Source organism: Thunnus thynnus, chromosome 2, assembly GCF_963924715.1.
Source record: "Thunnus thynnus chromosome 2, fThuThy2.1, whole genome shotgun sequence".
NCBI classification, from domain to species: Eukaryota; Metazoa; Chordata; class Actinopteri; order Scombriformes; family Scombridae; genus Thunnus; species Thunnus thynnus.
The window spans coordinates 21,162,934-21,306,018 of NC_089518.1; the positions used below are offsets into that span (position 1 = coordinate 21,162,934).

The 143,085-nt window shown below is 39.6% G+C and overlaps 5 protein-coding genes across 9 annotated transcripts; 2 read left to right on the forward strand and 3 right to left on the reverse strand.

Annotated features, from left to right (window-relative positions):
* Positions 1-16,224: 16,224 nt before the first annotated feature.
* On the forward strand, positions 16,225-19,009 carry cmklr1 (chemokine-like receptor 1). Its single transcript, XM_067609897.1, has 2 exons — positions 16,225-16,381; positions 16,541-19,009. Exon 2 carries the CDS (start codon positions 16,568-16,570, stop codon positions 17,612-17,614), a length of 1,047 nt encoding a protein of 348 aa, XP_067465998.1. The 5' UTR covers positions 16,225-16,381; positions 16,541-16,567; the 3' UTR covers positions 17,615-19,009.
* A 2,638-nt stretch (positions 19,010-21,647) lies between these two features.
* Positions 21,648-62,140, reverse strand: wscd2 (WSC domain containing 2). 2 transcript variants are annotated; one of them, XM_067609917.1, is made up of 10 exons: positions 61,644-62,140; positions 45,999-46,049; positions 36,455-37,365; positions 32,390-32,504; positions 30,625-30,809; positions 28,278-28,399; positions 28,018-28,192; positions 26,944-27,108; positions 26,640-26,840; positions 21,648-23,542 (listed from the first exon to the last, which is right to left on the reverse strand). In XM_067609917.1, exons 3-10 carry the CDS (start codon positions 36,834-36,836, stop codon positions 23,190-23,192), a joined length of 1,698 nt encoding a protein of 565 aa, XP_067466018.1. In that variant the 5' UTR covers positions 36,837-37,365; positions 45,999-46,049; positions 61,644-62,140; the 3' UTR covers positions 21,648-23,189. The 2 variants fall into 2 exon arrangements, with proteins under 2 accessions (XP_067466018.1, XP_067466010.1); XM_067609909.1 differs by lacking the exon at positions 45,999-46,049.
* A 16,138-nt stretch (positions 62,141-78,278) lies between these two features.
* si:ch211-225b11.1 (uncharacterized protein LOC561694 homolog) lies at positions 78,279-100,509 on the reverse strand. 4 transcript variants are annotated; one of them, XM_067609936.1, is made up of 14 exons: positions 100,398-100,509; positions 99,869-100,128; positions 97,334-97,468; positions 92,267-92,477; positions 91,566-91,698; positions 90,906-91,040; positions 89,637-89,740; positions 87,744-87,868; positions 83,671-83,783; positions 82,588-82,728; positions 82,337-82,436; positions 82,044-82,144; positions 81,660-81,827; positions 78,279-81,017 (listed from the first exon to the last, which is right to left on the reverse strand). In XM_067609936.1, the coding sequence occupies exons 2-14, from the start codon at positions 100,086-100,088 to the stop codon at positions 80,904-80,906; spliced, it is 1,800 nt and encodes a 599-aa protein (XP_067466037.1). In that variant the 5' UTR covers positions 100,089-100,128; positions 100,398-100,509; the 3' UTR covers positions 78,279-80,903. The 4 variants fall into 4 exon arrangements, with proteins under 4 accessions (XP_067466037.1, XP_067466029.1, XP_067466046.1 ...); XM_067609928.1 differs by having other exon boundaries at positions 100,306-100,492; XM_067609945.1 differs by having other exon boundaries at positions 90,906-90,974; positions 99,869-100,494.
* A 13,319-nt stretch (positions 100,510-113,828) lies between these two features.
* limk2 (LIM domain kinase 2) lies at positions 113,829-133,825 on the forward strand. The gene is made up of 16 exons (XM_067609981.1): positions 113,829-114,143; positions 114,395-114,491; positions 122,566-122,701; positions 127,319-127,428; positions 127,578-127,763; positions 128,062-128,167; positions 128,863-129,074; positions 129,196-129,382; positions 129,495-129,581; positions 129,878-130,009; positions 130,470-130,526; positions 130,856-130,921; positions 131,352-131,526; positions 131,622-131,677; positions 131,911-132,068; positions 132,457-133,825. The coding sequence occupies exons 1-16, from the start codon at positions 114,128-114,130 to the stop codon at positions 132,668-132,670; spliced, it is 1,995 nt and encodes a 664-aa protein (XP_067466082.1). The 5' UTR covers positions 113,829-114,127; the 3' UTR covers positions 132,671-133,825.
* A 943-nt stretch (positions 133,826-134,768) lies between these two features.
* On the reverse strand, positions 134,769-141,601 carry pik3ip1 (phosphoinositide-3-kinase interacting protein 1). Its single transcript, XM_067609994.1, has 6 exons — positions 141,320-141,601; positions 140,985-141,113; positions 140,322-140,438; positions 138,666-138,857; positions 138,470-138,548; positions 134,769-136,556 (listed from the first exon to the last, which is right to left on the reverse strand). Exons 1-6 carry the CDS (start codon positions 141,429-141,431, stop codon positions 136,340-136,342), a joined length of 846 nt encoding a protein of 281 aa, XP_067466095.1. The 5' UTR covers positions 141,432-141,601; the 3' UTR covers positions 134,769-136,339.
* Positions 141,602-143,085: the final 1,484 nt, after the last annotated feature.

Sequence of the window (143,085 nt, forward strand, 5' to 3'; positions counted from 1 at the left end):
TGCTTAGGTTTTTAAAGAATCTTGATACTTTTTATGTTGCTGTTGTAATTTTAGTATTTTAGTATTGTGTTCTGTTTCAATAACAGAATCAATAAATAAAAAAACACCATTATGCTCTCTAGCAATCAAATGGTTTGGACAAGGTTATAGTTGGCTAAATTTGGAGTTTGGCCAAAGGATGTATCAGTGGTCTGTTAATCCAAAGATAGGGAAGTGAGATTTGTAATCAGCCTGTGGAAAGCATTGGCTGAGAGGTCGAATGGAGGGTAAAAGGTTCTCTATAAAAGCTGCAACACTTCAGGCCAAGAACTGAAATAGACTGCTCCAAATTTGTAGCTCCCACAGTGAAGTTTATGTTGACAAGATGTGCCAGTTGTGCTCATAATACATGAGCATTTATAGCGCAGTCAGTATTAAGTGGATATAGTGAATGGATGGAGAACGTTTTTGTCCTCATTCATTATGAAAGGATTGATGAAAATCTTTATTACAATAGTTACTGTGCCACAACTAGATGCACCCTCTGGTAGTGAATATGTACCATAGTTACACATTAGGGGTGCACATGTCTGTTGAATGTTTGAACTTTTTATCTATAGCACGTATTTAGGAACTAAAGACTAGTTCGTTTTTGCTCTGATGCCTTGATTTGCTCAGCAGTGATTATGTAGATACTGAGCCTGCGGCTGTCCTACCTCCATTCTCTAAAAGCAAGTTTACTTACAAACAGAAGAGGGCAGCATTGATCTGTCTGTGTCTAACATCACAGTTAAAGTACAGCACACAAACTGAAGACTGCAGTAGCTCAGTTTAGACACAAAGCCCTGAATCAGTATAATTTATTTCATTTTACTTATTTGGATCCTCATTAGCCACTACCAAGCTAGCAGCTACTCTTCCTGGGGTCCACACAAGTAAACATTAGATCATAATGCAAAACAATAGTTTAATTAAAATCCAAGGCAAAAGGGAACAAAAAATAACCACAAACAACAAAAAAGAACAAGCACACCACAAAAACAAAAAAAACAACAACAATGAATCAACAACAATAAAACTACTAATAACGATAACAACAACAATGACAACATGTACCCACCCTATATCTAAATAGTCAGTAAAATTTGATACAGCTCAAAAATGATAGTAGTACCACTAAAACCAGCCTATACAGTGACTGATAAAATAAATAAAATTAATTAAAAATTAAAAACGACCAAGAATGTTACTCATTAATGACCATAGTCAGATATTATGTAGCAGAACATGTCGTGTTTGGAGAGCGGCTGCAGTTCTGTACCATTAGGAATTTCTTTTCAAAACTCTTTTCAAAAACAGTTCTACTTGTTAAATATGTAACATCTGATGTCTGATGGCAAACCATCAGTCATGATCTATTCTTATGCCATCCAGTTTTTGAATGCAGTAAATGGAAATCTGTCATTGTCTTGAGCAAGATTTATATTCTCCTTTAAAATCCCCACCGCCTCCTGTGCTTCAGCCTCACTCTGATAACATTTTGAAATCTTCTAGTTCTATTTATACCCGTCCTTCATGTCCTCTGTATCCTGTTTTGTTAGGTTTTATGTGTTTTATTAAAGGCTTTTATACTTCAATATGTGGCACCTAAATAAAGTGAAACTGTCTTTACAGAAATCACCACCAGCTGTGAACATCCTGCAGTGATGAGGATTGATTCCTGGCTGCGTGCCAAAGCCAACACTATTAGACATATCTTGAGCAGATGGGCATGGCGTGCTATCAGCTCTAAATAGCTGATATTCACACACAGCTCGAGCCTCTTCAGCCTCACGCTGTCACCACAGACAGCGTAGGGAAAGTTTTGAATGAACAAATGCATAGATGATTGGGTGATTCAGCAGGTCTGTCTGAAATTTAGGATTTTGAATGTGTCAAGTCACAGTGCAAATTGTATTCACAGTGTATTGTACACTGTGTGCTGTACACTGGAGCTGCACACTAACATCATTTACTACCACAGAGTCCCTCTGTGCCACTCTGACCCACAGCAATTTCACCTTGGAGGATAATGGAGCAGCCTGTTTGAGTGTACTTGAGCTGCATTATTTCTTTACTCCTGTTATTCATGTGCTCTATCACACACTTCTCAAAGCAAAAAGGAGGCTGGAGCATGGTATAGAGGCTAAGAGTATGTTTATTTTGATTTTCATTCTCTAGGTAAGAAAGTAACCCTGGGGAAATATTTAATATTCTTGCTGCCAATGATTAACTGTGATGGGAGAAGGACAACTAACTGCTGCCTGTGGGATACAGGCTCTGTGTTTTGTGAGTTCGTGGCTTAAATCTGACTCAGTGGTGTATAATTTTCCCACTGCACCAAGACAGTTTTGTAACTGGCTGGCTTGGAAGGACATTTCACTCCATAATGCATGAAACCAGGGATACTGTACTGTATGTCTGGCTGCGTTGAGAAGAAAGAAGAAGACAAATCTGTCACAGGTTTTTATTTCCACATTGAAATTCATTGCGTTTATTTTTTTCATTTACAACAAACATGAACAAAAGATGATAAAGTCTTCAAGATCTCCCAAGTCCTGAAGACTACTTAAGATTCCCTTTATGAGCTTGATTCAGCACTACCAAATTGTTGATTATTTTCCATATAAGGGAATGACAAATATGTGCTGTAAAATATGCATGTGGTACATAATACATCAGAGGAAATCAAAATAAAGTGGTTCTAAGTGGGTTTTTTGACAAGCAACAAACTTCTGAATTGTGGTCTAGAAACCAAAGTTCTTTTCTAAGTTCCTGAAAGGTTTGTGGTTTGGAGACATGTGTCAGCAGTGAACAGTGTGAGCAGAGCACGTGGAAGTATGTTGGAAAGGAAACAACATATTTTTAAAACATCATCAAATTTCTGATGTAGATATCATAGTTAGAGGGCGACAATATGAGTATGTGTATAACTACTTACTTAAATGTTCTAAAACCTTCAGAAAAGTGATTATGACACACCTTTCTCCCTCCAACAGTGGTGAAGCAACAGAGAGAATGAGATATACAGTACAGTGGACACAATTATGGTATTACCTACTAATATATGATCACATATATCAGTGGTAAAACTGCTTCAGTCCTCCGTCAGACATTGAATCCTGAGCTGTATCCAGGGAACCATTACTCATAAAACAAAATATCCAGTTCAGTGACTCTGAACTGACTCCACGTCAGTGACTCCACTTCAAACTCTGGCCTCCAGAGCCTCACAGACAGGGTCTGTTAAGGCCTCATTCAGTGTGGATGAGAGCATTAGCATCTTAGATTATGGCAACATCATGCAGAAAAATATGTTTACAAGGTGCACTCAGTTCTAAAATGGCCTTATATTCCCGGGATGTTGAGCAACCATACAAAAGCAATCATCAGATCAGAATCCAAGAAAATATCTGCCAAAACCATCTCAGATTCCCAACCAAATGTAACAGTTGGCAGCAGACACAGAGTGTTGAAGTATTTCTCCAAAATAGGACCTGCTCAGATGCATGAGAACAGGTGAAAGATGACTCTAATGTCAGTATTTCTCTTTCCAGAGCTCGGTGAACTGTGGTTTTGTATTGCTGGCCCTGGAAACAAGCAGTCTCTGAATGACAGCACTGCCATAAATACCAGCTCTCTGAAGCTCAGGAGGTGCAGGATTTGTTGAGTGACAGAAGTGCTGATTCAGAGGTCTGCTCTGACGATGCAATCTTGCCACAAGCGACTGTGGACATCACTTTGCAGCCACAGTTCCTAATAGTGATGTCCATATTTGGCTTGAGAGTCATCAGAATGTTTGGGGCTGTTAGCCTTGAAAGTTTAAAAAGAAAGTGACTGATATGTCTACAGTTAAATGTCTTATTTGCCTCATGTTGCTTTGAAAAAGTTAATTGGCTTCGAACTTAGAAAGGTTTCCTGTGAAGCTGACTTAATAATTGTGAAATACTTACTTCAAAGTGAAGGCTTTTTTAAGTGATCTTTTTCTACTGGTATGTTTTTCCCAAAACAGCAGTGAGGGGGAAATTAATTAAGATCTTTTTTTTTTCCTTAAACCGGGGGTTAACAGAATAAGCGGATGCTAAATTTGGGTGAGACAGTAATTCTGCTCTGCCCTTGGATTCTGTTATCTGGTTCAAGTCCAGTTTCTTACACCACAGACAAGCATCAAAGCAGGGACATCTTGGCCAATTCTTCATATAAGGCTCCACAACAATCGGGCCAAGATTATGCTTTAACTGAGAAGCAAGGACAAATATGGCAGAATGAGCAACCGATGAAGAGGAAGCGATGGCACGAAATGAACGGCCCTGGGGTCATACTGTAGACTCGATTCTCTGCCCATCTGGCATATGTTCATGTGAGCTTAAACCCCTCAGCTGTGGAAACAGATAAAATCACATGAGTCTGCAGTTGAAATCATTGATGAGCGCTAATTCTGTTTTCACTGTGTTGATGCAATTAAACGCCTCACGTCACTTTGGGATTATTATCCGAATGGAACCAACTCATGTGAAGTTAGGCCTCTGTTATCCGTAATGCACTCCTGCGATACTGCTTTTATCTCCTGTATCAGTGTTGACAAATGACTATGATGCATGGACACGGATTACAAGCCAGAAAACAGTTTCCACCGAATATATTGCAGATTTTAAAGAGGGAAACCTGAAACCTGAAACCAGCAACAGCATGATCCTCACACCAGCTGACATGTTAACTTGAAGCACACTCTAAAAATGACCTGTCACTGACTATTAAAATAACACCCTGTCTTTTCGGTACTTGTAGTGCTTCAAGAGGGAGAAAATCCATCTGCCCACCTGGAAAAAAAAGCGACCTGTCAGGGCAGGATATAAATCCCTCTGGCACAGGCGCCTCGCCTCCCCTGCTACCGACTCGCTCTCCTCTCTCTGGCCTCTGTTGAGCCGTCAGTCTGCTTGCCTTACTGTCGGAGAGGAGGCTTTGTTCTGGGTGACAGAGCTGAGTGTCAGAGATAGAGGATCTCGTCAGACAGTCAGAAGGAGAGGGATGGTGGCTCTCTTTCCACTCTGAGTATAGAGGGCTCAGAAAGCAGGGATGAGAGGGCTGTAACATGGATGACAGTGAATGAGAGCTACGCTGGGAGCAACAAGTGTCCTTGACTGTCAGCATCCAACATATCGATCTAAAGGGAGTTTGCTCCAAAATGCAAGATCCACACACTCACTGTCAGACTTACAGCTGCTATTACAAGACGATTTGGGAGCCTTTTTTTTTCTCTGCTGGAAAGGGAAGGGGACGGAGGGTTGGCCTTTGGTTACCTCAGCCTGTCCAGGAACTCCTCTGTTTACACAAAACCAGATAGATTAAAACACTAGTTTACAGGCTCCAGACTTCACTGTTTCACAAACACTGTAATCTTATGTTTTCTCTATGTCGCCCCGGCAGCCTGGTGAGAGTCAGTGCATGCTGAGAGACTCCCCTCCGCTTTCCCTGCTTACAGGAGCTCAGTGTAGGTCAGAGGAAAGCGAAGGGACGCTGCACACCTGTGGCTGCCTCCCCAGGTGTCAAACAGATAATTACTGGAGCTCTTTCCTTACAGTTTTCACTGCACTGTGAGAAGGGCCAATGTCCATGACACTGTCACAGTGGGAAGTTTCTTCTGTTGGATTTTGAAAAGGGCATGACACAAATGATGGTGCTTTTTAAAACGTAGCAGTTTTATTCTTGATTTGGGTCCCCATTACTTGTTACCTTGGCAACAACTACTCTTATAATCAACAAATAGGCTACTACTACTTAAAGTAAATATAATCAAATCCATTGACATTCAACAAAACCAAAGATATGACAGCTACTTATTTTGCTTAATTATTTTAGAGGTGCAACATGTATTATGTAAGAATTTTAGTTTAAAACATTCAAAAAATTACTAAAATTATCAACAGAATGTAAAGAAATAATAAAATGACTTTCTCGGTTGTTGGTCTGATTTCTATGTAAAGGACTCAGGACAGTTTTGCCGGGAAAATCCAAAGGATGTGACATTTATGCTCAATCCCCAGTACCTTGCCTCTCTCTACAAGATGCAACACTAGCTAACGTTAGCTTAGAAATAGGGTCCGCTAACGTCTGACCCCGAGCTGGCTTTCCTCCTATAGGACACGTAAGCTAACATTACTGGAAAGCAGGTGAAATATATTGTGATCTTGTGGTTTTAACTGGCTAACATTAGCGCCTCTGCTCACTTTTTTCTCACAAAAGACTTACAATACCAGTCAAAAGTTTGGAGACACTTTCTCTGTAAGGTGTATCCAAACTGTATATGAATATTTGGGAAAACGAAACCCTAATTGTATTTAAATGCCTTCTGTAATGGCCAAATACAGCCTCTTCCTCATGTGTAAAATTACACTTTGCAAGCCAAATCACCGGTATGTAAACTGATAGAAACAGTATTTTATACATAATGCTCTACTTTAATATATAATGTATTTTATATATAATGTTCTATATAATGTATTAATTGACCCTCTAAAATGAAGCAAAGCGTGCGAGCTCGCTCAGGCAAACAACTTGAGTTGAACTGCTACACTGACTACCCACACTGGCTACAACATACAGAATACTTAAAACTCTTTATAGTAAGGTGGTAAGCTGTCACTGCTCTGCTCCCACTGCTGTTGCTCATCTGACATCTTATAAATAAGCTGCCAACAGTCTATCATGTCCAGGAGCCTCCTCGGGACTTCACAGAGAAACCTTGAGTTGTCCCACTGAACTTACAGCTCACAGGGAGTCTGTAAAATGCAGCAATACATAAACCAAGAGGATTATGGATAATTAATTTTACTGGATGGATGTGTAGGGAGGGAGGGTGTGGGTGCGACTTCTCGCCTGCGGTCTGGAGAGACTGAACATGATTAATTCTCTTTATGCTCCTATCTGTCCGTCCTCTGCCTCTCACCGTCACAGCCGCCCAAAGGGAGTCATTTCACATAGAGACATCCTTTATGAATGGCTGAACAAAGGAGATGATTTGTGTATGTGTGTGTGTGTGTGTGTGTGTGTGTGTGTGTGTGTGTGTGTGTGTGTGTGTATGAGGGAAATATTTGTCCTGGAGCAGTACAATAGGGAGGAACAGGTTTTGGTGATAGGCTTGATGTGTGGTCATATTTGCTTGTTTGTCAGCTGTAACCTCAGATTAGAGAAACTCTCCCTTGGGCCCGGTCTCATGTGTTCTGTCAGGGTCCTGAAGGCTGGTCACCTGCTCGAGGGCCTCAGCAGAGCCAACAGGTGAGAAAATTATCTAGTGGAAAGACAGGAGGCAGAAATAATTAGGTCTCCACTGAGGGGCAGCCATTAGGGACCTCCCTCAGGCGGTTTCTTGCTGTTTGACTTATTATCTCACTTCCTTTCAGGGGAGTGGGTGTGCAAGCCCCCGGCTCTGTCAAATGTACCAAACTCTAGCACTAACAGGCACATCAACACACAGAAATGACTCAGCAACCCTTGGCAGCTCATTATTTTCTTCACCCACCAAGAAATGACTAGCTGTTGACTTTCCTTGGTTTCTTAGGTAACGTAGAGGGGGTGCACAAAATAAAATTACAGCACCTTATAACAGGATTAAATAGAACACAATACTACTGGGTGACACTATTTGCTTATCTGCGCTCCCCTGAAATTGCTTGCATTTGGCTGTTTTGTACCTTGTGGTTTTGCAAATGCAGGCTGCAGACAGTGTGAAACTAATCACAGTGTCTGTGTGGGACTTCTCTCACAGCTCCAATTTAGATTGAATTTTAAACAGATTGAAACATGCAATACATGTGATTTGAATTTTTTAAAAAAAAGTTCTTATCTTGATATTTTCATGTTTGAAACCTGTATTGGCTTACTAATTAAAACTTCCATGTGTAAACAAGGTTTTAAATATGACCTGATGAATAAATTTAAGACTACAGTGTTGGTAAAAAAAAAAGCTCCCATATGAAAACCAACATGCTTCCTCATGTATCAGAATGATCAGTGTATGTTGCTGGCAGGTGGTTATTTGAGCCTCAGAGGCATCCAACGCCAGTGACATCTGATTAATCATTGTGGGCCCATATGGTAATCATACAAGGAGCCCATCTGCAGGCTGACTTCATCATATAAAACAAAAACAAATAACCTGCAGCACCTTCTTTTCCCTCCACCTTCACATTTGCGAGTCCTGCGTGCCAGAATGTGGGTTTATTATTGTTTCCCACAGTCCTGCACGCTTCACAGGACAAAGGGCCTCGACCCAGCTGCTTTCTGTCATGTGTAAACAAAAAAAAAAAATCTCTGATTGTTGTTGGAACGTATTGCAAATTATTATTTTAAGCGCAGTATCAGAGTTTAGTTTTTACTCTGATTTATGTGAAGTCAAAGTAAGCTGACGGATATATTTATTATATGTTTATATTTTTTATACAGTATTACTAATAATATGACATTCTGACTACAAGCAGAAATCCTATGATCATGAGCCTCGGTCACTTTGAGGATTAGAGTTGCTAATTGACTTTTTCAGTGCCATAGGATCTGTCTGATCACTCTAACAGGATTTAGATGGTTAAAAGCTGCACAGATGATCACATAAAACCACACACCCAAGGCTATATTGGATTATCATAGCTGCATAATTTAGGACATTTCTGCTCTATTCTATTAGTTGAATTTCCTTAATAAAAGCTAGTTTTCTACGCAAGGCTTCGGTGTAGGATATTTACTTTGGGATATGTGTAAAAGAGATGCTAAATAAGAGATTATTTTTCTCAGTGGACACTGATAACTGTGACTATGGATGCAATACCCTTAGTGTCTCCTATCTTTTGAAATGTGTATAGCTGCAGTAAATCTTTCACTTGGCGTGCTCAATAATATAAAAAACACAAACACATTCACAGATAGATCTTCCAACAGTGGGTGTGATGTCAAGACATCTTAGCTATTTCAGATGTCTTTTTTCAATTCACAGTGGCAAGAAAAGGTACGGCAGATAATGTACTTGTTAGATGAAAGAAGATTTAAAACCCTCTGATATAACAGTTAAAGTTTTTGCAGGGGTCAGGGGCGTATTAATAAATTAACAAGCTGCTTTGATGCTGCAGTCTCATTCATTGTTTTCCAGACGGTGTAACGATAATAAAACATCCAAAAAGACAGAGGAGGTGACTGAAGGGAGGATGAGCATTTACAGAAACATTGTCACAAAGCAGTTTAATAACTAAATCAAGGCTGTCATTGTAAATACATGTATAACTACATAACTACTGCAAAATTGTCACATCTGGATTTTTGATATTGTTGTAATACTATTATTCCAGCAGCACTGGGCGCAACAGTTTCCCTTAAGCTGTATGCTGGTGGGAACGTCCATCAGTGGTCACCAGTATAGACCGAGTTGTCATGTGTAAGCTGTGTCCTCCCTTAAAAGCAAACAGGTCAAAGGCAGCAGGTGAGTGAAGCAGACAGACGGTGCTCTTTTCCAGCCTTTCAAGCTCTTAAGTTTTCTGTGAAGAAGTGTTTTCGCCTCAGTTATTCCTGTGTCACATGACCTCCACTCCTGCAGCGGAGGGTCACAGGCTTTCGACCCCTGTCAGCTCTTTCTAGTTCATATATTTCCAGTTTGTCACAATGACAGAATAGTAAGCAGCTGTGTGTGTGTGTGTGTGTGTGGAGTTTTGTATGTCAGCAGAACTGAACTCGAGGGAATGGGATCTTGATGATCTGCTACTGTATAAGCGCGGGAACTTTTTTTTCTCCTCCATGTGAGATGAATAACTTGTCATGTCAGAGTGTGGAAATAATGTCAAAGATGATAATGTAGCTCATCTCCTCCTCATTCTGTGGTCTGATGGATAAAAGTCTGTTAATATAAAGATTTAAAATGGAGTCATGCTGGTCCATCTGTGCATATTACGGTTGGCAAACATCCAACTCTAATCCCTCTTAATATAGAGTATGTATGTGTGTGTGTGTGTGTGCATATGTCACTGCATGTGTGTGTCCTCTTTTTTCCTTGTCTTTCTATTTAAATTACATAGAAAAGACAAATAAATATTCATGACTGAAGCTTCTTTTGATCTCATCTCAGTTCTCTGAAAGTATATCAATTTCTCCCCAATGTGATAAGTGTAGAAATGTAATATAGAAATCAATAAAGTGTCACTGGATTTACCTGTATTCATTACATCACTTTAGATAAAAAAAGAGAACAAATGTACAGCTTCTACTGGGCATGAGAAGTCAAGAGATGCTTAAAAGTCTATAGTTAAATGTACTCAATATTAGTGTATAATATAGTAATATTCCTCTTGAAAGTGATTATTTATAAGAGGAAGAAGAATTCATGGGTATAACGCAAAACAAAGCACTTCACGTCACAGTCAATAATCCTAAACATTTACAATAAAGCAAGGATCAATACATAAAGGATACATTTCGATTAAAAGAAGCGAAGTCAAACAGATGTGTCTTAAGATTTAATTTAAAAGTGTCTACAAACAAAAGCTGCATGAGGAAAAATCCAGATGCTCAAGCATGAGGATCAACAGTAGGCGACCTGGTAGGCACATATCTCTTAACCATATGAGATAAGACCGTGTAAAGATATTCAGTGCTTTGAAAACCAATAAAAGAATCTCAAAATGAATTCTGCTGCAGACAAGTAACCCATTCAACGTTTTTATTGCCAGGTTAAAGGTGAAAATATCCACATGACACCAAACCTGTGGCCTATTTCCGATGAGGACGACCAGAGTCGATGATGCTCATGTCACATTCAGAGCAAATCAATATCTTCTGCAGTCAGAGGTGAACTGGGATCTGATAATTGACTTGCCTGCTTCACTTGCAGCTTTGTTGATGACAGACTCTAATTAGACACTGGGGCAGTCAGACATGAGTGCAATAATATATGTACACAAATGAATCCTGACATTTTGTTTGTGACTGCCTGGTGCTGCAGGAAGGTTGGTTAGGGTTAGTTTTACTCCAGCAGGGAAAATGAACGACTGTCAGAAACTTTTCTGTCATTCTCCGAACTGTCTGTCAGTCATTTCAACCTACAAGGAGGATAAAACAAACTATATTATTTGCAAATGTTTGCTGTGGTTCATGTCACTGCAGGAATTTCAAACCAGCTCCTTCTGTTATGACCTAGAAGGAAATTGTACCTTTCTTGTGTGTAAAGACTGACTGAGAGAAACCTGTGCATATAATGTATCAGCTCAAAGTGGAAAGTGAAATTAGGACTAATTTTATAAACATTTCATGAACATTTTATTGCTCACGCAGGGAGAAAGAAAGCAGCAACCTCCACAAAAGGGCTGCGAAACCATAGCGATTCTAATAATAACAGGCAGAATTGAGTTGTATGAAGTCACTTCCTGAGGTTAATGCTGCTGCTTTGTTCTGTAGATCATTTCAACACATGATTACTATCTATTTCTGATACTGTGATTCCATTTTAATCTGCATTGTGGAGGTGGATTTTAGGTAAGAAGATTTATGCTGCATTTCTGCTGCTCTATAATCTATATAATGGGTTTCAAGCAGAAAACACTAATGTAGCTTTAATGCTCAAGTTGCTTTAAAATTCAATTCATACGGCGCACTGGCTGGCAGGAGTGGAACCTGATACGGTGGAGGATCCTCCATCAAACCGCAGGGGAGGAGGGCGAGACAAGTCCTGATTGCAGGCATAATCATAAATGTGACTAACAGCCAGTTGATGGCTTGTTTCAGGTTTGAAAGCTTGACTGTGACTGATTGGTATCCAGATGTTTTTCACACTGGAAAGTTCCATACATGAGGACACATTTCGCTGAATCGCACATATGTTGTTATTGTCACGGCCGAATCTTAAGGACTTGAATTTATACTTCAGACTTATCTGAGGTATAAAACCAGCCCATAGATGAGTAATGCAGATGATGAGCTGTGTACATTCATCGGTGGAGTTGAGTAACTTTGACCATGGGGACTCCATGGAAACAGCAGAGTTATATAAAGTCATGATGTCAGGGGTTATGAAAAAAAAAGGAAGAAACGGAAGAAATCACTTTCATTTCCTGAAAATATGTAAATCCACAATTTGTCATTTGACTCTTGATTCCGAAAACTGGACTAAAGGAAAAACATCAGACACACCAGCAGAACCACATGAAACCAGGCTTCTTATCAGATCAGGAGAACTGAATTAACTATTCTGCAGCCTTTTAGAGAAAAGTGGAAAGTGAATTATGTGGCACCACAATAGAATAAATCAGTTATGAGCCTGACAAACAACAGAGGAGGCCTGAGGAAAGAGTGGTTACATATTTCTTTCTACTTGCTTTAGGCTGAGACATTCAGTCACTCTGCTTCATCACTTGTCTCTTACTACCAAATGTACATAGGTCCACTTATGTGTAAAAGTTTAACTCTCCTGTAGCACAAAATGAGCAGAATCTGTGAAAGATTACTAAGATTTTTGATCAACCAGTTACTTTTCTTGGAAGAAATTTCAAGTTGCGATGTTCAGGGTGGCTTAATCTTTTGTCCCCCATCACTGACACTGTAAGCACACTGGGACGAGATCTTTTAATGGTCAGTATGAACAGGAGGAATGATTACAAGGAAGAACTATTTCAATGTTCATTTGGGTACCTGAATAGTGTTTTAAGACAGACTTGAAAAATTGTGAACCTGTTCTTTAAAGCCAAGATACTGTAATAAAACAAAAGTAAGTAAACCTGAAATGATTTGTTTCTGGAGAGCCAGTAGACTGTCTGTGCAGTAAATCTACATCAGAGGAAAAAGTTCAAATATCATATATATATATTCCAAATTATTTTAGGTACTCACTTTATTTGATAAAGTTAGCCTTTAAAAATACAGGGAAACACTGAAACAATACCAAAGATTTATTATCCAGAAGTTTGCAGCTGCAAAATTTGAAATTCAACTTGTGTTTTGATTTTTCCAAAATACAGAAGATTGTTCTCTGTGCTCAAGGAGAAAGGAATTAAAAATGAAAACAGATGAAATATGCCTAATCCTCATCTTTGTGTGCAACTCATGTCAAAACTGAAAGTTACATTGTGGCCCAGTGTGGCACTGAATAATTACAAGGTCATGCTTAATCAAGTGTGCTGCTTCCAACTTTACAACAAAACTCTGCAGGACTTCTGCAAATAATCGAATGAAAGATAATATAGTACTTTATTTTTTATATTCATATTTACAGCACCTGAGACTCTGAGTGAACTCTGATGCAGCACATCTCTACTTTCTCATGCTGAATCAAGGGTGTTACTGTGATGAACTCAGCTTACATACAATGGACACAAAGCTGTTTGTATACATTATAATGCAGAACGTATCAAGGATGAATGTGGATTTAAAGCCAATATGAAAACCTCCAGTGTAGAATTCATGAAACCAACAACACGTCGTGCTTCAAAATTAGATGTAAGACTCCTTAAATCAACTGTTTCTAACCTACTTGATAACATCTTAAGAATTTTTGCGTACTTTTGAGTAAATTTAGCAAGAAAAAACTATTATCTTCATCAAAATGTGAAACATCTTCTCAAATATAAAGCAGCATTTCCTTAGAGGGCCTGCATTGCATTTGCCAGTGAAAGACTACCTGCTTATGGTGTGAGTTTTATTATTTATAACCTCAGTCTTCGTTAGGAAATGTAATCTGCAGGGCACCAGGAGGTCTCTGTGTCCTCCGCGGTGAAAGTGATTTTGCTGAAATGCATCGAAGTAGATGAGGTAGGCATGCTGTATGCAATTAAACACATCCTAATTTACCAGAGAGCTGCATGTGGTTCAGGATTTACATGCCTAAGATTGTTTCCTGAACATATTGTAAAATTGCCTGTTCATTATAATAATCAAGATAAAATTAAGAAGCACATAGGAGGTCCAAGAAATGTTTTCTTTACTGAACATGAAGTGAGTTTTGAAACTTATGTGCTTCATCGGCTACACAACGAAAGATTTTCTCTTTTAAGATTTGATTTTATGTGCAGAAAACTGTTTAACATTGTAGCATACATTGATTGTTGCTCTCTTCTGTAACCTATTAAAGAAGAAACAGAAGCCTTTACTCAGCAGCAAATATCATCAGATGGGAAATTGGGTGTTTGGAGATTTCCAGCTCGTCTCCTTTCACTTCTGTCTCCAGCAAGAAACTCGCTGTAAGGAAAAACCAAACAGAAGCTGCAGGAATCAAATCAATTACTGTGGAATACAACTGGGAAAAATCATTTATTTTTTACAAGGTTATCCGCTTCAAAGATGAGCAAAAAAATGTAATTACCCGCCTAATTCCAACAAAGTAAACTGCAGTACAGCAGTAAGAGATATATTTCATTATGACATCTCTGGAGACATGCGGTTTTACGGCTCTGTTATAGCACATTGATCTGCGGTTGGGTCAATATTATGAGGATGTCAGCTACATCCTCACAGGGTGACCAACACAAACACTCTCAGTGTGTATGCTCCAACCACTTATAAAATGCTGTATTTAACAGTATTTTGTTTGTCTCTCAGGCAGCATAGTAAAGGTTAAAAAAACAGCAAATGACCAGTTTAGAAAATCCTTCTGTTATTTCAGAGAGCAGAAGAACACCTTTGATGTTTTGAAACTTTGTTATGACAGAGAAGGACATACAGTAATAAAGAAAAGAAATGAGCAAAAGAAATTATTCATAAAATACCATTAGGGGTAGACAGAAGATAAATTACATGATATGACTACAGCAGATGCTCTTGTTTTTTACACACACACACACACACACACAGAGTTTTCTTTGCTTCCTAAAACTGGGGAGAGTACAAGATGTTAGCACGTAAACAAACCTTAAAGCCTTTTCCCCACGTTAATACAGTAGCTCTCATTGTGAAACACTGCAAATGAAAGGGGTTTTAAGCACACATCAGTTTGTTTTTTAAATGTATTGGTGCTTTCTTCCATACTGTTTTAAAACAAATGTTAAGATAGTGGTGATGTTGAGACAATTGATTGTCATTTTTTTTTATTATTTTAAAGTTAGAATGATTGTATTTCAATCTGAAATTCCAAACTGTATACTCTAAATGCAAGAAATCAAGTATCTTTTGTCATGAAGACTTTTGCCATTTTGTACCATGAGTAAAACCTGCTCATCCACCTTAAAGCACACTAAGATATATCAAGTGGAGATAAACAGAAAAACTACAAAAACACAGACCATGCCTTTCTGTAGTATCACCTTCAAGGTTAAAATAGATTCTTCATCTCAAAATCATTCTTATTTTTTTTTTTAGATATGATCATTTCTGACGACTTACGACTCAACTGTGACATAACTATACCACATTAGGTTAGTTTCTCATGGAAATTTTGAAATCAGGACTTGAAACCAGTTTCACATCTGCAAACGTTGTTGTTCTCTTCACTCATGATAACCTTTTCCAAACTGAGAAACTTTGCCATCTGTGGTTTGTCTTCTCGCAGCTGTTCCTGCTGCTGCCTCCTCGTTTTCAGAAGAAGCACAGAACATCGTGGATGGATGCATCTGCCTAAATGATTATGACTCCGTGAAGCAGCAGGACAACCACAGAGAGTCAGTAAATGAAGACGACGTCTTCCCTGGCCTGCGTTTACAGCAGCTGTTGCTGTTTGTGCGAGTTATTAGAAACATCTGTATCAGCTGGGGTTGAAATATCAAATTAAAATCAGTGTGTTTATTGTTGTGAGACCACCGTCATCTCACCCAGAGCTTTACGGTTTTATGAACATTGCGGCCTCATAAGCCTTCCTCCTTTGTCTGCTTCGAACACACTGATAACATGCATCCGGCAGAGAAAAGGGAAACTTCCAATACCCCAAAACATCAGAGCCATTTTACAAAACTCTGACAGAGAAGAGTACATGTATGTGTAATAATGTTTTCACAAACCAGTGGATATATTTGGAAATACTGAAAAACTGTAATACTTAATCATTTAAAGACTTACTTGTAACCAACAACAGTGTAAGAAATTATTTTTGTTGCTGTGATGATGGCTAAATTGGGAGTTTAGCATAATGTCTAAGAACTTAACTTTAACTATAAAAAGTTTTCCACATGGGAAGTACATTCTAACGTCATCAACAAAACAAATCTTATAAATGACTCAAGAGTCCTTTAAGATGTAAGACTTAAAAATGCAGAAATGAAAGTTCAGGGGACTTAAGTATTGAGACACCCCCTAGTCAGCTGATGTGGTGAATGTGGTATTAACACAACTAAAGGAACCACACAAAGCTCATTGGTCACTCAGCTCCGGAAAGCGTCAAGTCAACAGCAGTGGAAGAGCCGCACAGCAGGTATGACTTTGTTTAATGGTTCAAATATTATATTTGCAGTTAATTTAGATTAGTATATTTTATAATTTAATGAGCTCTGTTGGAAAGTTATGTACAGTCTTACCCATGCAGATCTTTTGGTCATTTTGAATGTTTTTTGTTTTGTTTTGTTTTTTACAGACATTTTAAAGATACTTCTGTTCTTTAATGGAAATGGAAGGATTTGAATATGAGTCAGACTACAACTACAACTACACTTACGAAGGCAATTTCACTCCTCACGAGGAGTCAGTTTATCAGCACAAATCAACGTGTTCAAAGGAAGTCCTGTGTGTGTCTTTGCTGGTGGTCAGTGTGATCATTTTTCTGCTGGGCTTTTTTGGGAATGCTTTGGTCATCTGGATCACTGGCTTTAAGATGAAGAAGACGGTCAACACTACCTGGTACCTGAGCCTCGCAATCTCTGACTTTGTCTTCTGCGTCTTTCTCCCGTTCAACATCACCCACACGGCGATGGATGAGTGGATCTTTGGACGCTTCATGTGCAAGTTCACCCCCTTGGCTATGTTCGTCAACATGTTCAGCAGTATCTTCCTCTTGGTCGTCATCAGTGTTGACCGCTGTATGTTGGTCAAGTTTCCAGTCTGGTCCCAGAATCACCGCACTGTAAGGAAGGCATCTGTTGTTGTTATAATAGCCTGGGTTGTCGCTATCGCACTGAGCATTCCCTCTACAATCTTTCGAGATGTTCACACTTATTTGGGCAAGACCTCTTGCTACAACAACTATACATCAAACCCGCAAAGTCACAGAATTATTGCATTTAGCCGTTTCCTAGCAGGGTTTGTTGTCCCTTTCATCATCATCATTATCTGCTACTCTGTCATCATCCTCAAACTTCGCACCAACAGGATGGCCAAATCCACCAAGCCCCTCAAAGTCATGACTGCCCTTGTTGCTGCTTTTTTCATCTGCTGGCTGCCCTACCACCTGTTCATCCTACTTGAGCTAAACCATCAAAACTACGACCACAACATTTTAATAGTCGGACTACAAGTTGGCACAGCTATGGCCGCAGCAAACAGCTTCCTCAACCCAGTGTTGTATGTTTTCATGGGCAACGACTTCAAGCGGAAGTTCAAGAGTTCTGTGCTCGCAAAGATGGAAAATGCGATGGGAGAGGAAGGCCGCACCACAAGCCGATACCTGTCCAGGTCCAGCTCCATGGACGGCAGAGCATCAACGCATATCTAGAGGTCTCAGATTTGTTTGCTCATTTGCCAATAAAATACTGTTTTCAAACATGCAGTTAATTACCAAAAAGATATGAAATATGTTTTTTTTAGTAATTAAAAAAACACTCATGGATTAAATTTGTAGAGATTCACTGTACAAATGAACATTTTTGTCCTGCTTTTCCACAAGAGCAGAGAAAACTACTGCAGTTTAAGCTCACAAGCACATTGTGTAGTTGATGAATTATCTGTTTCTGTGTGTTATAGAAATCTGAAAAATGTGAACTTGGCTCATGTTGTATTTCAGGATGGGTGACATCAGTCTCACTCAGCAGAAGGAATAGTAACTGTGGAAAGTTTCTAATTTTAGCTGCAGCACAAATCTTTTGTTGTAAATACAAGGAATGTAAAATATGGAGTATATTTTCTGATAATAAATGCATAAAAAATTATTATCATTACATTTAGCAATGTCTTTCTGTAGTAAAATTACACTCTAAGGGTTTGTCTCACTCAAAATAATTTGCGAATGTTCATGATCACAAATGGTGGCAGTGTCATGTTTCACAAATATTAGTCACTCGCAAATTGCAGATAAACTGTGAGTCCTGCAGGGCTCACGCATGTTCAGTTATGGGTTACAAGTATGCAGATCATTTTGATTAGTCAAACATGTCAAAGTTCATTGCGGTTGATGCAAATTTGGCAAAATGGGCTCCAGGCTTTTGGCAGTGAGTTTATGCATTGTTGTTTTCATTTGTTTAGCATTTGAAATCACTCAGAAACTTGAGTGAGGTTTCCTTGAACACTGAAACAAAATGATAAACACAAGGCCATGCAAATTAAAAACACACGCTGACGGAAAAAGAATTGAGTTCTGGTATTTCCTTTTCATGCAGATAAAACCTCAACTGGCCTTACACTCAAAAAGAGTTGTTCTGTGGTTTTATTTGCTGACACAACAGCGTGCAACAATTTTTGTGTTGCAGCATCTATGTACATTGTATTAAACTGATCAAAATACAATATGCAAATGGGCGGAGGTCCGTTTTTGAGATGTGTGGTGTGATAGTTTTCATAAGAAGAAAAGCTGCTGTTTAATGATTAAAAATAGGAAATTAACATCTAAAAGAATTAGAGAAGTACATATATAGTCAGTTTCCTCCACTGATCTGTATACTGTAATTGGTTTTGGACACAAGTTTATTGTGTGAGGTGAATGTCTCTTAACAACTCAGTGCAATAATCACAATGCTGTATAAATACAACACACCCAGCTTGTTGAATGGACTTGTGTTTTTGTCATTTCATGTATGAAAGCTGTATAATGAGTGTGTTACGTGCAATAGATGTTTAAATGTGTTTTCTCTCTCAGTCTCTGTTTTCTGAAATAAAGATGCAATTAATACAATCAGCTCTTTGATTAATGGTCTTAATCTCTCAATACTGAGGCACATTCACTGCATTTTTAATTTATGTGTCTCAAATAAATTAAGTAATCACTTCATTATAATATTGCATATTTCATTGATATCTCACTTGCAGAACTATATTGTATATAGTGCAGTGACATCATCACTGTTCACCAGTGGTCAGTGGAGTAGTGTGGCCTTTTTACACGTTTTCTCAGATGCATTTTTGCCAAGAATTCTGAAACAATTAAGGGTGAGAGAGAAATATGAGCTCATCTTGTGTTTGACAGAAACATTAAATGGTGCAACATTTCCAGGGTAAAAACTATTCTTCTTCTGAAGGTGTAAACTGCACAAAAAGATAAGATGAATGTTATATTCTGTGCACTGTTAACCTATGACATGAATCTTTGCAAAGTCCCTCACTTCCTGCTTAGTAATAGCATGAGAAGAATCACAACATGAGCGAGAGAGTCTGGTGATTTTTTTTGATGTTGAAATAGTGGGGGGTAGGGGAAAGATCCAGACTGAAATGGTTACATTACACAGTGAGCCATAGTGAAACTTAGATAGTTCACCTTTACAGCTGCACTAATCAGTGTTCTCATCTTAACATTTGGACCATATATGATGTGACTGGGCTCTGTGTAGTGACAGACCCACAGCACTATGGATTGTTTTAGTTTTACGACCAAAACAGCCTTGTTTCCACTGTAGCAGGCAGCTGTTCCGGCGAAAAAGCAGCACTAAATGACACACATACAAAGTTACTGACTAGCTGGTGAACATTTAGAAGCTAAATAGCCTGAGACTTCCTATATAGGTGTCAGTGGAGACCAAAACAGAGATAAAACAAGTGAATATTCAACTGACATTCATCAAGTGGTCAGAAACACAAATGAATGCTAACATTGTTCTGTGTCTGCTAGATGTGTAAATAAGCAACTTCATGTTAACATGCTCACCATCAACCTTATGTGTTTACAGCTTGATTCACTGACTGAAAGTCGATTCATGCTGCTTTAAGTACACATAAAGTTTAATTTTGCTATTCAGTACTAAATGTTTTTAATTATGATGTAACTAAACCTATTTGAAATATTATCAACCAATCCAAGTATAACTCTTTGCTTCATAGTCCCAAAAACATGTCACTGAATTTCCTACATATTTATGTACCTCATGTGCAATTTAATCATCTTTTCTTGTGTTCCTCATGCTTACCAGTCTCTTGCAAAATGTTTATTATTATTATTATTGACCTTTATATTGTTATCATGTTTTCACATTTATCCCAAAAGCATGCATCTTAAAGAAGAGAATCTGAAACTGACAGTTATGCTTCATGACACTTATGTTTTAAATACTCATTTTAAGTATTACTTTAAAATATAATTATCTACTGATTCTCACAACTTAGTGGTAGTTACCATCAGTCAATTCCTGTAAAAGGTGACTGTTGACACGTCTTGATTACTTCTCGGTCTACTCGCATGTCTGCGTTTTACAGGAAATCTAAGGTGTGAAAAAGTGGACCACAAGAGCATTGTGTGGCCCATATAACACACAAACACACTCACACACACACACAGCCGTGGGGACAAATTATAATTATAATATTTTAACGATTTTAAACCATTTTAAACCATTTTCAACCATTTTAAACAAAGTAAAACCTGCATTCTTTAGTTCCATGTATTATGGTGTGTAAATAATAATTGATTTATAGGAATATTCAAGCATTTTGTACTGCACTTTCATAAAGTTGAGGAACTCACCAGAGATAGATTTTTAAAAAAAAAATCAAAATCAAAACAGCAGAGGCCCAGATATCCTGATTTTTAGTACCTAGTATGGGTCAAGCTGCAAAGAGACTGGATCGTAAATTTTTCATAATTCCACCTTCCATCAAACCTTTTCAAATTCTACTTTTAGTATCAAGTTATAACTGAGGTAACCCTGATTACATCACTATGACATCACCAGGGTTATTTTCCTTGAGCTACAGAAGACATTAAACAACTGGCTGAGTTGTGATGACTGAACTGACCTTTATGTGTAAAATTGGTGGAGTGCCCCTTTAAATATTCTGTGGTTTGGTGAATTTGAATTAATGCTTGTTATTCCTGCAGACACACTGTGAAATCTGTTTAATAGTAGATAATATGCTTCTTTAATAGCCAAAATACAGAATTACCTTTGTAACCCAGATAGCAAAATTGCTGTGGCCCAGATCCGATCAACACCCGACACTTTCGGCACTTTCATCCGGCCCACGCACCACGTGGAATGATGGTGCTTGGGTGGTCTGCTCCTGTTTCCTAGATCTGGGCCACAACCAAGCCATATGTCAACCAAGAACAAACCAGATAAACCAGAACTGGCCCACATCCAGAATACACATACCTGTGAGCACCGCATCTTTGCTAAAAAAGGCCCACATTTGATTTGGGATATTTGGGCATTTGCTATTTCTAATGTGGGCCATTTCAGACTGACAACCATTTCGTCCGGCCCAGAAGAAGGCCAGCAGTGCCGCATCATTGCCTGAAGTGGCCCACTTCAATATGCTATCTGGGAATTGCCTTAAAATTTCCTCTATTTTTCATTTTCATTTGTAAAAAGTGATCATAGACATCATTTAATTTACTCATTTATTGGGTCATATCACATTACATTCATTCCATAGAAAATACATTCAGATGTGACACCTATGTTCAAGTGCCGGCTTGTCAATGAAAGCAAGAGCCAATAAAGTTTAAAGCATGTGTTAAAAATAGAAACAACTTCTCCTGTTTGCGTCTTGCAATACAAATATTTTTGATGTGTCAGCACACACTATAAAAATATATTTATATATTATACTGAAAATGGAAGTCAGTTTATGTTTCCTGGCTCTTAGTCACCAGTGTTTTTATTCATTTATATATTCATGTCTTTATTTATTTATATACTCGTTCATTTTTAAGCATGTAGCATACTGTAGCGCATTGAGTACCATTATAAGACGTGCTGCTTTATAAAATAGGAGCAGAATTTTTCACACTCTTGTGGACCTTTGAGATTTTTTTTTAAATCATGAAGAGTAAAAGTATCACTAGCTTTACTGTGTCGTAGCTCTTATTACAACAAAGCATTAAAAAAAACAAAAAAAAACAGTTTTCACATTCAGTATGATTAACTGTCATAAAATAAATCTAAAACCATTACTACTACTAAAGGAAACCTCCAATCTAAAACACAAGTCAGAGTGTAATGCCTAATTCCTTGGTGATCTTTGGGGGCAAGTGTTGCACGGCAAAGTGCTTTTTGGATTTCTGCATCGAGTCCAGTGTTAAGAAAACAACTTCAAAACCAAATTAGTCAACATGTGCACTGCACACCAGAGATAAATAAATGCTGCAGAGATAAATCCTCTTCTCTCCTTCAGTCAGTGCCTTCAAGAGGGATTATTCATCTTCTTGAATATGAGGAGCTGAGAATTGAGTTCCTTACATCTTCATCATCAAAAACATAATTTCTCTTACATACAGTAAGTTGAATAACTTCCAAAAACTTGGAAACAAACAGTATCATCATCAGGTAGTTATAGCCTGCATATTGCATTTTTCCCTCCAACAAAGGGCTCAGATTTTGAAGTTTTCAGAGAACTTCATGTATAAAATAGTATTGTTCTGTAACTGTTAGCAGCAGAAAATTTTAATGTTTTGATTTTTTTCACTTTTGCACAAAATAAGCTCGTATCATACACTTAACAGTATGCTATTACATCTTTTGGATGACATGTTTTTCCACTGGCAACAAAGCACCCAGCACAGTCAGAAGTGCCTCTCTGTGGTCACAGCTATTGTACCTTCTTCATGTTAAGGCATGTGCACATGCCCACACAGCACATGTGCATAGAGCGAGATAAGAAGTGCTTTTCATTCAGCCAAATAAAAAAAAGCCTCTTCTATTAACACATGGAGCCATTATTACCTAAGTTGAACAAAAAATGAAAAAAATGTGAATAAAAAATGAATATAGGAGGAGAGAGACTGATTTCTTCCCACTATAGCGTCAACCTATGTTGAAAAAAATTGAAAATACAATTTGGGTGATGCAATCCTACAAAATATGGTGCAGAGTCTGTTGACAGAACAGTCCAATTAAAAGGGAAACAAGGGGATCACATACTGTATATCATCTTGGCATGTATTCGTCTGGAACTCCAGACATCTTTCTTTTCTTCAAGGCAGCGTCTACTGTTCTGATCAGTTCATTGATGCTAGCTCGCATTTCCAGAGTGTACGGGTCATATTCAAGTTTGCGTAGCCCTGACCGCTTGAAGTTGCCATCCTTCTGGCCCTCGACGCAAAGCAGACGGTCCTCAGAAACCTTCAGACCCAAAAACTGGACCATCCCCTTGAGCTGGGAGAACAGGTCCCTCTTCAGACCCTCAAAGTGGACCACGTGGACGCTCTTCCCGTAATGGAGCCAGTCCAAGGTGTGGGACGCCCACCAAGGAGCGTAGTTCTTCACAAACTCGGGCCACTCTGCAGGACGAATGAGAGTACAGAAAATAAATAAATAAGGACATGTGTTTGGCAATGCACCAAATAAATTTAAATATGGGGGACAGAACTCACTCAGCTTTTCTTACTGATGAAATCAAGTCGCAAATTTATCAAACTTCTAAGAATTAAACTTGAGAATGATCTAAACAGCCAACTTAGAAGTAAATTGTTCTTAGCTAAAACTGAAAAATAAGACACATTTACCAATATTAATTAAGTGAAGTGTAAGAGTTTTTTTTCCTTTCGGCAAAGTGACATCAGACAGACAGACAGGAACAGCCAAAAAGACAAAGATTTACCCTTCAACTGCCAAATTGTTCATTTTTAAAATTATTTTATGTGTTAAATATTTTATATCTCCAATAAACATGAAATTAAAACATATGTGTATAATATATATATATATATATATATATATATATATATATATATATATATATATAGGGATGAAATAATAATAAATTGGTTGAAATGGAGACAAATGGAAAAAAATTAGAGAAGGGATTACATGAAGATCTTATGAAAGTGACTGCAAGTTGCAAGGCTTAATTGTTGTTGTTTACACCTCTCATAAATGAAAAAAGGTGTAACATCCTATGAAACACGTGTTTGGAGATGAACGCCTACAAGAAGTGAGCAGCTGTAAAGGAAGTGTCTTTGCAATGCAGCCATCTAAGACACTAACAGACCTCTAGAGTGCTCTTAAATATAGATCTGCAACCTTAAATCAATATAAATTTGCCACAATTGCTTTTAGTGAGTAGAAAAGTTTAAAAAATACAGGCTCCTATCTTAAAACAAAGCATTATTGAAAAGCAAAAATGATGGTAAATAAGATAAGTGACAAACTTAAAAGTCACAAAGGGAAATGAAATGAAGGGGAAGTGAGAGTCAAGATAGCCAAACATTGATGTCATTTAGCTTGAGAGGTCTGGAGACAGCCTGGCAGGACACATGAAGTCATTTCTGAAATGTATGGATGGTAAAGTCGGACATTCTTGATCATCTCTAAAACTGCACACTCACTGTAGGGCTCTTCTTTTGCAGATTCATCTGCTTTTTATTCACTGATAATCTACTGGTCCATAAAAGCACCGGTTGGCTGGAGCTGTGCTGCATTAGCACGCATCTTTACGGTGAGGAGAGCATGTCGTTAAAGTTTAAAGCCTGCTGAGTTTGCAAGCGCCGTCTCAGAAACCAATGTGAGAGGCAACTTTAGTAACACAGTGGACATAATATTATATACTGCATACTGCAACACAACCAGCTGTATAGAAACACAGGAACTGCATCTCTGATGGCATTGTTCTGCTAATGTTTCATTGAATCTCTAATCTAGCTGACGTACTTCTCTGTTCTTAGAATTCTGACACCAGAATAAAGGGGTTTGCGTACAAGCCTTTCACACGGGAAAATAACACACTGTACTTTGGAAAATGACAAGCCCTCAAAAATAAGTTACACTTGCCCCTGAGTTGACTTTATGGAGCTGCACTGGTAGCTATCAGTGTCTGTAACATCATCTGAGCCCCACAGTCTCCCTCTGCAGAGGTGAATGCATCAAATCGTACATGTGGCGCCCCGTACACAATGTCACACTGACTCTCAAACTGGGAGCTTCTCTCTGTATTCGATGTGGCAGCTGTCAAAAAGCCCTTCTCTTACTGATGTCACCGCATCATTACCCCACCAACAGAAGGAATAAACTTGCATTGGAAACGGCAGGCCAAATGTGCTGATGCTTACACAAAGAGAGACAACTGCTGGGTCGGCAATTCTCCAGCCTCTGGAAAATCGATTAAACCTCAGAGAAAGTCAGAGAGACGATACGCGGACCAGACAAAACCAGTTGCCATGGTTACAAAGACATAGTTGGGTGGGTGGACGTACTGAGGGAAGAGGAATATGCATGAAATATAAAGATATTTTAGCAAGGTGCATACAATCTGGCCTTAATTTAATGGCTACTGGACTCAAAGGTCTAACCTCTTCGATTTTGTAATGGACGATGACCTCTTATTGAAACATCTTTTATTCATTAAGTCGACGCAATAGGAAATTAACTTGAATAAACTGTGCTGACAAATGATCAAATGGTTACACAATGCAGTGTGACACACTGGGAGCTAGACAAAATTTCCACTGCACAACAAAATGGACAAATTAAGACTGCAAAAAAAATGCAGTACACATACATCTTAATACAATTTATATTCTATCAATAAGAATAGAAATCAAGCAGCTATTAATTCTTTCAGAAATTCAAGAAAGGGGGGATTTCTTGTACTTGTTAAACATAATCTTTGTAAAAGTCATTATTATTTATATATTCTTGAATGCACTGTACAATAAAGGACCTGTGCACAAAGCTGTTCCCACATGCCAGCAGCTTCCTTAAGTGTCTTATCAGCACAACTGGGAAGATTTATATGAAAATTCTAGACATCTTCTCCACACGTAAGACACACACACACACACACATAAACATTTTCTAATCTGGATGAGAGCTTGAGGAACAGGCTGGTTTTACCAGGTCACACAACTCATGATCACACTGAACCAGAGTGACGGAGGCTGTGTTCGGTTGGTTAATCGTTTCATTTCTCATTTCTGAGAACTAGCACGAAGACTGCTGCTGATCTGATGTTAAAAATGTGTTCTTCGGCCACATTGGCCAATGTGGTCAACACCACCAAAAAAGCCCTCAGTGTTTGCTCATTTCCTCCATTTCCTTCCATTTCCAGTTCACTGGTAGTTTGTTATTCTCTCTATTTTCTGAGTAAAGATTCAAAATATAACAGAGTATAAATATTAACCTCCTTCTGTGAAATTTCAATGAAGGGGTTCAATGGCTGATGAAGTAACCGCAGACTAAAACTGTGCTGAGAAGGACAGAGATGCAGCGAACCTATCTATATACCCCATTGTGCTTGCAGTAACTTCAAATATTTTCCACTTGTTTGAAGGCTTTTAACAGATTTTACATGTACTCAAACAGCACATAAAAGTCTTTGTATTTGCTTGAATTATGATTACAGGATGCATTATTAAATACAATGTAAAATATTATAGCTACCTTTCCCTCTCCAGTGAGCCTGGGAGGCAAATCCAATGTGTCCTCCATATTTGCGGTTAAACTCTGCCATGAGAGCTTTGTAGGGGTTTCGGATCATGAGGATGCTGGAGTCGAAGGCTTCAATCTCCTTCCTGCCGCTCTCATGTGTCTTAATGCAGATAGTCCTCCCACTCCGCCAGTGGTCCCTCTCCCCTTTAAATCCTGTGAAACGATGACACCCCACAAACATTTAATCCCCAGAGGTGCAATGATGAGTGAATGTGTTTTGGTTTTTTTATCATGTCAGATAAACGTTAAAGCCTACCTTTATTGTAAAGGGAGCCATCGAAGTAATAGCTGCCAGTGTAGAAGCCAGTGGCGAGCTCTATGAGGTGGCGAGCCCAGGTGTTGCCGGCTCCAGGGAAACTGGCGAGGGCCACCAGCTGTTTGGCGTGAGTGGGGAGGAAGTGTCGGTCCATGCAGCGGTTATCTGAAAAAAAAGGACAAAGACCAACAGCCTATATTATTGATTTGTTGCATGTATAGATTTACGGATAAATTCTACAGTGACAAACACGATCTGTGCTTTGAAATGTGGGGTGAAAGACAGTCAAGTATGACTGATTGAACAAGTTGTTCGACAGCAGAAGAGGAAGAAAGAAAAAGAATTGTTGTGTTGAAACATTGAAAACTGGTACAAAGACATTTCACATCATTAGAGAAAGAGTCAAATACTGTGAAACAGACACATACTGGTGTTTTTTTATTGTGGGTAGCTTGGCTAATCTCTCTGTACTAATGGTAAACTCGTTTGTTCAGCTGCAGAAACCTGAGGTAAAAATAGATGACGGGAAGAATTAGAAGTTCACTTCCCTCTGCAACTTGTTTATGTTTTTGTTTTTTTTTTTTTTGCTATATGTCTCCTTTTTTGTTTACTGGCTCCAGCATTTTTGCTGATCCCAGCCACAGCTGTCTGGTGCACTGAGGAAACGCTGCCCACAATGACGCATTCAGCTCACTGATGGCGAACTGATCCTTGACTTTTGGGTTTGATAAAAATACTTGGGAATAAAACAAACCTCATAATGATAAATCAGCTGATATTTGTTTGTTTTTTACCTCACATAAACATACATGAAAAATATTTTTTAAAGACCCATCATAAAGATATGTCTGGGGCAGAAATACAACAAAAATATATAAAACTTCAATTAAAATATATATATACAGTATATACTAGTTAGGTTCTAGTACACACACACAGGTATGAAAAACAGCACAAGTCAAACACAGGCTAGAGTCACTGTGAACGTGCTCATATGTATTTCCTGGACGCAGCGTTTAGTTTCCTGACATGTGTCTCATTGCAATGTGCTACAATGAGCCACCAAACTTTTACCTGGAACCTGCGTCTGGTACACAACAAAGTACTCGTCGTTCCCACAGCTCTCGAACTCTTCCCCGTGGCAGTGGTGGAGACACATTTTCTCATCCTCCGGCTCATGAAGGGAAAAGAGAGGAGTCGGGAAGCCGCAGTGACATCGATCTCCAGCCAGGACAGCCAGCGACTTCTCCTGAAACACAACTGCCATTACACACTGAAGACACATTTATACATGCCACTGACTGTACAATGCATGAATACACACATCCCCTCACCCTTTCCGTGCACATGTCGACACACTTGTCCACAGACATGTTTTGGATGACCGCGCTGAAAGGAAGCGCCAAAGTCACATTGTCTGGCTTGTGGAAACACCCCTTAAAAATGGCACTGCCATCTGAAACAGACAAATCAGAGTGTTACTCACAAACAGGGCAAAAAAAAACACAATATACTCCAGTTTTATGGTTACTGAACACAGTTTCCATCAGTTTGGCCTCTATCCACTGACCCCTGATGATGAGATCCCACTGGGACAACCCCCCCAGTCTATTGAGGCCCTGGTCTGAACCAATACCATCACTCACATCCCTGCAGTGTGTTGATGACCTTTAACCCCGGGCCCTTTCACTGTACATTTCAGTCCGTCTGTGAGATAATGTTTAAAAAAAAAACAGCCTGAAAAGAGAACTGAATCATATCTGAAGTGTTAATCACAGTGTGTTTGCAGGCTGTGATGTGAGCACCATTACTTTCCTAGAGATTTGAAAACCACTGTTTTAAATCACATTAAACATAAACATCCATTTTACTTTTATTTTATCCTGTCAACATGTCAGCCACGCTGACATACGTATGAGACTGTCTCCGCTGTCAATGGACTGTTAAGCATTAATAAGGAAGGAAGGAAACCAAAAAGCTTTTTACTGTGACAGATACCATGATGAAGACAGCTTGCTTGCTCAAACATCGCTGAATAAAATATGCAAATGGGGCAATGTGTCTGCAGTATTCATTTCTATTTAAGTTCAGGCTGCCAATACCAGTACCTCACCAAGACTGGAGCTCATGTCTGCTTTCCTTTACTGAAGGCATTAACTCTCAAAGCTATGCGCCTTTAAAACAAGGTACCTCTTTGCAAATCAGCTCTAGCCATGTGAGCGCACCTAATGTTTTATTTATTTTTGACCTTTTTCTCTGACTAAAAGTTACATTTTTAATGTCATGTCCATTTTTCTCCTCATTTCCCTACAGTATATCTTAAGTGCATCCTCTTTGTGTAATCTTTCTTTGCCCTTGCAAGTGGCATTGCTTTTTAAGTTGTACTGACATACATTTTTTGTGCTCTGTTGACTGGTGTATATGCGGCATCCAAACATGTATCACAAACAAGGTCTTGAGAAGCAAATAATAGATCATTAACACAAATATGCAGCAGATGAAACATTATCCTTCTGCTTTGCTAACATATAGATGGAAGCAAAGGAAATTAATTCAGAATAATATATATGCGTGATTGGAATTTAAGTTAACATTTACTGAAAACTGGATCGTGTGACCACGATGGTACTCAAGTGGCAAAAAACGCAAAACAGCCACTTCGACACATTTTCTGCGTTTCCTCTTTGATGATCTCAGTAGGAAACACATGATGGGAATCGGGGTAAGAGGTGAAAACACAAACAGGAAGAGCTTACTCAGTTGTCTGATAGATTGCAAACAGAAGGAGGAAAAGCAGAAATGAAAATAATAATAAACAAACAGAACTGAACCAAAAAAAGAACTGGACCAAGAAAAGTAAGATTATTAAACTCTATCCAACACTACTACCAGATTATTTCTCAGAAAAGAAAAGTGAAATGACGAAGGCAACGATGGTTTTGAAAAGGTACTTCATTTGTAGCTGGGACTTTCTTAAAAATCACAGCAATAGTACCAAAGAAAGAACTAAACCATTTCACACTATGAAACAGGAAATGAGGTCCCTTCCCTTTTTCTAATAATTCCTTTGTTCACTTCAGTTTTCCAGTAGCAGGCAGCGAGTATTTTAGATGCAGACCACGGCAGGCTGAGAGAGGCAGGTACTGTAGCACAGCTATCCCAGGAGGGAGGCTAACACAACAGAGCAGTCTGCTCCCGACTGTGGCATTAACCCAAAATTAAACAAATATTTTCCCTCAAAACAGCCAGGCTTGCTACATTTCTGCATCAAAACAGCATGTTTGTACCTCAGTGGATACTGTCAAGTATACAGTATCCTCAGATCTGCTCAGGCTTTTTCAGTACATGGACATACGTTTTGCAAATTATTCAATGTTCAATTATACAATTCAATATTTCTGTTTTTTTACCTCTGCAAAGAAGAGGGTGACAGTAATTGCCGACATACAATATATGTATAACATATATAGCACTGAACCAGTCAAACATTTAGACACACTTTCCCATTCCCTTGAATGAGAAAGTGTGTCCAAACTTTTGACTGGTATTGTATATGCATGCCCGTGCTCTCTTGGGTTTACTTGATAGCCCTGTGGCTGTCAGTGTGTGTGAAGACCAGCACGTGGTTCCTATGAAGCCCAGGAGAGTTCTTTTGTTGTTGTTGTTGAGTGTCAGACTCACAGCGGCGCGCTGACTCCTGGCTCAGCTCCAGCCTATAGATGGACAGTCGGTTGGCTCCTCCGCACAGGTTGCTCTTCTCTCCTTTACACTCCATGTTGCACTCACTCTCCGAACAGTTGGGCGCCTGGATCTTGTGGCCACAGTAGCACTCTGCTCCAAACTCCAGACCTGCATACATATAACCTCTGGACAGAGAGAGGAACAAAGGATTGGCATCATTAGCGAAGACAGAGAGATTCGAGTGAATGATCTGAGCCTTCATTATGTGTCTTAATCCTTGACAGGCCAATACAGATTATTATGTAGATATAATCAATAAAAAACAAATAAATGAAGATGAGAACACATCCAAACATTACTCTGGAATAACATCTATCTTTGTTGATTGAAGATGAGAATAGTTATATGTGCTGTAAAGTTTGAAGCCAATTATAAATGACTGCAGCACATTTTCAAACTGAATCCATCACACAAAACCTCCTCTCTCTCCTACGGACCGCTTTCTGCTGCCTCACAGAGGATGCCACTCCCACGATGCCTTTCGGATGCAATTAGACGTCTAACACACCCCTCACACCAGACAAATCCCCTGGGCTGTCAATCAAATCCAAACCTTTGTGTGCTGCTACGTGCTGTTGCCCCTCATTTGTTTGTCTGTTTTTATTAACCTGCTGCTCTGGGAAAAGGAGGCGGGCGGGCTGCGAGAAGCAAGCGGGAGGAGGAAGAGCCTGAAAACAAGCGACTCTCTTTGCTTCTATTCTCCACTCTGTGAATCAGTGATGGGTGTAATTCAATGCATCCGATAGAGCCGTCCCCGGTATTCCTCAGAGGGGAGAAAAAAAGAGGTGAGAGAAAGATGGCAAGGTAGCTGAGAGAGGAAGACAGGATGTGAGGAAAGAAGAGACAAATGGAGGAGAGCAGCAGAGAGCACTCAAAGTGATAATGAGCTACATGAAAATGAATGAATGACATTCATAGCAGGACTTCCTCCAATTTGGTAGAAAGAGTTGTGACAGAAAAACAGCATATAACCAAAAGTATGTGGACACAAATCACACTCATATGTGATTGTTTAACATTTCGTTTTAGACCAATATGTTGCTATAAGTCTATAAGCCAAGTTTGGAAACTGACTGCAAGGATTTCGCTCTATTGCAGCCACATGAGCATCTCTGAGGTTGGCTAATGAAGTTGGAGTATAAACTTTGGCTTTGGCTCATCTCCAAAGTGTTGGATGGGGTTGATGGGGTCATGTTTCTGTGCAGGACTCAGAAAAACAATTTCTTTATGGAGCTGGTTTTGTGCATGGAGTTACTGTCATGTCTAAACTAACAAGGACATTGTGGTGATAAACCCTCAGATAATAATTATCACCCAATGTGAGTTGTTTTATTTATATACTATGTATGCAAATGTGACTTTTCTTTATCAGGTGGACACAAATAGGCAACCACTAATTGTATAATGCAATTTCATGTGAGTATTTATAGCTTGCTGCACTGCCCGAAACTGGACACACGAAAAAACCAATCAATGCATGTTTAAGATTTTCCTTAATTAGAATTGATTGGCCTCGCCCAAACCATGAAAAACAGACTCCCGATGAGAAAGCACCTTTTAACAACAGTCAGGTTTTTCCATTTCCATTATTCTGGACTATCAGCTCTACTTTACATCTCATCCCTGACAGTAAGCATGAAAAAGAGAGAAAAAAAAGAGAGATATCTAATGGACGAGTGTTTTTTGTTGTTTGCTGCTGTCGTACCTTTCTGCACAGTTGTCCTGGCAACGGAATACAGTCATTTTTTTGTAGTCAAAAAAGGAAACTCCTCTCAGCGCTCTTTTCTGTGTGTCATCAATGTAGCAGCCGATATACTTTGCTGAAAAAGATTTAAAAAATAAAAAAATTTGTTAGTCATGTTTGCAGAAAGACAGACACTTATATGGTATATACATAGCGTATACAGCGTTCCAAGCATTAGATTTTACTTCAGCTACTATACAATATTGTTAAAATCATTTTTAAAACAGCCATTTGACCATTTGTAAGAGAGTAAAAAACTGGACACTGCTCACAACAGTTTCCTCCTCACAAGCCTACACAGTGTGGTATCAGAGCACAGGAGGAGTCCAAACTGGGGCAGAATCTTTATTTATTTATAAAGACACACATCCCCTTCTAGTGGCCTGTAACTGTAGTGGCAGTCATCTCTCTGCATTTTTCAGAAGTGCGTGGGGGTTGGGCTTCGGTGAACCTCTGCAGAGGGATACAGCAGTCCTTCAGCGGCTTCTTCTCTCTCATCAAAACACTGTTCCCCTGTTATACCGAGCTACACAAGCTCTGCTGCACCTTTAACAAACAAACCCCTCGCCATCTGTGCTGTGCCATTACCCCTCTGAGCCTCTGTTAATAGCTAAATGGGGGGTGGGGAGGGGAGGATGGGGGGGGGAGCATAGTCCTAGTCCCCTGCATTACTTTAATTGTTATGGTTTAAAGGCCTGCATTTGAGCAGCATGTGGTGTGCTGCATGACTCAGCTGTAATCTTTCTCCTAACTATTGTTCAAATGGAAAATAATCTGCTTTATGATGAAGGGAAATGCTGATTTAAAGGAGGCTGAAACTCCACTATGAAAAGAATATTTCTGCTCAGTATGACATGAGGGTAAAAGATGAATAAACAAATGCAACTGATGTGTCCGTAGTATTATTATTATTTGGTCAAATGTTCCTCAATAACCTTACTGTAACTGCTGGATCATATTAACTAACGTCAACAGTGTTTCAGTTTTATTTCTCCTGCTTATCATTCCAGTCTACTCCTGTTTTTTTTTCCCTTCTGTACAGTATGCTTCTGTGCTATTGCACCATACAGCACAAATGTGTTTATGTGCTGCGGTCGGCATCTTATGCTGCAATATTCCCTCCAAATGGAATTTGGAGCCAGTGAGAATGAGTGCATTTGGAGGGAGAGGAGGGGAGGAAAGAAAAGTCTCTTAACCCTAACCTTACAGAAACCTGAAGATAGTTGAGACTGCAGAGTAATGAGTGGTGCTGCTGGATGTATGAGAGCAAACGCTGAAGCTACTAATTACTCTATCATCACGTTCAGCTGCAGTCTTGTGAGGTTTCAGAAAGGAAAGGATGGGAGGGGAGGAGGAGGAGGACTGAGCCAGACTGAGAGACTTTCATTTGATTAGATAACCCAAAGCTTGAGTGTACACTATAAATATGTTTGTTTGGCCCTGATTTGGGGAAAAAAACAGTGTAAACACTATCCTAGTTAGAAAAACATTGTTCTTTGATATTCTACACTGGGTGCTATACAATACTCTGACGCAGATTTTGTAATAGAATCACTTATTTATTTTCCCAACCAGCTTGATCCTGCTCAGGCTCACAGAGGTCGGAGTCTCTCCCGGAGTATACTGGGTTAAAGTCAGGAAAACAGTCTCCCTCATGTAGTCATATAGCTAATGCAGACATACCAGCAATCACTTACACGTTTGTGTCAGATTTATGGGCAGTTCACAATCTCCACCTTCCTGTACTGCAATCCGGACAGAAACCAGAAACCAACACACCCACAATGGGGTTATAATCAAATCCTGGTGTTATTTATGGCTATTCAGTGTGTCTTTTAAGATGATATGAATGTAGAGCTGCAACGATTAGTTGATTAATTGATTAGTCGATCAACAGAAAATGAATCACCAACTATTTAGATAATCGAGTAATTGTTTTGAATCACGTTTTAAGAAAAAATGCAAAAATTCTCTGGTTCCATCTTCTTAAATGTGAATATTATCTGGTTTCTTTAGTCTTCTATGACAGTAAATTGAATATCTTTGGGTTGTGGACTGTCAGTCAGGACAAAACAAGACATTTGAGGTTGTATCTTGGAGTGGAAACTGTGATAAACATTGACTAAATGACTAATTGATTAATTGAGAAAATACATCACAGAGGGAGGAAAATATTTTTGCCATTTTCTTCAGATGTCCTACTGGAAATGAGTTTCAACTGAAGAAATTTGTGAAGTTTAGTTTATTTATGTTGGTGATTGATGATGCTGATGGGAGATTTTTCTCACGTCTTAACACCAGCGGCCTACGTACATTTACTCAAGCCCTTTACTACAAATTTGAGGCACTTGTATAACTTAATGCTACTTTATATTTCTACTCTGCTACATTTCAGCGGGAAATATTGTACATTTTACTCAACCACATTAATCTGAGAACTTTAGTTACTTTGCACATTAAAATTAAAAAACATGATAATCTCATAGGATACATTGCTACAGATGAGGCCAACGGTGTATAAAGCAGTTTAAATTAACTCCATCTCCACCAGCTTTAATACTGAAATACTGCTTACATGTCAATGCATGAGTAATAATAATCCAACGATATGATATATTTAATATTTTACTCTCTGAAAGGAGCCATTCTGTTTAACGAGTAGTTGTAATTTTGATACTTTAAATACATTCTGATAATGATACTTTTACTTAATTAAAGCTTGAATGCAGGACTTTTACATTTAACATGATATTTTTACATTGCAGTATTAAAACTTTTACTTAAGAAGTATTTCTTCCACTACTGCCAAACACTTTTCTATTTTGTCTCTTCATGGAGAGAGGAGGTGGACTCCACAGTGCTGACTGTTTTTAATAATTTATACTTTATCCAACAGTGCAGAAAGTCTTTGACAGGGTAAGAGGAGCAGAGAAGAGGAAGCAAGAACAAAGCCAGGAGTAAATTACATCTTCTGATCAGCTTATTTGATCGTGCTTTGTTTGGACAGAAATAAGAAAGCAGGATATTCATGCCATCCAGGGTCAGACATTTTGGCTCTGGACACTTCCTGTCCTCACAACCCTGTTTTCAAAACCTTTTGTGTTTTTGATAAGAGGTCACATGCTAGTACAGTAAACAATCTCTGAAGGGGATTTGTAGTCACACAGTTTATAAAAACTGTAAATTATTAAATCATATAGATGTTGTGACTCCACTGTTGCAGCTCAAGTGCAGCTGGACATGTGCTGAGCAACACAAAGCCACAGCTCAAGCACAGTGAGTGGGATCCTTGAGGGGTTCTCTTTGAGACAAGATAGAGGACTTAATCATCATCTCTCTCAAGAGATTTCCTACGTGGTCAATTACAACCAGAAATTCTCAGTCATTAAAATGGTCCAGTTTGTAATCAGAGATTACTTTGGATCAATTTCACATTAACATGAAGTGTTAGAGGGACAAAAGCTGCCAGCATGTTTTCCAGCGGATGCACGTAATTAGTTAGACTGTAATAAAACATTTAAAATTCAGAATCCTCTTATAATTAGCTGAATATTCAAATTACCAACTATAACACAAATAATGTGAAGTTATTATAATACTATCAATATAATAATTATCCTAATATTGTAATAATTTACACACAAATTCAGTTAATGCCCCCTGTCTTAATGTTGCAATAGTGCAATTGTTTTGCAATTGTTGGCACATATTGTGATTATACCCTCATCTGAAAGTCGCTCAGCTAGCCAGTAAATTTTGTTTATGCCCTTGTTGATCTCAACAACTGTGTACTGCATTGTATTACTGTAATTTATTTTAATGGATTTTGTATGTTGGAGAAGCCAAGGGGGCGAATTTCAACCACTGTGGATGAGAAAGTAAAATCTTTAATAGTTTGCCAGCCCATTTTGAATTATGAGATGTGGGAGTAGATCTGAAGAAGCTCAGATGTTTGCTCTGGAAAACTGCCAAACTGAAAAAATACCACTGCAGTTGCATATTAAAGTATGTCTTGGTATGACCCACCTCTTCCATCGTCCATGTCTTTGGCGTTGCGTCCTTTAAGTGCACGGTTCCAGTTGCTGGTGTAGTCTTCACCTCTCCTCTGCGTCTCCTGGCCAGTCTTTTTCATCCATGGGGGGCCATACCTCCGGCCAGACCTCTGAGTCTCCTTAAACACTCTGCGCATGATGCCGAGCCCCCGATTGTCTGACGATGAGGTCCGGCTGCCCATCTCTAAAGCTACCGCAGAGTCCCGGCCCCCTCGAGCTCCGGGGCCACTGTCCCCGACAAAGCCTGAGTGCAGGAAGACGAGGCTCCCAGCGGTCAGGTAGAGGAGGATGAGGGAAAAGAAGCGGACAGGTTTCCTGCGGAAATAGCGCTGTATCTTCAGCAGAGGCTTGGCCATGCTGGCTCCCCCTGCCACTCAGACACACTCTCCCAGTGATGAAAACTCATAAAGCAGAAGAATCAACACCAGCTCTCCCTACTCCCACCATAAAAACCCCACTGGGCCCCAACTAAAATGAATACAGAGTCAGAAAAAGTGTCTTAATCCTGTATGAAGGTCGTCCAAACAATAGCATGACTTTTCCCTCATGTATGCCTCTTCAGTGTCACGAGGCAGACGCTTTACACCTGTGCACTATGCAGCTCTGGTGATAGTGTCCATGTGAGAGTCTCTGTGGGTTCCCGCTGACAGCCCAGCCCTAAGAGCCGGCTCTGGAGCCAGAGCATGAAAGGTGAGCGGCTCAGAGTGAAAGATGATCGCTCAACACTGCTTTCACTCCAGTTATCAGCCTACAGAGATGCCACTTTCTCCCACACTGTGCAGAAGGAAGAGGGTTTTATTTACCGGCGGAGCTGAGATCCTCTCGCCTTTGTGTGGTCGGCTATTCACTGAGACGATCCGAGAGAAGGAGGGCGTGACTCACCATCTGCAGTAAGGACACAAAAAAAGGAGGAACAAGTGCACATATGAGTAAGCTACATCTCACATGCAAAAGGAGAAATAACACAACCAAGTTATAAAAGAATGTAGTCAGTGCAACACGGAAAAACATCTCAAAATTCCTGCTAAGGTTTAAACCAATACAGGAACTGTCATCAGAGAGACAGAAAATGACCGTTCAAACAATACAATGGGTTTCTATTATAATGCTGCTGTTATGGAACTTAACTTTCTTGTGAACAGCAATTGAAACTGTCCTCATTCTTTTATTGTCTGTCAAACTCACATCAACGGAAATACACTATGTAACAGAGACAAGCAAAGAAAAACAAATTATAAGAATAAAAGTAATTAAATATCTGGGAAATGTGTCACTGTTGTTAGTTTATGCACCAAGAAGTCCGAACAGCTGCATTTCAACAAGCTCAGAGTTCTACAAGTTACATTATCTTTAATAAATCAGGTCAAACCGAAAGGGAATAAACAGAAACAAAGCTCTACCCTGCGGCATTTTCACTGATGTCTTTGGGATCTAATGTGAGTGGGAAGGGAGGGAAATTAAAAACATTAGTCAAGATGATGAGGTTTATAATAGTTTCTATGGATGTGTGGCAGGAAAAGAGCAAGTAGGCTCAAGTAAGTGACTTTCAAAGATTGCTGAGGTTAATAATCTGGGTATAAAAGGGTATCAAATTTGAATTTTTTTAAAGTCTAACTGAAGTCTCTACCCATCTGTTAAATCTAGAGGGTATAAGAGAAAGTGCTTTTCCTAAAAGAGACATTGTGCATTTATAATTCTGAGTTTTTAGACAGATTATTGCATTTTTGGAGGGGGGGTTTAAATCCTACAGCCTCCCTCAAAGAAGTCTCTGTTCGGGGACGAGCCCGGGAGGCTACAACTGGAAGGTGTAACGCAACACTGCTCAGGGTCAGGGAATTTTCCAGAGTGTTCGAGGGGACACTCGCCCTTGTGGTTTTCTGTCTGCCCCCAGGACAAATCTGCAGAATACTTGTCACTTGAAACCTAACTGGCGCTGCGGACCCCCCTCCCCCTTGGCTCTGTTTATCCTCCGGTAGTCTGGTAAGAGTCTGGGACCCTCAAGGAGAAAAAGATCGCATTCTGCTCATGTGATTGAACCTACAGCATCCGGACACAAAGACACTTCTCATCCTGACTGATCTCTGAAAACTTTGCCATCACATCCTGTTCAGTAACTTTTACCTACAAAGAAAAGGTGTTTTGTCTGCATTTTAATTATTCAGTGTTTTGTTCAGCTATAACTATGATCAAATCTCTTTTCCCAGGTCAAACTCAGTTCCAAAATGCCAAATACTAAATATTCAGCATGAAAAATGGAGGTGTTGCAGGTCATAATCAAGGTTAATAAAGAGAAAAAGAAAAAAAGAAAATCACATTAGTGGGGTTCATACTCAGGACATTGAAAACCAATATCAGAGTCTCATTTGTCCAGGCTTTACAGTTTGAAATTAAAAAGGAGAGAAACTATTGTCCTACAAATAATCGCTAATCGCTGGAATACTGTTAAAGCTTTACACTTGGCCACCACATTTTAAAAAATCCTCTATCGTTGCCTGAGAAAACTGATATCTCTCATATTTGGCCTCAAAATGAAGCCAGCGCCAGCAGCCAGTTAGCTTAAACACACAAAGACTGGAAACAGGGGGAAACAGCTAGCCTGGCTCTGTCCAAAAGTAAAACTATCTGACTAGCTCCTCTAAATCTCACTAATTAACATATTATATCTTGTATGTTTAATCGTTGCAAAATCTGAGGTGTAAAAACGACACATGGTTTTACAGGAGGTTATGTGCTAGACTATTTCTTGCAAATCTTAACACTATGCCAAGCTAAGCTAACTGGCTGCTGTCTATACAGTTACATATTTAGCAGGCATGAGAAGGTATCAAGCTTCTCATCTCTGCAATTAAGAAATTATTTCCCAAAATGTCAAACTACTCTTGTTAACATCTTTGTCTGAAACATCAAAGAATTTCTGAATTCCCATGAACAGCCTTGACTCCACAAGGATTCACATACTGTATGCCGTAATATATCATAACTCCACGTATTAATTTCTACAGCTTAACAGCTGTATTTATACAGCTGTTGAGCAATGACAGTATTGAAAAGTGACTCCTACACTTTCTGTAAACATGACAATTTTTCAGTCCTGTGCCAGTATTTTGATGATTCATCATCAAAATGATTCATATTTCAGGATGAACGAGATACAGTGACTCTAAAGCAAGCTGGTCTTTGTTTCAAACTGAATAATTTGTTTGCCTTTGAGAAATCGAATCATATCTAGGTTGGGTTCCCAACGGGGTTACAAGGTCTAAAAAGGAAAATAAGCTGTGCCTATTACTCCTAATGTGGAGAGAAACAAGTATCCTGAAAATGTGTAGCAGCCTCCTGGTCATAAGCAAAAATGCACAAGAGAGCATTGTTTCATAACAGGTCATGTTGTGGTGGCTACAGCTACACAACAGTGAAGGACTTTTGTACTGAAAACACAGTTAGCAGGTTCATGAGGGTAAACAAATAGGAGAAAATTTCACGAGGATACATGTGACAGCACTCCTCTCACGTATGCCACAGGGCCACACACAGGTTAATTGCTGGCGTTAATAATTCATTTCCCCCCAGTACTTACAGCTAATTTGCAGGTTCAAATGACAGTAACAAGAGAGAGGATGGACTCTGTTGCAAATGTATGGAGACTAACATGCTGATGTTTATCAGATACCAATTCCACCATCTAGTTTTAGTGTGTATTTAGCATGCTAACTAATTTACATTAATATATCTTGAATATTTGTACCAAATAGCGATCCATCTAATAGTTATTGAGATATTTCACTCAAAACCACAAATGTGAACAACAAGGTGGCCATAGAGAAAAAGTCAGGGGATCACCAAAGTCAGTAGGATTCATCCTCTGGGAGGAATGAAAGTTTGTATTAAATTTCATGGTAACTCAGCCAATATTTTGTGGGATCAGTCTGGGCCAAAGTGGTGAACCAACTGCCTAGAGCCACACTGCTATCAATCTCAGTTAGCTACACTGTCTGCAGCAGTATTAATTACAGATTCACATACTGTAAGTTTGTGCTACTAAAAGCAACTACAAGTACTTCATTCACACTTAATCCTACAAACAAGACTAGTGGATAAATATCAGTCATGGCACTCATAAACAGACTGACAGGGGAAGAGGAAATAGGAGAGATAGGAGGTGCCGCAGAGGTCTTTTTGCCAAATCATGGCAATTACTCAAGTGAAGCGGACATGAACTCACTGACTGACCATTAATTCACATTCATATTAAATGAGCCAGCAAATATTTAATCAGAGCGGATTTAGGGGAGGAAACGTCAAAGTTAATCTTTGGTGAGCAGGCCGACAGCCAGCTCGGCTTGTGCTGTAGGCGAATGGCTCTCCAAGTCAATCCATAAATATTATTCATATCTGTCCTGGGACTCATTGACCAAGAACAGCACTGAGCAAGGCTGAGCTGTGGTTGACTCTGTGACACTCCTAACTGTGACTGTCAGCTATCTATGACAACTAGTGGGTTCAACCAACAACCAGTCACCTTACTTTAAGAAACAACTAACTGTGCAATGACAGGGAAGATACCAGCAGTAAAACATTTCCAACAGTATGATTATACATTAATTTAAAAGGTTTTGAGGTTCTTATGGTCTGAATAAATACACAAACAGAATCTACCAAGGAACAGACAAACTGCTGATGATACAATAGATATAAAGTATAAAGGAACTTAAGAGGTTAAATATTTAGATGTTGGATATTTCACCACCATATAAAATATGTTGTTTAGTTACATGATTCTACAGATGTAATCAATTTCCATTCCACCATCTTTCCATTGCCAAAAATTCTTTTCAGTCCAACGTGGGTGAGGCTTTCTCACAGCTAGACCTCCGAATCCCCAGTGCAAATCACACCATCTGAAATAAATTAGTTGTGATATTCTCCTTTGTTTTAAAATGGGTTTTCACAGTGGTAAAAGTTGGGGGGTAAAAAACACCATAACAGGAAAATAACTGTATGGTGAAATGTCAGTCAGGTTATGTTGGTCCACAAAGCTAGCACTGATAGTCATTAAAATAAGCTTCTGGAGGGAGGAAACACACAGTATTGTGACATTCAAATGGTGAGTATTAACAGTGGCAGGAAGAAGAGGTTATCAGGTGCACCGGCTTTAGTGGGAAAGGAAACAATTTGTCCGTTTTTTAACTCCCGGCTTGCGTCATATGCACAGTCTCATCCTGTAAAAGCACTGTGCTGCACTGTAACATGTAGGATGTCTTCAGCACTTTAGCAGCAGAGGGGTTAACAGCGTTACTGCAGCAGCCCTGACCCTCCCCTCACCCTGGGGCCCGTCTTTCCGCTCTCCTGGTGTGTTTGGCCTGCCAGTGCACATTAGCAGTGTTTGTCAAATCAAATCAAACTGAAGATCACATTCCTCCCCCGGTAATAACACTGGCCATGCTTACATTGAAGTTCACAGCAGCGTTCTTCATATTCTTCACTGATACCCTGATGCCCCATTACTTACCACCACCAGCAGAGCATCTCTGATTTTTTTAGCTCATAATTTTTGCTGAAAAATACAATTTATTAGTACAATATATCCATGTGTGTCCTGTGATTAGGTTTGTATTGAGTAAGCATATCAATAACAATAAAACTCACGGTCACTCCAAAGTTTACATTTTTAAAATGTAAACTTGTTACAGTAAGAAAAAGTATTTGAAAGACTTCTCTGTCTAGCAAAAGACTGCAGTTCACACGTTATAATGAGAAAGCTCAGATAAACCAGTTAAATGCCAAACTTTTGCTGCTCTGCAGACCAGATTCAAGCGGCTCACTCAGCACAGATGGCATCTCTTAGGAGTGCGTGACCCCTGAAAACTGGAGTGTGAACATGACTGCTTCCAATAATAACAGGATCACAGTGCCAAAGCAGTTTTCTTCGCTTAATGTTTGGCAAAAGTAACTGTGGTATGTGCTACAGTTTTGGCTTCCCATTTTCTTGTCAGACATTTTAATTAAACCAATGTTTGATCTCAGTGTGTGCCCACATTAGTGATTGGCTTAACCCTTGGGTGGTGTTCGAGTCTGTGGGACCCGTTTTCAATGTTTACTAAAAGCAAAGTGATGCAATGTATTCTTTCAACCTGAGACTCATCGACCTTGGCTTATTTTCTGTGAAGAACATGTAAAAGAGCACATTTTCATTGAGTGCACACTGTGCAATTCCCTAACCATTTATATTACATATGTGGTGTTCAGGTCCACTGGACTCAAGGGTAATAAAAGTGTGGGAATTGTAGGTGAAAACAAGTAAACATGGTAAAAATGAAAGAAAAAGGTTTGCTGTGTACTGGAATGGGAAATTGCTGATCACTCAATAAACACACAAAGAGAGCATTGTTAGGTTATGAAATAATGTAATCAAATAATACAATCAGAAGTATAATGTATCATATTTCTGGAGACAAAGATACCACCTAGCTATCTTTTCTTTGTCTGAAAAGTTGGCACTTAACCAGTCCCTTAAATACTACTTGTACAGAATTTAAGACATCTGTTTACTAACCTTACAGGTCAGCAACCAACCCTCAGATAGAAACACAAGTCAAAAGTTCAACTAACCTAGGAACAGTCTTTCTTCACGACCATATATGACAGTACATAACCATGCACCAAGTAGCATCACAAAATAACATTACTACTATATTAAATTAAGGACAAACCACATTATCCTCTAAAAGCTTATCAGATTTATACATAAACATCTACATAACTATAGTCTATCTTATCACTGGCTCAGGTAAAAGTATAACAGAATTAACTTAACTGTTAAACACACAACTGCCTCATCTTACACCGCAAAGAACTAATTTTAGAATAGACACAGCACAGAGGAATTTAGTACATGTGTGAAACACAAACTAACACTAAACTGAACTTAAAGACTTTCTGAAACATGTATGATATATTCAAGAAATACATCAAATGATAACCTACTATTCAGTTTTCTTTCACAGTACCTCCACTCTGTCTTCCTCCTACCTGGGCCTGCTACAAGGTTTCAACATAGCACCAAGAACCTTTCTGTCGCTATTCCTGCACTCTTTACCCTCTGTAGTGTGTGAAACTACACACACACAGTCAAGATTGCAACACTGTTACATTTCAAGCACCAAGAACCTGTCTGCTCCCACATATTCCCGCACACTTTACCCTCTGTAGTGTGTGAAACTACAAAATGTCTCACAGGAAGCTGAACAATGTTATTTCAAAACATTCTATATTTTCTCTCACTATATCCCAGCTGCAAAAACAACAATAAACAGCTTTGTGTGTGTGGATCCTTATCACAATCCATCAATATGGCAAAAGGATTCCCTGCTCAAGGGGCCTTAGAAATGAATTTAGAAGAGAGAAGCTTTGGAAGATGAAGAGTTTTCAGAATATGAGGACCGCACATCTGTCAATTCAGTCTGACAGTGAGTTAGAAGAAGAAGATGAGATTGACCCTCAGCCAGGCCCCAGGACCAGCCTGTCATGAGCCTGCAGGAGGAGAAATATGGATGTCAAAAAATGGTGAAATTGAATGGTCTTCTTTCCCAAGGAATGAACCAGCCTGCATGGCTGCCAATGTGATAAGGGTGCAACCAGGGCCGACACAGATGCCGGTTACCCATGTTCAGGACATAAAGTCTTCTTTTGAACTTTTCATCCCAGACACCATCCAGAAAATCATTCTGGACTGCACTAATCTGAAGGGAAGGTGTGTTTTTGGAGAGAGCATGAAAGAGATGGACCAAATCCATTTACATGAATACCTTGGGGTTCTCATTGCTGGTGTTTTCAGATCCAATGGGGAATACACAGAATTCCTGTGGGATGCAGAAACTTTTCTGTGCAACGATGTCTCTGGAAAACTTCCACATTATTTCCAGGATTATCTGCTTCGATAACTGAGACACCAGACCATCTCGGCGGCAGAGAGATCAGGTTAGTGTGAGGGAAGTGGGTGGACCGCCTTCCCCTGTTTTACAACCCTAGGACCAATGTTACAGTTGATGGGCGGCTTATGCCATTTAGGGGCTGCTGCCCCTTCAGGCAGTGCATACCATCTGGTACGCAAGAAGTCCTGAACATGACACAGGGACTCTGTGGCCACAACATCATATGTGATAAATGTTTTTACTTCGCACAAGCTGGGACAGGAGCTCCTAAAGAGGAAGCTGATGATGGTAGGAACAGCAGGGAAAAACGAGCCAGAGCTCCCACCGCCGGCTGTTGACTACACAGAACAGGCCTGTTAATTCATCCAAGTTTGTGTTCATGGCCGACACATCCCTGGTGTCTTACATGCCAAAGAAAGGCAAAAATGTGGTATTCATGTGTACGTTGCATAGGGATGGGACAATCTGTGACCAGGAGCATCAAAACCTGAAACCTTATAGGATTGCAATGCCACACACAACCCTTTTGTCATCTGGATGGCATTAAACCCGGACTGGAAGAGGGAATCTCCGGAGGAGACAGCTCTTTCTTGAGGAGCTGGACAGGGCATTGGTAAAACCTCAAATCCAGAGGAGACAACAGCCTCTGCAGCCATTGTGAGGAGGATTCAGGAGGAGGATTCGCCCAACCCACAGAACCATAGACTGCAATACCTGAAGTAAGTGTGAGTGATGTTGTTGCATATGTAGGCCTACGTGTGACTTTGTTCAAAGCAATAAACATCAATAGTGATAAAAACCTTGTTTCATTTATAATTTTTTTCAAGATAAACATGATTTATTCCACCCATGTTTTGAGCTAAATGGCAACCATTAACCATATATGTTGTCTATATTGCTTGTAATTGAGATAAAGTCAACATCTGTTAGGTATTTTTACATAAATTGTTATGACTGTATTGTTTTAAAAACCCAATCATGTTGTGGGTCCACCATTCCTACGAACATTGGGTGAGTAACAAAAACACAAACACTACACAATGGCCCAGTGCAATTAATTACTAGTAGCCACTCAAAAGGAAGCTCATCGGCAAAGATGTTTGCAAGAATGTCTGTACAGTAACAGATTATATAAAGCCAGGAAACCAGTTTTAAAACTCTTGAGAAGCTCTTGCTGTAAAATGATCTTTATTACACTTTCTCCCAAACCAACAAGATGGCTGAACAATTTGCTACGGATGACATCCACCCCTGCGTCAGTGTTGGCAGTTGAGAGTGTCACTTTACATATCATGTGATAAGTTTTCTAAAAGTAGTGCTCCAGTATGCATGTCATGATTTGGTGTGGGCTATAGGTCATCTCTTCCTAGACTCCCTGCTTGTGATCAGTCAGGACATCTTGCAGAAGAAACATATAATAAGATAAATGATAAAATAAAAATAAAACGAATCTTTGTTGGAAGGATTGTAGAAAAACTGGAGATTGGTGGCAGAAAGATATTCATTGCCTCTCGCTCTCATTTCATTAACCTCTCATTAATGACCTGCTGAGAGGTTAATGACACGAGCTGTTAATGAAAATGTTCTCACTTGGGACTTCTGGTGACTTCATTAGAGGAATTGCAGCCTAGAAACAGAGCTCTGTAAGACAAAAAAAGTGACAACTATAGTTACTAGGGGTTAAAAAGCAGAAAGAGAGTACCCCTACAAAATGAGTTTAACAACTAGACAAAAGAATTCCAGCAAACAAGACACCTCAAAAGAAAAGGGAGATAAACACAGACCGCCAAGCCCAGTTAGCTTAAACACCGCTAACAAAGGTCAGTCAGACAAAAAAGTACTAGAAAAGTTGAGGAAACTCCATAAAGAAAATCAAGAAGGACATAATCACACTAAGATGTCCCTCGAACGACTGGAACAAGCCGTTACAGCCATAAAAGACCAGATGGTTGAACATGAAGAGAGAATTGGAAAGACAGAAGAGGGACTTAGCACAGATACAGCAATGCAACACCACAGGGCGCAAATATACTTGCTTCACTGTCATATAGACCCTCTAGCAAAATGTGATGACCTCCAAAACAGACTGAGACGGAACAACATATGAATTTTCCAAATCCCAGAAGGAAAAGAAAGAAGAGATACGGTTGAACGATAATAGTGAGGTTCCTTGATGCAGCAGAAAAAGACGCAATCATATGTCAAGCATGGAGCCAGGGACAAGTTTTCTTTCTAGACAAGTGGATCTTCTTCGATCAGGACTTCACTCCTGACCTACAAAAGAAACGAGTTAAAGTCCACAGAGTTATCAAACAGCTTAAAAAGAAGGACAGACAAGCAAAATGCTTGTACACAAATGAAGCTTAAACTGAATGACAAACATTATGGATGCTGTGGAAGTTGGCTAATGTTTATACAACTCAAACTTATGTTTTTTTGGCAATACCATATAGAGACTATGGTTTATTTTAATTTCATCAGTTATAATATAAGAGGAATTAACAACCCAATCAAAAGGAAAAAAAATCTTAGGCACCTAAAGAAACTGCAGTGTTCTGTAGCTCTGATTCAAGAAACACACCTGATACAGAACACTGAAAACTAAAAAGAGAGGTGGGTTGAGAGTTGAGAGGGTTGACCAGGTCTATAGTGCATCATGTGGGAAGAGGAAGGAAGGAAGGAAGAAAAGAGGGGTTGCTATCCTTTATACTATGACAATGAGAGAATTTTTCAAGATGATGAAGGCCGATATGTCATGGTGACTTGAACAATGCCCCTAACTGAGACTGCCCACATTTTTTAAAAAGGATTGCAGCTCTTTTGGCAGATAAGAGCAAAGGGATTATACTCATAGGGGTGATTTTACCTGTGTATTATACACCAAATTAGACAGACTACCTGTAATAATAAGACCTCAGTCTAAAATGTTGAAGGATTTATCAGGTATGATGAAGTAGTCAGGCTTAATGGATGTCTGGCGTCATCTTCACCCTTGTGAAAGAGACTTCACATGTCCCAAGTACATGGGACGGCCTCATTTTGAATCCTGACAGTTCTGCTCTGAATAGAAAAGAGAGGAATAATAGCCCGCCTACTGACTGTAAAAATAAATCACAACACAAACAAATCACAAACACAAATCACTACAGGATGGACTGAGAGTAGAAATAAAGGCCTAATTTGTAAAATGTGGGGTTTTAAAGCCCCAGTCCATTAAAGGTTTTCAGCACCTTTTCCATTGCACATAGTAGTAAATATTTCTAATTCCTTCAGCAGCTGAGGAACCAATCGTTACCATAGGATGAGGTGGGAATGAGAATAAACTGGAGGACTTGAAGCATGTACATAAGCTGATGTTCACACACTGCAGGAACGCTGCGTATGTATGTCAGCTCTCATCATATGTAGTAGGGGAGTCTTTGAGAGTCATTCTTTTGATGTATTCATTTCAGAAGAGGGGCATTCGGCGGGCATCAAAATGTCTGCACACAGAAGCCTTAGAAGAAGTCTTGCAGGTTCGTGGCGCATCAGCTCGTCACAGTATGCCACTGCCCTATTTCCCAACATCAAAACCTGTCAACTCTTTTAAAAAGTAGCAATTTCATCATTTTTACTCCCGTACCAATCTACCGTACCAATCTAAACGTCAACATGGCCAATTTATTGTTTGATTTTAGCTTATCACAGATACAGAATATCAGTATCAGCATATACGTCAACTAATGAACGCTTGTCCATAAGAGAGCACTGTCACATCTTGCCTGGATTTTCTGTGTTCTTTGGAGTTTCCCGTGTTTCATTTCTGTTGTCAGTCCTTCTGGTCATATGGTTTTGTTTATGATTTGGGTGGTGGGTTTAGAGGACTGCATTATTAGTTAGTTTGTTGGGTTGTGTACTTGGGTTTGTGTTTGTGGTTAGTCTTGGATGGGTTAGCGTAGGTGGCGTTGAGTTTGTTTTCTGGGTTTTAGTTTTCTGTTGCTCTGTTTCCTTTGTGTGTTCGTGTACTCCTCCACACCTGCCCTGCATTTGGACTCGTTAGCCCTGCCCTGCTCTGTTTTCCCCACACCTGCCCTGTGTTAGCCTCGTCAGCCCTGCCCTGCTCCCTGTGTTTCCTCAGACAATCAGTATGTATGTTCACTCCCCTCTCCTCCACCCATCTCCCCACCTGCACCTCATCCTCCTCCTTAGTTCACTTTCTTTTTAAGTCCTGGTTTTCTGTTCAGTCCTTGTTGGATCGTTTGTTTTGTCTGCTAGTTCTGTTTGGTTCTGTTTGTCTTGTACTGTTCTTGACAATTTCAAGATTAAAGGAGATTTTCGTCAACTCTGCATTCCAGCCTCTGCATTTGGGTCTACTCCTGCTTCCCCAACCTGACACACTGACAAGTTTATTTTTTCAACTCTACAACGTCTCGCTCTTGTTTATCATTCAAGCTGAGTGATATTGGGTTGTACAAATAAACCTTCACTCAACATAGGAATGGAGCATGTGCCTTACATGCTAAAGGTGTTTTTGCCCAGTAGTTTTAAAGCATTGTAGAGCTGCAACAATTAATCAACTGGTCGATTGAAAATTGATGAGAATAGTAATCGGCTACAATTTTGATAATCAATTTATCATTTTCTAAGCAAAAATTCCAAATATTCTTTGGTTCCAGCTTCTCAAATGATTTGTTGTTTTTCTTTCTCAAATATGACAGTAAATTAAATATATGAAGGTTTTAAACTGTTAATAGCTGACCGTTCATAATGAAAACTAAATGATGAAATGAGAATACAATTAGCAGATTAATAAATAAGATTAATCATTTAGTTGCAGTTCTACAGCATTGGTAGTACAGGGATTCCACACTAAACCACCATTTTCTCAAAAAATTCAGGTTCTGGTTGACAGAAATCAGAGACAAGATTTGACCCTTGTGTTGTGTGACTGGGTTTGAATTTCTTGTGTGTTTGGGGGTTTTTTTGCAAGTTCTGAAAGAGGCACTTACTGAACAAATAGATATATTCTGTCTATTGCAGTGTTTAGCCCTGATGGTTACACCATCCTAAGGCCTGTGGTTAATTACAAGTACCAGTGCATTTGCCATTGGAGATGTTGAACACACCAATCACAGGAACAGTTTTTAAGTACGCCCTATGAGGCTTAAAATTTAAGCTCAGGATGGCAGGGAAAAGCTCATTGTAATCCTGATAATACTCAATGGTCCATTAAGCTCAGTAGTGACCATTTACTCTGAAAGAGAAGAGGTAAATTAAAGGGTCTAAAAATAATGTAATCCTCCTCTTTGACTGGTGCATAGTGGCATTAAGTGGCAGTGTTGTAATCGAGTGACTGATGATCATGAATGTTCCCTCAGTATATGGTGATAAGCGACTGACATGGTCAAAAAGAAAATGGGAGTGAAGGAATAATAGCTCCATTGTGACTGTGGGTACAAAGGAGCAGAGTTCAATTAGGCCTTGGCAAAAAGAAAAAAACTGAACAAATTATTTCCACAAAATCTGGATCAGCACTAATTCTTCCACTTGTAGACAGCATGGAGTCTGTTTGTAAGTGTGAAGAAGTGAGAGAAAAAAGGAAATGAAAGAACCTTTAAAAATATATATTTATATCTTTGATGACACTAATGATGTGTCACTGCAAATCTCCAAAACAGAAATAACTCAGATCCCTGTTGTGCGAGTTTCAGACCCACCCTTGGTAGCCGCCGCGCCCGAGGTCCCTTTTGGCCACATAGATGGACATTTGAGAAACATTCACTTGAATCGGTCCTCTCTAATGGCTTTATAAAAGAAGTAATTATTCAGCAGTGGGGAGCCGCTGTCAATGGGAGATCAAATGATGTCTTCCACTATCCAACCTTAACAAAGCTCTTCATTCAGGGCCTGACAGAATATCTGCAGTTTTTTTTTCAAAGAGAAAAGAGCTTTTTTTTCCCCTTCTCCTTTCCCACCTCCACTAAGCACAGAGGATCCCTCTGCTTTAATTAAAAGCGAATTCTCCCAGCTCAGTTATGCCATGAATCTCAGTCCTCTATGCTTGAATAGACTTAAGAGGGGATTGCAGAGGGTTTCAGCAAATGTTTAGTTGGTGAGGAGGAGGAGGAAAGGTAGGAAATAGGAAATGCCTCTGTATGGAACTCGAGAGGCAATTTTCAACAGCACATCATTAAGCTGAGCTGTGAAGGCACAAAACAGTCGAACAACTAAGAAATACAGTTATTTATTAACTGAAAACAAGGCACTTTCTTTTTCCATTTTACTGAGGAAGTGTTCTTAAATGTACCAAACAGTGGGTGTTTTGGGTGTTTAGCTCAGCTATTTTGGACCCTATTACCACTGAACATTTTTTCATTGTAATGTGCCTCAGTATTCATTATCTGTAAAGTTTGAAAAACTCTCATGTCAAACTAGAGGCAAGAAAAACATGACTTCATTCTGTTACGTCAATAACGTCAATAAATTGGTGAATGCAAATGTGATTATTTGTCTACCAAAATCTCTCAAGCTCACAAATCAACATCTGGTTTGTTTGATCCATGCACTTTGTACTTTGTGGCAAACAAGGTTAATTGTCCTCTTGGCACTTCTGTGCACGGATTGCCAGATTCGGACAATGAGCTGCGCATAGTCACTGCATTTGGCCAAGAAATAGTTCCAGTGAGTAAGACCCCATATAACAAACGTGTGGAATGCATTTCCTTCCTCATAAAACATCTGTTGCGATACTTTTTTAAAAATTTTAAATCGTGTTTACATCCATGTTTGCCTGCTAGCTTAGTGTCCCTCTTCACTCCCTTTGTTGCTAAATTACCACCACCAACTGTCAATTTGTGAAAATGCGTGAAAACAGCAAGATGTGAATCACATCGTCCACGTGCTTGTACATGTGCATGACTCACTTGTAAAAACATTACTCCATAGCGCTACTAGTGGCCAAATTCTCCACAGGGTACCTTTAATGCACAGACATGAGACTGATTTTGATATTCTCATCTCAATTTTAGAAACCAGGCATATTTTCCGAATGTTGAACTATTCCTTTATATCCCAATGCACAGATTAGGGCACCATAAATCTTTTCAACTTCAGTTTTTGGTCAACAATAATCACCAAATGGTCTGAGAGAAATTCCTCTTAAAAATGCCAAAATGAAGCTACTTGGTGGTATCTTCTCATAAACATGTAGATTTTGTTATGTGGGGTGGAACTTATTCTCAGAGGAAGATGTTGACACAACCGTCCCTCCGTATCACACAGCTTCTTCTGGTCTGTTGGACTATGTAAGAGCAGAAAAACAGCCTAGTGCTTGGTGGTGCAGTAAGAGGGGAGACAGACCCTCTACTGTCGGATACACCTTCAATCTCCTGTGTCAACGAGCACCCACTCTGCTCAAGTGTGCTTAAGCAAGAAGCTGAATTCTCCAGCACTGATGCTCTGCAGCTCGCCCTTCACTCTGACCTCCTACTGTGGGAGACGAATGAAAAAAGCATTTTTTGCACTTATTTTAAAAGCAGTAAAATGAATTATGGTTTTATTGGAATAACTTTCCCAAAGGCACTGACTATTGCAGTAACATGATGGACAACATGTGCTTCAGAAGCACTGAAGATCGAAATGAGATGGTGTCATGATGAGTGGCTGCGTTAGAAGTGATCAGTATTGACAAAATCTCACTTCCCTCTTTCTATAGTAATCGCTTGCTCCTTTCTATAAACCACAGTGTGGTCTCAGAGACTAATCCTACACAGCCGAATCCATTTTCAGCAAGAAAAATCATTGCACTTGCCTTTTTGCTTTGTTGATCCATCAAGTTTTCAGCTCACAGTTGATCAATTTAACATTTAAGATTTCGATCAATGTTCATCCTTGAGAATGAGATAAGACTGCGCCGTTCAAAAGAACAGATTAGGGCAGCTGCTAAAGATGTTGTCTGGACTACAGGGTTTGATCCTGACCCTCATTGCCACATGCTGGGATCACTTGAGACAATACAAGATCCTGAAACAGCATGCTGCTGTCTCAAGATGAAGCACAGTAAACAGTAGGTTTTCAGTCAATTTATCTTATTTATTTTCCAGTAAATAAAGAGGAATATTTTTGACTGGGAACCTTTTGTTGCATGCCATACCCCTCTCTCAATCTCTGCCCATGTTTCCTGTTTATAACTCCACTGTAAACAATCTAATAAAGGCAAAAAGTCTAAACTATTAGTATGCAGTCTATGTTGCTTTCACCTCCTACACATACATAATAACCCAAAGCTGAATTTTAGTATTTCACTCCCATGCTTGTGGAGTTGTTCAAAGTCTATCTGGGGAATAAACACTAACTGAAGTAAAGGAGGATGAGCAGGTTGGAGGAAAGTCCTCAACTTTATCAAAAAAAACCTCCGTATTAAATTGAATATCACAAACTGATGCTCTGACTTTATTTTATTTCTAAAATACAGAGAGAAAGCACGGCACGAGAGCTGTCGGCTCGTCCGTCACCGAGTGTTGTTGTGCGCAAGTGATTTTAGCTGTTTGTGATGAGCTGTTCAATGTGCACAATCACGCAGGGCAGTGAGCTGGGAGCAGCGGTCTGGATGCATTCATTTGAGGAACATGACGTGTGTGTGTGTGTGCTGGGTGCTCTGTAAGCATGCCTTGTAAAATGTGTACTGAACCATGGGCTTCATCAGCATCACGCAAATCTGCCTATAAAGGTCGAGCAGCACCAGAGGCCTGCTGTCAACATATCCTTTCCAATTAAATATGAACATCATTAGAGGTCTTGTTGCTCATACGTTTTATTTTTAGTCAACTCTTGTTGTTGTCATTGTGTCCTCACTGCTGGTCTCATCAGCTCTATATGAAATGACATATGACTGTTTCTAACTGACAGTATATCTACATGTTTAAGTCTCTACAGCTCCACTTGCTATTTAAGATGGACATGTATTTAATAAAGATGGACCTGTGATAATATTTGTAAGCTTGGACACAAACTAGGTGGGTTTAATGTATGTTTATGTCTAATCTTGAAATAATGAGAGCACAACTTTTGTCAGAGTAAAGGTTGATTCTCTTAAGGATATTGAAATGTTTACATATTGTAGTCTGCAAATGAGATCATGATGATGAGCTCTCTTTACCCTTTTCTTGCTTTTTTTTCTATTGGAGGGAGTAATGAATGTGTAAGTGTTTATATATGTATGCATGAATACCTGTATTATACTTCTTATATGTAGGTATGCACATGTCTGTATCCATTTAAGAGAATTTACAGGTATGCAAGTTTTCTCTCTCTACATTTTATTTATTTATTTAAATCAATAACATTCTATAATTTTGCTATACACTTAGTTGATTTATTTATATTTTTGTTAATACTTTGCTGTTATTTCATTCTTTAAATTATGTTTTTTTAGGACAGCAGAATGAAGGACTTTCTTTGATTTCTCAATAAACCAGCACTACCAAAAATGTATTCAGTTCATTTCAGCAGACACTGTAAATTGCGTTGTTTCTTCCCACTGCAGGGCTCAAGTGAAAGTGAAATATTTCGTTTACTAATGCTTTCTATAATAATCGTATTGTTTCAAGATTCTGACAGTGTTGCCATCAGTTACCACATGGACCTAACAAGAAAAGGAAATGAGGAAAGGGTCACTTCTGCAATGATGGAAAGGTAATGTGTCGCAGGGGAGTACTGTGGTATGCAATTAAATGTGCCTAGGTATGTATGTATGCGTGTGCATGTGTGTGTGTGCAGAAGTAGAAATAGGCAAAGCATCTGGGGATTCAGGCTTTCTGACAGCTGCCTGCTTTGGGCTCACAGGAAGGAGAGAGAGCCTCGGCGCCGCAGCCTCTCCTAAGATGAATAAAATATGACGAGCGCATACAGTAGCGTTTCACTGTTGCTCTCTGATGCAACATGGAACAACATTTCTAAAGCAAATGAAGAAAGAGGAGGGCTGTGTGTGAGTGTGGACGTGATGTGTGTATTTACGACTGTGTCAAAGGAGAAAGACGCAGAGATACAGAAACGGTAAAAGACAGAAAGAATTGAGCGAGATTAACTACTCACTCACTAATTCTCTTAAAATAATACATGCACTTTAGTCCAGTGTGGATGTAATGCATTTATTTATAGAGTCAGTCACAAAAGAAAAAAATATCACTTCCCACTGGTTGTATGAAGCCACACAGATAGTTTTTGCTTTTTAGTGCCCTGGTTTTTAGACTGTTTGCCTCTGAGTCCTAGACATTGTTTTTTACTGTTGAATTTTTAATGTCTTTTTTTTAATGCTGAAAGCACCACAAACAAAATTTCAATCACTTCCACTATACTGGGGTAAAGACAGAAATCTCAGAGGTTATTATAGATTATCTCAAAACCTTCATGTTTGGGTATCCAGGATTACAAGTTGGTGTGATGTTGATCTTCAGTATATTTATTGTCACAATAAGCAGTAACCGTCCAGCTACGACAAGGCCGACTACACAAGAAACTCCTCTCACCAACCAAGGTCAGTTATCAAGCCCTAGTGCTTGAGAGTGCATGAAAACCAGTTAACAAACACACAGATAAGTCAAAAAGGACTGCTAACAGTAATGGATAAATGGTTGAAAAGTTCAATTTCTGCTACCCCGAGTGATAGTAGAATAAATGCCCAAATATCAACAATGTGAGGGTGTATTTTGTGGATCCACATAGACAATGAAGGTGTGTTTGAGTCCATCTCAGTGCTGTAGAGATATATCTGACAGAAAAGGTATAACAAGGCAAATATTGCAGCCTGTGAGACGGTGCAGACAGACCGTGTTTAAGTTGCCGTGGTTGACTGAGGAGAGGGTTGAACCAGGAGTCAGTGAAGCGCTAAGTGGGAGCTAGAGCTGAGTCATCCCCCCCCCCTCCCCCCCGGCAACCTTGGAAAGATATCTGCACCGTCACCGAGAGAGCGGAGGTGATGAAGGTTGACACAGAGTGGCGATGAGCTCGTGGCTGACCGGCCGTGCCTCATTTACTCCATGTGATAGTTCCTAACATCACGGCCAACCTGGTGCAGCTTTACTGACAGATGGAGAATATTAATGCTGCGGAGGAGCTCATGTGTGTGTTCTGCTTACAACCAGATTCAGAAAAGTAGCTGATAAGGGGATAGACTTATGCGCTCATCCTGCTTGATGCCGCTAGTGTCGGAAATTAATGGAACAACATGTAAGGCTGGGTATAAGAATAATAAGCCCTTACTTTAAGGGTATATAAATAGACGAGGCTTGGTTACTGTTGCACATCTTTCAGATGAAATCCCAGTAGATGCAATTACTGAGCACAAGACTATCATGAGAATGTGCTACATTTACCCTTTAATGACATATTCCCAACAGGAAATAAGCAAAAGTAGTTTATCCCTTTAAATGCTTGAGTATCCTGTTATTCACTGATAATCATAGGGGTAGATGGGTAGTTTGGGGAACCAGTATGGGAACAGAGGGATACACATCTTTATTGGGCCAAGTAGTTTATTTCCCAGCAACCTGACAAATTTCTCTAGCAAGTGTGACAGTACAATTAGGGCCCAGTGCGCTGAAAGGAGATCTGAAGCCGCTGCTGACACTGACTGCACAGGCTGACAGACCCAGAGGGGGCTCCACTCCCTCTGATTCTTTATCACAACAGGGCTCCTGCTGCTGTACTAAAGTATTGTTAAGACAGGGCTTATCAAAATCTCCTGACATCCTCTTTAAAGAAAAGCCTGTCTAATTCTTCACAGTGCAGTCTGGATGTGGATGGATGTGTTTTCACAGATCGACTAACATTGCTCGAAGTGATGTTCTCAAAGCAGAGTAAACACCACGGAGCTGCTCGCTAATATGGATATATCAACTTTATCGACCTAATGGAGGTTTAAAAAGACTTCTTTATATATTTGCTATCATTAGATTTTGCTTCTGAGCCAACATCCTAAAACTTGTTTATCTTTCTTCTCAAATCATTCAGTTTTCTTCAACCTTTTAGGATATAAATAATGTTAATGTGGGGACTCATTTAGGAGTATCAACAGAACTTTAGTTTAAGGTTGCACATTACCCAAAGATAAATGGCTCTCAGACTAAAACACTGGAAGCACTCAGACCATTTTGTCCTCCAGTTTCCTTAAAGTGGAGTTGGTAAACTAAATTTCTCTATTTAAAGGGCAGGGCTGTTGCCAGGTTGGAGCTGTGTTGGTGCAGCAGGTACAGAAAACAGAGCCCAGCAGTTTAATGCCAACAAAGGCCTTTTTGTCAAATAGGGATCAAGTTGAAGAAAGGACAAGAGGGTCTGCTACTAGAGGTGAGCAATTACAGTGGTGATGTGCTAATCTCTGTGACTGGCATCATCTCAAGGTCAGCCATGGACCGCAGAGAATGTGCCTTTTATATTCATTGCCCCCCCCCCTTATCTTTTGCTCCTCATCTTTTTTCATTTTCTCGATTGCTTTCACACTCTCTTCCCCTCTCTTCGTCCTCTTTCTCTCACACACACGTATGATGTCAAGCCTCCAGTGAGCAGTTAGTGTTGGACATTCACACAGTTGTGAGTCAGACTGATGGAGGGCAAACAGAGAGGTTGGGTGAGACTGAAGGGAGCCAGAGTCGATGCCACATCTGAGACCCTGACTGACCTTTAGCTGAACTGTAAATGTTGTAATAACCCCAGTTTGGTAGAACAGAGAGGTTTTCTACATCAAATAAATACTGTAAATCAAACATTTATTTAAGACACTGGCTCTCAAACTAGGGCGACATAGAGCTATTGCAGGGGAAACGCATATAGGAAGAGGAAGATTTATTCAGAAAGCAAAACTAAAAGTAAACTACAAGATGGATAGATTTTTCTTTTTAACCGAAACAACAAGGGAAAGACACAAAAATTGTGCAATCTGAAATAGGATGTAGCTTATCTTGCTCAGAGGTTTACTTTCAATGTAGTCTGAGAGCTTTGTGTCTTTTGTGTATAAAAACACTGGCAGACACAACACTGCATAACAATAACTCACAAAACAAACTAGCAAGGATAATTTTAAACCTTCATTCCCTTTACACATGTTGAGTCAGAGCACTACAATGATGATCTTATCTAATGATACTGACGATAGTTGCAGTCTCTGTGTCAACAAGGAAAAAACACTCAACGCAGCCTTGAATCTGGATCCAAGTTTGTTAGGAAATGGGACAGGATGCAAATACAACCTTCCACAGTTACTGTAACACACACACACACACACACACACACACACACACACACACCATCCTACCCTTCATATTAAGCCTGATTGCATAAAACAACATCCTGCCTCAGCAGGGTGCCTGTCTCTGTCTGAAAGAGAAGTTTTAACAGCAGCTTCGACTTCAAAAATATAATTGGCCATTTAGCTTTTATTCAGTCATTCTTACCTGCATGTGAGTTGTATAAAGTATGTATGTATGCGTAAATGTTTTTTCAATGTTATTGCTTTTCTTTTTTTAGTTTTTCCAGTCCGCTTTTGTGCTATTTGTTTACTGTATACAATTCAAATGTAATAAACATAATTGTATTATAAGGACAATGTATCGCTACAATGAAAGAACTGTAACATACGTTTAGATTTTAGGGTTTTTTTTAGCCTATATCAGATGTCTTCCACCCAGTATTTCCCCGCCACCTGTCTAGGGAGTGATTATCTGGATACGTCTTACGGAAAAGGTCCGGTGTTGCGAATAATCCTCCTATAAGCTGAAAATCTGGCTGAGATGTGCATGCAGCAAGGCTGACCCACTCCTTGGATCTGTGTAACCATAACACAGTTTTAAAGATGATCCTCTTTATATAAGCATCTCTTCTTTCGAAGAAAAGGAAAACAAGTTCTTGTCAAATATAAAAAGGTAAGTCATTTTTTTAAATTCATCAACAACAATAAAATATGATACCACTGAGTATGAAACTACTATTCCGCTTTTGACCGTTTGACATTATAAACAGCTCGATTCAGCAGAGTATTTAACGCCAAGCTATTTTTGTAAGAGCTCTAATGAGGATCTTGACATCCTTTCTTTATGGTGATAAATCAGGGGCGAGCACACCATCCAGCCTACACAGAGCTCGCACTGCACCACTGTAATGGCCAGCACAAGAAAGCAAACTGTAATTCCTGTCATTTCCTCTGGCGATCTTCAAAGCCTGCAGCCATTGGATATGATCCATGGCACGTCCCTGAGAGGTCGCCAAGAGGATGAAGAGATAAGCTCTGGAGGAATTCAAAGCCTTCTCACTCTGCTGCCGGCCACCCCGTCACTACACAAAGGACTTCATATCTGTGAGCACTGTGTTTCAGTTCTCCTCTGCAGCCAGAGCTTAGCTTGGCTCTCATGAGCTCCTCTAAAATACAACATCAAAATTCACTGTATAATTGTTGAGGCTGAGGCTCCACTTTAATACAAGAGGGACTCCTGGTGATACAAAATTACATTGACCAAATCAACAGCAGCGGTGGGAGCAGCACTTTCTCACTCTCAAGTGTACAAATATGAATTGCAGCGTTTGGTATGTTTCTCTGACGTCTGAACACTTTTGCCTCAGGGAGGACTCAGCCAACGAGACGGTACAGCCGCTGCTGGCAACAATAACATCTATGTGATTTTATTTTTTAAATGAGCCACCACGGATTTATGTATAGTTGAAACGTCGAGACTATTGTAATGTGATACAAACTCCCATTACCAGAGGGTTAAATTAGAATGTAACAGGGAGGGGAGCTTTAATTTCTGTGCTACAGTGACGCTCATGGTATTGATCAGTTCCGCTTGGTCTAGATTCAGGACTAGACTCTATGAACTGAGTGCTGAATCCCGCTGCTAGAACAAGGGGTCTGACTAAGGCTGGGCGATATAAATGATATACAATATAAGCTCATCAAAATGTAAAATTTAAACAATAAGAAAATTACAAACTTCGATATAACTGTCGATAGGGAACATTGCCTGACAATGTACAACAGCCGATCAAATCACAGGTACAGAGCTATTTATAACCAATCATATGGCAGTATTTTAAACAGCTTACGCCCCAAGAATGGTTGGTTGACTTAGCTGAACAAACCACATTACTGTTTTGATTATGAGAGTAATGAAGAAGACAAGCCCAAGTGTTGATGACGAAAGCGATACCTCAGCGGCCACAACAACCATAAACAATGGAGATATGGTGGATAAACAAAGCAAAAAGACATTGGTGGTGTAGCGGTTACTTTAGCCACTTTAACTCCGACTAGCAACAGAGTAGGAAATACTTATTTCATTACCTGAAACACTGTCACCTAGTAACGGAGTGCACGCATTTACAGTCATAACCAGCGGCAAAACTGTTGGAGAAAAGCCCTAGCAACAAACTGTTTGTCAGTATTTTCTAGTGTTACACCACACAACAAAAAAGCAAAAAGACACACAGACATAACACATGCTGTCACTTTTTTCTAGCGAAAGGCCTGATTCAAGAAGCTAATGAAAGTAATGGACCCGGAAGCTGAGAGAAAAGCAAAGGGTGTGTTCTGACTTTGCACTTTTGGACACGATTTTTAGTGTCCCATAATAACTGAAGGACAACAAAGAGTTTACTTTGAGAAGATTTAAGTTTATTTTTGTATAGTTTATTTATTAGAATTGATTTTCTGTTTGCAGTTCGTACAATTCTGGTTCATTTTTCACATTCTGAATGCACTCAAAGCAAAAAATAATGAAATTTTAAGTTTAAGGGAACTTTGAAGTTCAAGAATATTAACTTGATTCATATCGGGATACACAGTATATCAATATCAACTGATATATGAAAAAAAATGATCATGATCAAATTTTTTGCCATATCACCCAGCCCTGGGCCTGATGTCCTCTATGCTTTTTATTTACTGTCATCCAACATGCTGAAATAGCAGCAGCAGCATGAGCAATTAGTGCCATTCATCAATTGATTTTAACAGCATCGTTATCAATCTGAACAAACATTATGCTCCTCTTCCTCTGCTTTGACACTCCGCACTGTGCGGCTGGTTCAATACAGTGATATACAGTACACTGAGGTCATCAGGAACAAGGAGAGAGAGTGGAAACTGCTGAATTTGCATAATTTCATTAAATCATTAATCTGCTTGCTCTGCTGTGGATGAACAGTATAGTGCTGCAAATAACGATTATTTTCATTATCAATTACTCTGCCTGTCATGATTAATCTTGTTTTTTTTTCTATAAAACATCAGATATATGCTCTTTATAATATCTCAGAGACAATAGATCTTCGAGACATTCAGATTAGAAATTATATTAAACAAAGAAGAGCAGCAAATCTTCACATTTAAGAAAGCTGGAGCCAGAGAATGTTTGGTGTTTTTGGCTGAACTGTTATAAAACACAAATAAATTAATGGGCTGGAGCAGAGCTGGTTGACACAATTAGTTTCCTAGAGAAATAAATGAGGGGAGGAAATGCTGCTTAGGTTCTGTCTGTCTTTTCACTCTGATTTGCAGTTCTGGTTAAAAATTAGCAGGCAGGCTCTAATCAAAGTCCAGCCTCTTCACACTTTGGAGAAAATGCCAGATGAGGTAGTTCACTCTATTTGCCAATAACCGTGCGCCTGCTTAGAGACGAATGCTACACTGAACATGACAATGTACAGAATAGAGATCAGGGACACCTCCACATCTGTCACACAACCATATACACAAACTCTACAGATGAAAATATAACAGAGAACTAAAAGGATAAAGGACTGTACATATGTTTTGTTGGAGTCAAATAAATAAAAGTTAAACATTGGGATTAGTGTACAGAAACAGACGGATTAGTTCACCCATGATTTTTTTTTATCACCTGAAGCTCAGTCTTATTAAAACGTATGGCCTTTAAATAGACAAAGCCTGCTGCAGCTACTCAGTCTCTCCTTTAACAAGTGGAAGCTTCTTTCATATTCAAATGTTAGTGATCTTTCAAAATGATAAAACATATACAATAAATTGTGAAGAATTGATTCCTGGGGTTGTGTTCTGCTTCAACGATGTCAACCAGCGGTGTTCATGTAAACTACACTGTGAGAACATACAGACTTCTGTAACACCGCAAATGTAACAACCGCTTTACACGTCTTACAATTTTAACCACAATCTCTGAGTTGCGACATGAGAGGCTTCTCTTCTTGTTTTTTTTCACACCACATATGATAGTTATCAAGGCGGCACCTTACCTTTCACACGAGTCCAGATCAGGCTTCAGCAGATGGTTTGATGTTGCAGTTCACAGGACGCAACTCAGGCGCAGGCATGATGTTTCATCTCCACGATAATTCAGTCAAATAATGAACAGCAGCCTGCTCTCAGAGAAGCTTCTTTCTGCTGTGTCTTCATCCGACAACTAACGTTTGTTTATCAATCCCGTTTGATCACCGTTCAACCCTCAGTGCTGTTCAATAATCTACTGCACCGCACGTATACCGCTACACGCTTCTAGCTTTCAGTCGGAGAAGGGAGTGATGTTAATGGCCCTCTACTTCAAGCCCCCTTAAGACAGTCCGCTATCCGTTTCCCTCGCTCCTGTCATGTGTTCAGGTCAAAGCGTGGATGTGATGCAGGCGGTGAGTCGACCTGTGTTTTCTGTCGCCTGTCCGATGAGAGGGGAAGGCTGTTTGACGCTGCGGAGAGGCAGCGCCGCACCGTGCGCCCTGCGCGCCCACACGGACCAACAGCACTGCCTGCTGTACTTAAAGAGACACAGCAGAGCACACAAGAGGCGCAGTGGCCACTTGCTGGGCCACACAGGAGAGGTTTGGCGCGGTGACACACACTCCCCACTGATAGGCCGAGTTGACTTTGATTTTGTGTGAAGAATTCATTCAGAATATCAACATCAGAATCAGGTGTGCAGGTGAGTTTTTGCTCATGCAAGCGATTTGCCTGCTCCCGTCCAAGTAGCCTGTAGCTTTTATAGACCCATTTAAAACACAAAATGTTTATTCACATGTTGTTGATTTGAAAGGAAAATTGTGGATCAATATGATATAGATCTGTTATCAGTGCAGTCTCTGTTGGAACCTGCTGATTGCAGTGACTGAAGCAATGGAAAGTAGTAATAAAAATAGATACACTGGTGATCAGCAATAATAGTGATCATAATTATAGCAGCTGGCTCAGAGTCCGTTTAGAGTGCAGCCTGTTAATCAGACTTAGTAGAAAAAAAGTTTGGGCTGTGTGGAGAAAATACACACTATCTGAACATGTAATGAAGCACCTTACCATACCAATACAGACAATATGTGGTAGACTCCTATTAACCATGTACAGAATATTACCAGGAAGTCTATCTGTGTGTGTGTGTGTGTGTGTGTGTGTGTGTGTGTGTGTGTGTGTGTGTGTGTGTGCGTGCGCGCGCGTGCGACCAGATCAGACAGAGGTCATTTGTGACAGTTGGTGTCTAACTTTAAGGGTGCACAAAGCTTTCTATCACTGCATGAATCCAGAACAGCTGTGAGAAAATGACACTCATGGATGAAAAACTCACTCTGACCATTTCATACTTTTTAATATGCAGCACTATACTGTCACATTTTGATTAACACTAAGAGGTTTTTTTTGTGCCTGCTGTGCATTTAGATTTTAATCCTGATTTCTGCTTCACCACTCTCAAACCCACCTCCAGATGTTCAGCTGCTGTGTCTGCGTGTGCGTCTGCACGCAGGATTTCCAGCGTCAGATTGGGGTGATCATCCATTCTGTTTAACTGCAAATCTCCTCGTGTGTAAACTGTACTCTTCAATCAGTTTTATTGTTCTGTCCCTGACAGTCACGGCTGTTAAATCAATGGCTTAGAGCAACTGCATCACACAGATCTTTAAAGGGCATGTACACAAATAGACATTCACATGCGAGTAGAGCGCGCCAGAGAACACAGATAGATCACACACATTGGGAGTGCGGAGTCTCCAGTCTACCTGGTGATTGTGTTTTTGGAGTATTGGAAGACATCTAACAGAAAGATTAAGTGTTAATGAAAGACTATTGCAGGTTTGTCTCACCTGTGAGGTTAGTCATAGTCTACTTAGTCCCTTCTAACTCCAGCACCTGCAGTCTGAGTAAGCCACTCAGTTATTACAAGCTTAACTCTGGTCTGTCCTTAAGGGACACTGTGCTGACACAACAGAGATGACTCTGTATATTTCAGCAGCATCAAATCATGGGTTGGTTGTTGTCTGTGCTGTCGCCTGTAGTGCTGTCACCTACAATTACTCTTCTCTACATGGTGACTCAGCGGCGGACTCTAACTTAGAGGGGAACTCTTGAAATCACCAGTGTGCAGCAATTATATTACTCATGCTGAATCAGGCAGACAGGATGGGACCGCAGCCAAAGAACAGTCTCCTAAAACTCTCAGGCTGATTTTGTGGAACGCAAATGCACACAGAGTGTTCTGTATATCTGCATTTGCAGACAGATGCATAACATCTGTCCTATTTCGATATCTTTCTCAAGGATACATGCCCATGCATTGTTAGAGGTCAGAAGTAGGGGGGTAAATCATGTGGTGCAAGAGATAACACTCCAGGCCAGCCAACACAGCGTCAAACTCTCATATATATCTGTACCACAAGCCAGCAGTGTGTATTATGTGTTGGCCTGTGTGTAACCACCACTGGTTTATCTCTCCCTCAGATGCAATGACAGAAGTAAATAGAAGATAATGGGCTCATTGTGTAAAATCTCTGCTCCCTCGTGGGGATACGTTGGCGGCGGTATGAAGGCAGATGAAGAGAATGTTCCTTCATTTCATTTTCAGATTGTGACCAGTTAAATCCTTCCTCTGATGGTCCTGTTTCATGTCAGGATCTGACAAATGGGTGTGCACAGATAGCTTACCATCCAACAAATAACTCAGCTGCACATGTGAAATCGTGCTACTGGATCTCTCCCTCTTTATACATTTATATATACAGTACAGCACCACACAGAGCCTGAGACCAGTTTCAAAGTCTGTCAAAGAGAGTTATAATCCCACACATAACCTGTTTGTATTCAAAGGGAGGTTTCACCCAAAGAGACCAATCTAGCTTTTGTGCTGCAAACAGAGCCCCATAGCAAAGTGGGTGTTCATGGGAAATAGGGTCGGTACAGTTTGTCACATGTTTTTGCAATGTGACGGGGGTAAAAAGAGACACGTACAACATAAAACAGGCTGCTAAAAGAATCACAAATATTCCCTTTAGGTTAGTTGTCAACATCACATGCAAGAACAGAACAGAAACAGAGACTGACGGTTATTCAGGTTCAGATTTCTTAATGGAAACTCTGACAAAACCAAAACAAACACTATTGTCAGTGAGTCATTGAGCCTGTTTTGAAGTGCTAAGCCTCTATTAATTGTCACATGAGATCACAACCAGGTAAAGTGCACTTGGGAATGTCAGTGTCGCCTCCAGCACATCGGGAACAATGAAGCGTCAGTGCTGTAACTCTACCTCGTCATCCTGAGAGCAAAGTCAACATGAGTTCCACATGTAAACATGCTTTTGTAGACGGTACACAGAAGGTCATGTACATGTTTCCCACGTCTAAGCTGTATTCTCTGATCACAACTACACATCCTCACCAGATAAGGATATCTGGACATATATGAATGTGCTTAGATGAATATGTTGTCACTGGTTATTTTGCTACATACAATATATGCCTCATATCCGTCCTGAGGAAGACCTGTAGTTGGTCAAAATGTCTCAAATAAAATTAAAGGGAGCTTTGATTAAGTGTGTGTGTACTCCTCGTATCGTAACAACTTTTTATTTTACCACCGCTTAAGAGTTGCAACATTCAAATTATGTTGATTGATTAATCATATATGTCAGAAAATTTTGAAAATTGTCCATCATAAGTTCCCATTGTCCAAAATGATGCCTTTAAATTCAGTTCAACAGTTCAAAATACAATGATGTGAAACAGATAAAAGCAGCAAAACCTTAAAGTCTCTCCAGACAAAAATGTGTTTTTTATCTTATTCTTCAGTTACGTGTGTGAGCTACACAGTGCAGAATGATGTATGTGCAGAGTTTGACACTAGAAAGCTGTTTTCACATTTATCTGCTGAAAGTGGAAAGTTTCTCGGTGCTCACCTTCAATCGGAGTTAATGTGGAGTACCTATGAGCATGATTTGTGACATCATAACTAGTTAACATCCAATCGTGGTCCAGTATGCAAATTATGTTAGTGTGATGTGGAAACTTGAAGCCTCAAATGCACATAAACTGAGAATGAACTTTACAGTGAAGAAGCTAATATCTTGCGTTTAGTAATTAACCTTTTGGAATGAACAATATTTGTATATTCATAATTTCGGAATTTATCAATATTGGAGAAGCAGTAGATGCCATGTTATGGATTTTTAACAAGGTACCTGAGCATTTTTTGTGGAAAAAACAATTTATTATTCCAAGCAGAGGATTTCTATATGTCCTAAAAAACATGTCTGGAGGGGATCTTTAAATTTCAAAAGCTGAAACCAGCAAATATATGGCCTATTTTCCTGGAAAAATGATTTAAATAATTATCTGATTATCAGAATAGTTGCAGCTTAATTTTCTGTTGATTTTCTATTCGGCACCAATACTGCCAACACTACTTTAAACATAATTCTATTCACAAACAAATTAGTATTTATTATTTTCAAGTACATCTGAAAATCTTTCAGCATGAGGCAAGAGAAAAGGAGTTGTGTATGTGGATTTCCTGCCAGATAAAAGACATGCAATTGCACACATACATCTCCTGTATAAGTACAGTGTATACTGTAGGTACTATATAATTAGTATATATAACATATACATACTAAAGCAGTGATACTCAACTTACGGCCCGCCCACCATTTTCTGATTCACAATGAAAATAAATTGATTCAAACTGTATTTTTTTTTATACCAATTAGTAAATTAGCCTATCAGTATTCTGTGCAGTGTGCAGAAATGGTGACTCTTGGTTTCTGCGAAAAGTTCACGTACACCTGAATGAAAACAAGAAATTCAATGAAAAATGGACAGATAAATATTTTGCCACCTCATACCAATCCTAAACCACTGTGTTTAATTTGTCAAATGACAATTGCTGTAAGCAGGGTTGCTAATATCATGCACCGCCATGGGTAAAAACATGCTAGCTCCCGTGCAGTGTTCCCGCCCAGTAGGACCACAAGAAAAGATAAGATTATGACTTTGAAGTCGTCTTACTCTGCCACATCAACAATCCTGACAGCTGCAACAACTGCTGCTGAGAAAGCCAAGGCTGCTTCACTTTGTGTAACAGGCCAAAAAGGGAAAGCCATTTGTGGATGCTGAACTTGTGAAAGCGTGCACGTTGGGAATCGTAGAGGAGTTGTTTGCAGGAGACAAGAACACAGACGACATCGTCAACCGTGTGAAACAAGTTCAACTATTGGATTCCACAGCAGCACAGAGGTTGGGAAATTCATACAAAAACAGCTTTTCAGCTTTACTTTCTGAACTAAAATATGTGGATTACAGGTCATTCCTTGTCAACAAGTCAACAGATGAAAATGATACTGCGCAAATGTTGGCATTTGTGAAATACTTAAACATTTTCAGAGGAGTTGCTGTGCCTTTTGCCGCTGACGATCAACACAGCAGGTGAGACCATATGTATTGCTGTGAATGGTTTCTTTGAAAATAATTCTCTGGAGCTGGGTAACTGACTATGGGCCATCTATGATAGGACGAGAGTGGCGTTTTGCATTATGTCTCATAGCAGAACACCCGACAGTCAACTCACTATGCTGCATCATTCATCAGACTGTTATGTGCCAAACTGTCCGATGGACACGGTCATCAAAATTTTGAATCACATTTACTCAACCTCAAGCCGACAGCATCGACTTTTCAATGCGAGAGAGTTTCCAAGTCCATGGCCCATGTCACATTTCTATGTGACATCGCCAATCACTTGAACCAACTCAACCTGCAACTCCAAGGTGGGGATGCACACGTGGGATTACTGTTTGAAAAGGTGGATGCTTTTCGGGTAAACTTGGACCTATTCCTGGCTGACATAGGGGGGAAAATACTCCACCTCCCCACACTGCATGATACTCCTACAAATAAGACTGTGCTGTCACCAATGATAGTATTGCTGAAAAGTCTGGAAGACAACTTCAGCACACGGTTCAACAACGTCAAAATCCTCGGGCAAGTGCTGCTGTTTGTACACAACCCATTTGCTGTCACTGTCACCGGGAGCTGTCCAGCAGATGCAAAGTCTGTGCTGTCTGCAATTGACGAGGACACGTTCCAGCTGGAAATGGTCCAGCTGCAGACCAACAATGTCCCAAAAGCCAAGTTCAGGAAGGAGAGACTCTGTCTGTCAGGATCCGAACTGTAGAAGACTCACTATATGCATTTTGACAATGTTCAGGAAAACCTACATATGCGAGTCAGGGTTTTCAATGATGACTCTAATTAATGACAAGAAGTACAATAGACTCACAGACTGGCATCTTGATCAGTGCATGCATTTACTTGATACAAGCCTCTCTTCAGCAAGCTCTCACAGGAAATGAGATGTAATCACTCACAATAAGAAGGTAGTCAGGAAATGACACAGTATGATTCATATGGATGTGGGTTATGTAAATTTGTTCTTAAAGAGTGTGACTACTGGTAGGGTGAAAATATACTATTTGGAATTTTCTTGATTCAACATAACTAAAAATGCAAGTAAGTTTTACAACTCCAGAGTTTATAAACTCTTTCAAATGTAACCAAAGCATTTACAACTAAAATGCAGTTGCAGCTATTAAATGCAGCTAAATATCTGATTTATCTGTCATATAGGCCTACTGTCAAACCTTGTACCAAGTGCTCAGTCAGTTAATTTGAAAATAAAGAATTTTAGAGAGATGAGTTATGGGCCTTTTGTAATGTTTATTAATTTTATCTGATAACTATTATTAATGTTTGTTTATTATTAACTGACCCCTGGCCTCCTGTCATTTTGCAAAAGTGGCCCCCAGGAAAAGCAAGTTGAGTATCCCTGCACTAAAGTAACTAATGTTGCTTTTTCAGTACAGTGCAGTACTGTAATGCAGTAGTTCAAACATCATCCAGCTAGCACTTTGTCGGTCGGTATCAATACAGTTGGGGCTAACTGTTGCCGCAAACAACAAACACAATTGATTTGGTATTCTGTTTCTCATTTTCTCCAGGGATATTGCTGATTGTGCCAGTTCCTCTTCTCATGTCAATCAGTTGATAATCACGTGTCATGTTTATTGATCTGTGTAGTGATTTATTATCTGCCTGCTAGCCATCTACCCACAGGACCAGCACCAGTGATTCTCGATGGGATCAACAGTGAAACCTCCCCAGTTGAAACTTTTAAAGAGAGACATTGCTCCTCTATATTTGGGTTTTTCTCCACTGCGGTGATCATTTTTAGCAAATGAGAAACCTGGAATAGCTCGCATTGATTTGACACAATCAATAAGTGTAGCCGCTTCACACTATGTTTGACCTCAAAACCAATAAACACTTGCTTCCTACTCTGCGGCAAGCTTTTTGGCAACAGTTGCGCTTACATAAACAGGTTTTACAGCCTATGTTGCGTGTAATTCTTTTGTTTGATTGTTTTCAACATGTTGCAAAATTTACTTTGCTGTGATTCAAGGACATTCATGTTCAAGAAGTGTCCTTACTTCTTGCTGCTGAACACAACAACAATTTCCACACACTCACAGCTTGTTCACATAGCCTGAATATCTTTCAGTCGTACATTGCAACACTAAAAAAAAAACCTAAAAATATAATCTAGTTTTCTACTATTGTCTTCTGACAATGATGGAAAATGTGCAGCTGCAGTATTTCATTGTTCTTATCTTGGTGTTGCTCCCTTGGGGATTAACAGACAGAACCACAAAATGCTGCTTCAACTCTCAGATTGTATTTCTGACAACCGTAAAGCAAGATTATCATTTACAAGCAATTCTACTCATTAGCCAGATCATGATTGATTAAAGAGCTACATTGCTGCTGCTGCTGCTGCTGCTAACGACTGTTCACTTATAACTGTTCTCTAATAATGTTAACATTTCTATTATCATATCCGGTCTGTGCAAGCCATTTGAAGAGACGGCTCAGAGGTTTCACACGCGCACGTCCTCTTTCCTCTTCATATATAGCCCTGTGGTTGAGCTGCACCCACAAAAACACTGTGACGGTCTAAGTTAATATTTGTCATGTACTTTTGCAGATATCATAGCAGCATCAAGTGAGAAGCTGTTTCATCCATCACTTTACTCACTACTGCATCACTGTAATTCTTATTCGATGGTGACAGTGTAGATAAACTATAATGTTGTGACTGACTGGAAATCGTACATCAAGTATCAGTGACAGACAGTGACACTGACTTATTTTCTGGCAAAGTGTGTCCTTTAGAGAAGCTGTGTGGACCAGTACTGGACTGATTATCTTCCCATGTCTCCATTAACAGAAAGAAAAGTCTTTTTGTTTGCTGCATAAACATTTTATCTTTATCATGACTGATTGTGAGTATGTTCTGTTCGGAGGGATATGCACTGTCCCTTCTGTGAAAGATGTCTGTTTTCAACTCTCAGTTAACATATGCAGCACCGTGAAACCTGATTATGGCTCTTTCAGACAGCACATGGCAGCAGCGTGACATATTGGTTTGCAGTATAATGAATGGTGATGAATTGTCCTCAGATACAGTTACTGTAGTAGATGAGGGTGTAAAAGAAAGCAGGTTGTGGCCGGTCTATTTCTCATAGAGGCCAAGTGGCTGCAGAGGAAGGAGAAGGTGGAGCAGGATTTACTGAGGTAGCAAGTCCTCATCTGTTAAACCCAGTGATGGCTGCTGGCATCAATAATTCAGCAGTCTCTCTGAAAACTACCAAAAAATAGATCTTGCATTATTTAAAGGGCACACTGAATTAATTAGAAATATGAATTAATAATGAGATTATCCTAAGCATTCAACTTAAATCCCTGGCAGCAGCACTTCAGCAATCAACGAATGAATCAGATTTTAATGTCGATTTTATGCAAAAAAAAAAAAAAAGTTCTTCTTGGAAAACTGAGGCTGTGAAATCAACCTGACACTGTAATTGCTATTCAGAAAGCGTCTCAATGTCATCGGCATAGCTCGGGCTAGTATTACTGGAGACCTACATCTTTCAGTCACCATAAAAAAATAATGATTCTTTCACAGTGTTTCATTTGATCTTTTTGACTCTGCTGCCTGTCGTATCTCATTAGACGTATCTGACACAGTTTGGGATGTTTTGGTCTGTAGTCTCGTTTCCTTGGCTCTGCTATCGGTGTCACGCACAGTGCTTCACCCTGAACACACTCACAGTCTTGAAAACAAAAACATCCTCATGTTGTGTTTTGATTTTAAGTTGTATTGTCATTATCTGTTTATAACTAGTGTGACGTTCTTGCCTGGAAATAAAGCTTTGTATACATTCAGCTCGGTTGTGCTTGTTTAATTAGAGGATTTAATTTCACATTTCTCTGCTCCTGCAAATATAGGACATTCAGGCGTTAATAACAACCAACTTAAGTACTTTCCCAGTATAATATGATGAAACTTTCCTCTGTTCAAAGACCAAAGTAAAATTGGGGAAGAACGACAGACATTTATAAATGACTAAAATGTGACACATGCTTTCAAGTGGCTTTGTTCCAATCCCTCACATCTGCCAAACTGTCTGAAAGCTCCACCTCTTCTCTTATGTCTGCACTGACTCTTGTCTTGTATTATTAATGACTGCAGTGTGGATGATGAGTGACAAAAGAGACAAAGAGGAATTGCAGGGAACTAGTGTGTGTTTGTATGTGTGCATCAACAGTGCATGTGTCTATTTGTGAAAGAGAGACAGCGGGGGATGTTTTATTCAGTTAATCTCTTCTAGAAATATTATGGCGAGGAAACTGAAGAATTGCAGGAAGTTTAAAAAGCAGATTGAGGCAAATATTACTACAACCGCTCAGCAAGTGAGTTGAATATGTTTGGATTCCCACGCGTTAAGGAACTCAAAAGCCTGTATGATGTCACTGGATAAAATCCAGTGTTAGACTTCTCGCCAAAGTGCCTTTGGGGATAACAACTAAAAATAAACTGCCTCAAATACTAATTCAAACAGCACTTTTTTACTTTCTATGCAAATCTGAGATTAATCTAACATAGTTAACTTTGCACATACACCTACTTACATTTAAAAATACCCCTTTTACTGTGTGTCATTTCCTCCTAAGAAATGTTGGGCAACAGTATAAAAGCCACTTAAGAGAACATTATAAGAAAACACTGCTGCAATCCCAGTATGATGGAAATATAATGAGGCTTGGAAATTTTAATTACTTCTGGTGTTGTGAAAACTAATTGTTCCAATGCTTCCCTATCCACAACCAATTTATTGACTTTTACACATTTGCCAATCCCAGCCCAGGCCTACACTGCAGTAACCTACTTTAGAGCAAAAGGATTTTCTTTCTGTGCTCATTGAAGCGTTTGTTTGTTTTGAAACAGAAACTCATTCTGGTAATTGGGGCTTGTGTCTTTTTAGGAAATTGCAGGGTGTCAAATTATTTAGCTGGGCCCAGAGCACCAGCCCTGCATTGATAATAATACATGACTGAAAATCATTCACATGGACACACACTCACTCACTCACCCACAGATACGCACAAACTGCCAATCTACACGACACACAATGATCTTAGGTGTCTAATTACCAGCTTTCAATTTGTCAGCCCAATTTTTAAAATTGCATTTACTGGCTGCAAAAAGTCACAGTGTTTTTGATCCAAACACTCACATTACAGTTTCTATGAGCGTTTATCAAGACTGGAAGAAAACATATAGATTTCGAAGCAGCTGTCAAATGGCAGCTCAGTTGTGTCACCATCATCCATTCTGAGCATGCCGAGGAGAGATGACCCACTTCTTGGTGCAATTTGTCTCAGTGGCATCCTCCTTCACGTCTGTCTTTTCCTGCCACTGTCACCATAAATTGTTTCAGATGACCTCAAAAAGGAAAGAAAGTTAACTTCTGTGCATGTTTTCTGGTCCATGTTGACTCTATTGTAACAGAAAAAAATTTCAACAGGGGTCGACACCGCTGTATGTTTGACGCAGTTTCTAGCTGGTATCTGTTTTAATTTTTACAGACCTCTGCACTGATTCTGAATCAACTGACTACATCATTCAACTTAGAAACTGTGAAAACTGGTTTAGTATTATTGTTCTCAAATGATTTCAGTCACCCTGGTCATAAGATATTTAACAGTATTAAATAAAAATCAGCTGAACTCATTGTTAAGCATTTTGATCTTTTCTTGAGGAGTTCCCCAGGGATCAACCCTTGGACCTCTACTGTTTTCACTTTTTAGGTTTTCCTGACTTCATTGTTGTCTGAGATGCTGCACCAATATACACATACCAGTTTATTAAGTACACTTAGCTACAAATGCAATAAAGCTAATAAAATTCCGTTTTTGTTGAAACTTTTAGAGGGGCATGGATTTTGGATTGATTGATTTTTGATTTCGGAGGCTGCATGTTGTAGTTTTCCCAATTCTATCAAGTTGTGTGAGTTGAAGGAGTTTGCATAAGAAGTAAGCACAGTTAAAACATTCAAATTAAAAATTGAAAGCCTTTTCTGAAAGATCACTGAGATACAAAATATTTATCTTCAGTGATATTATTGATACCTTATAACAGTCATCAGTGTTGATGCTGATGTGTATTTTAGACTGTGCAATGATACTTACAGTATTGCCTTTGCTATATTCAATTATAGTTATCAAGATGGTTCAAGCAATCTTAATGTCTATATTCTGTTTATCTTGCACTTTTGTATCAGAATCTCTATGAAGCCTTTCCCAAAGTTTCCTTCAAGTACTTTCGTGGGGGATTTTTGAGTCCACTTTTTTTGTAACCACATTTGTTTTTTTATGTTTATTGGAGAATGTAGCTTGTGCTGTTGAATTTTATTATTCTGAGTGGTCACCCATTTATATTATAAGGTAAATATTAGAAACACCTCTCATTATAATTCAATACAGTCCAACAACACCACAACCAACAACCTCCAAAATGACCAAAAAGTCGAATCAACACCTCTCTAAAACAATTTCAACAAAAATTGATCGTAATAACCTTCACGAAGGCAGGATTTATTGCACGCCTGTTTTATTAGTCTGCATCAGTTTTAGACAGGTGTACTTAAGAGACTGGCAGTTGGGAGAAAAGCAGGTTATGTATTTGTAAGCAGCCATCTGTATGGACCTTTACAAGTCCTGTGATGTGTGAGGATCAGCGACTGTGTCCAAAAGTGGAGATTACCAGTCGCAGATGACAGCCACATCCATAGTGAATGCAGACGGAGTGAGCTGAATGTGGGCATTGGCGTGAGATTAGATGTCTTTGGCTATCACGAGCCAGGAGGATAATCTCTATTAAATTTAACGAAAAATAATCTCATTTACAAGTATAATGTTGATATCCTAATCTTAGTCACCCAGTGCAAATTTATTTATGACTGAGGGGAAAAAACTTAATGTCCTCATGTGTATCAAACAGATTAATACAAAGGGTTTATTAGTGTGTGTTAGCGTTTGTTAGGTTGATCTGTCAGTGTGCTCACTTCAGATGGAAGAGGAACAAATAACAAGAAACAGGGAATCAACACTCAGCAAACATGGGGACCAGTAAATTGTTGCAGGAAAAAAGAAAACTGCATGACCTATGATAGTGTTCCAAAAAAAAGGGGGTGCAAATGTAAAAAAAATGGCATGCAGGAGTTATATCAACCTCAGGGCCAAACTCGATTCCCTGCCAGCTTTATGAAAGCAGACTAGAGCAGAGGCAGTTTATTCCAACATCCAGAGAGTCAAAGAAAAGAGAACAAACTGATTTTTTTGTGGTGATACACAGGAAACATATCAGACAATTGTGGTGATAAAAGTTTCCCTACACACATGCCGACACTTACAGCTATTCCAACCTCGTCCAAAATACAATACAAGTCTTCACAGGACGTCTCTTTGAATGAGCAGAAGCACATCTGCTATTTTATGCCGTCCTCACACACAAAGGAAGACCCTCACTGCACAGAAGGCATTATTTGGAAAGCAATCAGTTCTGAGCTGTGGAGTCCATACATAAAATCTGCACAGGCACAGCCATCACCACATGACTCCAGACGCTGTCACATTCAGCCTCAGGCTCAGTCATGGGACTTTTTGAACATATTGTTGAATATATCGTATTCAAAAGTCACGTCTCAAAAAACGTAATAAGAATGTGATGTTTGGGTGGAGTTTGTTGATCTAAATGGTGGTCTGCAAGTATGTTTTGACAGTTAAGACTCAGAGGAAACCTTTGGATAGTGAAAATACACTGCCAGGAAGCGATATGAACATGCCGCCTTTAGTGTTTCTTGAAAGGAAAACTTACCCTCCATAAGCATAAAACAGCAGTTCATATTTGGGAGAAAGGTTAACTGATGCCATGAGCTGTGGCCTCATTACTGGCAAGAGGTGAGCTCTATTTAGGGACAAACTTGTTATATATGCATATCCCAAACAGCCTGAAAACAAGCTCCAAAAGATCCTCATTAAACAAAGGCAACTGTGCAGCAGGGGCACACTGTAGCATCCGAGCCTCAAAGGCTCTTATCTGCATATGAATAGTTGGCAAGATATACTTATTAGCATTTTAATGGATTGAAATGGAAAACATAAATAAACAAATATGCTTATTCAGACATACTGGACAAATCTTGTATGCATTAAATATAAAGACTAGCATGTTGAACCTTTCGATAGACTGAGCATATGCGTTGAATTAATTCAAAACCAGTGGGACTCAAACCGCCTGCAGCTTACATCCTCCTCGCCCTCTACACTGTAAATACAAACCTTTGAACCTTTGTTTTAAATGTTTCTCTGTATGCTGACTGCATTGCCTCTCTATAGGTTACTGCCACCACACACTGCCTTGATGTATCACTTTGCAGATAAACACATCTCATTTAAACCACAAAAGAGAGAAAATCTATTATGAGAAGTGCAGGTTCATGTCAGCAAAGTGAAAAAGTGCTTCATGCAAATCAGTAACCTCAAGTAAACTAGACAAGAGTGTATACATGCGTCAGAGAAGTGAAATAATATATCTGTGCACAAAAATTGGCCTGGAACAGGCCTGATTGTATTTTGTGTGTTTGTATGAGAAAAAAAAGAAGACCGCTCATGTTAAACTTGCTTAAACTCAACTGACACAAAGTAAGTGTCAATCTTTTAACAAATCATTGCCAGTGTTGATGTACTTTTTATAAAATGTGTATATTCTTTACAATATGTAAAAGCTTCCTGAGATGGTACATGCACTCATTTACTTTGTGGTTTCTGTGTGTTCTTATTGTAATGTTGAAATGTCAACATTGAATCTTTGTTTGACAGCTGCACTGCATGCTTGGTCATCATCAAGGGGAAGTGGATACCACAGTTTCCTTCAGTGTGTTGTGGAGAGGTTGAGTTCTCATTAAGGTTGAATTTCATTATGTGGTCTTTGTGAAGCTCTTTAAAAAATGAATTTGAGTTGACTTAAAGTTTAACACATATGCACACCGGGACACACAAAGGTTTTGAAGAGTGTCTGACAAGCAACAAAAAATATACTGCCTATTGCATTTTTCAAATTTCTTTTTTTCAGATTTATCATGTTTCATTATATGTGTGCTGTCTTTATTGCATTAGCTCTTTGTTTCAGTACTTCAGTATTGTACTTCTTTTGTTACTTGACATTTGTGTGATACAGCAGTGAAGTAGAATTGAATGTTCAGAGCATTGCATTAATGGTGTCATCATCAATAATTAAAATACTGTGGAGGCAGTAAACACAGAAGATCGATGTTTACCCTTCAAACAAATCTAACGTCCATCGTGATGCATGACCTTCGAAAAGCTGGTGAGTCTCATCAACAGTGTAGAAATCTACAATGCTGCCATGTCAACAGTCATATTCACAAACGTAAGAATAGTTTTCATTATATCTTTAGACCTCTCCTTCATTGATACATGTAAATACAAAAGGTGACATTTGCTTCATAAGTATATTTGTAGCCTCAGAGAGCATGTAGTATGTGTCTGTATGCATCTGTGTGGAAGCTGTGCGTGGAATCCCCAGATGAAGAGTCGAGATCTACAGTCATATTATCAAGATGGAGCCATCAAGTATGTGAGTCGACTGGTTAATGATGAAGTCACACTCCCCTCTTTGGACCAAGTACTTCATATTATTCCCAGCACCACACCCGTGACCAGCAGCAGTATGTAATCAACCTTGATCTCTGCTCCCTTTACTTAATCACACACATATACATACATACACACTTACTCAGATTAAAACAGATGGGATCTTTTTTCCTTCACTTGTTATACTGTTAAAATCAAATAAACAAAATCAAGGCTGAAAGCACAAATTAACAAAAGGAGGAAAAGAAACCTGCTTTATCAAAGGGAAGTGAAACTTTGCCTTTATTTGTTCCTTTCCCATGCTGTGTGCTCCTTTTACCCTCTATTTTCAATCTCAGTTATTATTACACATTCATGATGCTGTGTGTATGTGGAGTGCTGATGATAAGATGCACCAGTGGATTTTCTGGACCGCTGCACAATTTGCTTCTTCCCAAGAAAGGTCAGACAAGATCTCAAACAGCCCCAACATGAGCCTGAACTCTGCCTGGCACAGATAAACGTCTTCACACCCCATAACAGGAGTTAGACAGTGACCCATCTCCCCTTTCATTGCCCGTTCAGGCTCACTAACGCTTCCCCTCTGCTATATATAACCATTAATTTACTTCCTCTTGGGCTGCACTGTCTATGGCTATTGATCAAACAGCGCTTCCAGTGCTAATTTAGTGCCCATGATACATTCTGTCATGTGGGAAGCACCAAGGGAGTATTGATTAACATACTGTTCTGCTAAGGGCACTGCACTACTCTACGACATGGGTCTAATTAACTTCTGAACCTCTTAGAGCATTGCATTCAGATTTGTCCTACATGACTCTGCTCTCTTTTGCTTGAAGTGTTCCTGCAGCTCAATGTGTTGACCACAGCACCACTAACACCAGATAATGTGCTTCATTTCCCAGTAGGGTCATCCATTCTGAAAATGCAGTCCGCCTATATGTACTGATGGTCCTGTTAGGCAGTTTAAATGAAATCATCTACAGAATTTCACACAGACAGATGCATATACGCCCCCTCAGTGCATAAAAATAACTTCTCAGCAGCATGTATCAATGGTGTCATGCGTTATATAATTGATTGTGTATACATAATAGCCACAGCAGGTAGTCACACTACTGTAATAAAAAAAAAAAAGAACATGAATAGGAGGCTCCAACATTAGCAAGAACATCATGGAGGATACTGTTGTTCAGTCATTCTGAAAAGTGTATTGTTGTTCATTTACATAACTACAAAAACAAACAAACCTAGGAGGTTTGCTATGAAACCTCTATGTGCGTGTGTGTGTGTGTGTGTGTGTGTGTGGGAGGTGGGGGGAAAGTTCTCATCACTTCCTGGCATATTTTGCATTTATAGCTCTGCAACACGATAATGTATTTCCGATATACGTGGCACAAGAGCAAAAAGGCAGGTTCGGTGTTGGTAAATGGAAAGAGTGAACCGGTTCCGTGCAAAATGCAAAAATCTTGAGAATGAGTTCACAAGTCTTGTGCATTTTCTGCTGCAATACTGCCACCAAGTGACTTTCAGAGGCAAAGATCCAGATGACATTAACATTATTCACTGATGCCAGAGCAAAAATGAAGGCTTTTTATTTACCAAAATGACAACACACATCATCACACAGCAGAGATATGATGAGAAGAGTAAGAAAAATTACACATATAATCATTTAACAATATGAAAAGCAAAATTTGGTACAGAAAGTGTAGATTTGTAGAATTTTGTTTATCAAACACAAGCATAAAACATTAGAAAACACATATGAGTCTTGTAATAAAAAAAAAAAAACTGCCTTTCTTTACAAATATGAAATAGTCTGGTTCACTGTTATTGTGTGTGGATGTGAAAACACAGCAGGTTTCACTGTCATCACCAACTCACAATGCAATAGCACAAAACTGTCACAAATTATATATGTGTAGTGCTTCTGTTTATTGTGAGTGACTATCTGAGATACGGGGTCTTGTTTCATGACACACAGAGAGTTTGCAAGTTTTCATTCTAGCCACAAACTGCAGCCGCTGACTTCACTGATCACTGATTAATACGACTTCAGGATGAGAGGATCAACTAAAACCTAATCAGTGAAATCACCTGGTGTAGTGTTATGGTGAAAAGAAAACCTACATATTCAGCACATCATGCCACATGGTTACCCAACTTCCTCTTTTCAAATAAACCAGACTGTGCACATTTTTAAACTTAATTATCACTTTTTTAAAGCATAATTGTATTAACAGCCCATTACAATTTGCATTTTATTCACATCAAAACAATGAAACAATTAAAAAGCGTAAACAGTAATCTATTACTGTATGTGCTTTAAGGGCCTTTAAATCATCTTTGCACATTTAACCAAAAAACAAGTAAAAATAAAACAGCATTTACAGGATGCAACATCTTAAATACATATTTTGGTTGTCTAATTAAAAATAGATTATCTAACAATAAAAAAGTTTCATGAAGGCACTTGAGGCAGGTAACATTAAGTTCCATGACACAGATGCTTCTGTTGTAAAATGTTAAAAAGGGCTTATTTTCTCTGGACTCGCAAATAGGAAAACAAATACAGTAACAACTCAAGTGGAGTGACAGAAGTTACCTAGAAATAAGATGTCAAGTGTAAGTATATTTGTTGAGAGACATCTTAAAGTAACTAATTGTTCCTTGCATCATTGTAATATTATATTCAGATGTTTTGAGCTTTTAATATCAGTGCATGATTTAGGTACTTTGGATAAAAGGCACTCCTGAATGAGAGTTTGTTTAATAAGCCACCTATAAAGACAGAAAAGGCCAAGCATGTGCTGTATGACACGTCATTTTAGACAATGTCACATATCTGGTCATTTCCATTTCAAGTCGGTTTTAAACTCTGGTGACTCAAAGCTTACAGTCCTACCGCTCACCAAAACCAGTTCCACCACTTCCATCTTAAAATCACTGATGAGATAAAGTACATTACATCATTCCAGCTTTCAAAAGATCTGGTACAACCCAACAACATCTCCTGCTCTCAGAAAGTGGTCAATCATTTTTTTAAAATGTTACTAAACACTGCTGTAAAATCTCAAAGTTAAAGCTTGATTTAAAATAAATCATGTTTTCACCAGAGTGAATTTTTTCCTTCTCTGTTAGGAAGTGTGAGATAAAACAGTCAGTGATTAACTGTAGGCTTTGAGTCAATAGAGTATGGGACACAACTTGAATGGAAAGTTAGTGTAGCCCTCCTGCTGATTATCTACCCTTATTAGTCCAATTCAGTTTGATGACAGTAGATCAAAGGCACCATTTATAATCTCTAAGTCTCTTGTAAGTTACCTGCTCCAAGATAGTTTTAAATAATGTCAAATATATTACTGAAAATGATATTAACTCAACCTGCGGAGACCAGACAAAATCCATTCTCTGAATCCCCAGATGAATTTATATTATGCACAAGGGTGTAATATTAACCTGGATCACATTGCTCACTGTTCTGGGTAAAGGCGTGAACACTAGTGACGGTCAAACAAAGGTTTCTAAAAGCAGCAGGGTGCTAACTAACATTTAAATGTCATTGTTTGCATCACTCCCCTTTGTTGGTCTTGAACCTGCTCCTCACAAAATGAGACTAACTAGCCTCACAGACATCAAAACTGATGATGCATTCAGGCAGTCGACGTCAAATTCTAAAGTCAAACATTTCTAAATTTGTAACCAGGCAGCTACCTTCTACCTTCAACTGGCAGAAGACATGTAAATACCAGTGACAAACTGGGACAAGTTTCATAATATTCAAGATAAAAGAACAACACAGCACAGACAACAAACACGTAACATTTTTTTAAATGATTAATCAACCAAAGGGGAGGAAAAATGAAGACCTGCATAGTCTTGACATTACTTTAGTGGACAAAATCTCAGATTTTCAGTATATAGTATGCAAATTGCAACAGATGTTTTTATACTGTTGAAGTCAACTGCAAAGAGTAAGTGGCTTGATTTTTTAAAGTACCACATATGTAAAATGGGCTTAAGGTAAAAGTCAATCCTTTGGTAGAACAAATTGAATAAAATTAAAATTTTTGACAGTACTTTCCATCAAAATGCAGCATCCTTAATTAAAAACCCTTCTGTATCACAGAGTTTGGTACATAAAGACACAGAGAAAAGGCTTGACTGTACCTCTGTCATGCTATTGAAGTAAATAAAGTTTCAGACGTTGGGTTGACTAGGTTTTGTTTTTCTGGAAGGGCATCCTCAGCATCCAGGTCTACTGTGGGAGTCATAGCTGTTTTAAGTCTCTGAGGGTTAGAGAAGGCCAAACGTCAGAAATAAACATCTGTTTACAAACGTATGATCAAGAATGTCTGGTAAGTTCAAGAACTGATACACAACAGAAAGTGCTACACAACAAACTCTTGTTCATATTAATAAATTAAAAAAAATAGTTTCAATTTTGTCACATTTAAATTCACCAACAGAAATTGAGCCTTTTGATTTAATAATTTGCCTAAATGTCCGCTCCTCCTCCTTTACAGTTTTTTTTTTTGTTTGAGAGTTGTTGGATAGTTTGAGATGCAGAAACACCTTTAAATTCTTGTGAGGTTAATAACTAAGCTAACCTACATTTGCACCGGTCGTAGGGTGCCAGCTTTTTCTCGGCCATTGGCCTACATTGTCTTCCACCAGGTTAAACTGGTCTCTGCTTGATCTGTTTCATTCTAAATCCTTTTTAGTCTGGACTTGTTTGTAGGGAAGCATCAGCAGAGCTATACGCATGCTCAACAGAACGGGTAGAAAACATATAGGCACATTTCACAACAAAAAGGAAGCAGGGTACAGCAGGAAATAACTCAACAACCACCCCTCCAACGTGAGCTGAAAATAGCACTTCTCACCTCGTTTACACAGTCATCTGTCTGAACCATGAGTCTTGTACTCACCTGAGGAAATGAGCCTTTGTTTCTGTAGATCTCGTGAATGGCTCCGAGTGGAACCCATATTATGGAGACCAGTGAGATTCCCCAGCCCACCCATTCAGCCCACACTGGGTACTTGTACTTCCCATACTGAGCAGGAGTGTACTGGATAATGCTGGAGGTCAGTATGCACTATAGAGGGAAAAAAAGATAATACATAACCATATTTATCTTATTTTATTGAGTTTGCTGTTTAGAACACAAGTACATTATTTAATTTGTAAATTACTATTTCTACTGAACAGATGTGATGTAAAAAAAATATGAATCATCAAGTATTAATGTGATTGTACTGATAAGATTTATATTATATATATATATGTATAGACAGTTCAAACAGGACCTCACCAGCACCAACATGGGACACAGCAGCAACCAACAGACGCAAAAGTAGATATTTGCAGATTTTCCTTGCATCCTCTCAATCATAAAGGAGATGCGTGGGACACCTAAAGGAAAAAGACAAGTCCTGATCAAACAGTTGGAATAACCACTAAACAGTAAGTAACTAAAATAGACTTCAGAACATACAGGCTAAAAATGACATCCTCACCATGTTCTGTCGGCTTAGTGGTCTTAAAGCAGATACCGTGTAAACAGTGCAAGTGTGTTTGAGCCTTTAAATTCTCTGTGCATCTTACCGAAGATCCAGCAGACAGCTACAACTTCAAAGAAAGCCAGGAACACAAGGGAAACGACAGCTGTGTAGTGGTCCATCAGCTGAAACACATAGATACCTCCCTGTGCAGAAGGGAGAAGAAGAGCAGAAACAAGAGAATGACTGAAAGGACATAAGACCGGTCACCAGTGATGTAAATGTCGCCACTTGTAGGCTACCGAGCATCCTTAAATATGTTAATCTGAAGGCTAACAGGGTTTTGCTCTGTCTTACCTTAGTAACATGTGGTATCCCAAGGAGAAAACAGATGGCGCACACAGCCAGGGTCAGCAGCTCTTCTCTCTTTAGGAAACGCAAAATTTTGGGGCCAAACTCATCCTTTATGAATGTCACAGCCACCTCAACTGTAGCAAACTGCGGCACACAGACAACATTGTTTTAGTCTGAGGTTGTAACAGTTTAAAAAAAATACTTTTGTCCAGTTGTGACTATGCTCACATACTTATTTGTGATGCAATCACGAGGCTATGCAATGAGCTCAGTAACCGTGACCACAGAGACGGATGAGAGAGGAGTCAAAGCAAACATGACCAAACATAACTGCAAGTGACAAACATAAGCTGCCAAACTGTGTGAGTAAGTGTGGAATACTGGACATGATGAAGAACAGAAATATCTTTGGCCATTTTGATATTTATTTCCACAATGAAAAAGAAACAAGATCACCTACTATAGATTACATACAATGTACGTATACTTATCCCGATACTTTGCATAATTTACCTGACCAATATATTATTTAAGGCTTAAATAAGAGACAGGAAGAGGTGAGAACATAAACTTATCGGCTACTTTATGCTGCTATGCAGACCCTGGAGCTCTGAAAAAAAGCCACAAAAACCATATCCTCATATTGTACCTTTGATCCATATTCATACTAGTAGTTAGAGTTTGGCAATTCTGTTTCTCCTTTAAGGTTGACAAAGCAGGGCACTTTATTTATTCTGAAACATGCAAGCCTCCATTTGTATGTGAGTAATCATTTTCAAGAGCATGGTAAAAAGATGGACACAGTTTGGTAAACAGTTACAGAGAAATGGTCAGCCTGAATGTGCACAGTTATGACAAGCGGGAAGAAATTACAACACCTGTTTTGCCTTGAGTTTGCTTTCATCCTGACAAAAATTCTCTCTTACTTCAAGTTTTTGATATGCATGTGTGAATATTTTCTACAACTACAAATTAAAATATGCAAGAGCTTCAATTTGTTGCTAAAAGAACAAATTGTGATGGGCATCTTCGCAGATATTTTTCTCCAACAGACACTGTTTTTACACGAGAGTGAGAGACGTTTACCTGGCTGTCCAGGCCGAGACACAGCAGCATGATGAAGAACAGAGGAGCCCACAACTGAAAGACGGGCATGGTGGAGAGGACTTCAGGGTACACAACAAACACCAAACCAGGACCTGAAACATTATACAGTAAAAGTAACGTTAGTACTAACTATATAATGGAAATGTACACAAATGTAGACAAATTTTTACATGAATAGATGTTTTGTTGGAACAAACCTCTTAAAGAAATAGTTACACATTTTGAGAAATATGCATATTTGCTTTAGATTGATACTACTCTCATGTCTGTATAGTAAATATTTATTTGGAGCCAGCAATCAGTTAGCTTAGCTTAGCTTAGCATAAAGCCTGGAAACTGGGGAAAGAGCTAGACTGGCTCTGTCCAAACAACCAGCACCTCTGAAGCTAATTAACTGAAAGGAAATATCTTGTATTTTTTAATCTGTACAAATACTGAGGTGTAAAAATGACAATTTTGCCATTTTATGGGGGGTTATGTCAAGCCCCCAGGAACAGCACTGGGCTTTGAAGCCAATGTGACATAGTGGCCAAACTGTGGAATCACAGCCTCCGTGTCTGACACTGAGTGACTTTCATAGAAATAAACGGGGCCCCGTCTCCGATGCTGTATCCAGTTCTCTTTATACATCTATGAGTTATGTTCCAGTCAGAGCCAGGCTAGCTGTTTCCAGTCTTTATGCTAAACTAAGCTAACAGACTTCTGGCTCCAGCTAAACATGTATGTACAAAGATGAGAGTGGTGTCAATCAAATTATCTAAGACAACTGCTAGGTAGAACAAAACTTTAGTAGTATCGCTTCACTTGGGGATGAATAAAGTCTTATCTGTAACTGTTAGGGCTGTAGTCAACCAAAGAAAATCTTGGTCGACTAAAATCGTACATAATCTTCAACTAATCCGTTAGTCGCGCGCTAACCTTTTCCTCTGCCCCGCTCGCATCCACCGTCACTTCTCTGCCCCTCGCTCTTTCCCGCTCGCTACGCAAACATACTCCTTAACGGAGCCACGCTACCAACAGTTTCCCAGGCAACGACAGAGGTTGACTCAGGTACCGGAACAGTGCTACTCAGAGACTCCCAAACGCTGTCGATTTCAAATCAAAATCAAATATTAAAAAAAAAATTTTTTGGCCTGGTGGGGGTTCTTGTTGTCTCATTATGGAGAAACACAGATTCAGTAAACGTTCAGTACGTTCAATAAACGTTGAGTATAGTTAGACCCAGCGGTCTCCATTAGGTTGGGCGAGTTCAAAGTTGTGAAAACAACGGGGGTGTTTTCAAAACGTTTTCACAGGTAATTTGTTAGTCTGTACCTCTCGCTGCAGGAAATAATGGATTACTCCTGGAAAGCTATTGATGTAGCACTTTTCTCCTTATGAAAATAACACGGAGATTCGACCAATGAGAATTTAGTCGGACGAGAGCATATCAACCCACTAATTGACCAGTCGACCAGCAGACTACAGCCCTAGTAACTGTAGACATTATTTAGCCCAAATACAGGTGTTGTATTATAGAAATTAACTTAACAAAATGCCACTAGAGACTATACTGTATGTGGGATTCAACTAATGATTGTATAAAACAGTGGATGTTGCAAAGTGATGACTATTACCATTTACTGAAACAAAACTGAAACAACAGCATACAAAACACCATTACTATATGACCTTAATTTGAATCACTTATTATAAAATTACTGCAGTTTAACGCAGCCAAACATGTATCTGCTTAGCTGAACCCTAGTTTAGCTTTGTAACAGCTAAACTAGTGAAATGCTAGTGACCAAGGAAATAACATCCCCGAGTAGTTTGTGTACACAACCAGTTATTGGTTGAATACATAATGTAAGACCAGTTAATTTGGCTTGGTGCCAGACATGAAGTTTTAAAGAGCACTGTGGGATACTATTTCATGGAGGGACACTATGACATGGCCAAACAATACTTTGTTAAGCTCGATGGTCAATAAATAATAAATGAAGCTATAAGTTACAGCTACTAGAGGAAGATGGAGTACAGGATAGTTTTAACTTGTAAACAATAAGTCCAGGGAATTTCATCTGTACGTTGTCTTTGCCACACAGTTGTTACAAAATACTCATCAAGTGGATTATCTTGTTTCTAGTGAGTATTATATTTTAACATACACAATACCATCATTGTTGTGTAGTTACAGGGTTCAAAATTATTCATGCAAATTCTTTATCTTCAATGAATTCCTGAAACTCAACCACTGAAATTATTTGGAAGTGAAGTATTGCCTTTCAAAAGGTTCTGGAGAGTTCAAAAATACAACATGTTAATTGGCCAATCAAGTCCACACAGTATTAATAAAGATTACTCTTTTGAAGAAAATGTGAGTTATCAGCAAAACACATTTTCCAGAAGGTCAGATCACAAATTAGTAATCATTTACCAGATTAATGATTTATGCTAACAGTGATGCAGTGTGTTGGTCATCCACTTCCTCATCTGACTCAGAGGCTGAGCACATTCTGTTGTTTTAATAATGTATTACTTAACTGATAAAGCTCCAGTTCAGATGTTGTTTAAGCATTCGGTTACCAAAGCCAAAACTCTTTAATCCACTGAGCTGCTGACCCTGACATCTGGCATCTTTGGTTAACTGGTTTACACCTCACTACAATAATGTACAGATGCCTAATTGTGTTCATGTTGCAGCTATGGCTATAATTCCTTACTGTGTGTCCAGACTCCTGCGACAAAGCAACAGGCTACAAGTCATTTTCAATGGAAGCTGGTGACATGAAGCTACAAACAAAAATATGCAGCTTGGCAGAGGATGGCAGCTATTGCGGAAGTAGCGTACATTTTTAAACACACAATAGCTAGCTGTGGGAGTGTGTTATTTAATAATACTAAATCATGTTTACTAGCTATTAAAGATAATTGTAATTTAATTATTATTAGTCTTTATTAAACAAGGACCATGCACAAAAAACATTCATCTCAAAAATGAGAAGCAATGATTTATGCCAGATTTAGCTATTAGCTAATTTCCATCTGCAGGTACAAACAGAAAAATTACCAGATAATAAAAACATTCATTTACATGCAACACCATTACATAGACTACGCTAACAATTTTACAGACAAATCTAAAAACACAGATAAACATATAAATACCAGCATATTCATCCAGTACAACTACAGAATTACAATTAATTACAATTACAATTCATTAATATGGTACACAAGCCCATGAAGACATAACCATGTCAACGAGCGTGACAGTGTAGTTTGCCACACTTGGCTGTTTTGTAGCTTAGTTGCTCGTACGTGAACACCCCATTAAAGCTACTTTAAGGTGTCCTCCAGCTTTTTAGTATTGCTCTTCCATGAAGTCGGAAATGAACAAGACTGATTTAAAAAAGAACAGTCAAAATCAAAGCAGTATAGGCCTAGATGTCCTGACATTTAGCCTCTGATATGGGTCAAGCTCCAGGATGCTGCAGCTAATCCTGCTAATCCTCCTATCCTATAATGCAACTCAATAGCATCTTTAATTAGACCTCCATGTCCCCTAAATGCCAGTTTCTTTCAAACTCCACATCTACAGTTTGTGGCGCAAATGTTCTCTAAAAGATTTTAGGTTTCAAGGCCAAGCCAAGATATTTTTTTTCAGACTTTGGGAAGCTCACACCAAAGCCACAACTGTTTCTTTCTTATAGAGAGTAAACTGATTATCTTCTGTAAAATAGGTGAAGTGCTGCTTTAAGTAATTTTAGATTTACACCATTTATCCTTGTGTGACCTGCATGCACACTTCTAATTATTCAATGTAGATGTGCACAGCATGAAATCTGTGTCTGTGTCTTTTTTTCCATGGGAAGAAGGAAGAGCACTCCCAGGAGGATGAAAACAAAAACAAGTTCTTGCAGAAGTCAGCAGAGTTTGGGATGTGTCTCTCCATCTCTATTTCTGTAACACCCTGACATCGTGCATTTTATACTTTACATCACAAGTCTCTTCTTGTTTATATACTTAAAGACAAACAACAGTCTTTCCATTCCAGGCTTGATACTCACCACCTGTAGATATGTTTTCCACTGGGAGGTTATGTATGTGAGACATGTAGCCAATAGCTGAGAAGATCACAAAGCCAGCTAGGATACTTGTGAACGAGTTGGTAAATGATACAATCAAAGCATCTCTGGGAAGGAGGAAGGACAAAATAAACAATTTCAGTACAGTTCCGGTATTCAAGCAACTCAGGAAAACAAAGACACTAGATTATGATCAGACATTTGATCATCAAGATTACTGCTTTAAGCTTTTCTGACATTTAACCAAACTCTCAGTTTGTCAGAAATGGTTGTAAAAATTGCAAATGAAAGCAAAAACATCAAATGCAGGTAAGTAAACCAGTTTGGCAGCTGAGGCCTACAATAGTATTTATATTGTTATATTGTTATATAACTCTTCTTGTGTTAAATGAAATTAGTCACTCTTAATTTCCAGTTACTCCAGTTTTTCTTGGTAAATTGCGTGAGATAACAATGAGTCAAACAGGCAAGGCTCGTTTCAGTTCTCGTCTGGATGGGAGTAACCTTCTTCAAAAGCAGAAGCAGCAGCTGAAGCATATGGCAACACAGTAAACAAAGCAATTTTAGAAAGAAGAAACCAAAAATGATGTTTAACGTAAACAGTCTGTCCCTTTTGTTGCTCTGCTGCGAGCAGAACAGCCATATGGAAGCTAGTCTTACAATGTAGAGAACTGAAAACTCTGCTGTCAAAGACTGTCAAATGTACAGTAGGTGCACTCGGAGTCATTCTGGAAATATTTCTAAAGTCGCCCTCCAGGCAAAAATGTGTTTTCTTCTTGTTCCTACCATTACATAAATTTTTCTACCACTCATTTCGAAAAAGGTTAACGTTTGGATTGATTACAGAACATTCCTATTAGATAGGCTCAGCTGTTACTGACACTTTGGTTCTTCTTTTAAAAAGGACCTGATGACTTTGGGACATATTCACAACAGTAATAACGTTGTTTAATTAAATGACATGTCCGAGCAACAATTGTAAATTAGATGCCAATACCTCATGCCTGAAATTTAAATATAATATCAAATGATGTTAGTTTTAAATTATTTGGTCATATGGACTGAAGACAATCTCCAAGGTTTCATTGTTAAAACTGGGTGGAAACCCAATCTGAAGTTTTTTAAAAACCTGCATTGCAGAACCAATCCAAAGTCTTTAGGGTGGCCCTTCATATTGGGGCGGTGACATGCAGTTCACTACAGAGGAGAATGGGGAGGGGGAGAGTATAATTTCTGGTAAGGTATGTCCTTGACAAAATATAAGAGGTGTAAGTTTGTTAGCAGCCGTTCTCGCCGCTCTTCAAGCAACTACTGTGCATTTAGAAATCTCCAGACTTCAGTAGGCAGACATCTCCTATTGTCTGGTACACAAGAATATGAAGTAGGAAACATCTTGTGTCCAGTGTTTTTTTTTTTCTTTTGAAATATACAAACAATTTTTGCATATTCATAAATTCTGATTTCTTTGAGGGAGAAGGAGATGACATTTTAATGATTTTTTAACAGGTAACTGAAATCTTTTTGTGAAAAAAGTGTGAAGACACAATTTCTTATTCCAAGCAGAGAAATTTTATATGTCATGGAAGGGATCTTTAATCATTTGAGACAGTCGTAATTTTGGGCATTTGTGATGGTGCCCCAATATGTATTCTGAGGGAACCAATAGGAAAACACAGTTGTCGTCATTGATAACTTATCATTTCCATTTTTGTTACATAATGAATGTGCTGACTTGGGGTATACAATATTAATAATGGGAGTCCCAGAAAGTGTTTTGTACTCTGTAATAAGCAAGTTTAACAAATAAATAGTATTTGGTAAAAAACATAATACTGTACATACACATAAGACATAGTTCAACTACTCCGACTTTACCTGATAATGTTGTTGTTGAACTTGTTGTAACTAGCCATCGAAATCATGGAGCCAAAAGCAATTCCAAGAGAGTTAAACACTTGGGCAGCTGCATTAACCCATACCTGTGGTAGAGATAAAGGAGAACATGAAGATTAACTTAAGGTTGGTTTAATTTAGTTTTAAAGGCCCTGAAAACCTATTTGCACTCACTGTGTCCATGAAAACAACACTTTCTGCTAAAGTGTATTTCACATGAGCGATTTTCTGTATTTGTACTTTTTCTGTATCAGCGCTCTTCTCACTTGTTTTTAAGAGGGCGGGACTCAGTTGGAACAGGCTGATGTCACAAAGCTTGGTGCACCAATCAGGATTAAACAAACTTTAACTTTGCTTGTTGCACATGTTACAATGTAAAATGTTTCAGGAGCTTATAGATGTTTTTTGAATGGGCAGAATAACCTCACTTCAGAGTATCCAGCTTATTTGTTCTTGTGCTATTAAGAGGTCAAAACTCAGCTATAGCTGGACTGAACTATTCTGGGAGATTTGAAGCTCCTGCACTGGATTTCACTAAATATCAGCAGGAAACCATTCCTCTGGTTTAGCTTTGTCCTCAGAAAAATAGAGAATGACAAGTCACACACTCATAATGCCACAGCATTATTACAGCTTATAAACGTTTTCGCAAGCAGTCTTCTTCAGGATGCATCCTGAGACATAAATCTCTGATATCTGAAAGAAGGCCCTATTGTTGATCTTTCTAAGTTGAAATGAATGCATCTGAGTCGTGAGTGTGTGCCTTTCCATTCTTTCTTTTTTTATGTCTGCCCATGAGCCAGCACCACATTGGAAGAGGTATATGTTTTCCCCCAGTTTTTATTGGCTTCCTTTCCTGAAATTTTATTCTGCCAGCTGTTCATAAATCTTCAAAGCCAAATTTTTCACATTCTAAGTTGCCCTTTCTCTGTACAACTTAAGCAGTTTACTGAGTTCATTGCTTCAAAAATCTCTTCCCCTCTCTCCTCTCACAGTTCTGGCTCTTGCTGAACCATGAGCAAACACAAGATAAAAGCTTCTTTTTTTCTTTTTTGATATTTGTATTAAATTCCCAAATGTATTTCACATACAGACGAGTTAGCTGGGAAATGTAACAATCTCTGCAGTAGGAGATAATAATTTGATTTAAACATTAAGAAGTTGGTTTTAACTATCTGGTGTCAATGTATAACCAAGGTCTTGTGGGTTAGCCTACTTTTTGACTTTACTCTTTTGTTAATCATGTCTTACCTTAACTTCAAACAGTTTGCTCCAGACAGGCGTCACAAAGTAGAGGATACCCTTCTTGGCTCCAGGAAGCTGCACATTATTAATGAGCAGGGCAAACAGGATGAAGTACGGAAATATAGCAGTGAAATACACAACCTGCGTGACACAGACAGTGGAAAAGCAGAAATTGGTCGATTTGTGGTTTGGTTGCGTAGATGATGTTGCAACAAATAGCTGGAGCTATTGTGGTCTGTTTTGAGTGACACAAGCGATGATGGTTTCAAGGCTTCCCGGCCTTGACAAGGTTATTTCATTATGTCAAATCAAAACTTCAAGCTGGTTAATTACTGTATATCACACAAAATTGTAATGTTGGTAGGATATACAACTCCAAAAGTCTTCTGGTAAAGTATCCCAGCAGAAATATGATGCGTTATGAGGGTGTGGTATAAAAACATTTTTATCTTAGTTAAGTCATTCTAAGTGATAAGTGAAATACTTAGCCTACAAAAACAGATTGTAACTATGACCTCTTTACATGAACCTCCCTCTCCTTATCAAATTGATAAATTCCAAACATTAGCTGTGACAAAATATCAGTTTGTTGAATTTTCAAACCAAAAAAAACAACATTATCACCATGCATAAACATATCTTGCAGAAGAGGAGGTCTGTTCTGACCTTGCCAGTGGATTTGACTCCTTTAAATATGCATAAATACACAATGACCCAGGCAAAGATGAGATAGCCAAAGAGTTCCCAGCGAAGACCACCAGCTTCTTCAATACCACCGGATTTCTCCAGAAGTTTGTGACTGGAAAACACAAATAACAAGAGATTCCCATCCTTAAGAAAAACACATAGTTTTAAAGTGCTGCTTCCTGCAGTAAATGTAACACAGAAAAACAAGACTAACAGTTTACAGTCATCATAGCAGCTCTGTGATGCTGTCAGCATGCGTAGTCAGCATGCTAACATCCTGACAATGCAAACATGCTGATGTTAAGCAGGTAAAATGTTTACTATGTTCACGGTCTTAGTTTAGCATGTTAGCATGCAAACATTTGCTAATTAGCACTAAAGACAAAGTACAGCTGAGGCTGATGAGAATGTCATAAATTATAAACTAAAGAATTGGACAGACTTAAAGTTTTGATCTGATGATGACACTAGATGAAAAGGCAGGGGATCAACAAAGTTATTTGGATATATCCGCTGGGGACCATGAATGTCTGTACAAAATTTCATGACAATCCATCTGATACTTGAGATATTTCAGTCTGGACCACCCTATAGAGCCATGTTGCTAGTATGGCTTAAAGCAGCAACAGTTAACAATGTCAAATATTATGCAACTGAGAATGCAGTGAATTCTTTCTCACTCAAAGAACTGCTGGCTGGCGGACTGCAGGTGGGTGTTGTTGCCACGGAAACCAGTAGAACAGTTTCCAACGTTATTCCAGGTGCTGTTGCAAGACTTCCAGGGGAGTGTTGCTCCAAACGAGTTGAAGAGATAGAAAAGTGCCCAAGTCATGAGCACATTGTAGTACGTGGAGAAGACGAAGGAGATAACAACTGTGGCCAGGCCAACACCTGCAGTGACATGTGAGGGGGGCAAAGACACAAAGTGTAAGGTAACCCAAAGTCATGTCTTAATCATCATCTGTGGGAATCAACTTGTACACATTAGTTCTTAAAAAACTGTTATAAACTCACTCTCTTTCTCCATATTTTACAGTATGTCAATTATTTGGGCCCAGAATTAAAACTATGGATATATTCTGTATCATGTAAAGATAGACAACAAAGAAGAACCAGTTTCATGGGGTAATCTCTGGTCAGTGGTAGCCAAGTCAAGCAAACTCAGTCAAAGATAAAAGGCATTCCTGGAGTCGTGGATTAGAAATTCCACTGTGTCATTTGACCTGTGAATATAATAGACTCTTAGCCAAATATGAATGAGATGAGATGAGATCAAAGTCCTGCAACAGCTGTAAATTATTCAGTCTTTTAACACCCTTGGTTCTGTATCAAGTTTCAGTTTGAGGTGTGCATGTCTGTCTACGTATGTGTGTTTCTATTTCTTTTTCACCTGTCCCGTCCTCAGGGAATTCAGTGCAATGGCTCAGCAAAAGATCTTGGCCACTAGAGCAAGTAAGGTTCATTATATCGCTCAAGAACACTTCAGTGATGGACGAAGTGGATCACACCATTTTAAATGCACAAAGGACACTTATAAAATATCCTTGATAAGACATTTTACACTGTGTTGTGTTTTTCTGTAATTTCTGGAAAAAAAACAGTGCTACTGTTTTGTGCTGTTAACCCTAACCCTAACCCTGACACAACAAAATAACTGTTTATAATGTTTTATAGTCTGATATCAGTAGTTTAAAGCAATCGTTTGACATTTTGGGAATTGCACTTGTTGGCTTTCTCACTGAGTTAGCAGAGAGATACACTCTCATGTCTCTAAAATAAATATGAAGCTGGAGCCAGCAGCTGGTTATCTTAGCTTAGACTAAAGACTGGAAAAAGCTGGCCTGGCTCTGTCCAAAGGTAACAAAATCCACCAAAAGCTCACTAATTAACACATTACATCTTGTTTAATCTGCATGAAAACCAAAGTGTAAAAATGACAATTCACCGTTTTATGTGTGTTCATGTGCCAGATTATTGTTGGCCAGGACCAGTAACTTCCTGGCCAAGAAATTATCCGTCAAGTAACCCCCCATAATACAGCAAATCTATGTTATCTCATCTCCCAACTCTATAATTACCCTCAGGTCTTATCATTGATGTTTTTGCTATCTATGTTTGAGAATAACAGAGATGTAGCTTTTTATTTACCCCTGACCACAACAAAAACCTTATCTGTGAGGGTCTATGTGGTTCTACTGTTTCTCAGCAGTACATAAAAACTTTACCTATGAAAACTTGTTTTTCTTTTCCTATTGGAAAGGCTGGAATGCCATGCTCTACTGGATCCAGTGTCACTATCTGGTTAAGTGGAAGGAGAGGCGGCTGAAAAACAGCTCTGTGTCAATATAGTGACAGAGCCAAATGAAGCCCCCTCTGAGCTCCAGGATCAGCTAGAACCACTACGCCTTGTCCATGTAAAGCGCTTCTTCCTTTGTGGTTGCCTGTTTGCCTCACTCTACACATCTAGCATACATGGTTGACTGCTCCCACTGGTACACCAGACACACTCCAAGTGGTGTAGTGAGGCATCATTTTCAAACTGCCAAAACATATCAGTCTGCTCAACTCAAAAACAAGACATAGCAGCAAAAAATGGCAGAACTCAGCTAGAGCTACCCTCACCTGCCTCCAATTCTTTGTCAGTTTATTACCTTGTCATTCCTCACCTGTCCACTAGATGCCCTCATTAAGATAAACGTTGTCCTTAGAAAATCAATACATTTAGAAGGCTGTGATTAAGCATCCTGCAATAAATTACACATGAGCATATTTGTTGATTTATGATAGATCATTGTGGGCATCTAAATCACTGATCACAGGTACATCACAGCAAACTGCAGTGAGTTGCACAGGGAAATCATTCAAAAGAACATACAGAAAAAAACTACCTGCTTTTGGCCCTTGTTTAGCACAGAGCATTAACCAGGAAGAAATGAGCGATAAATCAAGTGAAGGACCCATACGTTTTGACCGGGTAGATAATCTCTGTCATTAAGGAGATAAGAAAACTATGGAGAAAAATCTGAAGTTAGAACAAGACAGACAGCATTTTCATTTACACCCATCACTTTTGATTGATTGTTGATGGCTGGGATCTTGTTTGATTGGTAATAATCAGACTGATGAGCTCCCAGGTGACTGTCAGTACTCTTTGGGTCCACACATTTCACTTAATTCAGATAAACCTGCAAACATTTACACGTTTTTGATTTAATAATTCAAATACCTCCTTGTGTGTATCATGATTTTTTTTTCATAAGCGTTTTTTACATTCATGCACACAAATTCTCTGATGTTTAAAACATGTCTAGAGGTAATGTAAAGACTGTAAGAGAATATTTCAGTCACCCATCTCAGACTTAATTATCACTAAAACAGGCAGAATTTAAGGATATTTGGTTCATGTTTCAGTTGATTTGATATTTTCTTTAATGATATGGATTCTGAGAAATGTTGGAAATTTGTAGATCAATTAGTCAAAGAAGTTACTGATTACAGTACTGATTGTAACTGCAGCTTCACAAGTTCTCATCCATCAACATGTGAAAACAATCATTTATCAAACAGAAAAAAGCAGATTTCATTTTTTGAGCACTCTAACGATGTAGAACAGTCCTCTAAATTGGTAATTGAAACAGTAGAACAAATTCTAGATCTGCATCAAACATTCAGTGACAGAAAAGGATGGGATACATTGCCATGCCAGATTTTCTCATTGAGTTTAGTGCAGTGGATTTGTTCTGGCTAGTGCAATATCCTTCACAACTGTCTGCTGGGGCATCACTAACACTAACTGAACAAACTGATCAGTAAGGCTGGCTCTGTGCTGGAGACTCCTCTGGAGCCCTTGGAGTTGGTTGTGGAGAGGAGGAGGCTGCACAAACTGTTAAACATCATAGACAAGGTCTCCCTCTCTACTGGTCTGACAAGAAACTCTACAAGAAGCCATTCCTGGCAGTTGTCATCGCACAATATATAAAAGTCTTGTACATGTTGGGACAGGGCAGAGTCATATTTATTTCTTTTTCATCTGGTCATTTAACAATATCTACTTGCAATTTCAACATTTTTTGTATTTTTGGTATTACATACCTGTGTATATGCCTATAAAAGATATATGGTTTTAGTTTTAGTTTAGTTTCTAGTTAAGATTTTTGTTATTTATGTTTTTATTATTTATAATCTACCTCAGAGTGTGCTTATGTTGTTTGTTCTGTGATTCTTTTCTGAAATTTGGCTGTGGTAACAGTGCAAAGTCTGGGAATTAGTTCATTATCTCTTTATCCCTTATGAGAAAACCGAGAACGCTCCTATTGTCCCTTGCTTCTTGTCCCATGGCACAACTTTCTCCAAATTTTATTGAAATCTGGTTCTGCTTTTCAGCTGTCCCTCTGGAACAAGAAGGATCAAAAATATGACCTCTTAAAATACATGTTTTAGGAGTATTTTAAGCCTTTATCGCAGTGACAGTGGAAAGATTGGACAGGAAACGAGGGAGAGAGAGAGATGGGGGAGTGACATGCAACAAGGACCCGCTGGATGAACTGCGGATGTTGTGGTTATGTGGCAAGCTTCTTAAGCAGTAGGCTAGCGGGGCACGCTGACATGTTCTCTTTGGCAGAGATAACATTACACAGCTACCTACTGCTGCACATTCTATCACTGATGATGAAGAGTGTGCTCATTAGCTATAGTCAATATAAAACTTCTGACATGGTGCATCCAAGCACGTGGTCCATCACATGAGTGTATTGCTACCAGTGATTGTGCAGGTTTCTTACAACCTCAATAAATAATTGTCCTTCTTCTTTTTCTTTAGGAGAGACACATGGAGAAGAACCTTAAAACTCACTGCCCAGGATAAAAGTACAGAATATGACTTTACTGTGACATCATGCATAATGTAAATTAGAGGGATATTATAATTTGCTTTTATTTATTAGTGGAGGGCAGGGCATCATGTTCTACCTGTTTTTAAAGGTCATGCATCACTGCACCCATTTTACAAACAAGACTGGGCTAAGTGTCATTTTTCACTTATAAAGGGATGTTGTAATCTTGCTACTGGACTTCCCCTTTCTCGTCATGGAGATCAATAAAGTTTTATTTTATCATTTCACTTTTTGTTAAATATGTAAAATACATATAAATACATGTAAAATAAACTAAATAAATAAATAACAATAATAAATAACAAACTCTATCTGTCTGCCATAGAATGATTTAGATTTGTTTAAAAATGTGTTGTCCACTCCATGAATAGTCTAGATCCAAATGCAACTCTTTGTTTACACGCAGTATTGATCAGCTGGGATTTCTAGGAGCTGATGGTTAATGATTTAGTTTTGGGGGATGTAACTTGTTCAGCATTGTATTGGAGCAACAATCATTTTTATGGTAACAACTATACAAAGAAATCGATATCGAATTTTCAATTGTAAGTTCAAATAGTCTCAAAACTATATTGTCATTGCCCTTTAGTGAAAGTATAATTTGTGTTATCAGAGTAACTTTGCTCTCATCAGGGTATACAAGAGGTTTTCTAAAGGTAAGAGAGGATAATAGTTTCAGTGATATATTTTTTAAAAAAAATCTGACTGACGACCCTAACACTGAGAAATCTCAAATTTTTCGAAATGAGTGAAACGCTGAGCAAAAAACAAAAGAGGACTATACCCAAAAGTCTGAAAATAAATGAAAATCCAGCATGTGTTCATCCTCGTCTCATGGCCTGGAGAGTCACTCACCTTTTAACAAGGGACAGACTTTGGCGAGAGCATGCACTGGCCCTAAACGAGTGTACTGCCCAACAGTAAACTCCATGACCAGCAGGGGAATGCCACACAGGAACACCATGATGAGATAAGGGATCATGAAGGCACCTGAATCAGAAAAACAGAAAAGATGTGGGCGGATGCTACAGGTATCTGAGTCCTGAGTATGTAAAGAATGTAGAATTACATAGCAATGGTGCGATTAAACCAAAGTTGCCGTGTCATTGTTGAGATAAAACATACTTACTGTATAACTGGTCTCAAAGTTGTTCCTGATAACTTTAAAGTTGGTTACAAATCACTAATATCCTGCAATGTATAAAAACTCGTTTTTGGGTGCCAGTTTTTAAGCCCACGTGGTAAATAAATGTATCTGTGTACTCAGCTTGCTTTGTCTTTTCAGATAGCTTTGTCCTTTAATCAGGAACGGCCCATCCTAGAGGCTGTTTAACCCTCTATTCTATGGAAAAACACTCAGACCATCTGGGCAACCATCATTTATGAATGTCTCATTGTTTTTTATAACCAAAAGGCTTGTTGACTTATCATTGTTGGACAGCCAGTCTTTAAAATAATCCATCAAACCTCCTCAAATATGATGACAATAAGGGCAGAGGTGAGTGGAGCTCTGGTTTAACAACAGATAGATAGCCTGTAGTTGCTATGCTGAATTTTGCTGAGTCATTCCTGGCTTCAGCACAGATATAAGATTGTAATTGTCTGTCATAAAGTAACAGAATTTGTTCTTTAACAACACACATGCAGTTGAAACTACAACTGCCAAAGACAATATTAAACAGGATAGTTAGATAGTTTGTTCAGGGTGATGATCTCAGAGAGAATATAAGATTTTTTTACAGATGTTTTTCTGGGCCAGTAAAACCAGAAGAGACTCAGAGAGATTTACTTGTATACTGCCTTAGGGTGATAATTAAATATAAGCGTTAAACATGCGGTTGTAAGTCCTTTTATGTTTCTCAACTGAACATTCTGATGAGAATGTTTTGACCTTTTAGAGTATGCAAATCTGCAGTAATTACTTGAGCTGTACTGGTGCCAGTCTCCAACTGTCTAATATGTGTTTATCACTTATACCCATAAGCTGAGGAGAACTAATGTCGATCCAAATAAACAATAAACCTCCAGTCTGCCAATATGTGTTAGCTCTACAACAGGCGGGGCAAACTGTCGAGTGTGTGCCCGGCCTCATCTCGTCTACACGAATGTGTGCTGGGATAGGTTCCAGACCACTCCAAATCCTGAACAAAGTGTGTAGTGTACAGAAGTGATGGATTTTAGAATTATGAATTTCATTTAAGGCATAGTAGATTAACAATTTTAACTTCAAAATAAAGTTCGTGATAGATTTGCCACCCAGAAACACTGATTAACTTTTCCCTCACAGCCCATACACTTCCTGATGTACTATAGTTATGACTGAGACTATTGTTCTAGTAAAAGGCGTTCATGTAGTGCAAAATCACTCATCCTGCATGTGACTGTTCTTAATGCTACTGCCTTAAAGTACGGGTTCACAATTTTTCCAAGTCTGTCTTAAAACAACAAGTCAGGTGCCCAAGTGAACATTGAAACATGTTTTTCTTTCCATAATCATTCCTCCTGTTCATACTGACCATTAGAAGACCTCTTCATAATGCACTTACAATGTCAGTGATGGGGGCCAAAATCCACAAGCCTCCTTCAGTAGCAGAAATGTATTTAAAAGTTTATCTGAAGCTAATATGAAGTTTCAGTCATCCAAACTATCAAATCAAGTAGATATCTTTCAACGTGACAGTCTTTTTAGTGCCTAAGTTCCTCTTTTTGTTAATAAACTTCCACTGCAGCTCAATAGGCAAATACTGTCTGAGTAAACACAAAGGGGGAATTTGATGTTAAAAAGACTGTGAATGTGTCAGATATCCACTTGATATGACTAACTCAGACTGCTGAAGCCTCACATAAGCTTCGGATAAACTTTTAAATGCATAGTTGCACAAAATGACTGTGTGGACACACTGTGGATTTTGGCTCCCATCACTTACATTGAAAACACATTTGAAGGGGATCTTTTAATAGTCAGTATGAAGAGGAGGAATGATTACAGTGAGGAAAACCTCTTTCAGTGTTCATTTAGGCACCTGATTTTGCTTTAAGACAACTGGAAATCTGTTATATTTAAAACAATGCAGTCAAAATAGTAGTCAACATGGCCTTTTTTTTTTCTTTGTCCAAGTCTTTTCATGAACTTAATGACATCCTTGGACATACACAGTAGGCTACTGTGTTGAGTAGACACAACAGTGCTTTTGAGGGACTGCCAATAGCTATAGTTTAAATAGCCATATCATACTGATGCAAGAAGCCCATGCAAAACAGAAAACTATCTCACAGTTAATACATACAACACTGCTGAATCATTTCTCCCAACCGTCTGCTGGTGCATTTAGTGGGTTTAGGCTATTGCAATGGTTCAGCCGATACTCCTGACCCCTCTGACAGTCTTACCTCCGCCGCTGCTGTAGCACAGGTATGGAAACCTCCAGACATTGCCCAGTCCCACCGCGTACCCCACCGTAGCCAGGATGAACTCCAGCCGCCCACTCCATGTGGGTCTCTGCGTCTCTGAGTCCGCGGTCTTCTCTGCGATCACTTTGAGGTCCAATGGTCTCAGAGCGTATTCTTTCTCATCAGAGGGTATCTTTGACGTGTCTGCACAGACCTCCATTGTAGTTTATCAGTGATGAGAATAGACTGGCGATCGGACTCTATCATGCACCCGGAAATGACAAATGCTGTTAGAGTGAATGAATTGCATCGATTTCGCTGAATAAACCTTTACGCGTAAATGATCCCCAGGTCAAAAAATAAATAAAATAAGAAAACAAACTATATGACCATCTAATCAGCGCTAAAAGGAGCTTTTTGAGAATATAGGTACTAACCACGGATTCGTGATTTTCAATTAATGCCTACAACATGCCGCATTATGACAGTAAAGATACCGTATAACAACACAATGCCCGGCAACACGTACATGCAATAGCCCACAGTGCCTCTTCCCTGCTCATAATGTGACATAACTGAAGACGTCCTACTGCATCCGTGCTGCTCCGACCTTTGTAAAGCCAGCACGGCTACTGACTGACTGCCTGCCTGTCTCTTTGCAAAGTAAAAGCTGAGTTGAAGCGGTGACTCTGTGCACAGATACGCCCAAAGGAGGAACTTTCAAAAATGTCCAGAGTTAGAGGCAACATATGTTCATATATTTTTGTTTCACTTTTTAACAGGGGGGAGATGGTGACTTTTGATTATCAACACCTTACATCACAGCATTTTGTGTGTGAAGTTGGTATGTTCATCTTATTCACATGTGACCCCTGGGTAAAGTCCCAGATTCACAGTGTTTGACTCAAATCTCGTAATTTGATGATTAGCAAAAGTATTTTAGAAATTTACACCATGTAATAATCAATTAAGGCTGGTCCTGAATTATTACCTAATACTGGGGCCTTAGTCTTAATCTAGTTTAGGAATATGCACCATGAGCACAATGGGCCTACACCCTAAAAGTTGTGTTTAATTAACTTACCACAAACTGGCACATAAAAAAATCTGCAGCCAGGTAGTGTTCCAGCATGGGAGTCAGTACTGGTTGGTTCCTACCTGGCTCTTGGGCATATAATAAAGAAGTGTATAGAGGTCCAGCAACACATTTTGAGTACAACAAGATGATTAAATAGATTTTCTTGACAATTAAAATCAATCCAAGAAAACATAAACTGCGTACTGTGTCATTCTTATCAAATGTAAATATACTGTAAACATTATATTACTACAATATAAATTGTATTCCCTGGTTTTGTTAAGCACGCTCCCAAATCACACTGATAAGCCCCAAAATTCTCACAAAAATTGAAAAAATAAAAGTTTTAGCTCTAAGTTTTGGGTGTGCAATAGCAAATTGGACACTATAGATGAGCCCCCCATGTTTTCTGTGCTCATATGAATACTTACATACACAAGCACAGGGTACAATGATTTGATGCTTTTATTCTGAAGACATATATCTATACTGGAAGTTCACTTCTCTGTTGGGTTGCTGTAACTAACACTACAATACGGTATGTGTTATGTATCCATTTAATTGGCTCTGGTACCACATGGGTTGTCTGTGTGACTTAATGATAGGGTTCGTGGTACAGTGTTATTTGACGGTACACGCTGAATACTGTGACTGCTGGAATGTGAAGATGCCTTAAGCATATTTATTATATAATGTACATGTACTATTATTTTATTTTCATTTATCTAGGTATATATTTTCAATTTATAGTCAATATAGCCTTGCTGTTTTGAATCTGTTTCTCTTGTTTTGAGGAATGAAAAATCAAAATTCCTACTAGGAATGGCATTGTATTGTACTGTTCTAAATAAAGTTTAAAAAAAAACAACTTTACAATACGGTACATACAAGTGTGTGTATTTACTAAGGAACGAGTGAGGAATAAGTTGATGTGTCGTTCATAATAACTCCTATTCGAGGATCATGTAGTAAATATTGATCAGTTTCTACACAACAGACTGGGAGATACTATAGTGAAGCACTTTACTTTTTTGTGTACTCCCTAGTAGTGATAGGCTACAGCTTACTGAGGAGTTACTATACTTCATTATTACCTCTCCATTACCTGTCGTGACATGAATGTGAGTATTAATGTGTGGTCTGGATATGATGAAATACTTGTTGAGTGTCCCTCTCTGATTTGCTGTTAAGGTAATGGGCTAATTGTGAAGATAAGAAGGTTAGTGTCCCAATCACACCTCCCAGACTCCGTATGATAACATATGGCCGAGTGGTAGCCGACTTTTAATTGCAAAAAGAAAATTTAGCGAATCGAAACATTTACGTGACCCAGATGTTTAAAAAGGTGTCATTTAAAAGTTTGTTGAAGCAAATCATGTGCAACAGAAGGCTCAGTTTCCTCTGAAGATGAATGCTGTCTGCTTTTGTCTTGATTAACCGGTGTACTGTGTCTGGAAACAACACTTCTGTGTCCTCCAGCAAGAAAAGCAGATGATGGAAAAACACTGAGAAAAGTGCCGGCTCATACAAACACAGGAGAGACAGAAGAACTGCAGCCGGTATATACGTCACACACCACTGATTGACTTACACGATCGACCAATCATCGGAGTCCTCTCGTCTTACGTCACAGACTACCTTTTCATTCAAGAATTATACTGTTTCTCTTTTCGCAGTCGCACTGCTGACTTGTTCACGTGATGTTGCTGCAGTTCTTTATGTGTAATTTATGTGTTTTGTAACAATGATATGCTGAATCTGCTGAACATCTGTTTTAATGTAAATTTATTTGCAGATTTTTAGAAATACTTTCATGAATGTCTCTCAAAGATCCAGCTGCTTGTTTCAGTTGGAAAGAGGTGAAATCTGGATTCATTTAAAGGACACAACGACCATGCTAGCAATTTTTTTTTTAATGCAGTTATCTCGAGATCACGAGTTAATTTGTCTTGTGATCTCGAGATAACAAAGCTCGGCTTCTCGTGATAAATGGTTAATTTATCTCGAAAAAACAAAAGATCGATTGCTCGAGATAATGACTTTTGTTTTTCTCGAGATCACAGGGCAATTACAGAGAATTTAAAAACGAGCGTCTGGTTCATTTGATCACACCTGATTTCAGCTTTCAAGGTCACTGTCATGACTGTCAGGGAGGATTCATCCCTAAAGACTTTATAAGAGTAGTAAAGGGTTACTATAAGCCTTGTTAATAACTGACCATTTATTTCCATATATGTTAATACATCCACGCACCGAGACAGTTTTAGGCAAATAATTTTTATTGAATAGAATATCACAGAAAACATCAAACAGATGACAGCAGTGAGTTTACATATACTTTGCCTGTTTCGTGACGTGTTGCCCCAAATCATATAAAAGCAATGTCAAAGTTGCCCCGTAGATGTCATTTTGAGTATCAAATGCTTCGAAACAGTGAACCATTTTCAACACAACACAACACAATTGCTTCATAAGACTCACTGCTTCAGAAAGCTTTGTTTCTCCCATCACTAATGCTGGTATGGGACTCCTGATCTCTGATACACATAAGTAATAAGAGGAAATTACCTTTTGTTTTCTCCAAACACTGGCTCTGGAGAGGGCCTTTTGCATTTTTCCTGAGTTTCATGGCCACCATAGGTTCTCCTACACACTTGGAAGGGAGTGTGAAGGGAGGAGTATTCAGTCGGTTGCAATCTGCAACCTCGCCAATAGATACCACTAGGTGGGTGAAGGCTGCGGTGGTCAATGAATGATCAATATAAGACTGATCAGAGCTGTAAACTCTGCCATGAGGGAGTACAAAGACATTACTAAGAGAAGGGGATGACATTTCTCTTCGTTTGATAACGTTAAAAGTAAAGTTAGACTTTGCCGGCTGCTTCCTGACTCATTTTTAAAAAAAGACAAGAGAAAAAATGAGAGAGAGCTGAGAGCACCAGTGAGAGAGAGAGAGAGAGAGAGAGAGCAGCTGTGGTCAAGCTGGTAGCAAGAAAGTCAGTGAATCAGATCAATAAAACGTCATTTTCTGATTGTTTCACAGCGGTTACATTCTACAGCACAAATAAACACCCCCACACCCCGACATACTTCCACTCAACCCTGCGGTGGTGGGCCGCACCGCCTGATTTGGTCTGAATACAGCCATAGACTACCACTTGGAAGGTCAGTCCCAAAGAAACAACATCGTGATTGACAGGATCCAAGAGTCTGGTAATGAGAGCTAGGCTGAGTCGGAGGCTAAGGTACAGAAAAGAGCCATCAAGCTCAAAATCTGTCTGGGATTGAGCTGGAACAGGTGCATCAGATCGGATGACCAACTGGAGAGAGTACCGGGCTGATCATCGCAAAATTCCTCAGACTTAAAGACACAGTCAAGGTCATGGAGAAAGCAAAGGATTTAAAAGGAACAAACAAGTACATCAACGAACATCGGATGCTGATCAACAAAACCGTAAAGAATACCAGCTCTGAAGGCCGCGCAAGAGTGAGGGGACGTAGCTTTGATGGTAAAAAATTATGGATAAACACTCCATGACTTCACCCATAGGTTTCCTGCAGAGCGGTTTGGAGCTCAGTGTGGTTGCGCTGGCTGTCACCATCTTGACTGCGCCTAACTCCTGACTAATCCGAAAACGGGCAAAGAGGTGAAGCGTGGGTGGAACTCAGTGGGCTGAATGAAGACTGGTTGCTGAAACCATGGATGTATAAAGAGAATCCCACCCTTTATCCCTTTTTCCTCTACCCCCCCCCCCCCCCCCCCCCCCATGGACTCTGCAGCTCTTTGGGCCCATGCTGGGCATAGCTGTTACCTCTTGCACAGACCCAGTCTGTTGATTATATTTGACTAAATGTGTTTACTTTTACATTTTATAGTTTTAAATATTTCCACCTCTTTGTGTTGTATGTCCTTTTATTTAGAAAAATCTTAAAAAGTTAATCTATGATAACTTCTGGTTCACATTTAAATAAATTCTATTTATATTTGTACTACTTTTGTCTTTAATACTGACTGAAAATGTTAGATTTCACATTCAAATCTGTCAACTGAAAGGACAAACACATCATACAATACAGATAAAACTCTTTTTCCAAGGAATAGAAGTCTAGTTTAAGTAGAAAGTGAAAATACTCCCACACAATACTTCAGTCTTTTGACCTTTCTCAAGACACTGGGCCCTGGTTTAACAATCTAAAGTGCACCATCTGAAGCTCATGACGCAGTTGCATTGAGGGTGTGACCAAATCCACTTTTGCTATTTTAACGGCAGAAAAATGGTCAATGCACCAGGCGCATGGTTCAAAGGGGTTGTCCATAGTCTCCTAATTAATCATGGGTGTGTTTTCAGCATATCATGCAATAAACCAATCACAGTGTCATCTCCCATTCCCTTTAAGAGCCAGGTGCGCTTACACCTTGGCGGATTGCTATTATGATGGGATGGGCGCATTTGCCAAGTAGTAAGAAGGAGCGCTTCTCTGCAGAGGAGACGGATCTGCTCGTGCGCAAAGTGAAAGCGCATGATCCATAACGAGCACACTGCTGCTCCTGGACCCTCCCGTGGTCAGCCACAGACCACCAGTTTAAGATCCTGTTCATTAATTTGTTACCAATTTATCTTCGTTTGGTTTTTAAAAATGTTTATTTTTTTAATTACAGCTTTGGTTTCTTTAAAATCGTTTTGTTCAGTAATGGAGTAACACATCAAGTCAGCAGGGTTTTAATTGCTGAGAGTAAACCTGATCACTGTAATCTCAAAAATGTTAAAGAATATTTGTTAAATATTGGTCAAAAATTAAATCATTAAGTTTAATCATGTAAAAAATCATCAACACAGTTATCAGGACTTGATCAGCTCTCCAAGGTGCTGCTGGCAGCAGCTAGAAGCTGTACAGATTTATTTCCTTCTTTAGTTTAATCATTGTTTTCACTTTGTCTGATCCGTTGTTGTCCGTTGTTTAAATACCTACATGTATTACCACGATTTGGTCAAATAATTAAACAATTTAATCCATCATTACTGCCATTAGTTAATTCTGATAAATATTATGACTAAGCATTATGACATGTATTTTTTAAAATATATTAATATACACCATAATAATCTTTCACATTGCAATCCTTTTATTTGTTACCTTTTGCATGTTTGTGCGCTGCTGCGCGTCCTATGTGTGTAACAAGCAGAGTGTATGTTGTGCACTCGCCTGTGTAGGTGCATATTACTGATAATGTGCCCTTAAAATAACAGTGAAACATTGCGCCTTTAGACCAGGTTTTTGTTGGTCAATAGCGCAATCGCTCTCTGCTGCCTCAAGATAGCAATGCACCAACAATGTGCCTGACCACACCTTACTTTTAGACCAACACATCCATGGGCGCACTGATGGGCGCAAGTGCCTTTGCTATTTTAACAATGTGGGTGCTGGACGGGAAAATGACAACTGCGTCGGTCTTAAAATAGCAAAGACACTTGCGCTGCACTTAGCTCCGCTCTGCACCGGGTGTAAGATAGGGCCCATTGTCTTGAAATGTCTTGAGAAAGGTCAGATAACCAAAAAGTTGACAAATAATTATGCAGAGTCTATTTCTGTGTATGCAGGAGAATTTTCACTTTCTACTTGAACATAACTATGGAGCCTTACACCCGGCACCAGAGCCTGAATGTTTTGGAGAGTGCCTTTTGTTTGCTGCCCTGTAAATCTAGTTTAAAGTTTCACAGAAGAATGTGCGCACATCCAAACAAACTAGTGGGTCAGGTGCTGGATAAAAGGGCTAAAAATGAAAAACAAAAACTTACCTGCACACTGAATAGTTTTGAAACCCTCCCTCAGGCAAAGACCCAGGCACAGGTATTGTGAGGCTTATACAGTGAGACAAAAAGAAACATTATCAGCTGATCAAATGCACCTGTGGCAAATAGTGCACCATATCAGCCGACTGCGTAGGGGGGGTTGTTTTGTCTCACTATGTATCCCTCACAATACTTGTGCAATACCCAAAAGATCTTCTCAGGATCGCAACGTTGCAAATAAATTATAACTCTTGGGGGGTTCAAAACTATTCAGTGTGCAGATAATTCTCTGTTTTTCACAGAAGTATAGTTTCTCAGTGAATGTTCTACATTTGTCTTAAAGAAATGTCCAAACCAACCAGCACATAACATCAGCTTTTCATTTTTTACTTTCTGCTAAGATCTATGCAAAATTTGGTAAATGTTAACATATAAATATCATCTTAATATTTTCATTCATTTATAATTATTAACTGTATTATTATTATTATATTTGTTAAAAGTTTAGATCACCACTATATTCCCAGTTAAAATAGGAAAATGATGAATGACAGCTTTTAAGAATGTGTTGTTACTCTAAAGTATATTTAGTCTGATCCATTTTGTATAACAAAATGATAACCACTACACAAGCAACAGTTTAACAAATTAAAGTCAAATTTTGCATTCATGAAATATCAATATTAAAGGTTACAAATTTCTTCTGTATGACTGTTTGACAAAGTTCTTTTGTATGACTTAAACACACTTGAAATAAATGAAAAGAGTTTAACAGTTGTGACAGTAATTATAAAGATAAAACCTATGGATAAGAACCCAGTGTCATAATTTGGCAAAATCTTAATGTCTTGTGAAACAAGTGATGCTTTCAACCTCTTTTCCGTGGAGAACACATCACACTGGCCTCGGTGTTGTAACTTTCCTCAAGCATCCCACATGAGAGAAAGATGACAGGTAGACACTGGTAGAAAACATTCAGTATGGCCTGTATTGGTTAACAACCCACTCACTACGACAAGGTGCAGGCCAGGAGTGGGAACATATAACACGGGACAAACATACAAGAAACTGAAAAGCATGGGTACAAGATATAAGGAGGGAAAAAAAGAGAGAACACAACAGATGCAACACTGGAGAACCTATATACAATGGTGACAACTGAAGGAGAGAAATAGGGACAAAATTAAATACCACAGTATCTTTGAATGCCAAGAAATCTGTAGTTACAATACTGAAGGGGATGACTTTTGTTGCATTTGTAAGAAAATGACATACCAAACTTTTGATAATCATTAGTAATGTGAATATGATGACCAGGCAGATAGAGGTCAATAATATAACAGAATAGTCTAATAAATTCAAAAAATTGTATCCCTTTACTGTAATGAAGCCTTTCAAACTAGGTCACGAATTATGCCATATCACATTACTTAATCCAGGAACATAGACAATATCTACTGTCCCATCACAATACTGGTATAACAGTAACATTTTGCCCAGCCCTGATGAAAACAGCAATCAGACCAAAAAAATCACCTAAAAAACAATTTAAATTCCAATTGGATTCAAAGCCATTTTTTGTCAATTCAGATTATCTATAACACAACCTACAATACTAACACACTTCAAGCAACTTAAATACCTATAATATAAAATCAAACTAACCATGGATGTTAATATTTGGTGCTTGTAACTTAAATAAATGAGAGAATCAGAAAAATACTCTTTTTTATGCTTTTTATTATATAGATTTTTTGTGCTCTGTTTAAATATGCAGTGAACTGTTCCTTAAGTTAGAAACACAATTTCAGAAACTATCTACATAAACATTGACCAGGGAGGTTGCATATGTATTTCACATGATACATGGGTAACAGATCAATATCACCTTAGTGTTGTGGAAATATTGAGCAATGGTCAGCACCTCAGAAACTGAAACAGCAAACATCCAAGTGTTCTGCAACACCTGATGCTGTCTCTTTCCGTTCTGTCCTCTGAAGGTCTGATTCTTAGTCGTTAATCCCAACAAATCAGCCTACAATATGAAAAATAAGACTAATTGGTTCACTAGTTTCTAAACAAGGAACTGCATTTTACTTGTGTTAGTTCAGGTCACATTGCCTGGAACTTCAGGTCACCGTCAGCACATTCTGGTTCGAATGTCTGATTATGTCCATAGAATCTACGCATTCACTTATCTGTGTTGTCTAGGAAGGCCTTGGTAACCATGGCAATGCTGATTTACCCTTTATCAGAGAGGCCTCTGCTTCCCCAAACATCACAGAGGGCTCTCAAGTCTCAAGGAGAGGAGAGAATGTCTCCTTCTCCTTAGGAATTACAATGTGACCTCAAGGCCCAGGCTTGACCCAATGTAACCCAATTTGTAAACCCTGAAGATGGAAGATTCCATAACACTTAGGGCCTGTTTATGCAGACTAAGAGATATTGAACTTTCATATGCTTAGTCTTTCTTTGATGGACAAGCCCAAACAAACTATGACATTTAGCAGCGATATCTGTGTGGTTTGAGGTAGTTTCCATATATAAAGGCTCTATGTACAATTTAATGTGTTATATTTTGATGTTTTGTCTTAGTGAGGCATCCCAGCATCCTATGATTATGAGTATTTCCTGGACAGTTGGGCCCTTTTCATGCAGACTCCAACTGAAAATCATCCTGGTAATCGGTGAGGTTCTCTGTATACAAGTGCTTCTTCAGTACATACTTAGGCATGCAAGCTCTAAGTCAGGGTTCCCAGTCAGGGTTAGTTTTCCCAAAGAGCCAAATTATGTCAAGCATGCCAAGCCAAGGGTCAAAACCTCCGAGTTCTTTTTTCCACTGCACCAGTAAAAGTTGTTTTATGTGCAGATGTTGTTGTTGCTGCTATTATTATGATCGTTATTATTATTACTACTACTAGTAGTAACCATACACGTAGAAAAACATACTATACACATAAAAACATATAAATGTTTACAAATATGCACACATATATATATGTACACACCAACACAGATATTAAACACACAAACCTACTGACTAAACAATATACACAAATATATTAACAGGTATAAATTCCAACCACGTACACACACAGATCCACAGAAATGGCCTGAAAGAACCTGGGTTACAGGCCGCTGTTATTCCTCTTCCCTGTGGAGCCTTTCCTTCACTGGTTTTTAGAAGCCACTGGAAGCATCTTTTCTGTAGCTTGGCAAACTGCAGTGATGTCTGGTGATGGTTTCTGTTGGCCAACTCTGTCCTTCAAAGTCAGGAATTGTTGCACCGAGTCATCTGAGGTCAGTGCTTGTGAGCAAGGCATGCAAGTAACCTTCTGTTTCATCTTTTCTACAATGAAGCCTGTGATGTAAGAGATTGCTGCTTCCTTGTACTCAGATTGTCAACATCTGGAAGGTCAGAGAGGGTGTAATCCTCAGGCACTGACTGAGTTTGTAAGTCAGAAGGTACCGGCATGGGGCAGCTGGCTGCTCTACCAGGTCTTTGTACATGATCTGCCACAAGCGATGAAACCATAGACGGGTGTCTTTTGTCTGTTGTTTCTTCCTTTCACTTTGAGCCCACAGAGAAATATCTGTTTCTTCTGAAATACCCTTGGCACAGTGGTTTATTTGCTGGCTTGATGGGTGCTTTGTGTCCTTTTAAAAGTGGGTTGCAGCTGTTTAGGATGTCAAAGGCTGCACCAGTTTTGTGCAGGAACTGAACTGGGGATGGACATTCATTTTCTGATTTCGCCATTGAATGTGGGACATTTTTAGTTTGTTGTCTCCTGAAGTGTGTGGAGCTCCTCAATGTATTGCCACCTTACCTGCTGGCCATCTTCTCTTACCAGAACCTCAACTGTTGAGTACATATTCCAAAGGAGCTTGAGCATGTGACATAGATCCAAGAGCACATGGACTTCTTGTGTGTGATCCTCAGAATGGAGAAAGTAAGATATCATGTCCATGATGTCTAGGTTGGCACCAAGCTCCCTGATAACTGCAAAGTTTTGGGAGGATCCATCACACATCAAGAAGACAACCCTAACTCTGATTGCATGCTCTCTCTGCTCCTGTCATGCTGTTGATGTAAAAGTAAGCAATGGGGATCTTCCAAGACTCATTGATCCCAACAACCATGAGGACCAATGCTTGTGTTGCCACATTTTTCATCTCACCAGCATCAATGTCAACATAACCATGAATTTGGTCCCCCTCAAACTCAGTTTGCTTATGAATGTACATTTCATCCATCGTCAATGAGTAAACTGTGTCTTTTCTTGCTTCCTTCTTCTCAGCAACATGACTTTTTAAAGCTGTGAATGGAGCAACAGTAAATCGAGGATCTGCAGAGATGCTACTGTACCATTTTCATATGTTCTGAGGATGAGGCAAAGCCAAGGTAAACTTCTCTCTGACGTAGTCATAGGCCTTTGGAAAGTAGAAGTGCAGTGTAGTTGCGAATTGCTTAAAGTTTTCGGAAAACACTGACTTTTTCCTCTTTTGTATTCTCTGAAAGAGAACATCGGTCTTGAACATCATCATGACTGTCAAGAAGAGAGGTACATTCAGTTGAAATGAGAGGTTTCTTCTGAAGCACTTTTATTACACCTTTTAAGGAAGAAACTTTTACAGTCAGTCACCTTTTCTGCTGGCTTTTCAACCTCAGCTTTCTGCGAGCTGCATGTAGCTTTTCCTCTACTGCAGAAGCTTTCCTTTGAAGTGTTCTTGGAGACTCCGAAACAATGTAGCAGTGATCACTCAGAGAGCAGCTAGGCAGCTGTGTTAACATGGTGTAAGAGTGACGTGATGCTGAGTCTACCCGTTTTCCACTCAGATTTTTTTAACGCTGCTACTCAAACCAACATCGTTACACACATTCGCTATCAGCGCAACGTCATCATGCACAACATCTTGAGCAACAAAGGCCTGTTCAGGTGTGTCTTCCATCATCATGACATTGCTCTGATCTGCAGCAAGACTGTAGGCACTAATCCCACTGTCTATGTCTGCAACCTCCTCATTTCTATTTACAACAGAAATAAGGCTGTCACTTACCTCCTCATTAATACATACCAAGCTTTTTCCTCTTGGCTGTTCTTCTTTGCTCTTGGAGAAAGAGAAAATAGTAGGCACAGTGATGTCCTTCAGGCATCGCTGTGCCTGAAGGAAAAAATGCAATTTTTTTAATGCTTTCCCTAATAAAAATGACAAAAAGCATTTAAAAAATTGCATTATTGCAGAGTAAGTGGCTGTTGTTCATAAAGAAGGTTTGTGTGTTTAACTTCTGTATATATTCAACTTTGTATTTGAATGTGGTGGTAAGTTGAGCAGTGTATTTCCAAGACAACTGGAGTATGAATGTACAGTATGCAGTTAATACACATTTCCTAAACTTATTATTTAAGATTTTTCATTTGACAGTCAAATGCATAATTTTTTCATGTCATATTCAAGTTCTATAATATATATATATGTGTGTGTGTGTGTATATATATAATGCATCAGACAAGCTCAGTTTTCACGGAAGTCACACATAAGGACACATCAACAATTGCAACAAATGCTTTCAATAGTCTGTGTTAGTAAATGTTAAGCTACTTTGCACAATTCCTCCTGAAATGCAAGTGTAACATTATATGTCAACATTTCAACCCACAGCTGATCACAATCAGTCGGTTTCTGGAGTGCAATAATCTTAAAATGCCTGTTTTAATAATAATATTAATGAAATAATAAAGTTAGGGTTCGTGAGCCGTCATACTTTACATTACCGTATAGCCTCAGTAACACTCCAGCTCAACATACTGCAACATCTAGGTTAGCGTTATTTCTGGACTGGTAGTAATAGCAATAATAATAATAATAATAATAATAATAATAATGGCTAGCATACGCTCCTGTTAGCATCGTTAGCACATCTGGGCATCTTGCTCGAAGGCTAACTCAAGGCTAATTCATTAGCTAGCTAATTAGCTAGTTAACGAGCTAAATTAACAAGCCAGGTACGGTGAGCGCGGACACCGATACCTGCTAATTAGTGCTAACATATAAATAAAATAATACTAGAACTTTACTTACTGAATAAAATTTAAACGGGTGTTTCATATAAAATTTACCCCTGTACAGCTGTCATGAACAGTGAAGCTAGCTGTAAAGACCAAGACCGTTTTTTGCACCGGGCTGTAAACATGTTTATTTCTGCGGTAAAGTTGGGTGTTTCAACATGAGGTCTATGGGAACCATGGATGTGGGAGCTGACTTGGAGCCAGCCTCAAGTGGCCATTTGAGGAACTGCAGTTTTTGGCACATCAGTGTTGGCTTCATTTTTCAGGCCCGGAGGTTTCTGCTTGGTGTTGAGGTGATTTTTTTCTGGGTAGAGGGAACCCTGTAATGCTGGCTAGATCCCTGTTTACTATGGCACACTATCTAAAGAAAGGCTCGTATCAGTAATTTGGAGTTTGCACGAAATAAAACCAAACAAATATAAAACATAAAACATATAAAACATAATACTAAAAGAAATGTGCAGAGGGAAGAAGCCCAGAAAGGCCTACTAATTACCTCTACCTAAATAAGATTTTTATTTTTATTTTTTTTTAAATATTCACACAGTTAAATATATACACTCACCGAGCACTTTATTAGGGACACCTGTATCTCATGCAATCCAACACTGGCATACATTCTTCTTTTACGAAGCTTATACATTTTCAATTTTTGTTGACATTGTCAGAAAGGTAATAATTCTACTTTACTACTTTTTTATTATTGAGGTCGTAGTGGGTGGTGTACTGGAGAGTGCACTATATTGACAAGTGTATTTTGTTACCCTCATGCATGTTAATGGAGTGGACAAAATATTACAAAAAATATACAAAAATTAAATGATCAAATGAGGAAAACGGTTTTTAAAAAATGCATATGTTAAGGCATTTTTTTTTTTATCTCGTTGAATATGTACAGTATGTAATCCATTAGCTGTGTGTGTAGTGCACTGAATTTGGCAGAAGATGGCGCCACTGTTGTTTCCTTTCAGTTTGGGGCCAAACCTCAGTTTTCTCCTGCTTCCAGGTGCAGCAGTTGAGCCATGTTGAGCCCTTCCGCTCTCCGTACAGGAATTTGTAGACTGCATTACGTCAGTCAGTTGTCCTGCCAGCCGCAAGAAAGCAGCTCCGTCCAGGAGGAGTTTTAGGTTACTTTTTTCTGTGGAGAAGTTGAAGGGATTTGTATTTTCTTCCTGTCGTATACAGAGAGTTGGGAGTCCTGAGGAGACGACGGGGAGAAATTAAACATTGAAGCTGCTCTACATAGCTGCTGCTTCAGTATGAAAAGTCTGTAAAAACAACAAAAAAAAGGATCAGAATATCGACGACACACAGAAAGTAGATGGAGGAACCAGAAGGTGAGGAGTATTTCAGGTTGTAACTTTATACTAACGAGAGGTTACATTGTGTCTGTGCTGTGGTCTTATCGTTTTACACACTGAGTTTATACAATGTTGCATGTTTAAAAAGCTTATTTTTTGCAGTTAATTGTGTAACGTCGAACATATCTGTCATTTACTAACTTTTCCGTCAGCAAATCACTTTTACCAGCTTGAATTTCTAAGCCTACGGTGCTACAAATGAAGACTGAAATGAAGGTTTCTTACAGGTACAGATGAATGTTACTGTGCGGGCTGTGGAGGAAGAATTCAAGACTCGTTTCACATGAAAGTCCTTCAGGACACCTGGCACAACGCCTGCTTTCAGTAAGTGTTCCAGTTTATGATTTAATACACGCCTTGCAATTTGCAGCCTGTAGAAGTACTGCAGAGAGAGAACAGCTTTGTCAGCCACAGTCTGATAAGTGAATGCTTTGTTTACAGAGAAACAAGAGAGGGAACAGTTTGCATTCATATGGACACAATTGTTTGTTGTTTTTTTTCTGTTGGTCAACATGTTGGCTTCCCCTCTTTTGGGTGTACTTACAAATGGCCTTGTGGATGATCCCAGAAGCTTCTGTTTTGTAGCCTAAACATGGGCCTAGATCTGTTTTTCAACAATTCACCACTGATTGTGTGCCCCTCTGCAGAAAATGCACCTTGTAGGAATTCAGTGCATTTACTGTCACAGCTGACTGAGCTCTGCATGGGGATGCTCCGCGCTCTTGAGTTTAGATTGGTTGGTGAAATGGTCCCGATCTGCAGGGAGAACTTTGCTATCTCGCTCTGCTCTGAGGATTAATGATTGCCACACTGGAACTGATGATGTTGGCTTTCTGGTCTTCACAGGTCGCTGCCCTGTTATGAGATATTTACATGTGGGGCAATGAACTTGTGGCTGGATGCTGACGTACTGTACATGCCAGCATGATACAACACTGTAGGGTTTTCCCCTTAGTTAACAGTAACATTCACTGGTTCTCACTGTGAGATAAGCTGGTTCTGATTTAGAGCTGCAACGACTAGTCAATTAATGAATTAGTTGCCAACTATTAAATTAATCGCCAAATATTTTTGATAATCAATCATTTTGAGTTGTTTTTCAAGAAGAAAATGTCCTAATTCTCCGATTCCAGCTTCTCAAATGTGAATATTTTCTTGTTATTTTAGTCCTCTCTGATGATAAACTGAATATCTTTGGGTTGTGGACTGTTGGTCGGGACAAAACTAGACATTTGAAGACGTCATCTTGGGCTTTGGGAAACAATGATCATGATTTTTCACCTTTTACTGACATTTTATGGACCACCACTAATTGATTAATCAAGAAAATAATCGTTAGTTGCAGCCCTACGCTCATTGATCATGTTGCGTCCAGAAATCACCATGCCTAATTTGACCCCAACATTATAAAACAGATGATGAAGAAGTGAGCATCTGTGAATGTTGCTGAATGAAGTACAGCCTTTTCCTCAGTGGCCACACACTGCAGAGTGTATCTGCAGATCCTTTGATTTTTATGACTGGACTTTGGCTCTGGAGGTCTTCTTGGATTTCCAAAAAGCTTCAAGAATAGAACAGATTTACTTCTGACTTTTGTCTGTTTCTGACAACTGAAATAGCTTTCTGGGAAGTTTTGAGCCAGGATCTAACTCCTGTCCTTACGTAACCCAAGATTTCACTCCTTCCAAACACTGGCTCTTCAATAATAAATACAGCAACTTTTTTATCATCTTACAGGCAAAGTTCCTGACACAGGAGTGTTACTCACCATTGATCCTCTCCCCCCTGTCTGTATTTTAATACTCCCTCACATTTTTGGCATCCTTCTTCATAGCGTCATCATTTGTCTGAAACTTCTTCAGTTACACACTTTTTGTTGATATTAGATATTTTGCTTGTGTGTGGGGAAACCAGACAGCAGTATTTTCGCTTATCTAAAAGGGCTGCAGTTTGTCCATGTGAGGTACAACTTCTGGGTTGAATAATGTATTTTTCATTACAAGGGTTGAGATATCAATGCCACTGCAGTCATTTTACACTCTCATCACTGCCCACATTTTTGAGAGACAGTTATTTTGCTTAAGGAGGTAAATCTCTGCACTCTTTAAGGAAATTGTCTAGCAAAAATAAAATTCCTTTGAACGTGATACCTCCTGTGTTGCTCCTATTGTCTATTGTCCACATGCTGCCACTCTGCCCTCCTTGTATCTCCACCTTGTATAACATTCTTACAAGCTGACGTCACTCTTGTTCCAGTAAACCTGGCAGTGTTATTGAGGCCTATAGGTAACGGCACATTCAGCTGCTGTGCTCTGCATTCCTAGACGGCGATTCAGAGATGTGAGTCCGCTGTCCCAGACACTTACTCCAGAAACCATTGTTTTTGGGTTGGTTTTTGCCATCCAGAAAAAGCTTGATATTTCCAATGCGTTTCAGTGGAATTGGTTAGAGCTGCAGATTGATTGCAGTATTGATGGAACACCATTCTTCCAAAAGATATTCCCCTCATTTGGTGTTTTGATGGTGGTGTTGGACAGCGCTAACATGTCAGTCCAAAATCTCCAATAGGTGTGTTGAGATATGTTGATTGCGTAGGTCATAGCATATGATTCACATCATTTTCATACTCATCAAACCATTCAGTGATCCCTCGTGGCCTATGAATTGGGGCATTGTTATCCTGGAAGAGACCGCTCCCATCAGGATAGAAATGTTTCATCATAGGATAAAGGTGATGACTCAGAACAACTTTGTATTGATTAGCAGTGACCCTTCCCTCTAAGGGGACAAGTGGACCCAAATCATGCCAGCAAAATGCCCCCCAAAGCATAACAGAGCCACCAGATCCCCTCACTGTAGGGGTCAAGCATTCAGACCTGTACTGTGCTCTTGGTGTACGTCACACATGCTCTCACCCACTTGTCAAGAATATGGTGAAGGATGACTCATCTGACCGTATCACTTTTTTCCACATCTCTGTAGACCAGTGTCTATGGTTTTTGCACCACTGAACTCTCAAATGTGCATTCATCTTTGTAATGAGGGGGTTACGCACTGCCACCCTACTATAATATCCCTCTCTGTGTAATTGTCGTCGGACTGTTCTTGCTGACACGTCCTGCATTGACATTCTCAGTCACCTGAGGAAGAGTTGCTCTTCTGTTGTTCTTTACATATCGCAATAATGCACAAGCATCACGGTCATCAATGTCGACCACAATTTCTGACTCTATTTACTGATCTCTTTTCCCATAGATCTGTCTCTTTAATCATAGTTCCTATTGAAGCACTGGCTAGTTGAGCAGTCTTTGCAACTGACGCTCCTGCCATCCGGGCCCCAACAATGAACCCTCTTTCAAAATCACTTAGATCTTTTCTTCTTGCTATCTTGATACAAAATCAGAATCAACTGAGCCTGCTCAGCATTTTTATACATGTACACAGCGTGATTGGATGTTAATTGTACCATGAAGTGCATCTGGGTGGAAGCGTCTGCATTCATTATGTTTCTCCACTCATTTATTCAGGTTTTTCATTTTAATTTGTCAACCGTCTGTATGTCATGGCTCTTTACTATTTTGAAATCAAAAAAACTTTCATTATGACAGAGAAGTAACACAAATATGCACTTATCCGCTGTATCTTTGAGCCCATGGCTACAGAAAAGAAATAATAAATCTATAAATATAAACCGTAAAATGGAGAACATTATCAAACTATCGAACACATTTTGTGAGACTCAATATTTTTCTTTTATTGCTGCTTCCACTTTTTGGTGCCACCTCTTCCAACCTGTGTATTGTAGACTATAAATGTATGTGATACTGAAACAAGTTGATATTTTGATAGTCAATTAATTGTTTAAATTTTCAAGTAAAAAAATCTGGTGAATGTTTGACTTTGATTTCTGTTTGGCTCTTAACACAATGCAAATTCATATACTCCTCCTGCAAGGGCTTCTGGACTTAGGGGTGAGCCGGGGTCTTGTGTACTGGGTCAAGGATTTTCTGACTGACCGCCCACAAAGAGTCCATGTTAAAGAAATGCTCTCCGATGAGGTTGTTTTTTAACAAAGGGGCCCCTAAGGGCTGTGTTTGATCTCCAGTACTATTCTCTCTGTACACCAGTGCACCAGTGCTGTGAACACTGCACAACAGCAGTTTCAAGCTATGTAAACATACTGATAACATGGCTTTAGTGGGTTTTTTCCATAAAAATGATATCTCTGATTATTTTGCTCAGGTTTCCAAGTTAGAACAGTGGTGTAAGTCCAGCTCATTGTAAATTAATGTTGGAAAAACAAAGGAACTTATTCTAAACCAAGCTGACCCACTCTCAACACTGATACTTTTTGACCAAACTGTGGAAACTGTCAACTGTTTTAAACATCTGGAAACACACAGATGACAAACTGAGTTTCACAGACAATGTTGATTTTATATGTGAGAAAGCAAGTCAGAGACTGTTTTTAATTAGGAAACTGAAGGGGTAAGGATGAGTCTTGACATCTTGGAAAGACTGTATGTCAGCCTGATAGAGAGCATCCTTGTTTTTAATGTTGCTGTCTGGCATGGGCACATGACTTAAGTGAATAGAAACGAGCTGACAAGGATTGTTAAGACAGCAGGGAAGATAGTAGGTCACCAACAAAGGCCTGTCAATCATCAATAACAAAACTCATCCCCGCCACCCTGAATTTGAGTTGCTCCCCTCAGGGCGACGCTATACAGTATCCATGGCAAAGAAAAAGATCTACAAGGTTTCTTTTATCCTAAATGTAATTAATGTGATCAACAAATTACAGTTAACTTAAATATGAGAGTGTAGGTTGTTCACCATGAATGCACTGTTGTTGTACAATTGAGAGATCTTTGTTCTGTTAACGTGATGTTTTTATCTTGTGGACATGTTTGTGTTTATAGTGGACAATTTTCACTACTTTCTTACATTTATTGACAAAACTATGAATTCAGAAAATAGTTGACAAATTAATCAATAATGAAAATAATAGTTTGTTGCAGCCCTAAGTGTATGTTATAACAAAAATCAGCTGATTGAAATCAAAGGTGTCTTTTAGCATGTGATCCAAGCCTAATTAGATTGACTGCACAGACTGTTCCTGTGATATAAATGAAAAAATAGTGCTGCCGTTTCTTGGAGAGAAGTTGCTATGTAGAACATTTGGAGCACAACAGTCACACACCCTGAGATAAGGAGCCAGGAAAAGTGAAACACTCCCTTCGCAGGTCTTAAAGGCCGCAAGCAAAGGTCCTTCTCTCACTGTCTCTACTCCATACTCCAACAAAGGAATACACTCCAGCAGGAATGTGGATTGAAGGAAGTGAGTAATGTTTGTTTTGTAGTGTTTGTGCAGGCAGGACCATTGCACATTGTTCACTGAAAAACCACCTGAGATTGGTGTGTCCGCCCCCCATTCACCAGCACGGATATAAGGAAGTCAGGTGTTTTTATAAGCACCCTTATGGCACTTTATCTTGATATATTAAGGGTCATAAAGGATAATAATTACAGTTTATCAGCTGATTTTGATTTGGAAATTTTTTTTCTTAAAAACAATGCGGACAAGGTGGAGGGTTTTGTTTTTCCTGCCACACCTGGACAGATACTGAATGTCATACATGCCAATTGAAATACTGCACTTTCCACAAGTCTCTTCCTTGTGCATACCTCTTATCTACTGGGACAAAATGGGTGTATTGGTATCTCCAGCCAACACTGATACTGACATATCAGCGCTGTTATGTTTACTGTAGCCTGAATGAAATTTAAATTTTTATATTAAAGAATTGTGATTTTATGTAATCAGCTGACACATATGCCTATGCCAATATATCTGTGATTACCTAACGTCTTGGCTGGGATATATTGTTATGTAAAATTCACAAAGCTTTACAAAAGATTAAAATGACTTGGCTACTGTTTAGCTGGTTTCATCAACAGAAACTAGTATGTTGTGCATCCAGAGTGTGTGACAGCTTTTACACAAACTTTTCCTAAGATTTTTCACCAGAGCAGCACAGCCACTGTTACTAATGCAATCTCTACCTCAGCAAACTTTTAGCACCACACTCCCCCTCATCATGTCCCTGCATGATGAATCAGGCTGGATTTATTATTACACTGACCCTGTGTTCATTCTTTATTTGCTGCGTTCAACTCAAAAGAACAGAGTTTGTTTCCCTGCATTATTTGACATAAAGACATTAACATGGAGGCTTCTTGAGTTATAAAACTGAAACATCGCCTTTACCTCAGTGCTTCCCCTGCTTTCCACTTTTCTCTCTGCAATAGAGACATCAAACATGCTGTCTTCTCTCTATAAGACCTTCTTAAGTAATGCCAGAAAACTCTGAAATATCTGGAATCTGTTCCAAAGTCAATAAGCCCGGATCAACTATACCTGCAGAGAGCAACATGATGCATGGGGCTCAACTGAAAGCTGCTGCCAGCAGTGTACCGAAAAGAAAATGCATAAAAACCACATTCAAAGTAATAATTCTGACTTGTCATTTGATCTTGCATACTTGAAATTGTTGTGTGGGATTTTGATTTGATATTCCTAATATTATCAGTATCAGATAAGCAAGTGATCAACAAGGGCAACATCATCAGCAGAGCTCTAGCTGTCATGCTAGTTAAGATCATAGCCCTGAATTGGAAATGGTTGTTTATCAAGAAGACTGTAAAGGTGTCAGTCAAAAGTTTTATTATTGTAGTAATTTGTCTTTTTTTTTTTTTTTAATCAAAACACCTTGTTCTATTCTTGTTTTTTAACCTGGAGTTCAAGAGAAATTTGACATGTGAATAGTTTCAATTACAAATCAAACAGTAAGGACATATGTCAATCATTGTGATGCCTTTGTCTGCCCTTCATCACCTAAATCTGAAGTCTCTTTCATTGTCCCTTCTCAAATTACTTAGAAGCTAAGGTGAAAACAGAAGGGCCAAGGAACCATCTGAATGCAGCAACAGCCCCAAAAAACAGGACTGCAGACATTTCAGTAACTTAATCTCTGACAGTGATTCATCCTTGATTGTATTTTGGCAGTCGAACCTGCTGCCACCGTTTTGCATAACCCGTGGAGCTTGTTCAAGGAACGCTCATAGCCTGCAGGTGCTTCCCAGTCTGCTGACAGCTTCAGCATTCCTCACTCTGAACATTTTGTCCCAAAGTCTGTGGCCATAAAAATCCCCTTAATTTGCCAATTATCTTTCCAGGTGACAGCTTGGATCAGTCAGCTGTTGGTGTAACATTATGGGAACAATACAATACAATAAAAAGGAATTTATTATTTCCAACTCCTTATAAGTTACTTTTTGAATTGTTTGTAGTGTTTCTTTGTAATTATTAACAGTTGACCAAAGAGAAGTATGGGGAGCAAGACTAGGATACTTTGTGACTAAGGTTTCTGACGTAGCCCAGGATATTATATGGTTTGTACCTTTGACCACAAGACTAACAGGGTAACTGGCTTTTCTTTACATTGACAGATAAGAAAATGCACAATGAGAAGTTTTTTAAGTAACTGCAAGCGATAGATACACAATAAACAACCCCTGTTCGTTTCAGTGACCTGAGAACTTTGCCCTTGTAGTGTTTCACTCTTTTTTTTTCTTGAACCTATCTTAACAGGAGCCTCTAGTCTGTTGACAAAGTATTGCTCTAGTTCCCCCTTAAACAACTGGATCCTATTAAGGTGCTGGAAATTGGCAAAGTATTTGGCAGCCTTTGGTGGTAGTGTGCCGTGCAGAGGGCAAGGCTTGCCAGATTATCCTTCCTCAAAAGTGGAACAACTCTTTGTGCAGTCTCTTCTTCTTCTTATAACTTCCTATAACACAGCACAAATAACAGCAAACATGCAAGACCAAGCATATTTCAGGCAGGGAGGTATTTACTGTGTTAAACACACAGGAAAAAGTACATGTTGTCATTGACAGGAACATGCCCCCAGCTAATGTTCTAACCTCAGAGTTAAAAGTTTATGATTGATGGTTTTGGCACAATCTCTTTTTTATTACTTAACACCGTTTACTGGTATGTAATGTCAGTTATGAAATCTGAAAAAAATGTGAAAAAAGGTGAACCAGTTTTGTTTTTCTGTTTTGCTTAGAATTTCCAAATTTTTATTATATTAACCTGAGACAGAAGGGAGTCACAAAATGCCTGTTGCTGTGTGAGAGAGCAGCTGAATCATTGCTTTATGAGCATCTTTCAGACATCACCCACATACCTTTGAATTATAAACAGATTTTTTGCCAGACCTTTGAGTCTCTGCCATATTACCTTGAAGGTGATATGCTTTACAGATAAAAAAAAATCTCTTCCTCCTTCCCTGTTCTCTACAAGTGTCACCAAGCCTTTTTTTTGTGCTCGTAGGTGCTCTGTGTGCTGTGACCACCTGACTAACTGGTACTATGAGAAGGACAGCAAGCTGTACTGTCGTAAACACTACTGGGAAAAGTTTGGAGAGCTGTGTCATGGTTGCTCTCTGCTCATGACTGGACCTGCCATGGTAAGTCTGCTGCACTTTAAACCCTTTATGTCTTTATGTCAGAAGATTTTTAGGGAAACATTGGACTGTCAGTCTTAAACTTTAGAACAGAGGACAATATCTCAATAAGTAACTTGATGTAATGTCACAAAATGATTTCCTTCTAAACCAAAATCTCATCAACTTCACTTGTACTTTAAGATTTAAGGGCTCTGGAGAAGCTTTCTTTAGTCTGAGGGGGAAAGAAAACCTTGTGATGTCATAGTGATGTCATCAGGGTTTAGTGGCTACATATTTTTCATGAAGTTTGAAAGATGTTTGGTATTTGCAGGCATTGAGGGGTTTAACAAAAGATGCTATCAAGTTGCATTATGGGAAGTGTAGTCTTATTAAGTATTTTTGAAATATGGCCCATACTAGGGACTAAAAGTCAGAATATCTTTGTCTCTGCCGCTCCCAAATTTATAGGAACTAAATCACCAAAGCACTCTTCTAATGCTAACATTGATAGCTAACCTTTAGTCTTTGCTCTTGGGCCACTCCAAGGTCAAACTTAAATTACATTTTTTGTATCACTAGTGTGTATTACACTGCCCATTACATCTCACAATTTAGTAAGACTTGTTCCTTTTACTGTTGGCTGCTGTTTTGTCAATGCTTGAGTCTAACACTGTGTCAAGACTGTTGCTACATGTGATTGCCAGGCTTTCAGACTGCCTTGCCACGATCATATAACAACAATTGCCAACAATTTCCCCCTCTATTTAAATAATACCAGAATGCCCACAGAGCGTGTCAATGCTCTCTGTGTTCCAGTCTCTCACTACTGCTGGAGATTAATACTTACACGCATTGAAAGGCAGGGGTGCTGTTTTTGTGGCGATTACATTTACAGATGAGTGATATTTTACACAGACTGCTGCTGAACATTGTGGATTGAGCCCTCAACCTCACTTGTGAATTAGTTTCCCCCCTTGAGGCCCCATTCTGTTGCCTCTGTACAGAAGTTCTCCACAGTTCACTTCCCCAAGTACACAGAGGATCTAGTGGGAAGACGCAAAAGCATGAGAGGGTTTTGGAGCCACATCATGTTCGGTCGATTGTGGTGAGGTGGCTGTGTATGTATTACTCACAGTCTGCCACTCACATTATGATCTGAACTATGCTCACAGAGATTACGTATCAATAATTACAGGAAGTATTTGTTTTTTTTCTTAAGGTGTGTTTTACTGTCCAAGTTACATCCGACCCTCCTGTCTCAGGAGGGAGCATATGGGGGGCCCCAGCAGAAAGGGTCGGGAAGCAACTAAGGCTAGCAGCCACATAACTGCATCCCTCGCTTTGTCCCCCATCGAGCTGGTTGGGGGGGGCAGCGGGGAAAATTTCCTTTCGGGGCAAGGCAAGGCTCCCATCTCTCACTTAGGTCCACTGTGTACACTCAGAGAAGAAAAAACACTCACCTGTAGGGTGTTGTGTCTGGCAAAACGCTGTTTTGGTCCACTAGTTCGCATACACCCAGCTCAGGCTACGCGCAGTGAGGAATGGTGGCGCATGGCCAGCCAATGAGACAAGAACCACTCATTGGTGGTCAGTGTGGACGTCAAGGGTTCTTGCTCGATGAGGAAACACTCACATTAGCGGGCTGCAGGCTGCTTCGCCTGGAACACAGCCTGGTTGCCGTAGTGTTTTGGTCGCCATCTTGTGTTTGGGCCGGAACAGCCTGCAGACGGCTATCACCTCTGACATGACATGTAAACAAAGAGGTGGCCAAGCTGAAATGACGGCGGCTGGCCACGTTAACAGTGCTAACCAAGCTAATAGTGTTAACAGGGTTAGCAGCTCCACCCAGAGCCGCCTACTCACCGGGATGAACTTGGGGGAAACTGTGGGGTGGGCATTGCGCTTCCGCAATGTTTGCGGTAACTGTTGTATGAGCAGCACCACTTGCCAGCACATGGATAGTGCGCAGTATGGAGCAGCAGTGATTAGCTAACTAGTCTGCTGTCATCTGGACCTCGTGATCTCAGTCGCCAACAGCTCAGTTTTCTGGTGGACGAGGCGGTCCAGCGATCTTGCCAGGAAGGCCATATTGTTAGACAGTGCCACTTCCTGGGCTGTTCCTGCGTAACAGCGGTCGAAAAGGGCGGCCATTACCCTGTCCCTCTAGGACAAGAGCAACGGCTGACCTTGGCTGGGTCAGAGGGAGGTAGAGGGGAGGAGGCAGACCCTGACTGCATCCTCCATGGGGGGAACCCCCCTGTCCCACTCCCAGCCCTTGACAGTGGAATACGGCCCGTAAGCCACTGCCAGGGGCTTAGTGGTGAATGGAGAGGCCCACTTACACTGCGTGTAAGAGGAGATGGGTGCCATCTTGAGGAGGACAGTATGAGGATGAGACCTCTCGCATGGCTGAGCGAGGAGGTCCGCAGTGAAATCCTTGGCTGGAGTTTTTGTCAGCAGCTGGGGAGGCAGTGGGGTCTCCATCCTGTGAGCAGCCGAGTTGAACAAACCAGGCAGGTCGTCCAGAGGATAACATTGGGTTATTGGGTTATTGGGTTGTTGGTGCGTCGTCATCCTTGAAGAGAGAAGCAAAGTCTTCTTCTTCGTAGACTCGACAGTCATCCTCCTTGTCATAGTCGGCCAAAGACTTGGACTGAGCTGCCACACCCTCTGCTGCTGGTGCCAGGTTAGCATGGAGGGAGAAAACAGACTCTGTGAAAAGCAGCTGTCGATTGCGCTCCTCCTAGGGGACCACAAAACAGGCAGCACAGAAGTCAGCCTCAATCTGGTGCCGCCGACCTAGGCAGAGGAAACAGGACTCATGGGAGTCTGTTGGCAGCATAGGTGAAGCGCAGCAAAAACAAGGCTTGCTGGTAGACATGATGATGTAGCTAATGCCGCTGCAACACCAGATGAAGTTCGCAGGATGATAAATTCTCAAGGTGGCTGAGTAGAAAAAGGGGACGAGCAGCGAGAGCGCTGGGACTTTATAGGGGGAGGGTGCTGCATAGTAGCTACCTCTCGATTGGGCAGTGAGTGCATAGAAGTTTTTCTCAGGTGCTGAGGCAGAGCCTCATAATTGTAAACCAATAGCAAAGCCCATTACAGGGCGCAGCATGTATGACATAGAACAGTAAAAGTCAAAACTTTCACCAGATAAATTGGTATGTTGAATTGATTCCAAATATGTATCTAGTTTCGATTTAGTATTCAGGCTACATGTTGAAACATTAAATTCAGGAGCTGCTGTTGGGGTCGTTTTGCCTCCACTTGTCCAACATGGAGCCAGACTGAAGTTTTTCTTTTCGCCACCAAGCAACACACATAATGGACTCCTCTATTTAGTATTGGCATCCTGCTTCATCAGCCAGAGTGTTTTTGGCAGAGCTGAACTGGCACTGCATCCCCTTAGCCAGAAAGAGAGTCATTGTGGTCCATCAGCAGAGGAGGATCATGCAGAGCTGCTACTGCTTGTCAGGCATTCAAGTCCAGAACACTGTTGTGTTTGTCCTGTTTTTAATTACTTAGTTTATTGATTGATTGAAGATGTATTTTTGTTGTTGTCCTTGAAGGCACTGTATTTCACTTAATTTATCTGCTAGTTGGACCTTTTCAGCTTCTCCAAAATTAATTCTACTTAATAGTCCCTAGGTCTGATCTTGTTTTGCCAAGTTTGTACAGCTCTGTCTTGCTGTTGAAGCCTGGGGCAGGTTGTGACTGTGGTCGGTTGTGGTGGTGGTGCAGTTCTTGGCAAGGAGGCAAGAGGTTGCAGACTCGTGAGATGTCCCAATGATTTGGCTGACATCACTCTAATCTCTTTGTAGCAGCAGGGAATCCTTTCCCAGCACTGACTCAGAGCTGTGGCCAGTGTGGGAAAAAGGTCTGATTGAAACTACATGAGGTTGTACAGTCATCGAGCTTGTATTCCTAACATAATGTTATGGCATCCTCTATTTGAAAAAAAAAAAAAAAATGCTTTGCTGTATTTTTGATGTTGTTGAAACTTTAATTACAATGAAAGGAAATGAAAAACAAACCTCCTGCCTGAGTTTCTCCACATCACACCTCCAGTTCAGGTGCAGGTTTTTAAGTTTTCCACTGAGCCATCTGTAATATAAAGGTTAAACAATTTTACTTCATAATTAAACATGAAAGCAACTATTTTTGTGCTGAGGTATGTGATGATCATTCCTTGATGTTTGTATGGGGCGGAAACATGATCTCATCTCGCATGAGAGAGAGGAGAGAAAAGCCAGGTGAAATTGGGGGTGTGTAACATGGATTGTAGAATGGGAAATCAGTCAGGCAGTGTTAATGAGAGAGCGAGAAAGCACATGAGAAGTTATGAGCTGGTTTCAGAGGATTGAAAGTCAGCCAGACGATTGGCTCAGACCTGCAGTGGGTGGTGATATCATAGCAGATTCCAGACAGACTGAGAGTGAAGCAGGTGTTATGACTGTGTCACCGCTCACAGCGAGAGAGGGGTAGAAAGCAATACGCACTCAGCAGAACACACTCCTCTCTGACGAGCAGAGCACAGCGGAACAGGACAGCAGCCTCACCGCCAACGTATTACTTCTTTTGTGCTATGAATCGCATGGATGTTTTGAAGATCACCTGGTTTGTTTGTGGTTCCAGGTGGCTGGAGAACACAAGTATCACCCTGAGTGCTTTGTATGTCTGAGCTGCAAGGTGGTGATTGAGGACAGAGATACCTACGCTTTAGTCGAGCGATCGAAACTCTACTGGTAAGTCACTTGCATGGGACCTGTTTTCAATGTTGACACAGTTATCTTTAGAGGACATGTAGCTGATAGTAACTTAAATAGCAAGTAATTTAACAAGCAAGCACATGTCCACAAATGTGATGATTCACTCCCTCCTCTGTTGTGTGCAGTGGAAAGTGCTACAAGCAGGTGGTCCTTACGCCAATGTTGGAAAAGCGTTCACACGACTCGATCCTAGACTCCCTGCCCCACACAGTCACCCTCATCTCGATGCCCTCTGCGGCCAACGGCAAGAGAGGCTTCTCCGTCTCTGTGCTGAGGGACGTCAGTGGCTCTGCAAGCGTTCAAGTCAAAGAGTAAGTGGTACCTGATGATCAGTGATAATCTTAATACCTGTCTCTCTCTTCTGTGGGGACAGCATGAGTAATAGCTGAGGTAAGATTGATTATAGGTTTGTTAAATAGCAGGGCATTGGTGTTTGTGTCTTAATGTGTGCCACTGCAGGAAAAATCATGTTTTTCTCAGTCTTGGGTTTCTTGCTGATTGGCAGACCCATTTATTAGAGCAGATCTTTAACCTACTGTCTTTAAATCAGCATATTCCTCCTCTATTGCTAATACTGACATATACGTGTTGGTGCTGTGTTGCCACCAGGGTCAGAGGGATGCTTATTAGTCCAGAGGTGCGGAATGCCATCCATGTTGGGGACAGGATCCTGGAGATTAATGGCCTTCCAGTGGGGACTTTGATGGAAGAAGAGGTGAGTTTATGCTTCATAGACACTTCTGAGACTCATGGAATGATAATGTGATGTAAGATTCTTCAAGTCAAGCTTATTAGCATACTCATTAAGGGCGCGTCCATTCCTGGAGTGCAATTTGCCAAGCTATTTTCTTATTAAACAACAATTACACATTGATTTCTTGCATTCCTCACATTCCTCCATCATTTATATGTACATTCTTCAGCTGGGAGAGGACGGTATGTGGAATGACTGCTGCACTTAAAAGCTCATTCCCATAACCTCACTCTCACATCATTACACGCATTCCAGTTAAGTCACCATTCACTGCTTTGATCTTTTTAATTGTTGTATTTGTAAGTTCCCACCTATCCTGTTCTCCCATTAACACATTCTAACATAACATCCCATCTTAAAGGTGATTACTGTTCTACACTATAGATGCTATAATCTTGTTAAGTAGAACAATTTATAATATACAGAAGACCAGATGATTGGCTGTCTTTTTTACCACCTCAAAGATTTGAATTGCTGTTCTACTACCACTTAAACAAACAAATATGAAAGAAAGGCAACAGAAAATTAGCATATACATAATTTTTACAATTAATTATCAACAGTCTATCAATGGTGTTAATGGTGGTAAATCCCAGAAAAAGTGTGAACTAATCATTTTGAAATTTGTCAACCCCAACTCCTGTCGGTCTGTTTAGGTGGACGATCTGATTCACCGCACAAGCCAAACACTGCAGTTGCTTATAGAATATGACCCAGTCAGGCAGCGATTGGACCGGCTCAGGCTGGGATCACCCAGGAACCATCTGGGAGTCCCAGCAACCTCCCGCATGCGCCTGTCTTCACCTAATGCAGTCGTGGAGAGAACTGATGTGGTTGATGACGGCACTCTGAAAAGGAGGTCTTTGAGGTTTGTCAGAGCTTTCTGAGCAGCCAAAAAACTATCCAGCTTACACATTGTGGGTCTGTAATAGATAAGTGATGAGTGTACATAGTTTTGTAATTTGAATTGACCATATTCTCTATTGCAGGCGCAGTAACAGCATATGTAAGTCCCCTGGACCAAATTCTCCCAAAGAGCAGCCTTTTATTACACGAGACATTGGGCGCTCTGAATCTTTGAGATCCTCCAGTAGCTGCTCTCATCGCATCTTCAGACCATGTGACCTCATCCACGGCGAGGTCTTAGGAAAAGGCTTCTTCGGACAGGCCATCAAGGTGAGCCTTCAACTTGTATCAATACCTTTATCTAACTCTAACCCTGGACTACTCTGGTTCTTTGTGCAATGGTGTTTATGTAAGACATCTGTTGCTTTTATCATGCTCACAGGTGACTCATAAAGCCACAGGAGAGGTGATGGTGATGAAGGAGTTGATCCGCTGTGATGAAGAGACCCAGAAAACTTTCCTAAAGGAGGTTGGTAATCTGCAGCAGGAGGCCTGGACTTCCTCACAGACAAAACAGAGTCTTCTGGCTCTGCATGGAGCTGTGATCTATTAGACTCACAACTGAAAGCACGCCACATGTTCCAACAAATACCTCTTTGTACCTTGTTATTTTGAGATTTTCATCCCAGTCATATGGGAAAACGTTAGTCCATGATGATTATTGTATTCTCCTGGATTCATTGCCACCTATGTGAAACTGATAAGTTATTATCTGTTTGCAATCATAATGGTCTTACTCTTCATATATTTCTTTCCCATTTTTAGGTCAAAGTTATGCGGAGCCTCGATCATCCCCACGTTTTGAAGTTCATTGGTGTGCTATACAAGGACAAGAGGCTCAATTTGATAACTGAGTTTATCGAGGGAGGCACCCTGAAGGATTTCATTAGAGACATGGTGAGTTAAACTAGTTGATTCACTTAACCCTCCTCCTGTCCTCTTCCACACAAGAGCACAAAAAACACTAAGTGGCCACAGAAAGTCTCAGGGCCGTGTGGGAGGGGGCTGACCTGAAGTAAACTCTGCACTGATAGAGGGCTCTTGGCTGTATAGCGGCTGGCATGTCAACAGGGCCAAGACGTGGAATGAGAGAAGTTGTAGAAAGTGTTACCAGGTGAAATTTTAAGAGCTCCCCTTCCCCCCACAGCTGACTATAAAGGGGAGCACATAGTTCAGCACATGGCCCCAATGAGGAGAAGGAGTGTTTTCTTTTCCTCTAATGATGATGATGAAATTATTTATAAAGGTTTAATTCTGTTTACTGTATTCACCCCTCATTATGGCCCCTGAGAGAGCTTCTATTCATTTCTCCCTTTTGTTTTTTTTTTTTGTTTTTTTTTTTATTCTGGGCTAACAGGATCCGTTTCCATGGGAGCAAAGGGTGAGCTTTGCAAAGAGCATCGCCTCTGGCATGGTGAGTTGGCCTCTTGCAAAGACGTTACTATTAGTGAAATCTATATGTATGTAAATGTGCCGTAGAGTGCCATGCATTTAAAGGCACAGTGCAGCATGTTAGGTTGTGTTGCAGAGATGTGATGAGTTCTCTTAAATCTAAAAATAATAGTACGAATCACTGCCATACAAAATAACTAAATCCTTAGTCACACCTGGCATAAAGTCAGCCACAATTTTCCTTCATAGAGGGGAAAGATCATAGATGATGTCAGTGTGTAGAGTGCTGTGAAGTTTTACTATATACAAGGGAATTTTCTTACAAGTGTGTGTGAATTTTCTTTGTTTCAGGCCTACCTTCACTCAATGAGCATCATACACAGAGACCTCAACTCTCACAATTGCCTGGTTAAACTGGTACGTGACATGGCATTTTACCAGCCATTACACACACTTCATAAAATTTAAACAATAAGGAGTATGAGGAGTTTCATGGGCTGAGTGAAAGTTGGCACGCTTTCAGTTGTGAGTAGAAGCAGTTCCCAGTTGTCTGTATAAACAAGAGTTGTAAAAATTTTTTAGTTTGCTGTGAACTCAAGACGATACTGTGTTACATAATCAGATTGTAAAACAGCATCCAAGAGCATTTACCTTATTAATGATTGCTTGACCTTATAGAGCATTTATTCTTCTTCCATGGTTAACTACAAACTGTATTTTTTAAACAGACCATTCTGTCTATAGTAATTGTCAGACCAACTTTTGCTCAGATATTTATTTTAAGTGTATATATATTTTTCCATTTTAAATGAAGTTCAGTCAACCATTAAGTGTCATCTTTCAACAGGACAACACCGTTGTCGTTGCTGACTTTGGACTGTCCCGACTCATCGTAGAAGACAAAGTTAAACCTCCACCTGAAAAAACGTGCACTAAGAAGAGGGTGTTCAGACGCATTGACCGAAAGAAGCGGTATACTGTCGTCGGAAACCCTTATTGGATGGCTCCAGAGATGCTAAACGGTGAGCAGGAGGAACAGAATGAATTACCAACTTGATTTAAGTTCAGTTGGGTCAATGAGTGCATTTACTTCATCCTTTACTTAATAATGTTTCAGGTAAACGCTACGATGAGAAGGTGGACATTTTCTCCTATGGAATTGTTCTTTGTGAGGTAAGAACATGCTGATTATCTGCTTTGATTTGTTGACAACGTAGCTTGTATAATTTAAAATCACTGCACCAATAATAGTTGACAAAACAAAAAGCGTTTTTGTTTCAAGCATTTATACATAGATCTAATATGCGGTGGTATGCTCAAGAAAATGCTACTGCTAATGCTGAGGTATTTGTGCCAGTGTGTCGCTATCTGTTAGTGACCCTTACCTCCTCTGTCTTATGATCCAGATCATTGGAAAAGTCTATGCAGACCCAGAGTGCCTCCCCAGGACTCTGGACTTTGGCCTGAATGTGGGCAAGTTTGTGGAGAAGTTCCTCCCCGAAGACTGTCCACCAGCTTTCTTTCCACTGGCCGTGGCTTGTTGTGACCTCACACCCGACAACCGGTGAGCACCTGTTGTTATTGTAATGGTTAATGGCTTACACTTAGTTTATACGTAGTGGCAAAATACATTTTTGCAGAGCTGCTTACTGGTCGATTACTAAATCTTAACCTGACAAGAGAAATGAGAAATGTAGAGAAACTGTAAAACCGAAACGTCCGTACCTTCACCCTGACAGACAGTATCCATCCAGGTATTTGAACTCATTTGTAGAAGCAGTAGGGAGAAAAAAAACGACTTTCAGATGCCATCTCAACATAGGGACACGCCTCCACTGCCAGATTGCTTCCTCATGTTTTCTCTCAACCTCGTCAGTCTGGTTTTAACCTCAATACCCTCTTGTGTGCCCTCCCTCCTCCCTCCTCCCTGCTCCTTCCTCCTCCTCCATCAGTCCACCTTTCCAGAAGCTAGAGGACTGTTTTGAAGCTCTGTCCCTCAACCAGGAGCTGGGGATCCCCCTGCCAGCCGAACTGGATGTACTGCATCAGAGTCTGAGTCAACTCCACTGGCCCAAAGACAACTCCCCATCCCAGAGCACAGATCAACCACCGACTCCAACAGCAGCCTCTCCAGACTGTTCCAGCATGACAGACAACGGCACCTAGGACCAGTCTCTGTTTTTTGTTACCTTTGAGACTCCTCTGAACTGCTGCACTAATATCACGGATGAGAAAAAGAGGAAAACTGAACCCGAGCCATATTAGAAACTGGATAACCTGAGGTAGCTGGACCAATCTCCCCTGTGTGAGACCTGTATTTTAGTGCCAGTGAGCTGCAATGTGAGTGGAAGACACATTTCAAGAAAATAAGTGTTAGTTGCTTAATTTTTTTTTTTTTACCCTACTCAACACAGGCGGGGTTGTACTAATGTTTACTGTGTATAAAGACAATATGCAACTTTCTGCGGTTTTGTTCCTGACAGAGGAGGAGTATCTTTATATGATGGAGGAGCTGTTGTCCACATTTGATGAGTCCCCATGTGACAGCAGTTTTGGTTTGCTGGCTCTGAAGTTGTTGTTTGCTAAGTGTGGAATGCACAGATCAGTTCTTGCCCAGCAGAGGACTCACTTCACTGCAGCAAAGAAAACAGCTCGACAGTGTGATTGACACGTCCGAGTAAATAGAGGGGAAGGGCTTGATAAAAACAGGTGTGACCTGAGGTAGCAGTGGCAGCAAAACACACACTGACCCTGAATAGTTTCATCACTCTGAGCATTTGGCACAAGATGGTGAAAAGACGTTTCGGTTTTATCGTCTTAAGCACCACTGATCTGATGTCTGACGAGATGGTTACAAGCATGGTTCTGTATTTTGTAGCCAGATGATTTAATTTCTTTTCTCAGATGTTGAATTAACACTATTCTGATTTTTTTTTTTTCATGTTTGCTTTACTGACACTTTGTTCAAACACCTGGTGCTTGTAGACAGAAGCCCTTTTTGAAAATGTTGCAGTTTAAAGCCACTATTACCATGCATTGTCAGACATAATCATGCAAGAGTTGACCATAAAAACATGACTTTGTACAGAAGAACTGGATTTATTTGTCTTTTTTTCTTAGGAATTGTATATAAATATGTACATATTATGCCTCTAATAGGATGTCATTTTCTAATGGGAGCTATAGATCTGTAGATTTTTAGACATTTCGTTAACGATGGACGTTTTGCCTTTTTAGCATCATGGAAGGTACTGACGACCCACTGTAACCACTATTATTTATATCTCTATAGTGTTTCTTAAATAAACCTTCTGGAAGTTGCCTTATCCTTGTCGTTCTTCAATTTAGACAGTAAAAGTGTTGCTAATAACCAGGTCTACAGATAAACAGACTGAAATCACTGAAATGATCTGATTAAGCAGAGAATATATTCAGAAAATGACTCATTTCAAAAATAGATTAATCATTCGTTTGGTGAATAAAAATTCCAAACATGAGCTGGTTGGTTTCACAATTGCAGAAATTCTTACTTTGTATTTTTTATGGCATTCTGTAAATATTTATTTTTTATATACTTATTTTTACTTTTGATCAGAATAAAGCAAATTTTAAGACATCACTTTTTATTCTGGCACCTCGTGTGCATTTGTTCACATTTTTGGAGTAAATGAAAATTGCCTAAATGTTAAATTGACAATTTGCGAGACAACAAAGACTCGCAGCCTTAACAATGATTACCCCACTGATTGTAATTTACACTCATTAATTTTAGCAGCCTGGAATTGCGGATAATCAGATAACTCTGATTATTATCAATCAGGGTCTTTAGTGTCAAAGTCACTGTCATATCGAATTCAAAATAATGAGAGAAAAATCTATACAGTCACAAAAAAGTGTTAGTGTTGGACATTGAGTCACATTCATAGATCCAAACTCCCTCGTAAAAGCTTGATTTTTTTTCTTTATGTTAACATTAAAAGGTTTATAAAAGCCTCCTCAAATCTCTTCGTCTCACTTGTAGTTTCTTTTCTCCTGTTAATGCGAATAAACGTGGCCTCTCTGGGAGGTGACTCAAAAGACTAAAGACATGTAGTTAAGAATTGCCAACAGAGGGAGCTGGTGCAAAAAGTTCTCAATATGAACAAACCTCGAATAACAAGACACTTGGAAAAAAAACAACATTCCTGCTGTATTAAGTTGTTCTGGTGAGGAAAAAAAAAAATCACCTCTGTCTCTATAAACTCAATAATTACACATCACATCATTGTGTTTGATGTTTTATTTCAGTCTCAGCAGTGAAAATCTGCCATTCATACAAATACAAGTACTAAATTCAAACAATAGTGTTTTGAACATGTTGCTTATATGAAGAAAATAATAATTACAGCCAGCACACAGACTCTTAAAACAATAGAGCAGCAGTAACCAAAAATTACCAGTGACGTGGATCCAGCAATAATCACAAAACAAGATCATCTGGAGTGATGCAGTGATTACGAACAAACTGGCAACACATTGACAAGTAACAGGTGTCGCAAACTAAAATCTTCTGTGAACGATGACGTAGATATTTCTCTAAATGTCTTTTTCAATGAGTAGTTCTATTTAAGATGCAAACATACAGTAGGTAACCATGTACATGCATTCATGTTTTTTGAATGAACAACACCAAAAACTTTGGACTGTTTCTTGTCTACTACCTTCCTGTCTCTACCCTGAAGCATCAAGTGCATAACTCAAATGTCTGACTCTAATCTAGGCACCAGGCTCCTGCAGCACTTCAACACACACGCTGTCCTGCTCTGCAAAGGAAGACTTCAGGCTTCTTTCTCTGATCCCATCTGCTCTGTGTTGTGGCAGTGCTGCTTTGTCCTGAGGACTAACTACTATCTCTCATGTTTCCTGAGAGCACTCTGTATATTTCCTGTCACTCCTTAACCTGTGGAAGAAAAGGGCATGTCCTATTTCACGTCTGCCAATGACCGTCATGCTGTGTAGCCGCATTGGCAACCGCCAGTTGAGTACAAAGACAGCAAAAAAAATCATCCGGGAAAAGATAAAGAAATACATTCAGAAGTATCATGCTAAGGCAAATTTTTTAGTCGGAGGTCTTCCCTTGTCTTTTAACGGGGCTGTTTCACCTCATAATCCCTCATCCTGTCTCAAGAAGGGATGGCTGTTTTTGGACACTCACTTAAGTGTCACCAGTGTGTCTCCGAGACAAAGCGGCCTTTATACACACACACACTCCCTCGGCACAGCCAGTGGGAGTCAAAATCAAGCACATTTTCATCATGTAACCCCGCCTCCTGTGAAGAGCATTTACTCCACTTAGAAACATACAAAAACAAAAGGCTATGAACATTCCCCCAAATACCATCTCTTTACAAAGCACTGGTTTCATCACACACACTCTCGACTAGTCAACATCCATGTGACTAGATTTTCATACTGTTATTTAACAGGGCAGCTCACGACCATATTTATTTGGCTATCAAATATATCAAATATGAATATTGAAGACCTTGATGTTTTTTTTAACAACCGATCCACCTTCAAGGTTTCTGGTTGTTGTCAAATATGTCCTCCTCTGTCTCCGTGTCCAATGTGTGTCAGCTTATGTTGTTTTTGACTCAGATGTGTAAAAATCAAAAAGGGAATGGGACACAAAGGATGCAGCATTCAGTTGGAAGTCTTTGGAGTGAACACTGCTTCCCTATTCCTTTTAAAAAACAGACGTCACTCCGGGAGGCGGAAAGGAGAAATGGATGTGGGAGTGTTTTGGTCCACTAAAACGTATCCAAGTCCTCTGTTCGAGGATGACACGCCTACCGCTCAAGCTCCGGGGGTACCCGCTTGCTGGCCCATGAGGGGGTCCCCGCCCTCCACTTCCTCCAGGACGGGGGTCGTTTCGTGCTCCGCCGTGATCACAATGGTGTTCTCGTCTACTAGCTCGCAGGTGGGGTTGGAGAAAGCCGACAGGGGCAGGGTGATCCTCTGCATTTCGCGCTCATACACTCGTTGCTCATGCTGTTTCTTTAGGTCCTGGCCCCTACACACACACACACACACACACACAGAAGACATTCATTATACTGTTATATATTTGAGGCTTAATTAATGCTCCGAGCTTTAGATCAAAGCTGGTATGCAAATCAGCAAGCAGTTATAATAAAAACAGCCTTTAGCATCATTTTTGGGGGCCAACCAAGCTCATGATAAGTAGTTTCAGATAACATACTGTATGTAGATAACAGAGGCCGTTGTGGAGCCTGGTCTGGTAGCAAAGGGAAGGGACAGATGGTGAAAGAGAACAGGGAACCAACGAGCTGGCGAGGAGTTATCTATTTCAAGGCGACACAGTGATGGGAAGCAGCACGAGGCCTGCTTTCCACTGATCTGGAGCCAAAACAGGGGACGATACACTTCCGACCTGCCTGCTTTTAGTACAGCATATTGTGAAACTCTGCACCGCTCCAAAACTCAGTACACCATCACACATTCTTTGCACTATAGTTTCAAGCATATCTGGGTTTTTCACCTGCTTTGTTTTTCCACATTTGTGGGGGCGATGGGAAGCCTTCAAGGGATCATGTCCTTGCCAGTACTCTAGCTACTCCCCTACACCCTGGTTGGGAGCCTACTCCCAACATGGGCGTGTAATTTAAACCTCTGAGTGCCTTACACTGTTTCGAGATGTGTATTGGAGGGGGCACACTGCAGGCCAGTAGAGGGGTTACACACTGAGAATTGAATGAAATACTGGCACACTTGTATTTATGCCACACGTCTACCACATTAGTGAAGGTGATGTCACCGTACGCTGAGGGCAGGTATAAAGCCTCTGACATAATATGCTGCATCTCCTCATTAATAATCACCTTCTAAAAATAGAACACAAAACAGGGGCACTGCTAATCAGATTTGACAGCCAAACACAGCTCTGTAAGGGCATTTTGTGCTGTGACAAAGGGAATCGGTGTCTCCTGTTTCACAACACCGGGGCCATCATTTTGCCTTTTACATAACTGTAGCGAATACGCAGTCTTCTCCGACAAATCCAACCCCTCCTCCACGCTGTCTTCTGTTTCAAGAATATGAAATAAGAATGCTTAAAATAGACTGCAGGCTTTTCATTTCCTGCCGTTTTTCCTCCCCGTGTTCTGTTGCGGGTGTTGTGATAAAGGCATCTGAAATTGCTGCGTTAAATCCAAGTGGAACAACAGAGAGCATCGTTGGGGAATGTGCACAACAGCTGATGCCCTAAACTCAAGAGACCATTAACACGCATGTTATCACACGCCTTAACGAATCATTCTGGCATTTCTCCTGCACATTTTATAGCTCTAAACAATACTACATGTGCCAGTGGAAACAGAAAGGCACAGGAAGGCTCTGAATCATCAACTTTTTATTAGATTTGCTAATCTTGAACTCATCTATAAATGCCTAAATAGATGCTCAGTGACCTGGTGGTACCTCTCAGGGTTTCTGGCTCAGCAACACGAGGTACGTCTACTGGGAAATGTGAGGTGCCTTATCGTAAATCCTCATTTGGCCAGACATCTTTTTCTATGCGGGGGATCAACATGTGGAACTCTTTACCAACAGAACTCAAAATGAATCATGACTGAGATGATTTTGAACTCAAATTGAAACAGTTTTTAAATCGGCATCAGTCATGAGCGATCGCATACTTGTCGTTTCATGATAGTTTAAAAATGGTTTGTGTCTTGTGCTGTTTTGTACAGTATGTGTTTTATGGTTGACTTTTATGTATTTTTAGGGCCCATCTGAGGATAGGAATTGCAAACTAACTTAAGCTACAAACGCTGTGGTATGCGACATTAGTTCATGCTATATATTTTAATTAAATACAATTTTTGCCTCAGTTGTGTTGTTTTTAGAGCTCATATTTTGTCTTTTAGTCAGATTTTTGCTTTGTGTTGTGATTTAGATACTGACCTCTTATAGAAGTAGCCCAATGTGATGCCTACTCCGAGAACGATTATAATGGCCATCATGAGGATTCCGAGGACATAGCCTAAAAAAAAAGAGAGAAAAAACATTCAAGCTTAAAAGCTGAAAGTACATCACAATGATATTTGATTCATGTAGCGATGCGAAATTATACGCTCAGATGATAACAGCTTCAACATACCAAGTGTGCCGAGGTCCTTCTTCTTTTTGGGTCCTGTGCGTACTCGCTGGCTGATTCCCATTACTGGCTGCACAGCAGCAACTTCTCCCTGAGAAACTCTGGACTTTGCAGGCTTTGCAGAGCTCTCTGTAGAGGGAGTTGTTTCTGTTGGGATGAAGGATTCAGCCTTTGCCGCCACAGTAGAGGTTTGCTCTGAAGACACAATCAAACAACGGCAGTGTTTAACATTTGTAGCCATACACACTTCTTATTTGAGAGAGAACAGTGACTAGAGTAACCATATTTTTTTGTTTCTTTAATCCTCCTCATTTAGCCAACTAATGCCCTCATCCAGTGCAGAATACTCCATCCTCTCTATTCCTATTCAAATTATTTTTTCTTCCATGTCCATACAAGCAGACTAAATAGAAGTATTAACATGGACATAATTACACCATATACAGAAGTATTCATTCTTAATTTTTACATGCAGAGTACTTATCTGTTTTATCCTCATGTGCACTGTCTTTTACTGTTTTATTAATGTTGTTTTTATTGTACAATGTGTGGAGACAACTGAAATTTGAATAATTCACTTTAAAAAACTTTTGACTTAATTTGACTTAACTTAGAATGCATCATTTGGATCGTGTGGTTTCCAATTACCGCTGGTCCAATAACATTACCACTGGCGCAAGAGCAGGAAGAACACCCTGACACTGCTCATTTAGTTAAGGGACATAAATCAGCTAGAGGAGTGGCGAGCGCATGCTTTTTTGTGCCAGACATAAACAGTCTTTGCATACTCAACTCTGTGACAAGAGGCAGGAAGGTTCCGCTGCGGATGTCAGCGTCTGCTCTTTAACTCTTTTTCTATCTCCTCTACACAAGTTCTTGTTTACGAACTCTGCTGGAGTTAAAGGGCATGAAGTCATAAATTGTAACAGCCTATTAGCTGCCGTCTCCGAGGAAAGACTATTCCTCTCTACCAATGAGCTCAGGTTTGAGGCGTGGTCAATGTTTTTCTTGAAGCTGAACTTTCTGACACGTGACTGCAGGGGCTTTTGTTATTGTGTGACTCTGGTTGGGTTAAGAGACAAGATGGAAACAAAGGACAAAGCAGGCAAGACTCCTCGTAGTAGCTTAACCCTGACCAAGTAACCTACTACTGGATAAGATTCTTAACTGGGAAAAGTAAATCAGCGGTAATCTCTATATGATGACTTGCACATAGTTTATGTGTGGTAAAAAAACACCAATAAGACATTAACCATTGAGTTTTTGGCTGATCCATAAAAGCTTTAAACTCGGCTGCATCTTTTATGTGGTGACTAATTAGAACATTTGCACAGCTACAAAAAATTCACCTCATTATTTTTCCCTACCATAGCCCACTTTTTAAAAATAATGAGAGTTTCACAGGGACAAGAAGACAAAGTAATTGCTGGCAACTTCCACAGAATGTATTCTGAAAACTTTCACAGAGAAAAGCTGCCAATTAATTGTATGTATGCAGCAATACAGTCAGCATTTTTTTTCTTTGTCAGCCTTCTGCAACCAGGGTTTTAGGGTTCATTTTAACAGATATCTAACTTGTCCACAGTTTTTTTTGTGCAAATCCCCAACTGTTTATGATTATTCATGGGCACAGTGTCTGCATTGCATTTAGAAACCTACCTTTGCATGTGTCGATGGAACAGAATTGTCTCTGGATCGTCCCATCCGGGCCAGCAATGTAGCACCAAGGCCTCTCAGAGGAGTCTGGGTTTCGGCAGTAATTGTGATCTCCAACACCTACAGGAGGAATGATAAAAACAGCACATGTCTGTTACTGATGTCCCGTGGAAATATGGGCTCTGCCTGTCCTGCTGTGTGGGTAAACCACTGGATTCATTAATCATTAACACGACTTCATCACACCACACTGAGCAGGCTGCTGTGAGCACCCAGAAAGGAAATGGCAGCTACTGAACAATAGAAGCCATTTAACACCACAAACAAGACAAATCAGTGGCACAGTAGCTGAAGTGTGTGCAATACAGGAAATATCATTCTTTTTAGTATTTAGCCTACATTTCTCTGAATGTTGCAAAGATTACTCGCAATCCCGGGGAAGACTTTGCAATCTGTGTGATAATACTGTATTTCACAGTTGTGTGTTTCTCCTGAAGCACAGTGTTGCACCTATCAACATCAGTGACATTTTAAATCTTCTGTAAGCGTGACTCTAACACAGCGGAAAACAGGAGAAGAATCACAATTTTATCCATGTAATGTGACATTCACTGATCTCTTCACTGATAGACACAACAGACATATAAATCATGTATGTGTGTTTACCTGTCTGTGAATCAGGATGGATTTTAACATCATAGTCTCTTGTACAGTTGGTCCAGTTTAGACAGGTCAGACCTGAAGAGGAGCTGTGTTCTTCCCCTCTGTACTCCACACCATTGGATGACATGCAGTCTTGGGAAAAACAACAGCATAATAACATGTGAGCATAGCACATAAACAAATGATTGTGCAATCAATGGGAGGATGTAAAAATGATAAACTAGTACAATGCATGTAACTTGAAGTGATTTAAAATCCGACAAAGCAACAAAACTTGAAGGTTTTCCTATAAATAAGGAGTGAAATATAAAAAGATAGAGCACACAGTATCACATTACCTTTCTGATTTCCATTTGATGCACTGCTGTGCACAAACGCCACGCTCAGGAAAACAAGGTGCAAAGAGAGGAACATTTTGCAGAGCTGACGGGCTGAATTGACCGACAACATGGTTCACTCCCGTGCTTTCTCTCTAGAGAAAAAAAATAATAGAAATATGTATATATGCAAAATGTTTAAAATGGAGGAAGAGCCTGCGCTGAATGCATCAGACACACTGCTCCTCTCGCTGGGGTCCCAGCCCTTGTTTTTGTCAGAGGAGCTCAGCTTTCTTCGTAAACAGCCTTCAGTGGGAGGAGGAGCTGCTCTTTGCAGTGCAAACCTCAAGGTCCTAAAGCCTCACCAGGTTCACACACAAGCGCATGTACATGGAACACACACACACACGCATACGCACACGCACACGCGCGCGCACACTCTACACAGGTTGCTTAAATCACTTTTAGGGTATTTACATAGACCGACATTCATTTCCTGGAGACTTACTCCAACCCTAACCACAACCACTACTTGTCTAACTTTAACCCTAACCTTACCATAACCTTAACCACTGACACAAAAATTAGAGTTTTTTGTGTCCCCCCACACACACACACACACACAGGAAAAAGCCTGCTGACTACATAGCTTGGCAATTTATCGTAGCATGCAGCCTTGTGAGAATAAACACATTGTCTAAAAAGACAGCACGCAAAGTAAAGGCAGTTAATTCACATTTTTGTTTTAAAAAATCTGCAAAAAAAATGACTTCTATTATCCAACCTTTTTGCTTGTCCTTTACCTATCCAAGAATCATTTCCATGCAGATTAAATTCTCTGTGGTTGTCTATAAATAGCTGATGTGCTTTCCATTTTCATTTTAAAATACACTGAGTCATTAGTTTCCATTTATAATCCTCATCCAACTAACTGCACAGTCTTATCTGGCTCTAAGTGCTTGGTACATCTGTCCAAACCCAATCTTCCTGTTTCCCAGGCTTCCACTGCTCCTCTCTACCCCATGAGACCTGTTTTTTTCCTCTGGCCTTGGTCACTAACAGCGCGGGACTCTACAGAGACTGGTAAAGAACAGCTGCCAATAGTGTTTGTCTCTATCTGCCTCTGTGCAGGGAGCTGTACACTCAAATCAGAGAGGCCCTGTGTCATTGTTGGCTGATGGGTAAAGAGGCCAGCCAACGCGTGATTCAGTCAATGTTCACTAAGCCACTTTTCAAATAGATGTTTACCCAGTTTTCAGGCAATTACTAGTGCAAACACACAGCATCTGTCATGCTCTCTCGATCACACACTCTACTCATTCAGGGTTAAAGGGGGGCAGGGGGCCTCTCCCAGCATGCACTGGGTGATACCCTAAGTTACCAGATCATCAAAGGCTGAACACAGGCATTTGGGAATGAGCCAACTATTACTTGAGTTGAATAAAGATGCTGAAGGTCAGAGTTGGGTAATATTTCCACAAATTAATGAGAGATTATTTAATTTTTCCTGTTTAGTCAGAAATAGAAACAGCAAAAATATAAACAAACAATAGCTGAGGATTAACTTCATATATTAAAAATATGGAAATTCTTGTTAGCATGCAAAAATGTGCCATTATAGATTAAAAGCCTAAACCTGCTTGTAGATAGTGTGCAACAGGAGACTGTGGATTTACAGGGGATATCAAGCACTTCAAAAGGTTTGGATGAAATGAAACTAAGCAGCACTGATCATATGAAAGAATCACACTTTTACAGAATAACAACCTCAACAGCTCACTTTATTG

What these genes read in the sequence shown, in the direction of transcription:
- cmklr1 (XM_067609897.1), top strand. Translation starts at nt 16,568, where the DNA reads ATGGAAATGGAAGGATTTGAATATGAGTCAGACTACAACTACAACTAC.
- wscd2 (XM_067609909.1), bottom strand. Translation starts at nt 36,836, where the DNA reads ATGGCCAAGCCTCTGCTGAAGATACAGCGCTATTTCCGCAGGAAACCT. An exon ending in AGACATGGACGATGGAAGAG is followed by an intron (nt 32,505 to 36,454) that starts GTGGGTCATACC and finishes AATCTTTTTCAG; the next exon opens with CAAAGTATATCGGCTGCTAC. An exon ending in CCAGGAGTCAGCGCGCCGCT is followed by an intron (nt 28,400 to 30,624) that starts GTGAGTCTGACA and finishes TGTCTGTTTCAG; the next exon opens with ATGGCAGTGCCATTTTTAAG.
- si:ch211-225b11.1 (XM_067609936.1), bottom strand. Translation starts at nt 100,088, where the DNA reads ATGGAGGTCTGTGCAGACACGTCAAAGATACCCTCTGATGAGAAAGAA. An exon ending in AGCTGTCTGCTGGATCTTCG is followed by an intron (nt 82,145 to 82,336) that starts GTAAGATGCACA and finishes TTTTTCCTTTAG; the next exon opens with GTGTCCCACGCATCTCCTTT. An exon ending in TGTGTCCCATGTTGGTGCTG is followed by an intron (nt 81,828 to 82,043) that starts GTGAGGTCCTGT and finishes TTCCCTCTATAG; the next exon opens with TGCATACTGACCTCCAGCAT.
- limk2 (XM_067609981.1), top strand. An exon ending in GGCTCCAGAGATGCTAAACG is followed by an intron (nt 131,527 to 131,621) that starts GTGAGCAGGAGG and finishes ATAATGTTTCAG; the next exon opens with GTAAACGCTACGATGAGAAG. An exon ending in GACCTCACACCCGACAACCG is followed by an intron (nt 132,069 to 132,456) that starts GTGAGCACCTGT and finishes CTCCTCCATCAG; the next exon opens with TCCACCTTTCCAGAAGCTAG.
- pik3ip1 (XM_067609994.1), bottom strand. Translation starts at nt 141,431, where the DNA reads ATGTTGTCGGTCAATTCAGCCCGTCAGCTCTGCAAAATGTTCCTCTCT. An exon ending in CCATCCTGATTCACAGACAG is followed by an intron (nt 140,439 to 140,984) that starts GTAAACACACAT and finishes TTCCTCCTGTAG; the next exon opens with GTGTTGGAGATCACAATTAC. An exon ending in TTGGGCTACTTCTATAAGAG is followed by an intron (nt 136,557 to 138,469) that starts GTCAGTATCTAA and finishes GTGTGTGTGTAG; the next exon opens with GGGCCAGGACCTAAAGAAAC.